The sequence below is a fragment of the Oryza brachyantha genome, chromosome 2, assembly GCF_000231095.2.
Source record: "Oryza brachyantha chromosome 2, ObraRS2, whole genome shotgun sequence".
Lineage (NCBI taxonomy): Eukaryota > Viridiplantae > Streptophyta > Magnoliopsida > Poales > Poaceae > Oryza > Oryza brachyantha.
The window spans coordinates 14,860,582-15,001,182 of record NC_023164.2 but is presented as its reverse complement, the minus strand read 5'-3'; the positions used below and the strand labels follow the sequence as shown (position 1 = coordinate 15,001,182).

The 140,601-nt window shown below is 41.6% G+C and overlaps 16 protein-coding genes, 1 long non-coding RNA gene and 1 other non-coding gene across 22 annotated transcripts; 9 read left to right on the top strand and 9 right to left on the bottom strand.

The window, feature by feature from the left end:
- The first annotated feature begins 683 nt into the window (after positions 1–683).
- On the top strand, positions 684–5,111 carry LOC102711232 (transcription factor E2FA-like). 2 transcript variants are annotated; one of them, XM_040520733.1, is made up of 14 exons: positions 684–975; positions 1,904–2,084; positions 2,168–2,224; positions 2,420–2,505; positions 2,594–2,682; positions 2,783–2,834; positions 2,950–3,002; positions 3,092–3,142; positions 3,227–3,275; positions 3,369–3,434; positions 3,527–3,603; positions 3,680–3,914; positions 4,223–4,289; positions 4,414–5,111. In XM_040520733.1, the coding sequence occupies exons 1-14, from the start codon at positions 736–738 to the stop codon at positions 4,545–4,547; spliced, it is 1,437 nt and encodes a 478-aa protein (XP_040376667.1). In that variant the 5' UTR covers positions 684–735; the 3' UTR covers positions 4,548–5,111. The 2 variants fall into 2 exon arrangements, with proteins under 2 accessions (XP_040376667.1, XP_015688813.2); XM_015833327.2 differs by having other exon boundaries at positions 4,411–5,111.
- Positions 5,112–7,005: 1,894 nt separating this feature from the next.
- Positions 7,006–19,305, bottom strand: LOC102710953 (chaperone protein ClpB1-like). Its single transcript, XM_006648639.2, has 7 exons — positions 17,757–19,305; positions 16,578–16,735; positions 15,259–15,602; positions 12,078–12,085; positions 7,671–7,951; positions 7,391–7,588; positions 7,006–7,272 (listed from the first exon to the last, which is right to left on the bottom strand). The coding sequence occupies exons 1-7, from the start codon at positions 19,303–19,305 to the stop codon at positions 7,006–7,008; spliced, it is 2,805 nt and encodes a 934-aa protein (XP_006648702.2).
- Positions 13,488–14,627, bottom strand: LOC107303644 (chaperone protein ClpB1). The gene is made up of 3 exons (XM_015833709.1): positions 14,549–14,627; positions 14,232–14,429; positions 13,488–13,976 (listed from the first exon to the last, which is right to left on the bottom strand). Exons 1-3 carry the CDS (start codon positions 14,609–14,611, stop codon positions 13,650–13,652), a joined length of 588 nt encoding a protein of 195 aa, XP_015689195.1. The 5' UTR covers positions 14,612–14,627; the 3' UTR covers positions 13,488–13,649.
- Positions 19,306–20,638: 1,333 nt separating the features above from the next.
- LOC102710670 lies at positions 20,639–24,413 on the top strand. The gene is made up of 4 exons (XM_015833669.2): positions 20,639–20,705; positions 22,137–23,347; positions 23,438–23,593; positions 23,726–24,413. The coding sequence occupies exons 1-4, from the start codon at positions 20,639–20,641 to the stop codon at positions 24,020–24,022; spliced, it is 1,731 nt and encodes a 576-aa protein (XP_015689155.2). The 3' UTR covers positions 24,023–24,413.
- Positions 24,414–26,259: 1,846 nt separating this feature from the next.
- LOC121053623 (pectinesterase inhibitor 8-like) lies at positions 26,260–27,046 on the bottom strand. The gene has a single exon (XM_040521308.1). The coding sequence runs from the start codon at positions 27,002–27,004 to the stop codon at positions 26,459–26,461; it is 546 nt and encodes a 181-aa protein (XP_040377242.1). The 5' UTR covers positions 27,005–27,046; the 3' UTR covers positions 26,260–26,458.
- A 4,137-nt stretch (positions 27,047–31,183) lies between these two features.
- Positions 31,184–31,955, bottom strand: LOC102710380 (pectinesterase inhibitor 8-like). Its single transcript, XM_040521216.1, has one exon. The coding sequence runs from the start codon at positions 31,900–31,902 to the stop codon at positions 31,345–31,347; it is 558 nt and encodes a 185-aa protein (XP_040377150.1). The 5' UTR covers positions 31,903–31,955; the 3' UTR covers positions 31,184–31,344.
- A 5,148-nt stretch (positions 31,956–37,103) lies between these two features.
- LOC102710098 (serine/arginine-rich splicing factor 4-like) lies at positions 37,104–41,658 on the top strand. The gene is made up of 3 exons (XM_015833456.2): positions 37,104–37,176; positions 37,769–37,804; positions 38,876–41,658. The coding sequence occupies exon 3, from the start codon at positions 38,876–38,878 to the stop codon at positions 40,844–40,846; it is 1,971 nt and encodes a 656-aa protein (XP_015688942.1). The 5' UTR covers positions 37,104–37,176; positions 37,769–37,804; the 3' UTR covers positions 40,847–41,658.
- Positions 41,659–57,951: 16,293 nt separating this feature from the next.
- Positions 57,952–61,353, bottom strand: LOC107303627. Of its 2 annotated transcripts, XR_001549585.2 has the most exons (4): positions 61,000–61,353; positions 60,641–60,726; positions 59,453–59,596; positions 57,952–58,350 (listed from the first exon to the last, which is right to left on the bottom strand). It is a non-coding gene; the product is annotated as an uncharacterized LOC107303627 (long non-coding RNA). The 2 variants fall into 2 exon arrangements; XR_001549584.2 differs by lacking the exon at positions 60,641–60,726 and having other exon boundaries at positions 61,000–61,337.
- A 747-nt stretch (positions 61,354–62,100) lies between these two features.
- LOC102708867 (UDP-glucose 6-dehydrogenase 4) lies at positions 62,101–66,849 on the bottom strand. Of its 3 annotated transcripts, none has more exons than XR_001549731.1 (2): positions 66,627–66,849; positions 62,101–62,426 (listed from the first exon to the last, which is right to left on the bottom strand). XR_001549731.1 is itself a non-coding variant. In XM_006647284.3 (2 exons), exon 2 carries the CDS (start codon positions 64,234–64,236, stop codon positions 62,794–62,796), a length of 1,443 nt encoding a protein of 480 aa, XP_006647347.1. In that variant the 5' UTR covers positions 64,237–64,256; positions 66,627–66,831; the 3' UTR covers positions 62,101–62,793. The 3 variants fall into 3 exon arrangements, 2 of the variants coding, with proteins under 2 accessions (XP_006647347.1, XP_015689643.1); XM_006647284.3 differs by having other exon boundaries at positions 62,101–64,256; positions 66,627–66,831; XM_015834157.2 differs by lacking the exon at positions 66,627–66,849 and adding an exon at positions 64,994–65,159 and having other exon boundaries at positions 62,101–64,256.
- A 12,012-nt stretch (positions 66,850–78,861) lies between these two features.
- On the top strand, positions 78,862–80,512 carry LOC102709817 (probable F-box protein At2g36090). The gene has a single exon (XM_006648635.3). It carries the CDS (start codon positions 78,986–78,988, stop codon positions 79,949–79,951), a length of 966 nt encoding a protein of 321 aa, XP_006648698.2. The 5' UTR covers positions 78,862–78,985; the 3' UTR covers positions 79,952–80,512.
- A 1,306-nt stretch (positions 80,513–81,818) lies between these two features.
- Positions 81,819–86,532, bottom strand: LOC102708308 (mitochondrial fission protein ELM1). The gene is made up of 10 exons (XM_006647282.3): positions 86,078–86,532; positions 85,716–85,948; positions 84,999–85,095; positions 84,740–84,889; positions 84,529–84,655; positions 83,469–83,581; positions 83,326–83,389; positions 83,141–83,234; positions 82,940–83,048; positions 81,819–82,192 (listed from the first exon to the last, which is right to left on the bottom strand). The coding sequence occupies exons 1-10, from the start codon at positions 86,258–86,260 to the stop codon at positions 82,094–82,096; spliced, it is 1,269 nt and encodes a 422-aa protein (XP_006647345.1). The 5' UTR covers positions 86,261–86,532; the 3' UTR covers positions 81,819–82,093.
- A 2,227-nt stretch (positions 86,533–88,759) lies between these two features.
- LOC102708587 (cysteine and histidine-rich domain-containing protein RAR1) lies at positions 88,760–92,837 on the top strand. The gene is made up of 6 exons (XM_006647283.3): positions 88,760–88,995; positions 90,495–90,497; positions 90,577–90,659; positions 91,836–91,987; positions 92,134–92,354; positions 92,449–92,837. The coding sequence occupies exons 1-6, from the start codon at positions 88,861–88,863 to the stop codon at positions 92,539–92,541; spliced, it is 687 nt and encodes a 228-aa protein (XP_006647346.2). The 5' UTR covers positions 88,760–88,860; the 3' UTR covers positions 92,542–92,837.
- A 990-nt stretch (positions 92,838–93,827) lies between these two features.
- On the bottom strand, positions 93,828–94,946 carry LOC121053494 (protein argonaute 12). Its single transcript, XM_040520493.1, has 2 exons — positions 94,722–94,946; positions 93,828–94,632 (listed from the first exon to the last, which is right to left on the bottom strand). Exons 1-2 carry the CDS (start codon positions 94,888–94,890, stop codon positions 94,172–94,174), a joined length of 630 nt encoding a protein of 209 aa, XP_040376427.1. The 5' UTR covers positions 94,891–94,946; the 3' UTR covers positions 93,828–94,171.
- A 1,373-nt stretch (positions 94,947–96,319) lies between these two features.
- LOC102709538 (plasma membrane ATPase-like) lies at positions 96,320–100,921 on the top strand. Its single transcript, XM_040520492.1, has 12 exons — positions 96,320–96,901; positions 96,990–97,109; positions 97,208–98,332; positions 98,454–98,703; positions 98,803–98,967; positions 99,061–99,299; positions 99,396–99,428; positions 99,524–99,605; positions 99,692–99,852; positions 99,954–100,124; positions 100,211–100,393; positions 100,478–100,921. The coding sequence occupies exons 1-12, from the start codon at positions 96,839–96,841 to the stop codon at positions 100,697–100,699; spliced, it is 2,814 nt and encodes a 937-aa protein (XP_040376426.1). The 5' UTR covers positions 96,320–96,838; the 3' UTR covers positions 100,700–100,921.
- Positions 100,922–106,869: 5,948 nt separating this feature from the next.
- LOC102709252 (protein ORANGE-LIKE, chloroplastic) lies at positions 106,870–111,268 on the top strand. The gene is made up of 8 exons (XM_006648633.3): positions 106,870–107,274; positions 109,404–109,518; positions 109,622–109,735; positions 109,829–109,915; positions 109,994–110,070; positions 110,161–110,288; positions 110,529–110,662; positions 110,920–111,268. Exons 1-8 carry the CDS (start codon positions 107,051–107,053, stop codon positions 110,995–110,997), a joined length of 957 nt encoding a protein of 318 aa, XP_006648696.1. The 5' UTR covers positions 106,870–107,050; the 3' UTR covers positions 110,998–111,268.
- TRNAL-UAG lies at positions 111,258–111,337 on the top strand. Its single transcript has one exon. It is a non-coding gene; the product is annotated as a tRNA-Leu (tRNA).
- Positions 111,338–112,504: 1,167 nt separating this feature from the next.
- LOC102708969 (40S ribosomal protein S14) lies at positions 112,505–115,031 on the top strand. The gene is made up of 6 exons (XM_015833337.1): positions 112,505–112,586; positions 112,664–112,786; positions 112,895–112,940; positions 114,037–114,122; positions 114,193–114,322; positions 114,803–115,031. Exons 1-6 carry the CDS (start codon positions 112,584–112,586, stop codon positions 114,868–114,870), a joined length of 456 nt encoding a protein of 151 aa, XP_015688823.1. The 5' UTR covers positions 112,505–112,583; the 3' UTR covers positions 114,871–115,031.
- Positions 115,032–132,505: 17,474 nt separating this feature from the next.
- On the bottom strand, positions 132,506–136,817 carry LOC102708029 (beta-fructofuranosidase, insoluble isoenzyme 1). The gene is made up of 7 exons (XM_006647281.3): positions 136,572–136,817; positions 135,966–135,974; positions 134,482–135,335; positions 134,171–134,329; positions 133,436–133,683; positions 133,212–133,302; positions 132,506–133,046 (listed from the first exon to the last, which is right to left on the bottom strand). The coding sequence occupies exons 1-7, from the start codon at positions 136,768–136,770 to the stop codon at positions 132,861–132,863; spliced, it is 1,746 nt and encodes a 581-aa protein (XP_006647344.1). The 5' UTR covers positions 136,771–136,817; the 3' UTR covers positions 132,506–132,860.
- Positions 136,818–140,601: the final 3,784 nt, after the last annotated feature.

Sequence of the window (140,601 nt, the reverse complement as noted above, 5' to 3'; positions counted from 1 at the left end):
GCTTCCTACCGCACCAATTTAACGGGAAAATTTACTACCTCCATTTCATATTGTGACACTTTCTGGCCTTGTCTAAATTCATCAATTGATGAATAATTGATATATATGTCTAGATTTATTAGCATCCATATAAATCTAGTAAATACTAGAAAGTTTTAAATTGTGAAACGAGGGAGTAACATTTTTCCACTCCTACGGGCTAAGTGGTAACAGATTTATCATTCCTCTCACAGAGTCATCTGTGAGACGGATTATATAACAGCGGTCAGAGAAAAAGAAATCCAAACGGTAGAAAAGAGGGAAAAAAAAGAGGAAAGCGGGCCGGCCCAGTGGGCCGAAACGGTCGGCCCATTGGGCCTCGTGAGGGGGGAGGGCCGCGTTCCTTGCGATCCATTATCCACGGCGGCCGCGGCCGCCCCAAACACGACGAGGGACTACTTAATTTCCCTCCCTCCCCCTTCCCTCGTTTTCTGCTCGCTTTCTCTCTCTTCTCTCTTCCCCTCCTCCCCCTTCTCCCCCCTCTCCCCCCTCTCTCTATTCCCCTTTCCCCCCCTCCACCCACCCACCTCCGCCGCCGCCGGGCGGCCGGCCGGCCGGAACCCTAGCTCCGGCGAGCACCCCGCGCCCCGGCCCCGGGTGCGGCGTCGATCGGTACCACGGGCGGGCGGGGGTTGCTAAGGAGGAGGAGGGGGGCGGCGATCGCGAGATCGGGAGAGGTGCGGGGGTGCGCCCCCCATGGCGGGGAGCGGTAGGCCGCCGGCCGCGCAGAAGAAGATCCTGCAGTCGCTGCGCCCGCCCCTTCCGTTCGCCGCGTCGTCGAGGTCGCCCTTCGCGGCGCCCAACGACTACCACCGCTTCCCCGCGCCGGCTGCCGCGGCCGCGGGGCCGTCCGGTTCGGGAGGTATCGGCGCGGGTGGTGGTGGTGGTGGTGCCGCCGCCGGTGATATCGAGGAGGGGCTGGTCATCCGGACGCCGGTGAGCGCTCTCTCGATTTGCTCGTTTCTGTTTCCGGGGGGGGTGGGTTTTTTGGTGTGGGGGAGCTGACAAGCTGTTTGTGTCGTTTGAGCTCTCCTGGTGAGGAGTATCGGTCAAAATTTCTGCGTTCAATCTGTATGCATGTGCCTAGTTCAGTGTAGCTGTCAATCCCCCGGGTAGATTTGGGTGAAATTTTGGTCAATTTGTAAGCTTCCCCAGAGTCTTCAGAGTTCGGTCAAGCATAAATGCTCAGTAGTTCCAACTATTCTTATGCTAAGTAAATATTGAGCCATTCAGTTGCTGGATTATTCCCCGCGCCAAGGTTTGAACTGAAGGGAAAGTTTTTATGTCAAATCAAAAATATTGCATAGAGGAATAATCTATGTGATAACTTTGTTGACCAGATAGGGAATAGATGGAAACTCGCACGGCAGATGCTTATAACATAGGCAGCTTAATCTTGCCAAAATCTCCTGCGCTTTCATTTCTGGAATTGTGCAGTCTGGAATCTTCTATCTCATAGTACAATCTATTTCCTTGTACAGCAATACCCTTGTGTTGTGATATAATGATATGCCGTACCTGACATAGTCAGGATAATACCACAGTGGCAGCGGCACGGTGCTTCTGCTCACCTTCATACTGTTTTTTTAACTGTTAGCATGATTGTTGTTGTGAGTTGAGTTGGATATGTGGAGTACATTGAGACAGTGCCACTAAACCACTAATGATGGTAGTGTGTTGTTCATTTGTTCTTTATATGCTATCTAGCTAACAAGCATGAATTTTGTAGACTCAATATATGTCATATACTTGAGATGTACATTTTACTATATGTTCTGAAATTTCCAATTTTAGATATTTCGCTCTTGGGGTGTTTCCAGTTACTTTTAGATACTATAAAACACAAGCTACTCTCTATTCACAGCAAAAAAGAAAAGCACCAAGTGAAGAAACTGATGTTGCTGAGTCTAGTGATTGTATGATTACAAGCCCTGGATTTACTTGCAGTCCACTCCGCACTCCAGTCTCTGCAAAAGCTGTTAAGACTTCCAAATCAAAGACCAAGAACAACAAAGCTGGGCCTCAGACACCAACGTCAAATGTTGGTATGTGTAATCTTCTCTTTAGTCATTTGCTCTATGTGTTCTGTTTTATGAACAATTAAATGTGCACATCTTTTTATTTACAGGTTCACCACTTAATCCACCAACTCCTGCTGGTACATGCCGTTACGACAGTTCGTTAGGTGATAATGGCACTCTCTACCTCTAATGAATTTTTTGTTCTTAGTCTGAGACACCACAATCCAACTTCTATAAATTTGAGCACTGGGAATCTTATATACTTTTAGTATATTGTTACCTTTTTTTTGCCTTAATTTTCCCTATTATACTACAGCTGTTACTTATACCTGCCCTTGTTTCCTTGCAATTCATGTTAGGGCTTCTCACAAAGAAGTTTATAAATTTGCTCAAGCAGGCTCCAGATGGCATTCTAGATTTGAATAATGCTGCAGAAACACTAGAGGTTACAGACTGTTATAAATTATGTCATTTCACCTGACATCTCTTTTATTTCACTTAATACACAGTTCACGGATTTTCCTATGGTTCAGGTTCAAAAGCGACGTATATATGATATTACCAATGTTCTTGAAGGAATAGGGTTGATTGAAAAGACTCTGAAGAACAGAATCCGTTGGAAGTAAGCATTTTGTTTCTTTAACCTTTGTCTTCCTTTATTTCCACCTGACCTTATTTCTTCAACTCTTGAACTGTCATTCTAATCTCACACAACATTACAGGGGTTTGGATGATTCAGGAGTGGAATTAGATAATGGTCTTTCAGCTTTGCAGGTATCTGTTACTTTATGGTTTAAATTGGCATACTATGTTAAGTACATCAGAATACCTTTATTAGAATGATGTTGCTTGTTTCTAAGCACAAATTTGTGCAACCTTTCTTCTGCAGGCAGAAGTTGAAAATCTTAGTCTGAAGGAGCAAGCCTTAGATGAACGCATAAGGTTGGTAGCTGTCCATGGACCATAGAATTTTCTATGCTACATGACCCATCAAGAACATGGCATAATCTAAGAACTCATGTTTTATGCAGTGACATGCGTGAGAAACTAAGAGGTTTAACTGAAGATGAAAGCAATCAAAGGTATTTTTTAATCTACTTCTCATCAATAGTGCGAGGCTATCACTTTTCACTAATGTACATCTTCCTATTTTTATTTTTGCATAGGTGGCTCTATGTGACAGAAGATGATATAAAGGGATTGCCTTGTTTTCAGGTTTTGTATTCTACTTACATGGCTTAATAATGCCATCGGATTAGCATTTGCTCAACACATTTATTGTACTTAACATATTTTTTGGTTCTGCAGAATGAAACACTAATTGCAATAAAAGCTCCTCATGGCACTACACTTGAAGTCCCAGATCCTGATGAGGTGGGAAGCAATAAAAATAAAGTGGCTTTATGTGCAAAAATAAGTGGTACTGTGAACTGGTTCATAACTTCTTTTATCTGCTTCCTATGCAGGCTGGTGATTATCTCCAGAGGAGATATAGAATCGTATTAAGAAGCACAATGGGCCCAATAGATGTTTACTTAGTTAGGTAATGCTGCATTCCTCTCTTGCTGTTAAATATTTGAATCAGTTTTCATCTGATCAAAATCTTATCATATTTGTAGTCAATTTGATGAGAAATTTGAGGAACTGGGCGGTGGTGCAACACCATCAGGTAATGCAAACATGCCAAAACATCAACCCACTGAAGTCTACAATACAACAGATGTTGGCACTGGTCAATGTAGCAACTCTATTGCTGTGAACAATAATATTCAGCACAGCCAGATAACTCCTCAGGATCCTAGTGCCTCACATGATTTTGGAGGAATGACAAGGATTATTCCTTCAGATCTTGATGTAAGTCAGATTCTCTACAGTTTAATTTTATATATTTCGCATGCAGAATATCATGATTCATGGTTGTAAAGTTAAAACTACATATCATGGCATTATACATGCATCCTTGAACTTTCGGTTTACTTTCAAGGTTTTTAGCTCTTCAAACGGTTACCTGTAAATCCTTCATGCATAGAACACTAGAACTTATGAAATTATTATGTTCATAGCAGCACTGTCAGTAATTTTTGCTTTTTGCTAAGAACTTTGTGTTAAAAGGCCCAAATTTATCTCATCAGACTTATGGTCCTATGTCCATGATTTTGCAGACTGATGCTGATTACTGGCTCCTATCAGAAGGGGACGTCAGCATTACTGATATGTGGAAAACAGCACGTATCCTTTATGATCCTTGTTAAGCGTTGGTTTGGAGTACTAATTTAATTTTGCTTGGAAGTCGTTTAATAACTTGTACTTGTAAGTATAGTTGCAACTTGAAGTACTTAACAGGAAACAGCAGAAGTGCAGTGGGATGAGGGCCTGGATACTGATGTCTTCCTATCTGAAGGCGTTACAACACCACGTGCACACAATCAGCAGCCAGCTGAAGTGGGCGGGCCGCAGATGCAGGTACCACACACGCATCAACCCTAGGATCACAGGGGTTACAAAAGGTGCAAAGGTGACATCTGGATTCTTGGAGCGACGTTTGTATTGAAAATTGAAAGCATGATAGCAAATGCTCATTGCCAAATTGCAAAGAGCCGGGTGTGGTCTTCATCAGAATCTACATCTTCTCGAGAGGTATTTGCGGGAGTTCAGGAGGATGCCACTCCAGATTCACAACTGTTGTGGAGGCTGGTGGCGTCAACTAACTTATCAGCCTGCTGTTTCAGCACCCTACATCAGTTGAACATGAGTACATCGAGGTGCTGCTTTCGCCGTGAAGCTGATCGGCTGCCGTGCTCATTAAGGCACATATATTTTCCTTTCCAAACTAGTCATCATGCACGGCAGCAGCTGGAACTGCGGTGCTCTGTTCTGGTCTATTCTTGCAAAATTCTTTGAACATTGGGAGGAATGGGCATACAATGTTGGTCTGGTCTGACGTGAACAATGAGCTGAGCTAATTATGTAACCGAGCCGTCTTTGTAAATTGTTCAGTGCTCTCTTCCTCCAATATAATGCATAGCCTTGTAGATGGGATATGGTGCTTCATCAGTTCATTTGTCATTCATCATGATGACATCGTTGGTACTGGTAGTAATACTCGCCTATAATTTCTGTTCTGATGTGTTAATGAAAACATTATAAAGCTATCATGACCTCGAGATAGGTATATAAGTTGAAATTTTTTAGAAGTTTGATAGCAAGTAAGATTTCAATTTTCGAATTTGATTATATTAATTCTTCTCATTTTCGTTGCCGAGTATTCTCTTCATGATCGATAAGGACAAGACATCACACAGTTATTCTTAAGGGAATGATCACCTGCTCAATCCAACAGATACGGAGGGAGGGTTCTGGGTTCAGAGCGATGGTTGTGACTTGTGAGCGATGACTGGACCAGCAGCGGGATGACAAAGAGGGGTTTCTGGGATGGTCGTGAGCGATGATCATACTGGCAGTGGCAAGGAGACGGAGGGGTTGGAAGGAATACAGGGCAAGAAGGCGCCCGACTAGCTGTAATTTTTCGCTTATGTTTATAAGCATAAAATTTGAATTTTCAATTTTAAATATAAATATAAAAATTAGATCCGATGGTTTTTTCATCATAGTTTATTTTTTAGTCTTATCTTTCATATGACTAAAAATACATATATAAAATTTTTATTCATACAATATTTTTCACTTGTAAATAAACAATCACCCCCATTGTAACTAGATTCACACAACTATGAGTCTTTGTTTGGAAACATGGTTATATTTTATTACAACTATATAGCTTTTATGCTTATAAATACGATTATATTTGTCTTACAACTATATCGATCATCTACACCATTAAATATAAAAGATAGATATTTGATATATTGCTAAGCACGGTAAGGCATATATTGAAGTTGTACTCCCTATTTGACGCTCTTGACTTTTACATCTATATTTTACCGGTCTTATTATTCAAAATTCATGTTCGTGTAAATATATAGAATTATACACCATCGTTAAGAGCTATTTTACAATACTTAAGAAGATACCAGGAGGTATCACTTTTTCCTATGTAAATTTTGGTATCTTTTAGTATCTTAGGTATTAGTAGATACCAATTTTTACATTAAAATTTTGATACCTTTTGGTATCTACTCAAGGACTATAAAGACTATAAAGTTGCTCTATTCTTAAATCAAATTATAATAAAATAATTAATAACAACAAAATTCTTAAAGTTTATCGAATGGTCAAACACACAAAAGTCAATAACGTCGAATTAAAAAAAAGCAGAGAGTATAATTCTATAAAATAGGCTTCGATTGGATTTAGGCATCATGTTGTATTTCGCAGACGACTGGTCAGGGACGAGGTACATGTCCAAGTCTTCAAGAAACTAGCAATTTTTTTGGAAGACTGAACAGAAAGCACTTAAAAGAACGTGCATCTGGACATCAGGTCTCATCAACTACTAAGGCAGCATGCAGGCGAACATGGTAAAAACAGTATACTAGCAAGCAACTCCTAAGAGCAAGTTTAATAGTATAGCCAACTACTAGCTTCAATTTATTTATAAACATCAATACATGATCTCACATATTATACACGCATTTTGTCTTAGAACCGGTGTGTAGCTAGCATCTGTTTAAAATATGTTTATAGCTGGCTTATAGCCTGCTATTGTACTGCTCTAATGACATATCAGTTGCATGTTTTCCCTTATTCCTCGGCACATAATCCAGGACCGAATCAAGATCACAGACCACAGCATCAACCACTGGCTAAAACCGGCACAAGTTCAGGCTTAACTAGGGATTTAGCATGCACGTGTAAAACTCTACATAATTTAGATTGTAGGCACTCCATATTGCAGCTTAACTAGATATGAACAACCCAAAACGAAGCTCTTCTTGCCAGAAGCCTGTGGCAACCTACCATCTACTTCACAGGCTGCTCCTATATGCTAATCACCTTTCCTTCTCTTTGGTACGGGGAAGATCTCGACCACGTCGTCGTCGCTATCCGAGTCGCTCGGAAGATCCTCGACTGGCTTCTTGCCTCGCAGATCAACTGCCTTCTTCGATACCTGAAAGACTAGCCCCTTCTTGTCGTCGGTAGCATCAATGGAGATAGTTGAGCCCTTTTCAGCCTCTCCTGTAATAAGCATTTCAGAGAGCTTTGTCATCACATTCTTCTGCACCCACCTCCTTATGGGTCTTGCACCGTACATCTGAAAGAGATAAAGAATGGTTAGCTAAAAAGTACAAACTAAAAGATCTTCCGGTCATTACAAGATGGCAAGATGGGAGGATGAACGTGTGGTAATGCTGAAAGAAATCTGCACTCACTGGGTTGTATGATTCAGACAAAATGAGGTCCAAAGCATCATCACTTGCAAGTAGAGATACGCCCTTGGCTGTCACACTATCAACGACACTCTTCATCTGAATTTTAACGACCTCCTTAAGTTTGTCATGCGAAAGCGGCTCAAATATGACAATCTCATTCAGTCTATTGAGAAGTTCAGGCTTGAAAAACTTCTGAACCTGCACGTGCAAGTGTATATCAGAAATGCAGCTACTTTGGCCAGTCCAGGATCTCCAAGGGTATATTGGGACTTAAACAAACCTGTTTCATGACAAGGTCCCTTGCAGCTTCCATTGTTATTTCACCAGTCACTCCTCCGATTAGGTGCTCTGCTCCCAGATTTGAAGTCATAATGATTATGGTGTTCTTGAAATCTACTGTCCTCCCTTTGCCATCAGTCAACACGCCATCATCGAGGAGCTGAAGAAACACGTTGAACACCGAGGGATCCGCCTTCTCCACTTCACCAAAAAGGATGACACTGTAAGGGCGCATCCTAACCTTTTCTGTCAACTGTCCACCATCTTGATTTAAAATTTGACCTCAGCGAGTGGCATCTTCACTAAGTTTACTACTACATCTGTTTCATATTATAAGACTTTCTAGTATTGTTTAAATTCATTAATTGATGAATGTATATAATTTATATATATGTCTAGATTCATTAGTATCCATATGAATCTAGGCAAAACTAGAAAAACTTTCATCATGAAATGGAGGGAGTATTTACTAGCTTCGTCTATGCTACTGGAATTCATTAAAAAAAACAGCTCTATTCCGCCAGCATCTAACAAAGTACAAAAACTAAAAAAATTACAATTGGCAATGGGAATTTGGTTAAAATCTCCATATTGTTTCAATATATCAGCAAATGTAAGCATTAAAATAATAATAAAGATGCCAGTCTCCCCTTCACAATCTATTCTAAAAACAAAAATTTTAAATTCTTAAAAAAACTCGGATGGAGATATTACTTATAAAAAATTGTAAAGCACGATGAGATGTAAAACTTTGTAGGTGATAATTTTTATTTGAAATCAATCTAGATTATCAAATATCTGGACCTCTGACAAAGTTGATGTTTTGGCAAAACAAAGACTTGGCCGGTCTTCTCCTCGACTACACAAACACAATAGTGCAGATAACATCCTTTGAAGTGGTCCAGAGTAGTGGCAAAAGGTCGTCGAAGTTCGCTGCCACAAGGTGGAGAGAGAAAGAGAGGTGGGGAGGCCGTGGGAGAGCTCGGAAGTTCAAGCTCAATTGGGAAGGTTGTTGGGAAGGAGGGAATGGCCAGCAGCACATTCATTGTTGCCTTCAGTAGTCGATTGGGAGAGAGGGAGTTAGATCTAGCCAATAAAGGCATGATTGAGCACGTTTTATGTGGAGGGGGAGGAGAGGAAGGGATGGGGATTTCATTTCCCTAATTAATTTTGAGTGAGCATCGAGAGAAGGTGAAATGGAGAGGCATAATGTAAGCATTTTAGAGTGGCATCTGGGAGAGAACTTCTAATATAATGTATTGATTTAAAATTGAACTAGTTTGAATTGGCGTCGAATATATAAATTTTATATATGTAAATATTGATGATACAAATCAAAGTTTATATAAGTAAAGCTTATCCATTGTATGTGTAAAGTTTATATGTGTCAGTTAAATAAGATGTTTGAGCGAAAACCATCTCCGCAAGCATTCACGTAAACTCACCTCATACCTAGGGCCATGCATGGTCCATTTGTGGCGTGATTATATGCCAGTTTGGTTTGGAGTCAAAAGTGAGCTTGCCAATGTTAATTTTTGGTTAGTTTTGTTATGACAAATTATAATAACATAAAGTTTGTTTGGGTTAAGACAAAATGACGGTAGTTACTGTAGAGTGGCCTATTTCATTATATACTTAACAAACCTTGGGGAAATCCAAAAGGACACCAAACATTGTTGAAATTATCAAATATTGGTCAGGTTAATCTAGACCCTACACCAAACCAACCCTAGCTAAGAGCAACCCTAGAGATTGGCTAAATTCCTTTCCTAAATTTTGCTTTTTTGAAATTAAACAAATTGATTCTTTAAAGAGTTTGGGAAAAATTGATTATCCAAACTGAAAAATAGGGCCTATACAACACTATCAGCAAAATAAACAGAAATAAAATCCAAACTATATTCTCCCTTTGGTAAAAAAATGTTTATCGTTTAGGGCAAGATTTGATCAAATTCATAAAATTTTGATCATCGATAATTTCTTCATGCTTGATTTAAATACAAGACAAATGATACACATTTCGAAAATTATTATCATAATTCTTAAATTTATTAGATTTTATAAAATTATTAACACAAAATTATTGTTGGAATTTTAGAAGTTTGACCAAATCTTATTTCAAATGTCAAATAGTTTTACCGTTTGGAGGATTTATCCATGCCAACACCAAAAGATTGTCCTCCCACGAACTGAAATTGTTGGATATTTTTGGTTTGTTCTCATAATCTCATATATGCTTGACTGTCATCGCGCGGATAAAGTACTATTTTAATGGAATAATAGAATTTAATAAAAGCTTAAATAAGTCTCAAACACTAAAATACATCCAAGAAAAATTCAAATATGGCTTGGAGTATTTTTCTTAAATTCTCCGTTCTTTAAAATAACACCTCAATTTTTAATTGAATTTTCAATGCATAATAAGTACTCTCAATGCAACAAAAATAAATTTTAGATTTTTTATAATAGAAAAAATAAAATGAAATATCTATTCTCTCCCCCCGAGGTCCCCCTCCCTCTCACTCCTCCCTAGCCGGCCTAGCTTGGCCTCCCCTTCTCTTGGGTATTTTTAGCCCAACACTTCCTGGCCCATCCCTCCTCTCTCAGCCCACCTTCCTATCCCCCCTCCCTCTCCCGTGGGACGCTTCCTCACAGCGGCGCTCGGCCTAGCCAGCCCATGGGGGCACGCACGCACGCATACATCTCCTTCCTTCAGCCATGCCGCCCCTCCATTTCACCTTCTCTCGATGCTCACTCTAAAAATTAATTAGGAAAATAAAATCCACATCCCTCCCTCTCCTCCCCCTCCCCATAAAACATGCTCAATCATGCCTTTAATGGCTAGATCTAACTCCCTCTCCCAATTGACTTTCAAGGCAATAGTGAATGTGCTACTGGCCATTCCCTCCTTCCCGACAACCTTCCCAATTAAGCTTGAACTCCCGAGCTCTCCCACGGCCTCCCCACCTTGCCTTCTCTCTCCACCCTGTGGCAGCGAACTTCGACAACCTTTTGTCACTACTCTGGACCACTTCAAAGGACGTTATTTGCACTATTGTGTTTGTGTAGTCGAGGAGAAGACCGGCCAAGTCTTTGTTTTGCCAAAACATCAACTTTGTCAGAGGTCCAGATATTTGATAATCTAGATTGATTTCAAATAAAAAATTATCACCTACAAAGTTTTACATCTCATAGTGCTTTACAATTTTTTATAAGTAATATCTCCAGCCAAGTTTTTTTTAAGAATTTAAAATTTTTGTTCTTAGAATAGATTTCACCTTGTAATGCATATTCGGGCATATAAACCATATCAAATGAAAATATTGCTAATTATAACATGGCAAAATTTGCTACAGGGCATCGAAAAAATGTGTAATTAGCCAGTGGATACCGCAAGATCACAAATTTACTGTAGGACACCATAAAAATATGGTAATTACCTAATAGACACTCCGGCCATTATTTTATTAATTTTGGAGTCAAAAATTTTTAAAAGACGAGATTGCCCTCGGTGACCAACCCGTTATGCCGACTAGGTTCAGTTGAACTAGGCCCAGTCGGTCTCGGCGCCGCACCACACTCGAGCTCTAGCCTACAGGGTGACTGAGCAGGCGGCGGCGGCGACGACCCAGTTGCGGCGAGGGCGGCGGCGACCCGGCCACCGAGGGCAATCTCGTCATTTTTAAAATTTTTGACTCCGAAATTAATAAAATAATGGTCGGAGTGTCTACTAGCTAATTACCATATTTTTATGGTGTCCTACAGCAAATTCGTGATCTTACAATGTCCACCGGTTAATTACACGTTTTTTCGATGCCCTGTAGCAAATTTTGCCTTATAACATTATAGATCTGGTTAATCTCTACAACTTTGATATATGTTATTTCTTCACATCAGGTCATTTGAAGTTGTCTTTTTCCTAAAAAAGTAGATATCAGAATTTAGAATGCACATTCGGTTATGTAAATGATCTCAAATAAAACCGTTGCCAGTTATAAAGTTGTAGATATTTCGAGATCTAAAACCGAGATCATTTTAAAATTCAAAAATTTGAATTTGCACTCATCCATAACGGGTTATAAGTATCACCTGTCGCTCTATCAGAGATAATGTTATCTATTACAAGTGTAGTGATATGACCCGTTAAATAATATTAGACCACTCATTTTTTATAGGTCGTACCACTACACCTATCACATATAACATGTCATCTGTGACGAATCATGATTATGACATGTTATAGATCAGCTGTAACGGGTTAAAACTAAGACCCATGACATATGACCTCTAATTTGTGATGGGTCATTCTCATTCACCTTACCTTAAATGCTGGTCAGACAGAGCTAGCAAATCTTCCCATGATCAAAACTTGAGAACAAAGTTTGAAATTACCAAATTGATTTGTTACCATGGACGCTACGGTGAAGTGCAATTTACTCTATTAAATCGTTAAGGAAAAGAACGAGTATTTCATCATATACTGTAGCGATGTAGTTGTCGTCAGTAACGCCACTGTGATGTTTTTCTATAGGGTCCTAAAAAGGTCTAGATCTATTTTCAGTGTTAATCAAAAGAAAAGATATGACACACACATGTACACACACTATTGTGATATATGTACATAGCGGCAATTTCACTTTTGCTCATGTTTCAGATTCTAATACTGATTTTACACCTCTTTTTAGGGTTTTTATTTTTATCCCTATTATCTTAACTGAATCAACAGTCTGCCCTAGAGGGACATAATGGTCTTAACTTGGGAGTTAAAAGTACTATTTTGCCCTTTCTCGGGAATTTCATTATTTACCTTTTTTTTTGTCGCTTGCTTTTTTGTCCTCGGTTGTGAATCACAACAACATATATACAACAATAGAGAAAAAAGCAAATGACAAAAATACATGGCTAAAAATAAAATTCCTGAGAAAGGGTAAAAGAATACTTTTAATCTCCAAGTTAACACGCGCGGTTAGGTTCCTCCATCCAAAAGAGGGCAGACCGTTGGTCCAGTTAAAAAAAATAAAGGTAAAAATGAAAACTGTAAAAAAGAGGGGTAAAATCAGTATTAGAATCTAAAACAAGGGTAATAATGAAATTGTCCGATGTATATACCTCGATCTCAATATTCTCCAAAGGGCCGTAGGAGAAAAACTCACTGGAACATAAAATAAATGATAGTTTGAGAGAGTTTAACATCTATCAGGTCTTCCAAAAAATAAACATCTACCAGAATCCAAAGCACATTATATATATACACCTGTAACAGGTTAAAGTAGGGGTGTTAACGGAGCGGATTCGAACGGATACTGGGCATACTATATCCTAAACCATAATTTTTAAACGGATGCGGAGCGGATGCGGATGTTTTCGGATGCGGATTGTTGCGGACGTCAGAAATGGTGCGAAGTCGGTGCAGAGTCGGCTCGAAAACAGATTATTATGACCGAATATATGTACATGTTATCAATATATTGTCATTCAATATTGATGAAAAATATTTGGGCTATTGATGGACTTTTGATTGAGTGCTTTGTGGGCTAACAAACTCGGATTATCCGCTAGAATGACTATCGGATAATCCGGTAAGAAAATCGGATAATCTGCATCCACCGGATATTAATGATACCATCCCCGTATCCGAATCCGCAACTCACTATCTGAATTCGACTCCGTATCCACTGTATAGTTGCAAACCCCTACCATATCCTCAATTTGAGCGGATCCGGATCGGATCAAATCGGATATTATCCGATCCATTAACACCCCTAGATTACATGTTATAGTCTAACAGAGTTGCATACCAATTAATTAAACCAAAAGATATAGCAAATTAGACTTCCAAATCATCTAGCCAACATTACATGTACAGTGAGGTAGAGACCGGCCGGTAGTTAGCAATAAAACCAGCGGCTGTGACAAATGCAGAATTAATTAATCACTAGCTAGCATCTTCAGCTCAATTCGATCACTTCCTGGCCGCATATTACATGCACAGCGATGATCGTATGGTTGCGCCCTTCATCCTCTTGGCCATGGGTGCAGCCACGGCAACGTCGGAGTCGGAGTCGTCGTCGCTGGAGATCTCCACGACGGCCGGCATCTTTCCTGCAGCCCGTCTGCTGCTGCTCTCTGCGAACTGATGCTCACTTGGTGCCGCCTTCTTCAGGACATTGTACTTGAGTTCTTTCCTGTCTTGAGTTGCATCAATGGTGACGATGGTGCCTTCCTCTACCTCTCCTTTCACCAGCATCTCAGAGAGCTTCGTGGTCACGATCTTCTTCACCAACCTCCTTACTGACCTTCCGCCGCTCTGCAGGGAAAAATCAAAAACGTAGGGGACACATTATATTTGTGAATTCAATTAATTACTCCCTCCAGATCGACATAATTGTATGTCGTTTCGGACACTCAAATTATGAAGGGAATTACATGCCAAATCGTTCTGAAATTAACGACAAATAAAATTGGCTGAAGGTATGCAAATATCTGCATGAGATAACGTACTTATTGGAGAAAGCATTAGTATTATTAGTAGTTAATTAATTCTACTGGAAAATGGGCTTACTAGGTTGTGTGATTTGTGCAAGATGACATCCAAAGCAGCATCACTGGTGGTCAAAGTAATGCCCTTTTCTGCTACACGAGCAGCCATGGCTTTCAACTGAATACTAGCAATCTCCTTCAGCTCACTAATGGACAGTGGCTTGAAGATCACGACCTCAGTTAGTCTGCTCACAAACTCGGGCTTGAAATATTTCTGTGCCTGAAGACAAAAATAAAACAGCACAGTCACGTACGATTAGAATGATTAATTTTGATTTATATTATATGAGTATATACTAGCGCCTCTCACAAGAGCTAGATATATAGTTGCAAGCTGACCTCTTTAACGACAAGGAATATGGCTTCCTCGATAGATTTACGGCCAACAAGTGCCTCCATCATATGCTCGGCTCCAACATTCGAAGTCATAACGATGATGGCATTCTTGAAATCAACAGTTCTTCCGTTGCCATCAGTCAGAATGCCAGCATCAAGGACTTGGAGAAAAATGCTAAGCACTGCAGGATCTGCCTTCTCAATTTCATCAAAGAGGATGACACTGTATGGATGCTGCCTCACTTTCTCCGTCAGCTGTCCTCCTCCATCCACATGGGAAGAATGAGAGCTTAACAAAACATAAAGGAACAACCAGTATTAAGATTCAGTACATACAAAGCTAAACAAAATCGGGACATTTTATAAGTTCAAAGTTAAAATTTTAAGTTGAACAGAAGTTATTAATTAGCAAATGATACTCTCTCTCTCTCTCTCTCCCTCTCTCTCTCTCCAGTTCTAATATCATTTTAGAGAAGTTGTTTTTTCTTTTGGGGTCAAATTTCAAAACATTTACTATCAATAATTTATAAAATTTAGTATTAATGTACTAGGATAATAAGTATAGAACAATGAGTCTTCGAAAGTACTTAATAAATTGAACACTTTTTCATTTTTTACACATATTACAATAGAAAATCATAGTTAAACATATGTTTTGAAGACCATGTCGTTGTTCAAATGATAGAAACTATCAAACTGGAAGGAGTATAAACCTGGGGTGTTCTCCAATAAGACGCATCACTGCATTAGCACCGACAAATTCAGACATGTTGAACCGGAGCAGCATCTCCTCAGTGCCAAAGAGCTGCTCTGCAAGAGCCTTTGCAAGCTCTGTCTTGCCAACACCAGTGGAGCCCAAGAAGAGGAACGAGCCTACTGGTTCGCCTGACTGATCATCAAGGCCAGCCCTCGATCTTATGACTGCTTCTGCAACCAGGTTTACGGCTTCGTCCTGGCCAACAACACGCTCACGCAATCTGTCAGCTAGGCCCAGTAGCTTTTGTTTCTCCTCTTTGCCAAGTGTACCGACAGGAATGCCAGTCCACCGGTTCACAACCTGGTGTACATGAATGCTCAAGATATAATAAGTTAGAGCATGAGACGATATCATATATTCATATATATTACTCTCGTTTCGGTTTATAAGATGTGTTTTGACTTTTTCTACGTTCATATAGATACTAATGAATTTGGACATATATATTTGTTCACAAATAAATCCAAGGAAAAGCAAAACGTTTTATAATCTGAAATGGAGGGAAAAGCAAAACATTTTATAATCTTAAATGGAGGTGCTATATAATATGTACTATATTACTACTAATAGCATACGTGAGATATATATATGAAAAGTTGATCCAGCAAGTAATCGACATTATAGCCTGCTATGAACAAAACTATGTGTTATGGCAAACAGTGTCTAGAAAACCTAAAACCACAGTTGAGCAATTAAAGCATAACTTCAACAACATTTAACAAAAATGAATGGAGTATTAAACCATTATAATATACCAATAAGTACAGCCATCTTAATACGTGAAAAAACTAAATGTCAAAATTATTTCATCTCCATATATACGTAATGGAACATTACAATTTTAAATACCCAAAGATTGTGTGTCCCTCATGAGTTTTAATGGATATATAGCTCATTAATAATATTATAGTATAACCTAATCATAAACTAAAACTCCTGGTCGTGGCCTTGCAATTCCATATGCCGGCCATATAGATTAAAACGATTAGTATATACTCCCTCCGTCTCATAATGTAAGACTTTTTAGTCTTGCCTAGATTTATATGGATACTAATAAATCTAGACGTATATATAAATTATATATATTTATCAATTGATGAATTTAGACAAGACTAGACATTCTTACAATATGAAACAGAGGCAGTAATTGTATATCAATCCAAACCAACCCACCAAATAAAATGGATATGACATATATATACTAGTATGCTCTAGTACTATAAGTCCATCATATATATATGAATCAAAAGTCATGAATGCATCAATATATCGTACCTGTGCCACTTGATCTGAGGTAACTTCTGTTGCTTCCCTTACAGCATTTTCAATGTTATGCTGCTCATTGTTCCCATTCAACTGCTTATATCCTTGCATTTTTGCGGTGGCGCATGCTTCGTCGATAAGATTGATTGCCTTATCAGGGAATCGACGACCTTAACAAATAAATATAGAACTTATCAGTGTTTGTTACAGAGATATGGCTGCTAAGTGCTATTTATGTTAGTAGTTCTAAAATCATCAGTTAATGTTTATCTCATAAAATCTGATGCCCAGCTAGCTATTTACTCTCGATGTGTTTATTTAATGGTAATATTATCATTGTTGAGATGATATCGGGAGCTACTATATTTTTTTATTGCAAAACCTAAGGGTACTATAGATACCAATGGGTACAAAAATTACACTAAAAAAATCGATACCTCGATATACATTCTCAAATACCATAAAATTTCCCTTATGTTCAACTCTTCTACAAGTTCCCTAATTTCTCAGTAGTTTTGTAACAGAAGTTCTGCACTACTGTTGTGCCACATTTCTTAGCACTATCACATTGATTCGCCTCACTAATTGCTTCATTTTCTCTATGGCATGCATATATATGATTTTTACTAGTTTCGCCTCAGTTATCAATAGAATTAATATATGATCGAATAGATGCAGTCTATAGCTGATGCATAATATTAATCACTATTGGGATAAACTACAAACTATAAATCATGTAGTAGTAAAATACATTGGAACAGTTAATCAAATCTTATATATTGTTACAAACAGCTAGCATTAGACAATTTGATCAATATATTATGGCCGCGTTCGGTAGAGGGGCATAAATTAACTTATGCCCCGGCACGGAAGATCTAGTAATAGATTAGTACATGATTAATTAATTTTTAATTATTAGAAAAATATAAAATAGATTAATATGATTTTTTAAAACAATTTTCCTATAGAATTTTTTTTGTAAAATATACACTATTTAGCAGTTTGTGAAGCGTGCGCATGGAAAACGAGGGAGGCTTACTTAACTTGTGGGATGGCCAAACGCGGCTTATATGTCATAATAAACTTTCAACACTCCAACCACAACAAATTAATATTAACACTAAATTAATTAAGATTAAAAACTATTAATTAGTAATCAATTCAATCAAATGATAAAACAAATCAACTCACCAGTAACATATCGATTGGCGAGGTGCACAGCCGCTATAAGAGCATCGTCCTGTATCTTGATTTCATGGTGCTCTTCTAATTTGGTCTTGAGCCCCTCCAGTATAGCGATGGTGGCCGCCACGCTTGGCTCCTCGACGAGCACCTTCTGGAAGCGCCGCTCGAACGCGCCGTCGTTCTCGATGTACTTGCCGTACTCCTCGAACGTCGTGGCGCCGACGCACCGGACGCGGCTGCGCGCCAGCGCCGGCTTGAGAAGGTTCGCGCCGTCCATGGCGCCCATGCCGCCCTGGCCGGCGCCGACCAGCATGTGCAGCTCGTCGATGAAGAGCACCACCTTGCCGGCGGACTCCTCCGCCTCCCTGATCACGTCCCTCATGCGCTCCTCGAACATGCCGCGGAACTGCGTCCCGGCGACGATGGCGCCGAGGTCGACCTCCACGACGCGAGCGCTGGCGAGCGGGGCGGGGACGGTCCCCGCCGCGATGCGCTGTGCCAGCCCCTCGGCGATGGCCGTCTTCCCGACCCCCGGCTCGCCGACGAGGACGACGCTGTTCTTGATGCGCCGGCAGAGTATGCAGACGACGTGGTCAATGACGTCGTCTCGGCCGAGCACGGGGTCCATCCCGGCGGTGGCTGTCAGGTCCCGGCCGTACTCTCCCAAAGCCGCTGCCTTTGGAGCCGCGACGTTGGGCTCCGGCTGCGAGTCGGCGGGAGGCTTACCACTATCACCCTTCCTCAAAAGATCCAAGAATGAAAATGGGCGGCCCAACACGTCGGAACAGTCGGACGACGACGGCGGCGGAGGTGGAGGTGGTGGCATCGAAGTGTTCGAGCTCGAGGAATTGCCGTTGCCGAAGAGGGAAAAGACGGCCGGCGACGGCGCAAACGGTAGTGGCGCCGGAAGCAGCAGAGGTGTCATCAAGCTCGAGGATGTGGCGAAGGTGGAACATCCCGCCGGTGGCAACGGAGGTGGCAATAATGGCATCGGAGGTGGTGGAATCGGAAAATTGAAGTTCGATGGATTGCCCAAGACAGAAAAACCTGGGGGCACTGACGGGGCAAACAGCGCCGGCGGCAACGGCGGAAGCATGAGAGGTGGTGGCGTGAGCTCTGGCAGGAGGAACGTCGGAGTCGGAGCGACATAGCCAGGGGCAGCGGCAGCGTCGGTGGCGGCGTTAGCCGGTACAGCCGGCGCCGGCGCGACGGCCGGTAACACGGATGGGGAAGCGACGCCATGGCCCGGCAAGCCCCCCGGGACGCCGGCGGCAGCCACCACCAACTCGGTGGCGACTTGGCTCCGCAGCCGCTTCCCCATGGCCAGAATGTCCATCGTACGGCTAAGAGCCCTCCGGTCGACAGGGGCGCCGCCATCACCAGGCGTCGTCTGTCCATCGCTAGGCTCAACCTTAACGCTGACTCCGCGCGGCGCCGCCGCGGCCGTGGCATCCGGCGGCGACTGCCCCAGCCCCACCGGCTCCTGGATGCGAGCTGAGGAGCTCCCCGGCGCGTCGTCGACGTCGATGGGCAGCAAGCTGCCCTGAGCAGACATGGTGTCTACCCCTCGATTCGGAGGTGCGCCGGGACGCACGGAGAAGATCCGGCCGGCCGGTCGGCGCGGCGAGATCGATCGAAGAGAGAGACACGCGAGCAAGTGGAGGAGAGGCGGCGGCCGGAGGCAAGAGGGGAGATCGGGGCGGCTGCGAGTGAGCCCTTGGAGGCTGGAGCTATATATAAGAGGGAGAGAGTGGCAGGCGGACAGTGCATAGGTACTTCCGCCCGATGAGTCGGGCCGTCAGGCAGCTGCCGGGCCCACAGTCGGCCACACGGCTCTAGGGTTTTGTATATCTGATGTGATCTGCTTCAGAAAAGCCCTGAATTTTTGGGATGTTTGGAAAGATTGGATTTTGTGGGAATTTTGGGCTGGGCTGGTTGTCTGTCTATGCAATATTTTTTGTGCTCTATATTTTTTTTGTAGTTAACCCAATATATGATTTTGGTAAGTAAAATATTAGCATTCTTTCGAAGATACTATAAGAACACAGTTGATAAAGTTCTACGTTAACCGGACGCCAAGCACTCGAGGATATGAAATACTCTTTTCCCTTTGGCTATAAATGGTCTGTATTAGGGAGAGCGAGAAGAAAAAATGCAATAATAAATTCAAAAATTTTATAGGGGAAATCACCTCTATACTGACCAGTAGATTTTGCCACCATTTGCAACTGGCAGCAATCCTCCCCCGACATGCAGTGATGTAGAAATTAAGGAATAGGAAATCTTTCTTGAGGGATGGAAATTCAACATTCTATGTTCTTTTTCGTATACAAAAGATTATTTGATTTTTATAGCTATTTAATAATATAACTAAATAATATAAAGTTAGAAATCTACTTTAAAAAGTTGAAATGATGTACTTATGTGTAGAAACTTTTTGTAAAAAATATAAAATTTAGCAACATGAGTGTAAAAACGAGAAACAAGAATGCATAGCCACTCGCGTTGAGGGCTAAGGCAACTCAGTTATGATTCATCTTGTTAATATAAGAATTCAATAGCCTGGGTATGGGTATGCCCGCCTGTAGCCTAAAAATCTAATGGGTAGTAGCCGGGTTTTATATTTTATCCGAGGATAACCCATACCCGACTCGAAATTAATGTAGATATTAATTTTGTTCTATCTCTCGTACCTATTTTTCATTGACCTATAAAATCTTGAACTTCAATGAAATAATGCCAGCTTATTTATAATTTGTATTACTCTTTTATACCATTGGTGATAATTTTACAATCTATTGATTTTATTGATCTTTATTTAGTTACATTTCTATTGAATATTAATCATATAAAACCCATTGGGTACCCACCAGGTATACCCGTACCCGATGGATATGGGCGTGGGTATGGATTTCTACCCGCCAATCATATCGGATATCAACTGGGCGGATAAAAGTGGGTATCGGGTCGGGCACGGACTTGCTCTACCCGTACCTGACTTGACATATTGCCATCATTAACTCTCAACTAGAATTTATTAATTAATTGAACTCTTTAGTCTTATTTTGTTTCAAAAATACTACCAATTAATAAATATGAGGTTGTACCTATATTAGACTATAAATTTAGTATTTATTAATTTAATTCAAAATTTGACATGATTTGAATTAGTATTGAATATTACCCCTTGCAAGACATGGTGACAGCTAGTATTAGTTAATCATCAAGTTACATGGGCTGTGTTCGGTAGTCAGGTTCTTCACCTCTCCCCGCCTCATATCATTTACGACACACATTTTTCAAATGGTTGAATGATGTGTCTTTACACACATATATAAATGTATGTATGTATGTCAATCTTTTTTTAAAGTTTTTTACGCAAAACTTGCTTAACTATGTGTAAATCTACCGTTTGATTATCGATGATATTGATAATTATCCGATTATATACTACTCCCTCTGTTCCTAAATGTTTAACGTTGTTGACTGTTTTATACACGTTTGATTATTCATCCTATTCAAAAATTTACATAATTATTAATTATTTTTATATCATTCTATGTATTGTTAAATATATTTATTTATATATATATTTGATAAAAAAATTAAATAAAACAAATAATCTAAAAAAAACGGAGAGGCAGTACCGCGCGTGAAGGGATCAACAAGCATAGCGAGATGAAGGGCAGCTGGGCTCCTGGCCCGCCCGGCCCACGAGTACTAGTCTCTCCCCTCCCCCCGCCGGCGTCAAACGGCTCCCATTTTTCGCCGGGCAAAAAGCACGGGGCGCGAACCCCTAACGCCGACACCATCACGCGGCGGATCACGGCCGGCGACGCACGCAGGTAGCGGCAGCGGCAGCTCCTCGCGACTCTCCAAACCCTAGGTATATGCCGCTCATCCCCCGGTAGCCGTCCCCCTCCTCACCCCTACCCGGCCACCCCACACACACCCATCCTGTTGGTGCAGTCCGTCGTTCTTGAGGTGAATCTGCTAGGCATTTATCTTGTTCGTTTTAGGGCATTGTGTTACGATGGTGATTCCAACTTCGAGAACCAAACCGATTTTTCTAGCAAATTTCTGTTGCAATGTGTTCTCCACCCAAAATAATCATCCTTTAGTTTACGGGTTGGCTGGGTATTGGGTTATCCAGCACAGTGAAAATTTCATCCTAGATTTCATATGAATAGCTGTCTGGATGCAACTTGACACTATTACTGTATCCTAGATTTCATATGAGATTCAGTCATTCAGAGAGATATTTATGTTCTTGAGCATCTTCACTGTGTTGATTCCTTTGTCTTGCTGCTTTCATGTGTGTGGAATCTACGTCAAGCTTTTCAGTAATTGCCAGGCTATGCAGTCTGATTTTTTGATTTTTTGGAGCAATGCATCGCACTAAAAGGGCAAAGCTGGAATCAGCATCTGCTGTGAGTTCAGACAGATTCAGCCACCTACCTCCAGAGATAAAACTCACCATCCTCTCTAAGTTGAATGTCTTGGATGCTATTAGAGCCAGCATCCTATCCAGTGCTTGGAAGAATGTGTGGACTACTTCGCCAGCAATACTTCTATCTGATGCGTATCACATCCCGGGTTCCTCTATAACAACGAGACCCAAATTTATTACGCTGGTCGATCTGGCATTGTTGCTTCATAATGGACCTCTAGCTTCATTCTCACTTGCATGTTTCAGAACATATCATGATGTATTTGATAGGTGGATGTGCATGCTGTCAAGGAAAAAACCAAGGTCAGTTAAAATCAAGTTTTACAATGGGGATAAATATAAGATTCCGTCAAGCCTCTTCTCTATCAGTGGTTTGGACTATCTGCACTTAAAAAGATGCATCATTGGCTTGCCTCAGAAGTTTGAAGGTTTCAAGCAGCTAACTGTCCTGAATCTGAAACATTTCTCCTCAACAGACAGTGACATACATAATCTGGTCTCCTCATGCCCCTTGCTCACTACATTGTGTTTGAAATATTTTGAGGGTATCAATTGTCTCAGTATTAAAGCTCAGGCACTGCAGGATTTAGATGTTAAAGGGAACTTTCAAGACTTTCATCTGCATGCGCCTAATCTGTGCAATGTGTATGTTACACTTGGGAAAACAGAAAACGAACAATCAGCTGTAGTTGCAGGCAACAGGAAAAACTATCTGAAGCAAGCTTTTGTTGGCCCATCTAACATATACAGACTTGTTATAAAAAGATGCATCGTCGCCTTGCCTCTGGAGTTTGAAGGTTTCAAACGGCTACTTGTCTTGAATCTGAAATATTTCTCCTCAACAGACAGTGATATTAATAAGCTGATCTCCTCGTGCCCCTGGCTGAATACATTGCGTTTGAAACATTTTGATGGTATCAGTTGTCTTCGTATTCAAGCCCAGGCACTGCAGATTTTAGAGGTTGAAGGGAACTTCGAAGACTTTCATCTGGATGCACCTAATCTGTCCCATGTGTATCTTACACTTGACAAAATAGAAGCCCAACAATCTGTCGCAGTTGCCCCCGACATGAAAAACTATCTGAAGCAAGCTTTTGACAGCCTAACTAGTATAGAAGAGCTTACAATAAATGGCTCTTTCTTGACGGTAACATTCATGTTATTAGTTTTGATCTATCTAACTGTCACGCTGATTAAATTTTATTGTTAATTCTCATTGGTTTTATTGTGGTGGCAGTATCTATCCAAAGGGTGCTTGTTGACCAAACTCCCAGGTGTGTTTAATCGTCTGAGGAAGATTTGTATTGAGAAGTGCTCTTGGAACTGGGCAGAGGTCTTGGGTGCTTGTTCAATATTTCAGAATGCCCCTACATTCAGAGAACTTGAGATATGGGTAAGCCTCTCTCCACCCACCTGCTGGTAAATTGGCACTATTTTCCACCTGTAGACTGCAGGTGCCTATGCTTTTATCTGTTCTTTGTGTTTGTTTTGATGTCTGACAAGTTGCTAGCTCCAACTTCTACAGAGTTTCTTCCGTCCAGAAGCTTCTTGGTGCCAGCCAATATGGGATGAGGATCAAACGGAGATTGAAGAGCCTACCTTGCATCACCTCGTGACAGTGACCATGAATGGTTTCGTGGGGCTGGAATACGAAATTGCTCTTGTTGGGCTGCTTCTGAGATGGTCGTCTGCCTTAGAGGAAATGAAGATAATCAGATTTGAGGATGAGGATGACATCTATGATGAATGCATGTGCAATGCTCTTACTAAGTTACTGGCTCTCCCGAGGGTGTCTAACAAAGCCAAGATCACTTTCATCTGATTCATATACAAGCCAAGATCAATTTCATCTGAATCGTATACCTCCTGATCATTCTGCTAAAATTTCGCTTCGTATTGACGTTGCTGGTGGCAGAGCTACTGTTATTAGTCTGTCATGGGATGTTTGGGGTTATGCTTGCGTGAAATCTGAACTGTATGTGTCTTTAAATCATTATATTTCTCCTTTAAACTGGCCATGCTTGGTTCAGAATGAATGTTTCTTGGAAAATTACCATGTCCCTTCTGTTCTGTTCAATAAATTGGAAGTTGGTCGGTCAGCTCCAATTGCTTGAAATGTTTGTGAATTGATGTTTCAAAATCAAAAGCATAATGGAAGACAAGCTCATTAAAAGTTGGCCTGTGGGCTTGGGCTTCAAGTAAAGTCCATAGTTTTCTGCAGTTTTGCAACACAACTCAAGAACATTTAGACATCTGAATTTGTGGCAGAATGTTCCAAATAAGCATGGCATGTACGCACCAAACCGGTTATATATTTTGTTTTTCTAAATTAGCTATATTTTAGTCTAATTTACATAGAAGACGCACGTACACATATGAAGCACATCCCTTTGATCACACAGCACACAGGTATTTGACTATTTCTACCGATAACTACATGTTTTACTATTGCTAATTGATACCTAACTGCACATCAGTTCCCCGCAAAAAAAAAAAAAAAAAAAAACTGCACATCAGTTGTGGAGGTGTAAACAATTGTTGTTGTTTGCATCGTTTCCATGGCTTGTGATCCCGTGTCTTTTGCTTGAAGGCACAGCTGCATCCCAAAGGATTAGGAACAAAAGCACCTCTGATTATATTAACATAAACAGAGGAGCACAGGTGTTTGGGCCTTTACAGAATAGCTCATCAAAGATGATAAATACTGTACAGACTACAGCGCGATCAGCCACCTGTTGTCAGTCAGTGCAACTAAACCTGATGAATACATGCAGCCATGCAGGTGGTCTAGTCAAAAGGTTTAAACTTCAATTGATCAAAAGATCTTGTGGAACAAAATGTTGGCAAAAGATCTTCAGCTAATTCCTGGAGATTGTCTCAGTGCTCAGCTGATCCAAGACGAAGTGCAGACCTTTTGCCATCACTGGATCGAAGCAAGTGATGAAGTGCATGTATGTTCACCCATGCCGCATTATTTGTTCTTTTCTATGCCTTTAGAGCATCAATCGATCATGCTGGTGATCAGACAGCTACCTGGATACATGAGCACCCTATCTTTTTTTAATGTTTATACTTATATACGAAAATTTAACTTTTTAACTTTAAATTTACAGTTGATTTAATATATATATAAGTTTTATTTATAAAAATTTTTGTTTGCAAATATGTCGTTTGATTTTTTTCATAAAAAAACAAAAAAACACCCATAGAATGTGCACTACTATAGTATTCCGATTCCATACGCCATCAGGCTGATTGCACTCGATTATTCGGCTACTTGCATGGGTCCTTCAGCTGTGAGTTGCCTTTCACCTTTTCCTTTTTTTGATGGAAAAGCTAGCAAAGCTTAGCTAGACAGAGATGATTGATCATTGATCCAAAACTTTCACCGATCCATGGCGATCGTTCGTGCAGTGGCCGGCGATCGCGACGTCGGTCGGCCTCGTTGATAAAAACAAATGGCGCAAACCTTTCCCGGCTAGCTTTCCGGCGAGCGTAGGCACCACCGGCCGGCACGGAAAGACGCTAGTTGAAGCAACTGACCGTACGCTTCAACGTGTACTGGGACTCAGTTATTGGTGCCGATTTTAGCTACGAACTGACACGGATGATCTTAACCAAGATTTAAATTTTTTTTCGTCTGACGGTTCTTATCACTGCCGGTTTGTGTTTTACATGAGGCAATCATCACTGCCGGTTTTAGCTATGAGCCGGCACTCGTAAAACACATCACATCGATACAGGTTACTCGCTCTGTTTAATAATATAAGATATTTAATTTTTCTTTGTAATGTTTGACTATTTTTTTATTTACAAATTATGAAAATACTATTTATTTTGCTTGTGACTTACTTTATTATCGAAAGAAGTTTAAGCACGACTTATTATTTTCTATATTTATACTAAATTTTTAAATAAGACAAATGGTCAAACATTGCAAATAAAAAAGGCAAACATCTTATGTTGTGAAACGGAGGTGTAGGCTATTGCCTGTAGTGTGTAGCTGTTCGCTGTCGATGTCTGTAGCAGATAAAACGAGATATGTACGTTACACCGGCAAATAGGGTCAAAAGTTGAGCTCATGCATGGAGTACACCGTTACTTCCTCAATCAAGTGACAGAATCTCGAACAAATTAAAAATGATGGAAATTAATTAATTAACCACACTTTTCTTATTGACGATATCCAGATATGGGTTCTACAAGCTTGATGACGCGTAATTACACAAACAACAGTAGTAGTCTATCTTGATCTCACTCACTCGATGAGATTGGTGATTGCCGTACAGATGATCGCAATCTTGGAGGCGTAGGAGCTGTGCTGGGCGATCACCGGCGGCACGGCGGCGTCCCTGGCGAACGCGGCGTCGCACCGGCGCGCGAGGGACGCGGCGTCCGCGGCCTTGCCCTTCCCGGCGGCGTAGTCCCGGCCGTTGATGTCGTCGTGCGCCTCGGCGAACGCGAACCCCGCCGCGCCGTACAGCTCCTTGCACCGCCCGAGGGCCGCGGCGACGTCGCGCCCCGCCGCCGCCCTGGCCAGCATGTCCCTGACGTCGTACACGGCGTTGTCGGCGTCCACGACGCCGGTGAGCGCGGCCACCTTGGCGAGGCCCCAGGCGTCCGCGCCGGGGCTGTCGTGGTGCTTGCCCAGCTCCGCCACGCAGAAGCCGTAGTCCACGCGGCCGTCCCTGTCGGCCGCCGCCCTGCACGTCGTCACCACGGTCGCGTCCACGACGACGACGACGCTGCCCAGCGCGAGGACGGCGGCGGCGAGGAGGCCAGCAGCGGAAGACGTGAGCATCATATCGATCGGCGAGCGACTGGAGGTGATCGATGGGGTCGTTGGTTTGCACTGATGGGGATCGCCGGAGTGCGTGCCGTGCGTCTCTACTTATAGTCGCGGCGGCGTACGGGCGTACGGCAGCTGTCTGATGGGCCTGGATTAATTAGTGCCTTAGTGGACTAAATAAGGCACATATTAATTAAGGGACATATTAATATATTATAGGCACATATTAATTAAGGCACATATTATGGGATTGCGGCTGCTCTGTTTTAAACGGCTACGTGGTTTACTAATTTACTTCCTCTGATTTCGAATGCTTAGCACTTTATTTCTATGCATGATTATTGGTTATATTCATCTTGTTTTAAATATACAAAAAATGCAGTACCCACCTCATTCATTTGTTTTTCTTAACCTTGCTTGCAATGCATCTAAAACTTTCCCTACGAATTGCTTGTAATCTTTGGAGGACAATTTTATTTTTAAAAAGTAGCAAAATTTCAAATAGATTTTTGAGCGAATTTTTTTAAAGACTTTTTAGGGAGGATAAGAGTTTACCTCACTCACTAAGTTTACCATCTTCACTAACATGGAAACTAGCGTCCAATAGTATCTTTATAAGCTACTCCCTGCGTGAACTCACAATAGGTTCTACATTTCATCTTTTTTTTTCTATTTATGAACATTTTTAGTATAAACAGTATGGTACCTAGGCATATTATATCTTGAGGTATCAAAAATTTGTATTAAAATTTTTCGTACCTTAAAGTAATTTTCAAGGATGGTAAAAAAAACTCTTCTGTTTTACTTCCTCTGTTTCATAATGTAATACTTTATAACCCTGACTAGATTCATATAAATACTAATAAATCTAGACATATCTATAAAATATATACATTTATCAATGGATGGATTTAGACAAGGCTAGAAAGTCTTACAATATAAAACGGAGTTGGTATCAATTATAGTATTTTTACACAACTTTTATATAAGCCTTAGAAGAAAAACAAGTTGCTATTCCTACTTTGCTCACTTGATAGCCTCTCTTATATGTTCCCATTTTTCTCTCCTTCTATCATCAACAAACTTCTCTGCTTCCTCTCACCAAGGCACCGAGGCATCGGTAATGTTCTCGTCGGTCGACAATTCCGCACTATCCACCTCTACGTTCCCTTCTTTCCTACCGCCTAGTGATATCCTCTCTCTCCCTCCTCCTGGATCGACGGGTTTGTTTGCAACACTCCTTCCCCACTATTCAACTGGCTCATCACCAGGGGCGGAACTAGGCCCGGGGCAATTAGGGCCTAAGCCCCACTCGTGGGCCGGTTAACACTAGAGGAGTCCATATATATTTCTCAAAATTTTAGATTCAGCCTCACTTGTATGGGCTGCCAATTTTCAATTTCATAGGCTCACAGCCCAACTTCATGCAGGCCACACATTTCTCCTTGGCCCAATAGCCCATCAGCAGCCCAAAAAACCAAAACCCTAGATCTCCACCCTAGTTAAAGGTGGACAGAAAGCTTATGGCTCGTTAGCTCGCTCGACTCGTGACAAACTCGGCTCGTTTCATTTTTCTAACGAGCCGAGCTAGCATTTTAGCTCGTTAGAGATAACGAGCCAACTCGAGCTAGCTCGTGAGCTACTCGCGAGCCTAACGAGCTAGACCAAAGACACGCGATTAACCGACGTTTATTGATTTCACCCCGGAATGCATGTGTTTAGTACTTCATAGGTTTATCATATGATATGTTGGTTCAAACTTTAATATTTAGATACAATTTTATATGATTTTCATGTTTAAACTGAAATTTTGCTTGTATAATGTATTGAAAAATTGTTTAAATTCACTTTCAATGCATGGCTCACGAGCCTAACAAGCCAGCTCGAGCTTTGTAACGAGCCAAGCCAAGCCAGGTTTTTATCTCGTTACGATAACGAGCCGAGCCAGCTCGTTACCTTAACAAGCCAGACCGAGCCAAGCCAAGCTGAGCCGGGCTGGCTCATTATCCAGCCCTAACCCTAGTGCTCTCTCTCTCTGAGCAACTCTCTCACGAGCAACAGTCGCGGGGTCCAGGGAGGAACGGGTGGCGGGCGCAGGGTCCGGGCGGTGGGATCGACGGGATGGCGCGTGGCCGACGCGATCGATGGGGCGGGCGTCCGTCGACGGGAGGCTGGCAAGCACGCGACGGCCGGCTGCATGTGGGCGAGCGCGCGGCGGCGGCCGGTGGGAGCCTGGCGGGTGCGTGACGACAGGTGGCGGCCGTCGGGAGGCTGGCGGGTGCGCGATGACAGGCGGCGGCCGGTGGGAGGCTGGCGCGCGCGCGACGGCCTCCGCCGCGCAGGAGCCTGCCGGGTGCGTGATGACAGGCGGCGGCCGTCGAGAGGCTGGCGATTACACGACGACAGGCGGCGGCCGGCGAAAGGCTGGCGGGCGTGCGACGGCAAGCGGCGGCAACAAGTCGGCGGGCACACGACGATAGGCGGCGGCCGGCGGGATCGATGTAGAGAGCAGAGCTGTGGAGGCCGTCGGGCTTCCTTTCCCCCCTTTCTTGATTTGATTACCAAGAACAAGAAGAACAAGTTAGTTTTTTCTTTCATTCCCTTTGTGGGAATTTGATTACTAGTTAGAACTTGGTTTGAATTGTAGATAAAGAGAAATATATCAATTAAGTCTTTCTAACCAGTATAATCCTCGAATAAATCCAATCCAACCTAAGTAAATGTACAAACATATACTTTTAGCCTTCAATTGAGCCTTCTCAACTATATGCTAATTGTGTTTTCTTAAGCTACTTTTATCTCATAACCTTGCTTCTTGTTATAGACAAATTGTTTTATCCATTGGTTGTCAGATGAATTGGTCTTAATTTTTCCCCCTACAACCGCAACCATGAGCCTTCTCGGCTATTAACGTCATTAGAATTGAATTTTTTGATGTACCACGGATAGTTTTAAATTGATTTTATCATACTTGTATAGTATTTTGGTGTGTGAGGCATGGCATGGGTAGTTTCAGACTTTCAATTTGAGCCCTAGGCTTGGAGCGATCCTGGTTCCGTCACTGTTGATCACTGCATTAAGCCTTGTGGCAACATCGTAACAACAGTAACACGAGGGTCAAGATGCCATCAAACAAGTGAATACCGTTGGCATTAACAAGCTAAGAGCCTAAGACCCACATCTTAAACGCTGGAGTCGACGCTGCATCCGATGATCGATGCCGTTGGTCCGGACAGCGTGGAGCAGATCCTTTGCAGGCAACGACGACGAGGAAGCCAGCTTCTCGGCGGCAATTAAGCTAGCAAGCCTTCTCCACCCGATCGAGCATCTGGAACATTCTGACCACCCGATTCGTTGTCATCAAACTGTGCAATGAACACTGAAAACCCCTCAAGACATTGGCTCTGTCTCGGATCGATCTGAAGCCTAAGGCGGCGTAACTACGCCCACATGGAACAAACACCGGAGATTGGGTAGATAGCAAAGTCGACAAGTGGCCACTGGACTTACTCGCCGAAGGATCCGTTAGCTCAGCAGCAGCGGATCTATGTGCGTCGGGTGACCGGACAAACAGTGGAGGTGAGGGGAGTGACCAGGTGGAGGAAAAGGAGGGTTGGCGACTTTTATATTGGGTCCAAATAGAGCCTAGTTACAGCCCACACGCTGGATTACGACTCCGTCGGCAGCACTCACATCTGTGTCTAGCCAGTAGGTTGTCTCATCTTAGGTCAAATATTAAGATAGAAATATCCATACTTTTTTAAATAGTAGAGATGTTAATCGACCGTCAATTTTTGACTACGCCGGTTACCGGTCCATCGGTTGGGAACCCGTGTGGCCGTTTTCACCATCCATGCTAGCATCCGAAACGTAGCTGACACCATGGGGGTGGCACGTAGGCCATGCATCCCCTAACCGACGTACTGTATCTCCGTGTCCACTGGTGGCGTGCAGGGGGCCCCTTGCTGCACGGACGACGACATCTCGGCTTCCCTCCTCCCCACGTGGCGACGCTGCGTCCCCTGCATGTGAATCGCCGGCCTCGACGTGGTCCCTGCCACCTCCTCAGTACTCGGCTACAGCTACCGGCTAGCTGCTGCCGCCGGCGACCGGAGGTCGCTTCCCGTCGTCCGGCCGGCTGATGCATGAATGACCCAACGTGAAGCGGAGAGAAGACGACGAGAAGAACGAAGATGACGGTAACACTGCCATTACATACAAAGAAGATGGAAAAAGAGAGCTAGCATGCATGGATGCATCGATCGAGCGCTGCAATCGACCATGGCGCTCGGTCATTTATTCCTCCGAATTACGTACAGGAAAGCTACTACGTGCCTCGCAATCGCTCCATCGATCTATTTGACGAGGCTGGTGATGGCCGTGCAGACAACGGCGATCTTGACGGACTCCGAGCTCTGCCGCTCGAGAGGCGACGGGAGGCCGGCGTCGGCGAACGCGCCGTCGCACCGGCGCGCGAGGGACATCGCCTCGCCGGCCTTCTCCTTCCCCGCCGCGTAGTCCCGCCGGTTGATGTCGTCGTACGCCGCGGCGAACGCGGACCCCATCCTGTCGTACAGCTCCGCGCACCGCTCCAGCGCCGCCCGCTCGCCTCCGCCTCCGCCGGCCGAGGCCAGCATCGCCTTGGCGTCGTACGCCGCGTCGCCGGCGATGCAGACGCCGACGTCGGCCGCCACCTTGGCCAGCCCCCACGTGTCCGCGTCGGGGCTGTCGTGGTGGTGGCTCAGCCTCGACACGCAGAAGCCGTAGTCCACCCGCCTGTCCTCCTCCTCCGCCGCCCTGCACGCCGTCTCCGGCGTCGCGCCGACGCCGGAGCTCACCGCCAGCGCAACGGCCACCACGACGGCCGCCGCGGCGGCGACACGGCGAGACGCACACCGCGCCATCGTATGCATGCGTGTGCCTCTCTCTCTGTGGCTTGGCTACGAGTGTGTGTGAGCGCGTCGCAGCGAGTGATACTTCAGATTATCTCCTTGCTCTGCTTCTGCTGGTATAACAAGGCTGAGGTGAGGTGGGTGGGGACCACCAGCATACGACGAGCCGAATTGTGTAGAGTTCTCTGTGGGCCCTCGCTGACAGATCTGGGCTTTGTTTATTGGGCCCTCGCCGACATATCTGGGCTCTATTAATTGAGCCCCATTTGAGAATACTGGGCCTTCGGGCGCGTTCGCGAAGGCGCATGAGGTAATTGTTTACTTTTTTTTCCCGTGTGCACACCTATCAAACCATTAAAATATATTTTTTACCAATAAGTTTTATATAAAAATTTAAGACGTTAATATTAATTCATTTTCAAATTTACAATTAATAATACTTAATTAATCATTTCCTAATATTTTTCTCATTTTACGTGCACTTATTAGCCAAACTGGCGTAGTTGATTGAGAACGCACCCGAAGGCTAGCCGTCTAGCGAGAAGGTTGGCAACATCAGGGTGGAGCTAGTAAATTAGTTTATCGGGATCATTGAGGTTACAATATACTAATCTTGCTTAATTCTTAGTATTATCTTAGCTGCTTAAATAATATAACAATGGATTTCGTCGTAGATCATCGGGGTCAGCTGACCCTGATAAACCACTGTAGCTCCACCCTTGGGCAACACATAGAATAGAACAAGTCCATGAGCCTCTCACCCACTGACACCATGGTCCCACGTACGTCACACGGTCACACCCAGTCATCCAGACGCATGTAGGATCAAGATGTCGACTAGAGGGGGGTGAATTGGCGATTAAAAATAAATCACCTCTAAACAAAACTAACCTAAGATGCTAGGTTTGATGGAGAGCAAGACTACACAAGCAACTAAATTAAGTTTTGTGATCCTAGGGTGATAGTGGCTCAATAGTATCACTAGGAAAGTAAATAACACCTCCTAAGTCTAGTTTTGCAATCCTAGGGTGAAATGATCACAAGTATATCTCTAGGAATGTAAATTGCACAAATGTAAAAGTGATGAGCAAGAGGCAATGAGACAAGTAATTTTTCACCGAGGTTCGGAAACTCGCGGGTTTCCTACTCCCCGTTGAGGCGAGCCCAACTCCACCGCTCAACCACAAAGCCACCGCACTCCCCCTTCGTCAAGGGGTGGGCAAAGTGGGAGCCGGCCCAAGGAGAGGACTACCCAAGTCTCGATCACTAGGGTTGTTCTTCCTCCACTCTGGAGATGGCGAACAACGAGCCACTCACAAGCCGGCGCCGGGTCTTTTCCACAACTTCTTGGAGAGATCACCGAGCAACTCCTCCACAAACCGTCTAGGAGGCGGCAACCTCCAAGAGTAACAAGCGATGACCCGGCGTGGAGATGATCAAGTGCCACACTAGCTCTACAATAAAGCAATGCACTTGATTCTTGGCTAGAACTCCCTCAAACACACTAAATGGATGAACCCTAAGCTCAAATGAGTGTGTGAAAGATGCAAGGGATATGAGCAATTGAAATGGCAGCCAAGAGAGCTCCCTTGCTGCCGGTGGAGGGTATTTATACCCCCACCAACAAAATCTAGCCGTTGGGGTCGAAATACCCCAATTCTGTGTGCCGCCGGTCTGACCGGAGGTATGTGGCCGGTCAGACCGTGCTACTGTGCAACAGCTAGAAAACTAGCCGTTGGAGCTCTGACAGGTGATGTTAGGGGCCCGGGCGGTCAGACCAGCGTTGAGCAGCCGGTCAGACCGACCTCAGCTCGGTCAGACCGCCATCAGCTCGGTTTGACTGACTGCGGCTCCGTCGGCTCTGTATCGGCCACCCCGAGGGGCCAAAAATCGGCCTCCAGGGGGCGGTCAGACTGCCCAGCAGCCTGCGGTCAAACCGGCTGAACAGGCCGGTTAGACCGCGATAATATGGCTGGTCAGATCGGACTGTGGCCAGCGGTCAGACCGTCCTACGACTGTCGGTCTGACTGACCTTGGTCTGGCCGACTCCAGTGAGTTTTGCAAGAAAGAAAATATGTTTCAAGTGTTTATGCAAATGACCTAATGTGGCAATTAGAATCATCTCTTTTCTAGGTCATTACCCCCCTTAATAGTACAACAGAGCTAAAGATGAACTAGGAAAAATTTGATCGCCCCTTCACCTCGATCAATTTAAAATTAAAACGCTAAATTTACCAACTCCTTCCAATTTGCTTTATGCCATCAAATTTAATACGTCAATAATCATCCATGAGCACTTATGAGTGAATCTAACTGAAACACATATCTCAAGTGTAATGGTTAGTTCACAATTAGCGCTTGTTATTAGTTACCAAAAATAACAATGGGGGCCTAGATGCTTCAACACCACAGGCTCATCTAGATCGCACCCACGCAGCGTTCATAAACGTACCTCACGCCAAACCCAAAGCTCCCAACGAACACTCTTGCTGATCATCTAATCATATTTATTCTATATGTGATATTTAATCGGAGAACCTTTGAAAAAGTAGTGACTTACCATATAAAAAGTCTCATAAACAAATTACATATTCATTAATCAATAATAAGTTAGTTATTTTAACTAATAATTAATACACGATAAAATATATAAACATATTATGTGATACAATTATTCATATGATTACCTTTAAGGCACATCACTACTAGGAAAGAACAAAAATTAGGGTTCAAAGTTCTAAACCCCTCCCCAAATTCCACTGAGGGTTTAATCAAGCACAAAAAGCATTGCGCATAATAACTTCACAAGAGAGAGATAACTAGAGCCTAGAGAAGTAGAGAGTATCTTGATTGATGATCATCTCTCCTGGATCATGGTATGGAGATTCCAAATCGATTATGTGATACATGTTGGAGAACATGTCTCTTATGGATCATGGTATGGAGATTCCAAATCGATTATGTGACACATGTTGGAGAACATGATGCTAGATAGATCCAACATAAGAAATCGTGAGAATTCTATGTAATGTGCCATCGGTGTTCTTATTGAGTGTTGATATATAATTTTTAGACTTGAGATTATCATGGTTCGAAATATGTACAGTGGATTGCGTAGAGACTACTAAGCGCTATATCGTGACTAAGCAGTTATAAAAATAGTATTCAAGCATACCATGAAACATGCAATGGGATGTGTATAATCAAGATAAAATTTGCTCCCTCTATTAAAGATATATGTATGGTCCCCTCGATGTTAGAGATTATAGAAGTGCATGGCCATACCAAATATGACCGATGAGTCAATAGCAAGTTAACTAATCTATTACAGGATTGAGAGAATGATTGAGCTATTTCAAGGATGACATATATTTAGCTTTGAGCTTAATTGATATCGTGAGACAAAAGGATTAATACAAAGATGCACTATAGATTTAGCCGATGTGATCTTTATGTTTGCTCGACGGGTCAATATGTTTTGCTAGGAGCCATTGTCGACATGTGGACTATAAAGGGGTTTTCGAGTTTTAAATAAGTATTCGTAAACCTACGGAGGATCACACTTTTTAATGGGTTGGAATACGGGAATTGGATATTGATCCAATACATACTCAGTTTGGATAGGGATTAGAGTAAGACTCTTATAAGTCTTGGAGACCTAGTTTTGGGTTCTACATATATACAGGGGCAAGGAGTTTGGTTTAGAGCATGAGAAAACTAGCCATCCTCCTCTTGAGCCAAGCCCAAGCCGCTCTCGGATGCTAGCACGTTTGCACACTATGTTTCTTCCCTGGACATGCGGACGCTATTGCCGTCTTTCTTCTCTTGGTTGTCGTAGGTCCCTAACTGCTATGGCTCCTTCGCGGGGAGAAGCAGAGCCTCTCCTTCGCTGTCCTGATAGCCGGTCGGCTTTGAAGTTGGGCCTGCTTCGGCGGTGGCAAGGCAGGGGAGGGCGCGAGGGGTACCAGCGACCGGGCTCGGTCACCGTCCTGGTTACCTTGGGGACTCGAACCGAAGAACGACACAATTTGTTCTTATGTTCGTGATTTAACGAAGCAACGATCATTGTCATCTGATTCGTATACTCCTCCCTCCGGTTATTTTGGTGTGTTTTCGCTTTCGTACTGACGTTGCTTGTGGCGGACGTGGAACTATTGTTACTAGCGAATCTCAGTTCCTGGGATACTGGGGGTTATACTTTTGTTAAATCTAAAATTTTAGATGTTTTTAAATTTGATGCACTCTAGTTTTTTTTTCTCTCTTTAAACTGGACATGCCTTTCTTCAGAATGAATTTTGCTGGTTGGAGAATTATCACATCTTCTATTCTGTTCAACGAATTGGAAGCATATCAGTTAGTATGTGGATAAAATTTTTTTTGATTGTTTGATAGTTATTTAGGGCAATTTTAATTTCCTTGAGAAAATAACTCTAGTTTAAGATTTTGATACCTCGAGGTATGAGGCAACTGGAGATTCCAAATTTTACGCTAAAATGTAATATCTTCTGATACTTTTTAATGTTAAAATTACTTAGCAATTTAATGGTACGGATGGTAGAATGAATTATTATAAATTTTTAAAATCTACTTAAAATATATGGTAGAATGAAAGCGTGCACCTAAAAGCTAACGAAAAATTAAAAATAATGTGAGAAGAGGAACGCAGCCTTGACACATTTTACGACCTGACGTTTGAAGATGAGGGCCGCCACGTAGGACGCCTGTCCGCCCTCCGCCGTCGACGCCATCTCTAGCCTCCGCTCACCGAGAGTGCAACGCCCACGGCCGCCACGGCGGCGAGCCATTCTGTCTCTCTCCGTGACTTTTCTACGAGTTTTTTTTGGCCCACGTTGACAAATCTAGGGTAAAAATGGGCCAAGACACATGGGTTCTTTTACAACTCTATTTCACAACCCTATTTAGTTCTTAAAAATTTTTTAGCTCAAAACTCTATATAATTTTATTTTCAACCTGTTTTGAACTCGGTCCTTAAGTTTTCTTGGTAAAATAGTTGAGCCCATTACCGGTAAAATAGTTAAGCCCATTACCACACCGCTAGACAGATATGGGCTTTCCTTACTAGGCTTCGTATAGTGTTGGGCCTACATTGCCCAACATTTTGGGCCATATTGGGCTGAATCGCGGCCTAGCAGGCCGTGGCGTCGGTGCGGTGTTTCTTCGGATTTTTTGTTTTGAGACTTCCCGAGTTGGCGGCTCGCCCCCTCCCCTCTCCCCCGCACCTCTGAAAATCCGATCGAGACGAATCGAGAGAGGCGCCACGGATCCGAGGAGCAGGTATGCTCGAGCTTCCACCGCTCCCATGGATAGTCGTATCCCGCAGCTTGCGCCAATCGATCTACCTCTCCCTCTTTCTCTCTGTTTGATGCTTTTCATCGAGAAATCTTTGTTGCATTTTTTCTGCCTATTCTTCCGATTTTTCTTTTTGATGGGGGGAATTTTGGCGGTGTTGCGGAGGTGTTCCTCTCATGATTCTCCATGTGTGCTCCAGATTTTAGTTGCGTTTGCCTCTTCATATTTTTTTTGGGCGATCATGCGATGCTTCGTGTGCTTGATTAAACCCTAGGCGGAATTCCGAAAGTGGTAGAACCCTAATTTTGGTTCCTCGTCTGTTTGGTTTCGATATCCGAGACCATTTTGGCAGCCTTATAGCGTTATAGACAAGTAGTCCTGACTCCTGATCCACTTACTCAGTTTTTTTTTTCTAGAAAAAAATGTGCGGTTGTGTTGCATAGAACGTTAGCTTTTGCGTATCCGCCTCTCCATTTCGTGTGACCTCCTCGCCATTTCTGCTCGATCGTAATTAATTGATGCATTGTAGTGTTTTTCCCTAAAATCAAGTCTTAACTTATCCGGATTTTGCTCGCAGGTTGAAAGCTCCAGTAATTCATCTGGTCAGCACAAGGTAAACAAATGGTCCTTATTCTTTTCCAGTTTTCACTCTGGGGGTGTTCCGACGGGAGCTCTATGTACGAGCATTTTGCAGCAGGAAGAATATGCTTTACGTGATTATTTGGATCAGAAATTGGAAATCGCCTTCTTCAAAAAAGTTTTTGTAGAAATCTAGTTTGTTTTGCACAACTGCTTATTTTTGTAGCAGTATGCTTGGTGTTTGCTGGGAGTTGGAACAGTGGTGTAACTTTGCAACAAGGCTGAGCGATGTTTGGGGGTAGTGCATGGAGTTATGATAGTGTGTATGCCTTGCTCCCTTGATACAAACAGTAATTTGAGTGCGATGTTGTACCATATACTTATCAGCATGAGCTAGTGAATAATTGCTCCATCATTTATCTTTACAACTTACATATAATTCATCTTCTTTTTCCCTTGATATTAGGAAGCCCATTCATTAGCATTTACTGAAATTTTTTGAACTTATTCAGTCAGTTAATCTAAGCAGAAACAGAGACCAAAACCCCATCACAGTGTATCCAGTTGGACCATTTTTTACCTCATCCTAAATTACGGTGATCTGGTCATTAAAGCTGTCTTGAGTTGGACTTATGGAAGCTTGAGGTTGGCTCAAGGCTAATCTAAAATCTAAAACTAATATAGGTCACTACCAGAACTACACATACATGTAACGCATGCATGAGGGTACCTCTAAGCATTCATGATTTTTGGTAGTGGTTAGTTTTACTGATTGCGTTGGTATTACTAAGAGGATGATCATTAAAGCAGGCTGTCTTCACTACTAATCACTAGCTTTGTTTACGTTTTAAAGACACTAAACACAAAAAGTAAACCTTGAAGTTTGAGCAATGTCATGGGAAATGCTCATTGTAGTGTCCAATCACAATGAAAATAAGTGGAGATTGCTGGAGTTCAATTTAATGTAGCAAGGATGATTGTAATTGTAATATTTGTACACATTTACCAAGTTATCAATCGCTAAATGATGGCGTCGTTTTGCATAATTTCATCGCTTATCACTGAATTGTTGTGTATAGTTCTGAAGGAAAAAATACTTCTGCAGATGTCATTGCACATTGGGCGACTCAGTCCAGATGTGCATCAAGTATATCTTGAACATCTTTTCCAGAGGTTTGGAAATTGCACAGTGAAGTTGAAAGATGGATATGGATTTGTGGTGTTTGATTCAAATGGTGATGCAGCTCGGGCCATGCAGGCATTGCAGGGGAAATATGTTTGTGGGGAGCGCATTACTGTTAATTGGTCAAAACAACAGCCTAGATTTTCGAAGGATTTCAAAAGTTCAAGAATTGTTGAGTCATCTCCCAATAGAGCAACCAGAGACAGTAATTTTAGGTTCAGGGATTCAATACCTAGGAAGAATCACCCTGCAAGTCATGATCAGGGACATAGCCCTAATGTTGCACCAGAAAAGAAATCATTTGATGGTGCACTGGAAAATAAATCATCTGATGGTGCACCTGAAAAGAAATCATCTGATGGTGCACCGAAAAAGAAATCATCTGATGGTACACTGGAAAAGAAATCTAATGATGATATCGAGGTTTTAAAGGATGCAAGGGAAATTGTTGGTGAAGATCCAGTGGGGATGAAGAGGAATGAAGATGATATAAGTGGTGCAAATTTAATTGAACATGATAGATGGGAGGAAACTGGAAAAGGAAATCCTGATTTTCACCGTTATGAACCTTATCATGGCTATGTCAGGCAAGAAGAATCAGAAGAGGTTGTGAGAGGTAGTTCTCATCCTGGTGAGCGTTACATGAACCATTATGAATTAAAATATCCCCCGGCCTGCTATAATCGTGTTACTGCTGGCCATACTGCTCGTGATTACCCTCAGAAAACAGATAGCAGACTCGAAGCATGGAGAGATGCATTGATTAGGCAAGAAAAAAAGATGGTGAGGCTGAGAAGATCTAGGTCATCCTCAAGGGGGCAACCAGATACTCCTGATTGCCCCCAGAAAACAGATGGCAGATTCGAAGCATGGAGAGATGCATTGATTAGGGAAGAAAATAAGATGGTGAGGCTGAGAAGTTCTAGGTCTCCCTCAAGGAAGCAACCAGATACTCCTGATTGCCCTGACAGAACAGATGGCAGATTTGAGGCATCGAGAGATGCATTGAGTAGGCAAGAAAAAGAGATAGTTATGCCAAGAAGATTTGGGTCTCACTCAAGGAAGCAGTCAGAATTGCATGTTGATATGGTGGTAGAAACACGTTGTATGATACAAGATGGCAGGAAACATTTTTCTGATAGGACTAGCCACGCTCACAGGTTGAGTAATGTTTCTAGAGTGGACAAAAGTCGTACTGATCGCAGTGAAGGTATACCACAGACCCCCAATGCGTCACGCAAGAGAAGCAGGTGTAAAAGATCACGCGGGTCATCCCTCTCTCCCGACAGGACTACCTCATATTCAACATCTAGATGTTCCTGTTCTCCTTATTCTCATTCAAGAGAACATTCCCCATCTCATTCTGCACATTCTAGTTCAAAATCATTTCAGCCAACTCAACCTGAAGGTTTAAAATCAATGGCAGTATCGAATGCCAGTTATCCTGGTCCATTGCTGGTATCTAGTAAAAATGCTAATCTGGATGGTTACACAGAGACCAACTTGAATAAGAACTTGGTTTGTGATGACAATGTTGCTAAGGGAGTGCAAGTTCAGAAGACCAATTCTGAGTATGCTTCATCAGTGAAGTCAAACAAGGATACTCTGGCAAAAAATGAGAAGAGCAATTCTTTGAAGCTAACAGCTAATGAAGTGGTCTCTGCTCTTAAGCACTGTGGAATGGAAGCACGTGGTACAGATTTATTGAATCAACCTGTGGAGAAGTACTTTGGTGCTGCACGCATGTGGCCATGGGAAGTCATTTATTATCGGAGGTTTAAAAAAGGTCCAATTTCCACAGAGAACTATGCTAAGAGACTTGAGCAGAACAAAGAATATGGTATTGTGGATCAGTATGTTAGAAGCAGCAGTGGTTGGTGGGAATACCATTAGAATGCCAGACTGGTAGTATAGATGTGACTGAAGCTTTGCATGTATGCTGTGACATTTGCATTTTTTGAGGATGACAAGGTTTGCCTTGTAATTTTGATGACTTTGCTTATATCCCTTTATCGATCAGTCCATTCCTAGAGCTCCATCAATGTGAGAAGGCCCTTAACTATGAGAATTATTAAGTAATAGGTGCTTTCATCAATATAATTTTGTTGAGTAAGTTTATACCTACAGTAGGTTATTCTGCCACCATATTATGCTGTTGCCTGGTCAATATATTTTGAGCTGTAATGTTTCAAGTTTTCAACACCTCATCCTACTTAGCTACTTTGGATGGCTAACAGGTAAAAAGATTGCTTATTTTACACATTATGTTTTGAAGAAATGAAACTAGTCTCATGTTTAGCAATTCTATTGAACAAAGGTTGTCTCCACGGTTATGATTTCCTTAATACAACTAATGTTCTTTTCCTTTTTGGTAATCATTAACTTTAAGACCTGCTAATTGGTGCTGAAATACTACAGCGATGCCACTTCGTGATAGTTTCATGTGCAAGTTTTGCTCCTCCAGGTTACAATCCTTTGGGTAGGCTATACCAAGTAATGCAAGCCTTTGTTTCCCATGTTGAGTCGTCACCGTTATTTTCATGGAGCTGAATAGGCGACTGAAGCTTCTTTGGTAACTGGCTTACTGTTACTTTTACGTAGCTGGGCTGTGAGGATTTTGTCATTTTGACTGGACACATGAATTCCATAATACCAGTATCTTACTTGTATCATACCATATGTCAGTCATGCTGTTGCTTTGGTCTTACTGTGACTCATCACCGATGTCTTATCATCGTATCCTGATATGTATGTTGCTCTGATCTTCCTGGGGATTCCATCTGGACTTTGCATGGTTCTGGCCGGATTTCTTCAAACGGTGTGAGTGATGGCCAAGTTGTTCATGACGACACACATAAATCTTTGTCATTGGTTTCTTGCAAATCAACGCCTTATTTCGGCCATCTGCATCAAATGCCAAATCACCATCAAGTTGGGTAGATGTTGAATCGGATGTTCTCTTTTCCTCCCCTTTCAGGAGGGATGGGATGTTTTGCTACTATATACACACCGTTTGCTTTGGCTCCTCATGGAAGCTGCTGGGGTTTGGCCATGTTGCCATTCTGCTGTCAAAAGAAAAACAAGATTTTCTTTTTCCCCTCCCTCTCTTGCCTTGTTAAGTTGCTGCGATTCCAACCATATGCATTGTGATGTCGTTGTCTCTCCTGGCTTTGCATGCGCATGCAACTCGTTTCCAATCCGTAGCCATGCTCATGCTGCTGAAGATGGGTAGCCATCCGTCCTTATTTCTTCACTTTTGCTTATACATATAAATTAATAATTTAAATTTTCAACATTGAATTTGATATTAATATTAAGGTTTTTTATAATTTATTTTTTAACCTTGGCTTTTATATCTATGAGAACACGTAGAAAAAGTTTTATTTATAAATTATGTTTTATTCGCAAGTATATCGGTTGTTTTTCTCCCAGATCAACTCATGGACTACGACCTGAATCACTCGTATTTATGTCTGGTGGTGAAAAGACGGTGGAGCAACCGGCCATGTAAAGGATAGAAAACGAAGCGTGGCGTAGCGGAGCTGCCGATCGCAACGGATCGTCACGGCTGGAGTTACCTGCTGACGATGGCTGCCGCCGTTCTGGTCGCTTCTAGATGAATTTAAGGTTTGTTTAGTCCCGTCACATCGAATGTTTGGACACTAATTTAAAGTATTAAATATAGATTAATAAAAAAACTAATTTTATAAATGAGTGGTAATCCGCGAGACGAATTTTTTAAGCCTAATTAATCCATAATTAGAGTTTGTTTACTGTAGCATCATATAGGCTAATTATGGATTAATTAGGCTCAATAGATTCGTCTCGTGAATTAATATAAGATTATGGATAGTTTTTATTAATAGTCTATGTTTACTATTATAAATAAGCGTCCAAACATTCGATGGGACAATGGACTATAAATAAGTCTCTTGTCCCAAACACCAACTAAGTTCCGATGGGAAGAAAAAAAAGACTGAAATTTGCTTGGTAACCTACTAGGATAATTATGTAGTTCAATTTAAAATATGAATTTGTATTTATATTCTTGTCCTTCGAGCTGGTAACCAGACCTTTGCTCGGGAAATGTAATGGGCTAATGGCGACTGCCGCTTTTTAATCATGCAGTTCCTTCGGTTAAGTTAGATCTTGTTTGGATGTGCAGGGACTAGATGTAATTTCTTTCAGTTTCTTTGTTTGTTCTGACTCTATCTTGTTTGGATTTGAATGATTAGCCTGTTTGATACGGACGACCGTGATTAGAAGTAATTTCTTTGGAAAGGGACATGTCTTCTACAGTAACTGCAGGGAGCATTGTTTGTTCAGTGTGTTTGGGTCTTGTGTGTTACAGTAGTTCATCAACAAAGTTATTGTAAAACCATTACCTGAATTTATGTTGATTTCCATGGAGTCTTGTGTCACAGTAGCACATCAACAAGTTACTGTAAAAACATAACTAGAATTTATGCTGACTTCCTTTTCAACTGTAGCAATTCATGTAAAGTCCATTTTTTGTCTTTAAACTTTGCCAAAAACCCATTTTATCCTAAATCACAAAACCGATTATGTTTTAAACACCCCCCTCACCACCACCACCACAACCACCTTCAAATCTTAAATAGAATAGATGTGGTTTTACTACTTTATACTCTTATTATACAAATTTTGTTGTTGTGAATCTCACTTAATTAGGTCCACAAACATGAAAATTTTTTAATTGAAGTTCATGTTAGTGAAAAAATACTTTCAAAACGATCAAACCATTGTGAAATAGGTGTCGTGTGATCAAGGCAACTTTTAATAGTACCATGTGAAAAACCGACATCCCCATCTTTTCGCTTATACTTATAAGTCAAAATTTAAATTTCTAACCTTAAATTTATAGTTGAATTTAGGGTTTTCATTCCTAAATTATTTGTCGTTTGCAAATATGACGTTTGACTTTTTTCATAAAACGCCAAACCAATCACCCCGTGAATTTTGAGAAAAGTTTTGGAGCCAACAATGATTTTTGCTCTTTGTCTAAACCATTGATCATAGTGGACGCGGTGGATTTAGTCCAAATGACAGATAAGCCCACATCTCTTACAGCTGTCACTCCCTTTGTCCAACAAAAACTTTACTCCTTTTGTTCTTCGTTACCACCTTTATTTTATAATGTAATATGCTTGATTTTTTAGCTGTAATGTTTGATCATTCGTTTTATTTAAAAATTTAGTACAAATTAAAAAAAATAATAAGTCATACTTAAAGTTCTTTTGATAATAAAGTAAGTCATAAACAAAATAAATGATATTTCCATAATTTTTTAAATAAGACAAATACTCAAACATTGTAAGAAAAAAAATCAAACATCTTATATTAGGAAACGGAGGGAGTATATATTTTAAACTCTAACTAAATGTGAGCAACATAGAAAAAAAGTCTTTGTTGGACCAATTTTAAACACTAAAAATCAAGTTTCATCAATCCGAGATGATCCTTGCTAGGGCATAGGATGCAAATCCTTCTGCAAAGCAAAAGCAGGACCAGTGAAGTGGGTCGATATTGAAGACGAGGGGAGTTGGTATGAGATGAACGAGCTGAGCAACATCCTTGTTTTTCCATTCCACGCTTCTTGAATTGATAAATAGTGCATGTTTCATAAAATAAATAATTAGGAAATTACTTTTAAAAAAATCAAATAAACCTATTTTTAAAGCTGCTTCAGCCGAGTTTCTCAGCTCGAATTGCTCAAAGCCCTAGGAGTATAAATAACAGAGGGAGTAAAAAAAAAACAGATGGCTGAGGCACATGAATGTATCGGCCGTGGCAAAGTTGACCAAGGCATCATTAAGGTCTTGTACAGCGTTCAGTATTCACAAGATGACGAGTAGTATTATCATTAGTGACGGAGGATGGAATTAATTCCGTATTCATTGTGGTAGCTTCTCATGACCATAAACTTCTCACGCACACTATCTACGACCATGACCACGACTATTCAACCGTTTCAGATTACTACTTACTACCACTAGCAGCGAATTTCCCCCATATGAAAGATCGATTTTGCAGGAATTTTGGTGAAAAACAGTTGAACTCTCGCGTGATATTCAGAATTATTTTCGTTTCTCCAAAGAAACTTGACATTCTCTCCGGTGTGTACGGTGTCATCGAACGATATATTCGCGAACGAAAAACTAAAGTAAACTGAAAAAATCTTAAAATTAACTCTAAATTTAAGGTTAAAAATTTAAATTTTGGTTTATAAGAATAAGCAGAGGAAAAAACGAGGTTGGGAGTATGTGTCGTGGTTACAGTGGATAATCTGCAGCGGATCGAGCTGATTAATTATGATTACTGATTTACTACTGCTGCTAATCGAGAGGAACTAATGGGCCTAGATGATCAACTAACTGTGTGATGAAGGTGATATCAAGATGAGATTTTTTTTCTTTGATCCTGCGATCAAGATGCGTGCAGATGCTTCTTCTTTTGTTGGCGCCGTGATGATCATGCCCTCCTGTGGCGGCGGCCGTCGGCGTTGATGCCGCCGCAGCAGCCGCCGTGGAGGAAGTCGAGGATGACGGGGCTCCGGCACTTGGGGCAGCGCGGGTCGGCCTCGGCGAGCATGACGTAGATGAAGCAGCGCGGGCAGGCGGCGAGCACCATCGACGTCGCCTCCGGGCTGTCCGACCACTGCAGCTGCCCGCCGCCGCCGCCGCCGCCGTGCGACCGCAGCTCGCTCTCCGACGACAGGCACGAGCTCGGCGACGACTCGTCGTCGTCCGCCGCCGCCGCCGGCAGCGGCGACCCCACGCGCGCCGCCGGCAGCGACAGGTTCAGTTTCAGGTCCAGCCCTCCCGCCCCCCTCCCGCCGCCGCCGCCGTTCCCCCTGCTCATCACGCCGCCGTGACAGTCACCGTCGCTCAACCAAAATCACCTGCCCTGCCTGCCCATCCATATCATTCCATGAACACAAGCAAAGCTTAATCACTGCTTAACACTACTAATTCTCAAAGCAAATAACCACAAATTAAAGAAAAGGGACATAAAGATCTTACTTTTAGTAGTCTCTTGTGATGAACTGACGATGATTTTTCTCTCTCAAGACTTTTTTGCAGCTGCAGAAAATCAAATGGTGGTGTTGGAACGAATATGACTATTATGTAAAGGCTGTGTTTCTCTGTGCTTGTGGGGGAAAGAGAGATTGGCCAAGCAGTATTTATAGGCGAAAGTGAGCATAGAGAGGCCTCTCATTTGGTTTTCTTAAATGCAGCTGCACTATAGAGGAGTACTTTGATTTGGCCATATTATACTCCTTGCTACATAAACACACACTGTTTCTCTCTCTCTCTCTTTCTGTTCTCTGTCTATCTATCAATGGAGAAGTAGCAGTACTGCAGCTGTTAATTGCTCACGTTCATGCTTGTGTTTTATATAAGATGGTGGCAGCCGGAGAAGGAATAGAGGGTGTCTGTTGAACTTGAACAGAGGCTGGTGAAGGGAACTAAAAATTCAGAATTTCAGACAGGTGCCGGTTGGAAGACCTGTCACCTCTGTGTGTTTGTTGTGGTGGACCCATGGGTGGTGTGGCCTAAACCTGGAGGGAAGAACCAGGAGAAAGGAGAAAGGGAATGGATGGTCACTCTCATGGTCACACCATCCACTTCCAATGTAGCAGGTGATACTGTTGTGGCCGCCAATCAAACAACCCTTTAGCGTATAGCATAATATCAATCTTATCGTTGGTCAAAAATCGTGAATTCGAACTAAATGGATTCTAATGCTATTGGAGCATAGTTTTCACGTAGGATGATTATCCAATTGTAGGATAGAGTGTTATATATGCGTTTCTTTATTAGACTGACGCCGTCCAATCGATTCGATCCCAAACCTTGAATGAGGCCCATCAATGGAATTTATGGGCTACAGTAGCTCCAGTAAATGGACTTGATGGCCGATGGATCGATCGGAGCTCCCTGTTAACTCCTTGTGTAGTGCTAGCTTAGCTACTCCAGCTAGCTTCAAATAGACGTAAAATGATTTGCAAAAAAAAAATAGACGTAAAATGGAAACTAAACCTTTAAGTTGACGTCTCTCATCTCATCTCATGTATGCCATGTTATTTAAATAGTCATTAAAAAATTTAAAAAATTATGAAGATAAATTAATATAAGATATATCACTATACAAACATGCAAGTTCAAATATGACTTCTACACTTCCTAACAAATATAAATGTGAGTATACGTATACTATTCAGAGTTCAATTTGTTATTTTTGTTAAGGAATGTAGAAGTTATATTTGAAGATGCATGTTTGTGTAGTGATATATCTTATATTAATCTATATTTATAATTTTTTTAAAATTTTCTAATAACTATTTAAATAACATGCATTAAACGAGAAGACATCCTTTTGAGTTTAAAATATCCCTGTAAAATGCACCCGTGGGCTCCTATCCCACTCATTTTATTCATGCCATGTCAGGTCCCAGCCAGCTCTTAACACGCAGTTTTCAAGACCTTGGGCTTTATCGTTTCGCAGTTGCAACTGGTTATAAACCAAAATTTAAATTTTAGAACTTAATTTTATGGTTTTTTTTCACATTTCGCTTTTGAGTTGCTATGGACACATATATAAAAGTTTTACCCGCAAATTATTTTTCGTTTGCAAAAACGTGTTTTCGCTTATTCCTCCAAAAAACGAAACGATGGGAGCCCTTTAGAGATGGCGAAGTCACCGGGCTCCTACCTTTTTGCTTTTTCAAGAAAAACGAGATGGCTTATTTGTAAATAAAAATATAATTTATAACTAAAACTAGCGATTTAAAAGTAAATGTTGGAAAGTAAACTACATGAGAAAATCACAAGATAAATTTCAAGATTAAAATTTAAAATTCAAATTAGCTTATAAGCAGTTCAAAAAAACGAAATGATAAGAGCCAGGAGGCTAAACAGGTACTTTGTCCCTCATATTCTAGGGCAGAGTTCTTTTTGAGAAATTGTTATCATCGTTAGAAAATGGATTTCACCATAATATCATCCATAATTAGGGTTCGTTAGAATGACTCTCGAATGAGAGCGAGAATAGGTCGCCTTACTCCTGAATGACGAGCTTCTTGTCGAAGAGGTGGACGTCAACTTCCTCCTTGAGGTGATGGCACACGATGATGGTGTTGTGATCCAATGACTATAGCAACTCCTATAACCCTTCCAATAGCTCTGAGGCCTCGTTCGTTCTCTTCCTTACTAATCTGGATTTCCTTGTTTTTCACGCGGACGTTTGTTGAACTGCTAAACTGTATGTTTTTGCGAAAATTTTCTATAGGAAAATTGCTTAATCTACTTTTTTTAATTTTTGATAACTAATAACTAATTAATCATGTGATAATCTATTACTACGTATTTCTGCGCTGGATAAATTAACTCCAACCGAACGCGACCTGAGTTTCACAACATTGCTGCACGTCTACTTACTCAGTTTGGGTCTATTCACCGTTAGAATAAGAACTACCATTGGCAAGCCGCCGACCCCACAGCCCACAGGCTAACGCGAGCCACGACCTTGTTCAACTCTAGCACTGTTGGCCCAATCCAAATCATGCCCTGCTCTGGCCTCCTCAATCCGCTGCATTGTTGCCCAGTCAATCCTCTCTGTCGTCAGCCCCATCGAACTCCACGTAATAGTGTCCACCTCAAGCTCCTCCATCGGTCATCCTTGTAGAGATTTGATGCCAACTATTCTCATTGGGCTTCTACGATGGTTGTTCTCATGGATCTAGCCTTGTTACGACATCTACAAATAAAACCCGTTTGATTTGTATAATGTGATAAATAAATAATCTCATATTTCGCTTTTGATTATGCTTATAAGCCCAAAACTTGAATTTTCAAACTTAAATTAGGAGTTGATTTTGGAATTAGCCTAGACTTTTAGATCGCTAAGAACACAAATATAAAAGTTTCATTTAAATTAATTTTTATTTACAAATATCGTTTGACTTTTTTTCTGAAAATAATAAACAATCACCCCCTAAGTATAGATAATGTCAGCCACTATTACCAAAACTATTCTAGCAGGCGGGTACCATTTTGCAGAGACGGGTCCATCTCTAACAAAATGTTTGATAGAGAAGCTATCTTCTATGAAAATCAATTTTTACAAAGGATCCCTAAAGACACCTGCCTACACATCAAGGTGGGAATGTTTAGGTTCAATCCATTTATATGTTTGAACCTATCCATAATATGCTATAATGGATTTAAAATGGTGCTCATAAAATTTAATGTACCAAATAATTTTAACCTTAATAACTTACGATCTCGATCCTTCTTGCTGTTATACTCATTTTACCTATTTTATTCAGACCCATTTAATAAGAATAAAGTCAGACCTAGAAACTTTTAACTCGGGTTCACTCTACAAAACTTTATTAAATTTGACTGAAATTTGGTGCCATGGTTTATTATGTACGAGAGCAACTTTGTACATATTTTGGTCCATTCCTACATATGCACACATGTCTCTTCTCTTAATGATTAGATTATCCATGGATAACATATTCACACAATGAGCTTAGCGTGGATTAACCCTATTGAACTATAGGTTCATGAACTCAATAAAAAAGGCTTAGATTAATCCATATCCTACACATTCCTATCCTTATGTACACATATGTTTCCAAAGACAGCTGGGTTAAGCCAACAATATCTAAAAGTGATTTTCAGCACACAAAAAAATCCCACCGCAACTACAGATTCAATTCACAAATCAAATCCAACGATTTCCATCCCATCCAAACAACAATTAGGATCAAGTGCAACAACTAGTTCATACATACAACAATTTGGCAATTCCTACAACAATCAAAATAAGAAGTCTCAAGGAGGCACCATACTTGTCTCACTGGCCATCATCACCACCACTAGTTGAGCTCAATGGATGATGGATCTAGCCTTCCCAGAGCTCGTGGAGTCGAGACGATCAGATCTGGTGCCCCTCAAGCTTGTGGCGACCAAATCTAATCATTGTGCACTATCGTAGAAGTCGTCTTTGGCGTCCTCTCGTGCCACCCCTTCCCCTTCGCTCTCCATCCATTGGGCGACCATCATTCGCTACTCATTGTGACACCATACTACTAGATCAATTGGTTGGAGCATGCTGGAATGTCAGATCCACTGGGTCAAATCTAGCCACAAAGAGGGTGATGGTTGAGCCACCATCAACATGTCTCCCAAGCAGCCACCACGCTAGAGAAGACACTATATATCGACACGCCTATTGATTGATATGCTGATGTGATGGAGGAGATGTGTTGGAGGAGCCATAGATCACTAGCTCCCCGCACCGTTTGAGCTCCCATCTCCTTAGTGCTTCTCCTCCCTCTCCCTTTTTCCCTTGCTGCGGTGGCCAAGCGCCCCTACATCACATATTGTCAGAGGAGGGTGGCCACTTTGTTATTGATGATGACGTGAAGAACGAGGTTGAGGGTGTTGGATCCTGACATCCTGAGATCCAAGAGATGTGGTGGAGAGCTAAGGTTGGGAATAAGAATGTGCAAGGATAAGATGATAGGAGAGAGGAGAGCTGAGCAACAGTGTGTTGGAGGGATGAGAGAAATGTCGGATAGCCTAGGACTTGTTCTTGGGTAGCTTCGACAAGTTTTTTGCCATCTCATAAAATTTCATGACCAGTTCTCCTAAGAGGGCCATGGTTTTTCTACAAGACTTTACTATCATTATAATGGATTTTCTTACCGTCTGTCGATAGAAATAAAATCTAGACACCTCTGTAAAATTATCACCATATTTTTTTCGCCTGTGCTTATGCTTATAATTAAGCTAAAATTTAAATTAATTTTTAACGTTAAATGTTGATTTGTGATTTTTACATCATAATTTATTTTTCAGCATTAACTTTTAAATAATTGGCAACATTTATATAAAACGTTTATTCCTCTATATATATATATATATATATATATATATATTTATATTATGTTTCGTTTCTAAATACGACGTTCCAAACAATCACCCCAGGAATAGTTTTTGAAGTGGCCATTCCATCTAGATGCTGATTAATAAATGCGAGCGCCAGCAGCCATCGAATCCATCCTTTCACGTACAGATCGGTCACACGCACACACACGAACGAATATATGCACACGCTCGCATGGTTGACTTTTCTACCTAGGTTCTCACTGGGATGAGTGTGCTGCGTCGCGTCGTGCATTGCACATGTGGCCTAATTACTTCGGCATTTAAGAGACACGTACGCACAAAAACGAAAGTTTGATTACTGCAGCCGTAGACCATTAGATTAGTACTATATTTTACTAGTATTTGCAATCAAGTGCACCCCCAAACAAACTAAATTAAACGAGATTGATTGCCCAACTTGAAGCTAGCTAGCTGGTAAAGCCTTAAAAAAAGGTTCCCTGTGGAGCCAGCCTCGGTTGGGTGAATGAACCGTGTTGATCATTGATCATTCGGCTGAGGCAGATAAGCACTGCACTAGTCTTGGTTTTTTTTTTCCCTCTCATTAATTTTGTTGATTTAATGCACACGAACAGACTCTAGCACGCAAGTAGTATACCACGTACACACATGCCAATGCATGGGTTTGTTCGAATCTTCTCTTTTCCAGCTTGTAAGTTGGGGTGTTTTCTTTCACGCTTACGCTTTAGAAATGACTAAATAATATGTATTTTAGAAAAAAAAATATAGAAAAAAATACGTTAAATAAAATATTAGTATATATAATACTGTTCATGTAAAACCATTTACTGTATACTTATCAATACTTAAATCTGGATAAAATATAAAAAATGATAAATGATTTTTTACGATCTTGATTATGGGTTGGAAGCTAGAGCAGGTACAATAGTAGGCTATAAGCCAGGTATGAACATATTTAATAATATTTTGATAAGGCAAGAGAGAAGAGAAAAGATGAGTGGGCTACTAATTTACAGCTAGCTGCAGCATGAACTTCAATACACAATGTGTGTATGATATGTGAGATATATGTTTTATAGGCAGTTATCGTAAAAGTTGACTATTAGATTGGCTATAAATGAATTGGAGCTAGTAGTTGGCTATACTATTAAACTTGCTCTTACTACTGTCTTCTTTTTACGACTTTTGAGCCTTACTAGATATATATATGAATGCTAATTAATTTATACATATATATATAATTTATAAATTATGTAATCGATAAATAAATCTACACATGATTAGAAAGTTTCATCATTTTATAGTTTAGTGTAAAACTAGGCAGCTCACCAATATTTCATAAATTTTATGCTTATTGAGAAACAAGATATCAAATTTTATATTACAAAATATGATAAGCCCCGTACCATGCATCTCAAAGACTATAACAATGCCCTAAAAAAATTTTAGCATAAAGTTCTACATTTAGGCCCCGTTTAGTTCTCAAAATTTTCACCCAAAAACATCACATCAAATCTTTAGACACTTAAATAAAGTATTAAACATAGATAAATCGAAAAACTAATTATACAGTTATGCAAGAAATCATGAGACGAATCTTTTTAGTCTAATTAGTACATGATTAGCTATAAGTGCTACAGTAACTCATATGGGCTAATGACGGACTAATTAGGGTCAAAAGATTCATCTCGCGGTTTCCATGCCAGCCATGAAATTCGTTTTTTCATTCTTGTTCGAAAACCGTTTCCAACATTCGATCAAAGTCTGATGTACACGCAAAAATTTTCATTTCACCAACTAAACACCCCTTAGTAACTCCAAACAAACTTTCTTAAAAACTGTACAGTTTCTCAAATTAATCATAACGCACGAATGCACCACTCAGCTACGTGTTCCCCTTTGTCGCTCCACTTTCGGTGATCGATGCATCATGAAAAAACAAAAAACCATGTCAAAGTCAAAATGTAATTAATGAATGTCTTTACACTCCCCATTTAAGATTAAACCACCGTACATACTACTATTCATTAAATTTTTATTTTTTAGGTTATAAACCGAAATTTAAATAGTAATCTTAAATTTAATATTAATTTTAGTGTTTTTGTTATAGTTTATTTTTTAACCTTGTTTTTAAGTACTAAGATAAAAGTATATAAGTGCTTTATTTATAAATTATTTTTCATTTATAAATACCCGTTTGATTTTTAAAAAAAAATCAAATGATCAAGATATTATAGCTTTGTCTAGATTACGAACATATTGCTTCCTCGAACAACTTGCATGCCATTGATCACCGTGTGCTGTGCAATGCGTGCATGGTAAGCAAATCGCAATAGTTCCGTGACAAAGAGACGTGCCTGACTGTGTACCCGTATGATCCCTGCACCTGCTAGGCTTAGGAGTGGGAATATATTAAGGTCAGCGATTTTTTTCACAATCCTATATATCTAATTCTTAAAAATATTTTAGCTCAAAACTCTATACAATTTTGTTTTTAACATATTTTGAACATGACACTTAAATTTAATTTTGTAAGTAAAATTGTTGGGCCTACTACCACCCCTAGCTATGCTACTACGCTCGATCATGTGTCTAATATTATATACGATAATATAAATGTAATGATCTAAATTTTGTTTCACAAAAAATATATTTCAATAGAGTAATATTTTATCAAACACTTAACAAAGTGAAACAAGATGTGTCATATATAAAAAAGGGCGATATTTCTATATTTTAGAATAGATGGAGTATTTCCTATGGCTTAGAAGACCCCCAAACATCACTTAGGTTTTATGAATCTATAGCTATAAGGTTTTGACAATAAAATAAACAAACCTATTTGAAAAAGCTTATGATTCATTGGTCGAACTAATAAGGACCTAGAAAATTAAAACTGAATTCTTTGAACTAGATGGTAACTCAACAGGCCAGTCAAGACTCATGATATCAGTTTCTCTCTAGACATCCACTGTGAATGGCAGATTAATTCATCTAAATTGATTAGAATATGGTACTGTACAACTCGGAGTACATGCATGCTAAGAGTAGTTTATTTTAACGAAAAAAATGGACACAACGTGCAGACAGCGCATTAATCTTCTAGAGGAAGTCCATACTCCTTTCAATGCAACCAGTACGGACCATACGAGTACATTGATCGAGCACTAGTAAGGGTTTGTTTAGTTCCTAAATTTTCTAAAAACATCGCATCGAAACTTTGAACATCTAAATAAAGTATTAAATATAAATAAATCAAAAAATTAATTGCACAGTTATGAAAGAAATCTTGAGACGAATCTTTTGAGCCTAATTAGTCCATGATTAGTCATAAGTGCTATAGTAACCAATATATACTAATGATAGATTAATTAGGCTCAAAAGATTCGTTTCGTGGTTTTCAGGCTAGCCGTGAAATTCGTTTTTTCATTCGTGTCCGAAAACCTCTTCCGACATCCGGTCAAACATTTAACGTGACACTTCTCCCAAAAATTTTCTCAATCTAAACACTAACTAACTCGATCACGTTGGACAAAACGAAACATTACTGCCGGATTTATGGCCCCGTAATTAAACTGCATGACTTAATTATGGCATAGTAATTAGGACATGTACCATAGCTGTTGTATATTCGATACTCAATATATAAATAGTTAGACATGCCAATAAGTTATCTACTTTATTATCTATACAATATTTAATGTATTATTTTTTTATTTTGTATTTGTTACCTGCAACCAATGCATGAATTTTTTTCTTAAAAAAAGTTGCATGTAGTTTGGAAGCACGTGTCTAAATAGTAGACGAATGGAAAGATGATATTAAAGTTTTTCTTAAATTAATGATGATACACATGATAATTAATCCGACATGAGGTGAGGTATATAGACAACCATTGTCCCGATGTTTGGTATGCCGCTGGATCGCGTGACTTAATTGTGGCTCTAGAGTCTAGATGTCCAATCCGTAGGTCCCATACTAATTGCATAAGCAGGAGTAATGGAGAGTGATTAGCCATAAGCTGGGATGAATTAAACATAAAAATATCTATCGTCTAACATTCGATAGAAAATCTCAAAACACTATCCAATATAACTACAGTATAATACAGCTATAGTGCAATTACAGTATAATCTGCATCTAATTATAATATAACTCGATGTAAGTCTTATATAACTACAGCTATATGGGCGAAAATGGATTTGATGTTTTTTGGTACGACTCGCTTCAAATCTGGCCAAACCGAGTATATGGTAACTTATTTTATAAGATCCGACGAATTAGGATATTATTTCGAAAATCCGATGATACAACAGATTATCCGATTTTTAATGCAGTTTATCCATGACACTGTGTTAAATGATTGAATTACTCTATTATAAGTGCTATTAGGATAATCCGATTTTTTGCTATTAGGGTATATTGCCATATAATTGGATTATACATGCACTATCATATATAGCCCATACCAATGGTTTTCCTTTTTTTTTTATCTATATACGCTATCTTATAAGTCTGAAAGCTACCAAAAATATATGGTGTTATGTTGTTTGTATTTGTCACAGTTATATTATTTATTGTGCACACATATTTATATGTGGGAGAGCCGGACCCGTTAGCCAAATTTAACTAGTCGTTTCCTTGGTTTGACAAGTAAGAGTGGCATAACCCCTGATTTGGAGAGTTTCTTGGACCCCTCCTTTATCATCTCATTCAAAGAGACTTAGTTTTTGACTCTGAATTAAGACAAAGACATATCCAGATTTATAGTTAGTGACAGAGTTAAGTTTGGTAAAAAGAACATAGAGTTCTGATGGAGGTTGTAAATTGTAGGATTAAAAGAGGAATATCGAGGCTATTGGATATGCTCTTTGTTTAGGGTAATACAAATCTATTACAAGAATTAGAGTTGAAATATTTCTGCTCTAAACTACAGTGGATTTAAAAATTGAAAAAAATCTTCATTAGTCTCATTATTTTTGTCCGATCCCTCAATTAGAAAACCATTCACTGTTGGTCTCCCTCCCTCAGCTTGTAAAACCGTTCAAAGTTTCATCGTGGAACTCAAAAGCAGGTGATTCTACATAACTTAGCAACATAGAGTTTATATCAACAAATGGCGAGCAATGGTACCAAGACCATACAAATTATTAACAAAAAATCGAAATAAATACAAAAAATCAAGAAAACACTACAATCCCACTTGTCAACCTCATGTCATTTTCCCTCTTCCATCTCAAATACATTGTTTTATTTTGATTTGTAGCTCAGAAATATATTACGTGACGCCTAGTCATCAAAAATCACCATCTCCATCCAGGATCAAGGATAAAATGTAACGATCGATCTTCAGAGACAAAAATCTAATCAAGAGCATAGGTAAGGCGTAAGCGACCAAAACAATGTAGGGATGATTGTTTGTCTTTTTTTATAAAAAATCAAATGGTATTTTGCAAACGAAAATAATTTATAAATAAAATTGTTTTATATGTGTTTTTAGCCATCTAAAAGCTAAAACTAAAAAATTAACTACGATAACAAATATACCAAAATCAACTCTAGCTTAAATATCAAATTTTGGTTTTTAATGATAAGCTGATGCGTAAATTAAGACAAGGGTAGCAGATTTTTTTTTTTCAAAAGTGCTGTGCAGTATTGGGTAGTTAAGATTATATACTTGCCTGCACGATCCAGCTGTGCTAGGTGATGTTAGGCACGTGCAAGGCTACTCGCACATGTGTTGGGCACTCGTGTGCATGCTCGCACGAAGACGACGGATAATAATACTCCCTCCGTCCTAAAATAAACCAATTTTTCATTTTTTACCTATAATTTTTGACTCAACGTCTTATTTAAATTTTTTTGCGATTGATATTTTTGTTTTTATTGAATGATAAATCATGAATAGTGCTTTACGTGTGACTAATTTTTTTCTAATTTTCTAAAAAAATTTTAAATAAGACGGATAGTTAAACGTTAGATATGGAAACCGAAGAATTGGTGTTTTTTTGAGAGAGAGTATAATGCAGGCACACATCCCGCTGTGGAATCCAACTACAGGCACAAATGGAACCATAGGAGCATCAGATTCAGAGGCAAACTGCTCTTCTCCTGCTAATGCCCTGACACTATTCTTGTGATATTTGACCTAACAGCCTAGGACATTCAGAATATAAGGTAAAAGTCAATGTAGCAGGTGAGTGAGTAAAAACAAAAATTAAACCACATATCTTATGTAAGACATGATTTATATACAACACTCAGATATAATAAGAGATTAATTGCATTATATTTTACTATGAGTTAGCAACATTTACATTAAAAAATAGTGTCCAGTACAGTTTATATATAACACGGAAGATATAAGATTTATTAATAGTGACATTACGATATTACTAAGGCCAGTCTCAATGGGGTTTCATAGAGATGTTATGTATATTAATTAAGTAACACATTAGCATAAAAGGGTTTGAGGCGTTTCATACAATCAAACTCTCTACATGCAATCAAACTTTTAACAGTAATTAAATGTTTTATTTAGTTTTAGAAATGGTACAATATTTCATTGTACCGTGAGTAGCTGCTTCATGCATCATTTCATCGAGTTAGTTGTTTTAGCAAAACTGTATGTAGTATAACCGAGGATTGAGACTGGCCTAATACATACTCATTTAGTAGCATCATTGACCTGGAACAGCTGAGAGGCTGGCGAACGCAGGAGCGGAGCAGCAGTACACGTGGGCAAGATAATTAAGCAAGTATGACATGTCTCCATTAGATCGACAACGAGATAGTTAAGATTGTCTGCAACCCCGAGGAGCTGATTATGCCTGTTTAGATCCGCTAATTAACACATCAGAGCAAGTTTAATGTAGGGACGTGCACCACCTATGGTCTACGGATGAATAGTTAATGTAGTACTCTAGTACTACTGAACCACCGACCTATGGGAATTAATCTTCTATGGGAGACATGACATGGCTATTAATGGTACTTACAGCAAGGTTAATAGAACTAGCTGAAAAATATTTTCATCTCATTAAGAGTTAACACGGAATCAACTTATATAATAGTTACACATAAGTATATGCTACATCATTCATGTATGGCCCATCTTCTCATATATACTTAAGTGTCTTAGAGCTTGTGTTGTAGCTTGTTGTAAATTTGTAAATCGTTTTTCTTTCTTTTCTTCATGTAAACATCATGTAAACATAAAGATAATGTAAGCATGCTTATATCACACTTATTGTGCTCGCTCTAACAGGCTAGGTATCCACAATATAAGCATATAGGTTTGGCAGTTCAGTCACTCAACCAAACATGTACATTGTGGTAAACCCAGGGAGGCCATAATAATGACCATGTTGTGTCAAACAGTGAGTACTGGTAATTTAAAATGATTCTCAAACAATTCGGCGATAGGGACCTTCAGCATGGGAAAGTCTTCGGAATCTGCATTTGGAGGCCAAGAAAATCAGGTTTGGTGGGATAAATTGCCTGGTACGAGGGTAAAAATAGATATTTTGCATATCAATGATGAAAAGTGTGGAGTAAGACCTGTAGAGTCATGGCAAGATTGGTGTCACTTAACTGGTTAGATTCTTGTGGTTGATTCTGTTCACCTAGGTTTAAATTATAAATTTGATATCGACAATTGTATTTACGGTTATTTATTCTTTCAATGCTACGCGATGTACCCATCGATAGCGCCTACCCTAGTCTTTGGGGTACCTACTATAAGGATTAGTGTGTTTTGGTTCTTATATACTACATTAACCATAAGAGGACAATATGAAATACATTCACACATACGTAGAACTACCAATTAGGTGTGCATACAATGCATCTTTATCACTACTTGCTAAGTTCTATAATAGAGGTGGATGTCACCTTTAATTTTATCCATATAAGGAGCTCAACAATTAAGAGGTAACACATACAACGCATTGCATCTACGCTTTCTTTATTACACTAATTCCAACCATTGACTAATCAATGTACTATTTCTTTTTTCTCTTAAGATTGTGTGGAGGCTAGCCCTTGCATAGGGCAGCTCATTCCCTCTCTCCTCTTTTCCTCCTCCATCTCACCATTTGATCTTACATGATATTTTGGGTTTGTATTAAGAGGCTTAGAACAAATTTTATACTAGAGGTAGATGTCATCTTTAATTTTGTCCATACAAGAAACTCATTAATTAAGAGGTAACACATATAACACACCACCTCTACACTACCTCTCTTACACTAATTTTATCCATTGATTAGCCAATATACTATATATCTTTTTTTTTCTTGGAGAATGTATGGAGGCCACCCCTTGTATGAGGGATAACTCATTCTCTCTTTTTTTTTTCTTTTCTTTAACTCACTATTTAATTTTTTATCGCATCTTAGAGTTTGTGTTTAGAGTTTGTGTTAATAGACTTGTAATGTTTGCTCTTATAGTACATGCTGCAAGGCCAAACATTAAAAAAAACCTTGAGACTAGCAAGTTGCAAATAGTGAATCTACTTGAACAGTAGAGATATTATTATGAGAATGAAATAACATACCTTTTTCCATTTTGTTCAAGAGGGGAAGAACAGAACACCAATGTGAGCACATCAAGATAAATACTATTCGGAGATGGATGCACCAAAGCCTCAGATCTTGTACTCACAAACTTTTCAAGCCTCGTCTTCAATCACACCAAACCCCTTGCATAAAAATGGTACACTGTCAGCTTCCCACTCACTTAATGGTATGACATGCCGACAGTTCATTTTTCAAACGTAGCTGCTCAAAGAAAGAAATTTGGAGCGATGCATGGGCACCTAGCTAGTAAAGAGCACTTAAAACTCATTTAAGATCAGCATTGACAATCTCAGTATCTACTATGCTGATGATTTACAGAAGGCTCACCTTCCCCCAATAAATCTGGCCTCCAAAGGAGCGCCATTCAATTCAATACGAACAAATCAATAAAGTATGTAGTATGATTATTGCCCAGCACCAATTCTTTGACAAGTTAATTACAGTGACCATCACTACTCAATCACGACCGACATCAGAACTTTTGTACAAATGACAATTTGGCTGAAAATAATACCGATGGAAATAGCTCTCAAATTAAGAAAAGAACCCCAAATAAGCAGAGTCATGCACGAAAAAAAAATGCTAAAACTGCGTTAAGCTAATGTCAAAGGAGTTAAACTGGAATTGCCGAAGAAATCAACCAAATCTTCAAGGAAGTCCAGAGATCATACAATACTAAGGCTGCGTTTCGCGTGGGGCTAATTATCCGCCTCGAAAAACATAGTAACAGATTAATACATGGTTAATTAATTATGAATTATAAAAAATATAAAATAGATTATTATAATTTTTCAAAATAATTTTTTTGTAAAAAATTTCGCAAAAAATACACCGTTTAGTGGTTCGAGAAGCATATGAAAAACGAGTGAACCTAGTGTTATGTTAGAAACGGGAGAGCCGAACAGGCCTAAATGAGCATTCATTTTATATATATATAACTCGACATTCATGATAAAGTATCTTGTTGCCTCACCTTGGAGTTGGAGTATATCATTAAGGACATAAACTCCTAACTTTTTTTCAAATAAAACGTGCATCTATCTTCATCATGCTTAATTACGCTAAATAGGTTATGCAATGAACTTGGATGTTGCAACCTAAGTAAAGCAAAGTTATTCTCATAAAACTCTAAAATGCGATGTATGTATCCAATTCAAACAGTCTACCTCTTTCCTGTCCTGCGTCGCATCAACTTTTCAGTCAATTACAATCACTTCCATTGCAGTGCTTGGATAGTGGAATGGCCAGACCCCTGAAGATAAAATATGAACAGGTGCATGGGCAATTCCAAATTTTGTGTGAACCAATTTTAAATTTCGGATCATGTACATAAAAGATTCAGAACACGTGCAGGTGAATATGAACCCAACGAGTGAGAAACTTCCAACAGAAAGCACATTCCAATCACGTTTTCCTCGTTCATTCCATTCATGCACATGAACAAGATTGTGGTGGCCGTCGTGCGTATTGCACAAAACCAAATCCAAATTTATAGAAAGAGAGAGAGGACGAAGAAGGAACCTACCTACGGGACCTTAGGCTCCACATCGCCGGCCGGCTCCGCCGCCGCGCCATCGATCTAGGGTCCACACTGCTCCCACGCATCCTATTCCTCCGCCGACGAATGGGTTCAGGCGTCGACGAGGAGGGTCCTAGCGGCGGCGCCGAGTAGGGGTATCTGGGATCATCCGGCGTCCTCGGATCGAGAGGGCGATCGATCAACAGGAGGGAGGAGGAGGAGGAGGCGGCGCGGCGGCGTCGGACGGTGGAGGACGACGCGGCGGTGCGCCGGAGGGACCAAAATCAGACTCGGAAATGGGCCTTTGCACTATGGTGGGCTATGATTAGAACGCTATCAGACAGATACCGGCCCATTTAAGACAAGCACATTGAAAGCGATGAATTTACAGCAAACACAAGGAACGGCTTAACGGGTTTGAATTACACCACCGGTATAGTATCGATTATGCCCAAAAGGTGCTGATCCAATATACTTCCTCCTCCATTTTTTTTACTTGATGTCGTCGACAATTCGTCTTATTAAAAAAAATTATTTAATTATTAATTATTTTTTTATGATTTAATTTATATAATTTTACTTATTTAAATAAAATTTTAAATAAGACAAATTCAAAATCAATGACTTTAAATTAAAAAATAAAATAGAGGGAGTAATCTCATAGTATTTCGAGTTACCTGAACACTCCAACAAGTCTACATGAATACCGAGTAGGCATCTAGCTAGCAAGATCACAAAAGCATTTGGCACTGATTTCTTCTTATTGGGACAGAGTATTGCTTCGTTACTTGACTTTTGTAGGAAGACAAGGTGGTATTTAGATTGAGAAAATTTTTGGAAGAAGTGTCACATTAAATGTTTGATCGGATGTCGGAAGAGGTTTTTGGATACGAACGAAAAAACGAATTTCACGGCTAGCCTAGAAACCGCGAGACGAATCTTTTGAGCCTAATTAATCCGTCATTAGCACATGTTGGTTACTGTAGCACTTATGACTAATCATGGGCTAATTAGACTCAAAAGGTTCGTCTCAAGATTTCTTTCATAACTGTGTAATTAGTTTTTTGGTTCATCTACGTTTTTTGGTTCATCTACGTTTAATGCTTTATTTAGGTGTCAAAAATTCGATAAGATGTTTTTGGAGAAAAATTTTGGGAACTAAACAAGGCCCAATATTCCAGTGGCTTTTCTGATCACAAATTCAGAACCAATTGAGCAGACAGAAATGGTCCGCGAGATTGCAGCAGCACAAGAAACGGAACACCATGCAACAAACTTCACATTATACTGGAGGAAGCTGAGTTGGTTTGTGGCTCTGGCACTTGGCCATCTCCAGCCAGCTCTCTTCTCCGTTCACTGAATCTCTGGCACTCGGAAGAAAGGCAGCATCAAAAGTTCGATGAATCCAAAACCTCCATCCTTTTATACGATTACTGCATACAGGCAAATTGCAATGAAAATATGAAATGAGCAAATAAGGCTGCTGTTATTTGGCAAAAAAAAAAGCATCATTAATCTGTACCGACTTGGGAATACAATAAAAGAATAAAAGTCAGGCTGGCTGTAAGCATTTCATGTGATACAAGGAAAAAGACAACAGAAAAGGCTGGAGGATTTCAGATCTACAAATGTGCAAGCACGGAAAACTTCAGAGATACTAATAGAACCCAACTTAATGTCGGTAGTCGGTAGCATCTCATGTAAAATAATTTGAACTATAACCAATGATGGTCAACCAGTTCCTCTTTCTCGTCGAATTTCTTCAGCTCCAACATAGCCCTTCAGGTATACAGAAAACTACTACACAACTGCGGGCATGTCCTTGAGCCATGCATCAAGCGGCTTGCCAATGGAGTAGACGATGAAGCCAATCTCCCTGAGCTTCTCGGGATCGACCATGTTGCGTCCGTCGAACACAAATGCAGGTTTCTGCATGTTGTCAAAGATCTTCTGGTAGTCCAAGGTCTTGAACTCATCCCACTCAGTGAGGATGCAGACGCCATGGGCTCCCTTGGTGGCTTCATATGCATCCCAGACCACGCTCACCTGCTTAAACGCGGTAGGGCTAGTTGGCTGCAGGTGCATCGGGTGGTCCCAGTCGAACTTGCTCATGGCGAGGTCCCGTTGGATCTGATCCTCAGTGACTTGTGGGTCATAGATGCTGATCTGAGCCTTGTCACCCAGCAGGCCATGGCACACATCAATGGCCGGTGTCTCCCTGGTGTCACCGGTGTCCTTCTTGAACGCAAAGCCAAGGACGGCGATCTTCTTGCCGGAGACAGTGTTGAACATGGAGGACACGACACGGTTGACAAACCGGCTCTTCTGGTAGTCATTGATCTTGATGACCTGCTTCCAGTAGTTGGACACTTCAGGGAGGCCATTGCACTCGCAGATGTACACAAGATTCAGGATGTCCTTCTGGAAACAGGAGCCACCAAAGCCAACACTAGCGTTCAGGAACCTGGGGCCGATCCTGGAGTCCTTCCCCACAGCGTAAGCCACCTCAGACACATTGGCACCAGTGGCCTCACATAGCGCTGAGATGGCATTCACAGAGGAGATCCTCTGGGCCAAGAACGCATTGGCTGCGAGCTTGGATAACTCAGCAGACCACAGATTGGTGGTGATAATCCTGTCCTCAGGAACCCAGTGGGCGTAAACCTCCTTGAGAGCTTGAACAGCCTTCTTGCCCCCAGGAGTCTCCCGGCCACCAATGAGCACTCTGTCAGGCTTGAACAGATCTTCGATTGCCGTGCCCTCCGCAAGGAACTCCGGGTTTGAGAGGATCTGGTAGTTGATCCCCTTGCTATTGTGGGTCAAGATCTTCTCAATTGCCTCTGCAGTCTTGACAGGGACAGTGGACTTCTCAACAATGATCTTATCAGACTTGGAGACATCGGCAATCATCCGAGCAGCACTCTCCCAGTAGGTGAGGTCAGCAGCCTTCCCTGCTCCGAGGCCACGGGTCTTGGTGGGGGTGTTGACAGATACAAATATAATGTCTGCCTCCGCAACATGCTTCTCAACGTCAGTGCTGAAGAAGAGGTTCCTGCCCCTGCACTCCTTCACAACCTCATCAAGACCAGGCTCATAGATCGGGAGCCGGTCACTGTTCCAGGCATCAATGCGAGGCTTAGAAATGTCAACAACTGCCACCTCAATTGCTGGGCATTTGAGGGCAATGACAGCCATGGTTGGACCGCCGACATAGCCAGCTCCGATGCAGCAGATCTTCACCATCTTCTCTGTTTAGTACTGAACTGTGATCATGAAAACTATTTTTCAGGGATTGCAAAATAGACACTGAAAACAATTTTCTACATCAGAAATAGTGGGCCACATTTCTGAACTAATACAAGCTATCTGAATTCACACTTTATAAGCACAGTAACCAGGATCTCAAAAGAAACATGCAAAGAGTGCTAGGCTGTGAAACATATAGTCAGATTCTAAGATCAGAAATAGTGGGCCACATTTCTGAACTAATACAAGCTATCTGAATTCACACTTTATAAGCACAGTAACCAGGATCTCAAAAGAAACATGCAAAGAGTGCCATTTAAACAAAGAAATAATTGGTTAGATCTTGATATAATATGTGCCTACTGCATCAGCACAATCCATTACCACAACAATACTAACACCTTTACCTAGGGAATCAAGTTAAGAGTGTTAGACAGCCCAATCATGCATATAATTTCCCAACCATACCAACACTGCAGAAATCAGTAAAAGAAAAGAAATTGTGGACCAAACAGGCGAAAGAAAAAAAAATTAATGGCATGAACAGATGCTAATCAAGTAACTGTATGTAACAAGGGAGAATCATATAAGTGCAAAGCATGAATCTCAAGCAAATTCAGATGATTACAGACATTATCTTCAGATGAACAACTAAAACAGGAAACCATACAGCTTGCATGATCATACATGAACAAGCAACAATATATCAACCCACAATTGATGCAGTAGATCATGAAGAATCAGAGACTCTCACCAGATCTCGAGAACTTAGAATGACCCCCGAGGAGAAAACTAACAAAGAAGAGCAATGGAAGCAACCTCTTGTAAGCAGAGGGAAGCTGCCTACAAGATGTAGTCAGAAGGAGGCCACAGCTCCTTATATATCCTTCCCACAAATTCACCCAATCAGATCTACCCCCACACTCCCCCATTAGAAAAATTAACCAGCAAGGCTGATCAGAAATCAGAATAAATGAGCAGGTGCAGGTTGGTCTTACAAGCCAAAGCACTCCTGCCATCCAACAACCCACCAAACCCCACTAATAAAAAATGTTTGGAGTCCATGAAACACCACCAACCTCTTTAATTTAATCCATAAAAAACACATAAATGAACTATAGCTGATGTGTTACTACTATGGCATAATTGAATAACATGTGATCAGATTTGCAAATTCTAACCTCCACCTTACACATCTATCTTGTATCTCTATATCTTGTTCAGTGTATACAATTAAGGTCAGACATGCGGAGCCAAAATGGCTGTGTACAAGTAAAACATGAAGCTACATGTATTACAACATGGGCTGAAGAATAAATGGGGATAAGTACTTTCAGTATTTTAATCTATAGTCAACTATAGCAGCAACCAAATTATTGAGGTCAGAACATACGTAGTTTAATCCGGACTGGAAAAGTTACTGCATTATATTGGGACGTAAGAAAAGTAAAATTGCATCCATCAGATGGAAGGAACAGAAATCTTCGAAGCTTAGACAGTGGCGGATGAAGAGTATAGGGAGTGGGGTCCTAGGACCCCACTCAAATTTAATACTTAGTGTATTATTAATATGTAATTAACTAAAAAACTTTAGAACACTAATAATCCTAATAAGGTGCCCCTACTCGATTTTTGGGCTAGGTCCGCCCCTAAGCTTAGACATGGTCAATATTAGGAAGCTGGTGAGGATAAAGAGATTAAACCTTCTTTATCTTCAGACTAATAATGGGAGGGAGTACAAGAAACTCCCACATCCATAGTGGGAAAAAAAACTCTGCAGACATGGATGTAAGCAGAAAACGTGACAAATTCCAAATAATTATGCCACTGTCATATGATTACTGCAACTAACAGACTGAGAGAGACTCCAGCTTTATTTCTTTTTTTTCTTATTTAAGTCATCATCATTTACGAAATGGTAATGCTTCTTCTTTACACAGTCCAAAATCATTGGATTGTCACATGCTCCAGCTAACAAGTCAACAAAAATCCAACACTATGATAGTCTACAGGCAAATTTTTCTACGACAGATATACACACAAGCATACATCATAGATCTCGATATATCTATTCAATCCACCGAACTAAATAAATCTGCAAACCAATTCATGATTTTTCTCAAAAACAACGGTCACATTATACTGCTTCCTCCAAGACCTACCTCAAGTCATTAAAAAGGCACAAAACAACAGACCAAACTGATCATAATTGCATGCTGCAACATCAACCACCAACAAAATTAAAAAAACGATTGCAACAACAAAATAAAGGGAACCTCCGTAGGTGACATTTGAACAATACACAAATCTACATCTCGCCCCCCAACAATAATTTAATCGCAATTCTACCAATGATGGAGGCCGCGCACAGGTGGAGAAGTGGCTACCATGAGCTGGGTCGCGTAAACCACTGGGCCGCTCGCAGTCACCGGCCACGAACGCGCGAATATCGCAGGCGTGGGGGAGGGGCAATGCTGGCTGTGCCTCCGCCGGGAATGGGGAGATTTGAGGACACGCGCTCCCTGCCCAAACCCGCGTGGGGAGCCTGGGGGGATGGCGGCGGCGGAGCCCGCCGGACGCCGCTGACTGAAGGGAGGGGAAGAAGAAAGAAGGTAGGTGGGCGTGGGCCACAGGTGCACAGCCCAAACCCGTCGGATAAATGGGCTGCTGATACGAGGTATTTTTGGGCTATTGTTCACGCACGTAGCCGGGCTGGGAAATATGGAGTAATAAATTAATTATTAGCTATTAAAAACATGAAGAATAGTTTGATATGATTTTTTAAATCAACTTTCCTATATAAACTTTTTTTTTTAAAAAAAAGCACTATCATGGTTTTTGAAGTGTGTGCGCGACGAGAGAATCTAGTTTAGTTATTCAAAATCCACGTTAGCAACGACCACTGGGACACACCAGTGGTATTTTGTGCAAACTGTAAGGTTAGACAGCAAAGAGTGAGAATGTCTCCCAAGAAATTATGTTGACATAGTACAGTACTATATTTGAAGAAAGATTAAAATTTGATTGTGCACGATCATACCATCAGCATCTGTTGACCTCAATTACAAGCATAATCAATCACATGAGCGGACCCAAAAAGAAGTACCCGTTATTTTTGTAACCCAAGAGGATCACCTATCCTGCTATAATTAGTGTCCTACCACCCATTAGCAAGCAGCTTCAATACAGTTCACCCTAAACAATACACCATAGTGCTTTATATTGTAAAAATATCAAATATATATGCGAACGTCCAAATTAAGGGCACAGAAAATGAAAAACTTGTTACAACAATGTTCTTTCAATCGACGGGAAACCGTCGTTTGCTTTGTAAATATATATATCACTATTCTATACATGCTAACACTACATTGTAACTGCCTTTTCTAAGAGAAATTGACTATCAGCACGATCTGGAATCCCACATCCCACTGGATTGTTTATACATGGCTTTTCACCTTATCAATCATCCATCATCTGCTGCCTTCGGATCTCACTAACATACGATGTAAAAGAAGATCTAGAAGAATTGACCGTCAGATTATTGTCGCGGCATTGTAGCAACTGTTGCTGAAGATTCCGGATGTGCTCATTCAATAGCCGAATCATCTTTTCTTGAGATAAGATTATCTGCAACAAAGAAAGTAACTTGGCCAGGGAAGCAAATTTTTGTGAATTCGCATGATAAAAATAGCTTGCCTCAATTCAATAGTTGATACAAATGGGAAATCTGAGAACACCGAGAACAAAACTTTGTTCATCATTTTGCATTGCCATAGCTTGTTTTCGCAGTACATTTTACCATGAGATCGTGAATGTTAAGTTTAGGCAGTATCAAGTAGAATATAGTAATATTGCTTCGCTAATGACCTCAATATTTGACAAGCAACATTCAGACCAATCTTTGGACAATCTCAGTTCAATTATTTGAGATGCAGCAAAGTCTGGCAAATTATATCAGGCACGCAGAGTGGCTCACCTTTTCCTTGACAAGTTCTCCTCTACTTGAAATATGTTTCTGCTTGGGCGCCGCAGATTCCAACTCATTAACAAGTTGTTGCTTCCACTCAAGCTGAGATGTGACTATAAGTACCACAAGCAGAAACACAAGGACTGCGGACCTTGACATTATTGTGGTTTAGAGGTAACCTACATAAAATTCATCAAGTATTACACTTCCTACGTCACCATTGGCAAAATATAAAGTTGGATTGAATTGTCTGTACTCAGAAATAATAACAGGCAAAACAAAATCAACAGGACTTGGCGCTTGTTTGGCATAGCTCCAGCTCCAACTTCACTTCTTCTGGAGTTGGAGCCCAACCAAACAATTTCAACTCCACACAAAATGGGAGCGGAGCAGTCTGGAGTGATCTAGAAAAATGAACTAGAGCTGTGGAGCTATGTTCTAGCAGCTCCACTCCAGACTCCGCTCCTAGAGCTAAATTTAGGAGTTGGAGCCCTCCCAAATGGGCCCTTATTTCATAGATACACTAAAATCAACCTTGGGCTGTCTTGCAGCCATTGGAGGGAAGGCGATGAAAGCTGTGAGTGTGTTTGGGTCCAGCTCTTAGGACAGATGGTAGATGATTTTCAACTCAAGATTTGGGTGGAGGGCAAAAACAAGAAAACTGGAGTAGAAGAGGAAGAGTGCAGAAGGATCCTGGAGGAAGATGATGGGGAATGGGTGTTGATTTTCTTTATGTCTCTCTTCATATCATATTGTGTGATTGTGCCGCCTGTTATGCTCAAGTTGCTGGCCAGTCTGGAAACCTTTAGAAACCAGGATTTGAGTCATGTGGCAGAATGTTTTGTTTTTCGTTTGTTAATCAGTTTCCTGGTAGGGGGTGGGATGGCGCCTCTGATTTTGCCAGCTGAAACATGTTTTAAAGGTCAGTTATTTCTTTTTCTCTTTTTTTTATGAGGGTCAGTTATTTCTTTCAATGTCTGGGTAAACTGCTACATTTCTGGTAATGGAAATGGGGGCCAGGCCCTAGTTTCAAAAAAAAAAACAAAACTCCCTAGCTGTTCCAGCTAGCGCATTGTTTCATTACATGTTCTCAATGCCTCTCAATTTTGTCATGAATCAAGATGAATAAGGGAAGACTATACTATACTCTTACACCATAGCTGTAACCACGAACAGAAACAGCTTCACAAGAAATTGCATTGGCATAAATTATAGTACGCACAATAATCATTGCACAGACAGTTGGATCTGGGTTCTAGCGTTGAATCATTGCAAATTTGCAACCAAACAAGTTACTGGTCCATGTTAGTACGGAGCAATCTGTGTTGCCAATACATAAAAGAAAAGAAATTTTACACGCTTAACCATTCACCATGCAATCTAAATCCAAAAATAAACCACATTAGTCGGCTAGTCGCGCTCGACAGCTATACCTATCTGCTCCGATTTTGGGGCAGCAAGCACAATAGTCTGGCGTGCATGCATGAGGAAAACCTCAAAGCAGAATCGCTCCAATTTTGGGGCAGCAAGCACAAGAGCAAAGTAGCAGACCACAGGAGCCCGCTGGCGATGTTCCGGAATCCGAGCTCATCGGGATACTGGACTAACTACTGGGATTAGCACAGTAGACGAGACGAAGGGTAGAAAGAAGGGAGGGGGAGGAGAGAGCTCTCACAGCGGGCGTCGTCTCATCGGGCTGCAGGAGCTGCAGCCTGGAGGGCGGGCGCGGGCGGGGGAGTGTGGTGTGAAGCGGGCCTCGGTGCCGGCTATGAAGAAGCCTCGGCGACGGCGGGCTCCGGCGACACCCGCGGGCCGCGGCGGCGCGAGGAGAGCAGGGAATAACACGTCAAAGCGAGACGAGGAAATCGCGGTGTGGGCCGTGTGGGGTGGGGGGCGGGGGAGGAGAAAAGGGAAAAGAGAGGAGAGGGGAGGTGGGCCCCACAGCCGCGGGGTAGGGGCCCACTCTGGTTCTGGACGGCCGTGGGGTGGTCTCGCGCCAAGATTCGTGCGCTCCGTCGTGGGTGAGCGAACTGTTTCGTCGGCGAGTGTGGTAGGTGAATGGAAAAAAACGACGAGAACAAGTTGGTATTGGTACACAGGTAGCAACGGGGAATTTGGGGTTACCACGGTGTCTTTGTTCTCGCGGCAATAAAAATTTTTCGTTCCCGTTCCCGCTAAGCCAACGGGGCTTATATTTAATCCGTCCTCCGTAGTGAATTTTTTTCTCATTGGTTTTTCGGTGCTTTATAGGGTTGAATGTTGTTGACTAGTGTTAGGTTTATATAACAGGGATATTAGGCTTTATTTTTTTTCAAACCATGTCTAAAGTCTATATATTGATCTCTCTACTATATAAACAGGTTATTGCGGGGAATGAGGATGGAGAGTGATGCATCCTCCCTGCCTACGCCATCCACCATAGGAATGGAAACCATTTAATTTCTAAACATCCATATCTCCTAATGAATAAATTCACCGTGGCAAGGGTCAAGTTGCCACCTCTAATTCTCTAAAGTTGGTCGTCGTAGTTCGTTATCAAGAAAAGGGGGCCGAAAGGCAAAGCTGTCCAGGATGGGCCTCTCGACCCACGGGACCACGGTAAAAAGCCCAGTGGATTCTCGGCTCGACTGGGCCCTCGTCGGCGGCCTGTGAGGAGGCTTAGGGCCTAGGTATTTTTGGGCTAGGCCCAGGTGACAGTTCCAGCCAGCCAGCTTTGGGTCTCTCTGGCCCATGATCACCCATCGATCGATCTCAATCTCGCAAAGCTAAGGTCACCGCCACCGCCTGTATCGTCGTCCACCTTGGTAGTGGTGGCTTGCTGGCTCCCGCCGAGACCGAATTTTATTTTTATTTTTTAAACATTTTTAATAAATAATTTTATCACTAAACTTGAAGAAAAATATTTTTACCGTATAAACCTTTTTGGCCACACCAGTGTTGGTGGTGTAGCAAGATAACGCTGTCACACATAGAGTATTTGGTGTGGCAGGTTTGTCACGCCATTGTCGAGGACGTGGCAATGGCAAGCCTACCACGCCAAATACTCAGCGTGACAGCGTTATCCTGCCAGACCAAATACTCTGCGTGGCAGCGTTATATTGCCACGCCAATGTTGATAACGTGGCTAAAATGTTCATACGGTGAAATTTTTTTTCTACAAGATTCAATAATAAAATTATTTATTAGAAACGTTTAAAAAATAAAAAACAATTCGCCAAGACCCCGGCGAACGCAGCGCGCTTGAGGACGAAACCGTGAACACCGCCACTACGCAAGCGGATGCGAAGCGGGTATATGCCGCATTCACCTCTCCACGGTCCCTCGCTACCCCGAACAGCTCGGTTACTTCTCCTTCCGTTATAAAATATAAGTATATTTAGGATTTAAATTGTGGATCGTTCTATAAACATTTCTTTCACCGATTCATATGACTCTTGGAGCCAATCGAATACTAGAAAATAATTTACTCAAATCAAAATTTAAAAATTATTCGGTGAAGTGATTAAAAGCAAAACCGTTTAACATATCCTTAATTTATCGTAAACAACCTTAAAAATACTTGTATGTTGGAACGCATATAGTTTTTGTTAGGTATGTGGGCGTGGAACAGTTTACATGTAATTCGTGGCTGATAGTACTTCAACTAAGGCCGCGTTCTAGATTTCCCTCTTCTTCCTTTTGCACGTTTCACAAACTGCTAAACAGTGTATTTTTTATAAAAAATTTCTATATAAAAGTTGATTTAAAATATCAAATTAATATGTTTAATTTTAATTTTTATAATTAATAATTTATTAATTATGTACTAATATATTAGTACGTTTTCCGTATCGGATAACTTGCCCCAAACTCCTTCCGCCGAACGGGCCTAAGTGTTTATTTTTAAGGTAGTGTTGACTTAGATCGGTTATGGATAATTCATGACCTCCACTAGTTTAACTAAATGTTTATTTGCAAGATAAAGTCAGTCATGGGTATTGGAGGTCAATCCATGTTCATCCTAATTTTTATGTTTCTCCAGTGATCGAAGGTAGCATGATGTCGTTGTATTTTAGCATAAGCTTAACCGTGCATCATGCTTAAAAAAAACTTACATACATCTCCTTTATTTTATTATTTTATTGTGATTAGATTTACTGCTATGTATATTTTAGCCATAACTTATATTTTCTAATATTTTCGCATTATCTTTTAAAATATATAGGTAACATTATTATACTCAGTATTAGCTCTATTTCATATTGTAAAACTTTTTAATCTTATTTAAATTGATAAATATATATAAATTATATATATGTCTAGATTGATTCACATCTATATGAATCTACACAAGAATCTATACAAGATTAGAAAATGTGAAACGGAGAAAGTAGCAAATACTAATTGTCGTTATGTTTGTTGGTTGGTGCTCAAGGATCCTTTTTTCCCAGTCCAACACACGCAGGCACCAGGATAATACGCCCCGCGGGCGCGACGACAGAGATAGCCACGATTGGCAGCCGCTGACTAATCGCCCCCTCGACCACGTACGTACCCAGCTACAGCCACGCATCCCAATTAATTAATTAGCATCCCTGGTGGTGATCACCATCCTGCAGCCGCATGTCACACTGTCATGGCTCGTTTATTACTTTATTGATCCGTTGCCTCCATCGGATCATCGTCGATCCGTCCCTCCCTCTTTTCTCTGACTAAACACCCGCAAGACGACGAGGACAAAGATGCATTTGGATCGATCACTAGGACTGACAGGCACATAATTTTGTCTTTTTTTTAATAAGCCAACCGACACGTCTGTAAATCAAAAATAATTTATGAATAATATATATATATTATCTCTCTTATCGATCTAAAAGCAATGACGGGAAAATAAGTTATGGTAAAAAAGTCTCAAAATCAACTTAAAATTTAAAATTTAAAATTTCAGTTTTAATTTATAAATATAAGTAAAAGCGAAAACATGAGGCAAACGGAGTGCGAAACAACTATGATGATCAGGAGAGCATTACTTGTGTCTCTGTAGGGCCTCATGTGTACAGTACAGGGAGAGAGGGTAGATGAAATTTAGGTGACACTAGTGGAGAAGTCACAGTTAACTAATACTGTACTAACTATAAACTGGGCCTGCACAGCAGAGAGTAGCTACCCGTCCAGACTCTTCCTCAGGGGCTGTTTGGTTCCACCGACACATCGAATATTCGGATACTAATTAGAAGTATTAAATATAGACTATTAATAAAACTCACTTTATACTCTAGACTATTTCGCGAGACGAATCTATTGAGACTAATTAATTCATAATTAGCGAATGTGATGTGGATTAATTAGGCTTAAAAAATTTGTCTAATGAAATAGCATTTATTTATGCAATTAGTTTTGTTATTAGTCTATATTTAATACTCATAATTAACGTCCAAACATCCGATGTGATAAGAGACTTAAAAAAAGTCCCTAGATCCAAACAACCCTTCAGTCTACACACAGCCATACATCGTGATGTAGGAACCACTAGAGTCAGTTAACCGATTATTAGTATAAAAATGACCCATCATGCATCAGGATACGAAGGGATTGTCTTTTCTATTAAGCTTATATAAGCTAAAAATTAAATTTTTAACCTTTAGTTTAGAGCTGATTTTAGGATTTTTTAAATGAATTGTCAGCCTTTAATTCTATGTCGCTAAAAACATGTATATAATTTTTTTTATTCATAAATTATTTCTTATTTAAAAATATATCGTTTGACCATTGTAAGAGACAAAGCGGCAAAATTGAGGGAAAAAAATGAATGCAGCTCGATGACTGATGAATGGACCAGTTGGTGGTGTTGCTGAGTTTCAACTGCTCCTATATGCTTTCTACTTGAAGATCCTAAGCTCATTTCGTTCACTCAAATTGTATATAATCCACTGACGAAACCATGGCCGACTGTGCCGACCTTAATTACGACGTCTTCATTAATTACTTGTTTAGTATGCAGAGCAGAGAGTGTTCAATGTTTTATGCATAAACAGGCAAACAGCTGCGAAGATAATGAAAATAATAATAATAGTATTTACTTAAGATTGAGGCGCTAGCATCATACTGTACTACATAAAGTAGATGCTCCTCCAGAACACAGAAATTAGGCTCCAAATTTTGCAGCATCTTGGCAAGAACAATTCCTGCAGGCCAAAAACAATAGAGAATATCAAATGCAATTTAATAGTCTCTGCAGAAAAAAAAGAAAACAACAAGATCAGTTTGTATGCTCCATGTCCATGTAAATCCATAAAAATTAAAGGTTTGACCCATATGGCCAAGGACAACATCTCACCTCCATTTTTTTTTTCTGATTAGGCTTAAAAGTCAAATTTTAGATTTTTAATGATTTTAGATTTTTTCTTTCCCAAAAATTATTTTTTAGTATTAACTTTTAGATCACTAAAAATACTTATATAAAAGTTATACTCATAAATTATTTTTTATTTTTAAATATGTTGTTTTCCAGTCACCCCAATGATTAGCCCTGCTCCATTGATCTATGCCCTGTTTCCTCTGCTGACGTAGCAGTCGGCGCCAGGTCACTGAAGAGCGGTGGCCGGCAGAGGCTTCAGGAGCTATAAAGATTAGAAAAAAGGGAGTATGTATTGAGCATCACAGCATGTAGAAACGGCGAGAAACAGATAAAGCATGTCTCTATCGATCTTACGCAGCAGCAAAACTAACCTAAAAGAGGCTTTAGTTTATTGTTGCGAAGCCTATCCGGTTGTCTGGCCTGCGATGCTAGCTTCAACTAATATATAAGTATAGTGGTAGTACTCAGCTGGATATGTACCATGCATTAATCTGGCAAATTAAAAACAGCAGGAGCACAGCTGCATATATTGTAGTACTCCCATAATGCAAGGCCGACCTAGGTCGGCAAAGGGATGTGCCATCTCTAGTCGCTAGCTATTCCTTCTGTCGGATAATTTGTCTTTTCTCTTTCTGCAAATGGTACTCTCTGTTTAGTGCTTAACCAAAAAAAACAGAGGATTTGAGTTTGCGGTATCGGTCGGTACCGCGTGCAATTTTGATATTTTAGTCTTTTCTGAAAACTTATTTTATAAATAGATTCATAATAGAACTGATGCCGTTCTCCGGCCACAAAAGCATATCATAATGACTTGGAGAACTGCGCCAATATTATTGATGTCGTCCTATACAATGACGGCGCCAATGATATTGGCGTGGTTAAAAAGATTCATTCATGCAATAAGTTTTTTAGGGATTATTTATAAAATAAATTTTTAAAAGGATCAAAATGTCAAATTTCCTGTCGGACGAGGTTCCTCTGACTTAAAGTCAGAGGGACATTGAGGCTAACATGTGGGCCCCACCATGTATGGGCCCACACGTCAGTGACACGTGCCCCCTTGACTTAAAGTCAAAAGAACCCTTTCTGTCCAACAGGCACGGATGTAGGTTTATTATTAATAATTTTTTGGTTGTGGTTATGTTCGTCAAGACCTGAGAATTTTGTGGGTGATAACATGATATTGCATTTTCCTAGTGAGTAAACCATGTTCAAAGCCGACATATATGTATTAGTTAATTATTTTCATCTCTCGTACCTCTTTATGTTTTGCCCATTTAATCTTTTACACTATGATGATATTGTGCTAGCATGGTGACAGTTTGTGTTGCTCTTTGAACTCTCGTGATAATTTTATAATTTATTATTAGGTTACTCTTTATTAAGTTACCTATTTTTTGAGATCTTATTTACATGAGACTCATCAAGTACCCACTCGTCATAGGTGTGATTGTCAACCCTATCGGACATGAGTTGGGATGGGCAAAGTTGGGCAGTGCATCAAGCATGGATCTGATCTACCCGTAACCGACCTATTCCATTGCCATCTCAACACAACAATAAAAAAAGTAAGATTTTTATACGAATGCAAATGTAAACACAAATAATTGAAAAACACGAAAAAACATAAATTGATGTTTGACTTGACCGCATAAAAAACATAGTAATTATATGAGATAAGTGGACCCCGAAAATTTTTCATGAGATTAAACCTTGTGTTAACTTTTGTTCAAAATCTCCTTGTCTTTAGCTCCATAGGAGTTTCATAAGATTGTTAGTCTCATTCCTCTGTTTGAAAGGATCAAATAGAAAATTTTACTATAGGATTCAAATCCTACATAATTCCTATAGTTATCCATGAAAGGATTTGTGGAGATGGAACTTTTCAAATCCTATGAGTTGACCCTTTTTGACTAATGCATAGTTACCTAAAGATTTATGGTGTTACTTAGTTGCTAATCATCTCAACCTAGATCAAGATAGATTTTCAAGATCAAAACTGGTTAGCGAAACCGATTCTCATAGATTGAGGATAAGATTTGTCTCGTGAATTAAATAGAAGGTTCACATAACAACCAGCAAAGGGGTAAACACCCGTCTCATGGGTGGGATTACGGAACAAACCTAGAGAGGGATTCTCACTCTCGTGGAAAGAACTTACAGCTTACAACGCGAACCGATGAAGATGAATGAGCTATGGCTAACGGCGTCCGCAATAGTCCCAGCTAGGTGCTACTGCCTCCGTCCCATAATAATCTTATTTTTCGTTTTTCCGTGTCCAACGTTTGACTATTCGTCTTATTTGAAAAATTTGTATAAAAACTTAAAAAAATTAGTTATGTATAAAGTATTATTCATATTTTATCATCTAGTAACAATAAAAATATTAATCGTCAAAAAATTTCAAATAAAACGAATGGTCAAACGTTGGAAACGGAAAAACGAAAAATAAGATTATTATGGGATGGAGGTAGTAAGAAAAATCTGTCATAAACAAAATAGCCAGTAGTCCAAAAAACTATCTATTTTATTAGCTATTTATACTTTACTAGTTTCATATACACACACAGAACGAAAACGGATGTAGCACATCATGGTGTGTGCTGAGATGAGCGACGAGACAGTTGCTGACTAGATTTTTTATACACATTATCTTTCCTTCATATAGGATACATGCTGACGTGTACGATCAAATAGCTAGTTGAATCAGTTTGTTGTGGACGCCCTAAAAGGACAGAAAGTATATGTAAAGTTGCAAACTGAAAAGAAAGACGGAATTGGCTTATTGCATTGATTGTTTGATTGTTCCAATTCCAAATGAATCGTACTGGACCTTTTTCACGTCCTATTAATTCTCAGGGTGACTAAACACGTTGGAAAGGATATCTCAATTGAACTCGGTCTCAAACTTTGCTAGTCCAACCGTCCCGGTGCCGTCGGTCGTACCGGACTCGTCCACAAAGGTCTGAGTCCATCTCTAAATTTGGCCAAATCTTCCACAGTTTTTTATTATGGCTTTTTTACCATTCTTGAAAAATATTTTAAAATACCAAAAATTTTAGTATAAAATTATGATATCTCAAAGTACATGGTATCTATACTAAGATTTTATGCTGAAAATATGGTACTATTTTACAAGTATGTTAAAAAAACTCTTTTTATTATGTGTTAGATTTGAGCGTGAATATTATGAGATTATAGGGAATGTCTCACGTACCAAAGAAAAATCCTTTATGCTCATGTTTGTCATTGAATTTATGCGTTGTTCTTAGACTGTATTTAAACAATTATTTATGTATTTGTTTATGTTTTGAAATTATCTATTTTACACATACATTTCTATTAAAATCATGTATGTGTTTCTATTTCCCGTTTTCCCATTCCTACGTTCTAAACTCCCGATCCAAATTGACTCAACTTTTGTACTGGGAAAAGGATTAGCCTATATATAATGAACTAAAACAACGTATGTGCGTACATATTGGTGGTACGTACTCATGCGTCGTCCTTGTAATACTCAAGAAAAAAAATTGCATCCCATTTTCCCGTTTCTACTAATAAACATAAGTAAAATTTAAATTTTTAACCTTATATTTAGATTTGATTTGGGATATTTTTTGCCGTATTTTATTTATAAGTATAGACTTAAAAATCAATATATATATATATAAAAGTTATAATCATAAATTCTTTTTAATTTACAAATATACAGTTTAACATTTTTTATTAAAAAACCAAACAATCACCTAGGCCGTATTCGGTGAGGGGTTAGTAAGTTAATTTATTTGACACGAAAAACGTAATAATAGATTAATACATGATTAATTAATTATTAAAAAAATATGAAATAGATTAATATGGTTGTTTAAACAACTTTTCCTATAGAAAATTTTTATAAAAAATATATCGTTTAATAGTTTAGGAAACATGCACGTGAAAAAAAAGATAAGTTAACGGTTGGGGACGAACGCGGCCCTAGTCATACGGCTCGTACGTAAGCAAGTAACGCCTCAGCCCCGGCAACGGCAACCCCCCAAAGTTGTCGATACCGGCGAAATCACGCGGGAAACGCCCGCCCGCCGACACGGACAAAACCGCCCGTTTCTTCCCCGCGCGCACGCACGCACGCGACCCCCGCACACGGCGCCCGTCGCTCCCGTCCTCGCGCGTACGACGCGATGCCCACGACCCGTCACGGCACGGGCCCCCGCCCCCGGCCGGCCATGGAGATAACCCAAACCGCCCGCGCGCCCGGCCTGCCTCGATGGGGCTATAAAACGGCCTCGCCCGTCGTGCCGTTGCCGACCCGCCAATCGCGATCGCTTTCGTCCCTTCCCGCTCGATCGATCGGCTTCGAGCGTTCGCGCGCGTGCGACTTGGATTGAGCTAGCTGCGGCTAGCAGCCTGCTGTTAAGGACAGATACGATCGGAGCGGTGGAATGGCGGCGGCGGCGGCGACCAGCAGCAGCAGCACCACCGTGGAGGACCTGCCAGGGGACGTGCTGGCGTGCGCGCTGCGGCGACTGGACGGGCCGTCGCTGGCGGCCGCGAGCTGCGCGACATCCGGGCTCAGGGCGCTCGCCGAGGACCCGGGGACGTGGCGGGCGCTCTGCCTGGCGCGGTGGCCGTCGCTGGCGGCGGCGGCGGCGCAGCAGCAGCAGAGGTGCGTCCTCTCCGGCGCCGTATCTCCGCGGCGCCTCTTCGCCGACGCCTTCCCTTTCCCGTGCGCGGACGACGCCGCTCCCCTCGACGGGGACGATCGGCTACGGCTGCGACTGCCGCTGCCCGGGGAGCTCGTGTCCGCCGTGGACGTCTACCACAGGGGCGCGCCCATCGCCTCCCGCGTCGTCGAGACCTCCACGTTGTCCTCGTGGTTCCTCACCTCGCCGTTCTGCGTCGACGCCGTGGACTGCAAGAACCCGGCGCCGGCCGCGTCCGTCTCGCCGGCCGAGCTGGAGCTGAGCTGGATCGTGCTGGACCCCGCCAGCGGCCGGGCGGTGAACGTGTCGAGCCGGCGGCCGGTAGCGCTGGAGAGGCACTGGTACACCGGCGACACGCTGGTGCGGTACGCCGTGGTGCTCGGCGGGTGCAAGTTCGAGGCCACCGTCAGCTGCTCGGAGGAGGCCGGCCAGCTAACGGAGGTCAGCCTCGCCGTCGACGACGCCGACGGCGCGGCCGTGAGCGGCGAGGGCTGCCTTCGTCTCCTCGCTGCGGCCATGGCCGGGCCAAGGAAGGGAGGGCAGAACCAAGAACAGGAAGCCAAGAGGAGGTACGACGAGTTCGTGAGGAGGAAGAGGGGCAGGAAAGAGTCCAAGGCCAGGCGAGAGGTGCTCGTCGACCTGTGCTGCTCCGCCGTCAGCGCCGTCGCCGTGCTCAGCTTCCTCGCCGCCGTCGTGCTCCGGTAGCACACCATCCAAGAAGCAGGGTCTCCTCCAAATTCCCATTGATCTCTCACTCCCAATGCAGCCAAACACATCATCGACGAAGATAAATAATCCTTCACCGAGAAATTTTTGCAGCAAAATGTGTGTTTCCCATTAGGCAGTGCACCATAAATCACTCACATGTACAGTAGATTAACTTGTTTTGTCGTGTCAAACGGAAGGGAAGATACAGAAATTTTACTGGAGATAAACTGTGTCGCATGGCATCGATCCAGGCAAGAACACTGTTCCCTAACACTATTGGAGCTAAAAATTCAGGCATTTCAAGGCCACGGTCATGACAGTGCTCGCAATAAAATCCTGAGGTCTACTGAAGGATGGGTGTTGAACTGGATATTGCAATCTGTCGCTACCGAATGGCCCCCAAAAAGTCCATACCTTTTTGGACCAGATGTAACAGCGAGACTCGTCGCTACTTGACAGTCAATTGGGCACCATCCTTGTCAGCGATTCAGGATACAGGTTTGCGTTCGATGCATCTTCAAGTATCGAAGAAATATGTGTGTATGGAACGGGATCATGCAGGACTAGTTTTTGTTTTACTAACCTAGATTCTCTTGTTTTTTGTTTCTCGAACTGTTAAACGATATTTTTTTACAAAAATTTTATATAAAAAATTGTTTTATAATATCATATTGATTTATTTTTTATTTTTTATAACTAATAATTAATTATACACTAATTTATTATTATGTTTTTCGTGCCAGATAACCTACCCAAAACGAACGTGACCGTAGTAGTATTGGCTGATACGTGAGCTCTACTCGCTCACATTGCTAAAAGAGCATTACTTTAGAGTCCATCTGTGTGTATATTTTATTCGAATGTATATAGAGACGCATGTTCAACAGATAGATGTATGGATGAAATGAGTTGGATTTGAACGAATCATTGTCCAACCATAACTTATATAATTCTTTTTACGGGTTCAGATGTTAGAAATGATAAGCCAGTTCGGCCTAGAAACACATCAAAATTATTGGATAATAGTCGCGCACTGTGAAGTATCCCAGCATGGTTGCTCTGACGTTCATTTCATCAAGGGGCTGCTCTGTTTGATGGTAATTTGTTTCCGACATATGTCCTGCACACCTTGGGACGTTGAACATACGCCAACAAATTGGAGAACATTTTAAAAGCAAAATTTGGCATAGGTCGTCCGCCTTATTTCATTTGTCAATGTTTCAGCAAGCCACATGCATGTTGCCTATTTTCATGAGCAAAATTTGGCAAATCTTAGTGGGAGAAAATACCAATACAAATGTGATAACGCAAGCAGGGAAAACATATGGCGGTGACGAACATTCTCAGTCGTTGGAGGTTGGCACTTACAAAAAACATAGGGCCGTAAAGCTTTCTGCAGTGAGCTCATCTCAGACGGCGATTACTCAAATAGAGAAGGGAATACATATACAAACTGTCGAACATATTGTTTATTCATGAGTACAGCACAAGCCATCTTATGCATACAGCATGCAAAACTAACCGGCAACAAGATGTAACAAGCCCACGCAATGCGAGTTGCAACCTATCAACGCGTGTCCAGATGACCAGGCCAGCACAAAAACAAGCTGCACTGCTGCTTGTTTTGCAGTCGTCCCAGCAACTGACAGATTAATAGGAGCCCATAATATTTGGTGCGCCATATAAATAACATTGGGATTCAGCCAGAAGGCATCAGGGCATAGGCTTTGACGAAATTTTACAGCAAGCATCGCGTTTTATATATTTATTAATGAAAAGAATGACAAGACAGGATTAGGTCATAAACCTAAACCACAGACAGATCATAATGTCAGATTGCTTCTGATAATCACACACGGAATAGAGTTTCAATTCCAATACTTCACATGTTGGCCTCTCTCCAGTAGCGTTAGAAGTACAAAAGGAGGTAAGAAAATCTCAAACCAAATAGGATCTCCTGGGTGCTGTGCACGGTTCCAAAATTGGGGTATACCACCAAAAGAAAAGGCTCGGCTTTTGTACAGGCCATTCCATGGCTATATTATTCTTCCTTTGAACAATGTAACTCGAATTCATGTGGCTATGTTAATCAAAATACATAATTTACTGTTGGATAATAATACAACCTATCTGTCCCTATCATCCCACAGACCACCCTCGTTCTGCGATCACTTCACGAACACGTGTAGCTACTTCAATAGCATCGTTTAGGGGAGGGTAGCTCCAGCTATTTGAAATCTACAAGGAAAAGAGGAATTATATGGTCATGTAGAATTTTAGATATACAAATACATCCTTGTGAACGTCAACAAAATCTTCAAAACATGTTACTTGAAAAACTCCCTAGTTATCACGTATTCACGTGTAGTTACTTAAACAGCATAGGGTTTTTTTTTCTTGTCCACTAATATTTTCTGACTTGTGAGATAGTCCACACTATTCATGTGCCATAAAACTTCCAGTTACCATCTATACATCAAATATTCCATAAAAGCAAACATATGTCAGCACAACAAACAATTTCATGCACCACACTGACATAGTTCTACTGTATTTTTATGTTAGCCTTGTCATTAAAGATTTTCACAATAACTGTATTATTTCTAACACAAGAATAATCGATGGCAACAACAATAATTGAAATAGTTCTTAAATATTCACAAATGCAGTCACAACATATTAGTTTCTATCAGGGAAATGCAGCAAGTACAGAAAAGAAAAGAATTCAATAGGTAGGATCAGAATCAACAATGCATGAGAATTAAGAAGAATCAAGGTGCAAAAAAAAATTAAGTTGAAGGTAGGATAAGATTCAGAGTTTATAAAAATATTAAAATAATGATGACTGGTACTACAGCTTAATTTTTAGAAAACTAACGTGGCCAAGAGGAATGTGCTCAAGTTATGTACTATTCTATTAGGCAAGTAGCCAAGTAGGCAGTATAACTCAAAACAAATAATCATAGACAGGATTGATAGACTTACATCTTCCAATCCAGTGAAAGGGCGGACAACTCCTCGCTCCCGTAGAGTCTTGTGAAAAGCAGAAAACTTCCATTTACAATACTCAGTCCCAATGACGTAAACAGGCTTCCTGTGCCACATGTGATTTAAAGCAAGTAATGCAAACCCATAATAAAAGGCAGGAGCTTGCTGGAAATCATGCAAATATTAAAATCAGCTTACCCTGTGCTACAAGCCTCACTTAGCATACTTATAGAATCAGCTGTCACAACAAAAGCATCAGCCCATGCAAGATGCCCCATGTGCGGATTAGGTTCTGCAAAAATAAAATCAACTTGTTACAAGTGCAACAACATGAATAAATATTATATTACATCATGAATAACTTGGTACTATATTTCATCTACCTTCCCCATCCCAAATATAGATCTTAGGATGTCCAGCAAACTCTTTAAATATAATATCAGAGACCTGTCAGCAGATAATTAAACTTATATGTCAAGCTCTTTAAAGATATTACAACAAACAACCACAATACCAAACATCCTACCTTTCGTGGCGTTCTTCGAGAAAATGAAACTCTCACAGTCCCACAGCTGTCTAGCACGTTATACACAGAAGTTATGAGCTGCCTGGCAAGGTCTACACCATATTTACAATTCCCTGATCATTGACAAACAACAATAGTCAATATTGGACCTGGAGAAAATCAATCATGGGGCACATACAAAATTTTAACAAAATAAAAGCCAACAAGAAGTCCATTAGCTCTCCGTAAGTTAGACAAAGGCACAAAGCAAAAGCATCTCCAGCGGTCCAAGGTAGTTGACTAGTCAATAGTACTTCTGAAAAGGTGTATCATTGCATCGAAATAGTTTACTCATTATAAGATCCACCATAAGTATGTTAGCCCCCACATACTACATGCGAAATTTATTGACCGAGTTGATTTGTATTATGGGCTCTCATGGAATTTAGGGTAAAGCCGCAGACTAATATAGACATCTAAACTATAACAATATCAACTTTGTGGTTCTTAATTGACAGATAGCATGGAATAATAGCAAATCACTAATTCTGGGCCCCAAAAAACTAGGAGGGGGCAAAGAATGCAACTGCAAGACAATAAAAAGATCACTTTTTACTTTTGATGATTCTAGGTTCTAGGGTATATTTATGATGCATCACATTAGTTACAACAATTTCATATTGTTCCGGGCACTGGTGTTGTGAGGAATATAATTAGTCCTTTCTACAACAAATAAGAGATGGAATTCCCTTAGAGATCAGATCAAGTAAAGAATTCAAATGCGAGACCCAAAATGATGACTCTCCTGTTACTGAAGGAAATAAAGGATGTATCCATGATGCAACTGACCATGAGGTATCACAGAGTAATATTATATAAGAAAAGAGAAAAATCATCATATCGATAAATCATTTCTTCTTTTTATGTGTGTACAACTGTGCATTTGTTTCTCCTGAGCATTCATCAGAGTGAAACCATTTGAACGCTGTCTAGATTTACTCTTGCAAACTCAAAGCAGGAATACCGTATCCAAATAAATGAACAATAAAATGTGCAAAGTGAGAAAGATAGAGAGATCTACCTGTGGGTCCACCAATGTTAACGATTAGCAATGGCTTAGGCAAAGGGGCGAGCTCATCATGCCAGGCTATAGCAGCAAGGCGCAGCGCAGCAGAATCAGCTTGGTGTAGTGCACCAACAGTTAGCACCTGAACTTTTACAAGATCCAGAATAAGTATGGCATCGCAATGCAACCAATTTCCACTTCCAATGACATTGAGTAAGCAGCATACCACATTCCTCCCAGGTGGTTCTTGTGGAGTTATCCATCTACGGAACAGGCGCGGAATTTCTTGTTGCCCACCAGCAGTCAAAGCATAGTAATCATGGCGAGGAGTCACCACAAGATCAAACCTATCAAGGCGAGACCTTGGGTGCTGTATCTAAAATCAAAAGAACCAGAATTAAATTAAGATCTATATCATGATCAGTATGTATATTTTGTTGTCCTACCACCATAACAATGTCCAACGGCTTAGGTTTGAATACTACCTGAATGACAAACACATTGCCTGAAGCTAGATGCCTTATCGAGCTTGAATATGATATCGTATCCCACCCACATGCAACAATTAGTGTTGGACCTTCCCTGAAAGAAGAGTAAACTCTCATGTCACAGCTTAGTCTACTTTTAGGAAGATAAGAACTATTTTCTCATAAAAATATTAAGAAATATCATAATGCAGCCAGCAAACAAAATGTATGCTTAGGAGAAAAAAAACATTCAGATTTTCTGCAGAGCATGTGTGGTTTCCAATGTTTTAAGTAACACAAGACTGAATTCTACAAGGTATTTACATGAGCATATTCAACTGCCTAATGGTTGTTCCAAATCATCAGGAGAGCAATAGTCATCTTAATCCCCCCAGTTCCATGTGTTTTTTCATTACGGGCATTGCATATGGAAATGTCATGATACCATTTATCAAAATCCTTTGGCAACTGCAAAAAGAGAGGTGATGCTCAATTTTCCAAACAAAACAAAACACACCATAACCCAAAAAGGTTGGGTGAATTTCATGGGAATTCCATCAGCCGTCACTTCTAAGAGATATCAGTTATGGGAATACATCCGCTCAAACCAATTGGCACAAATTCATGAACTAATTTTATCGTTTCAGTGACTCACGGCTGAAAATAACTGAAATCGCCGTAACACAAACATTTAAACAATGAAGCGGAGAGATAGCAAAGCAATGTGCGCCTTACTTGTCGAATGTATCACGAGCCACAGCCACAATCTTCTTGGTGTCCGCTTCCAGGACAGAAGACAGCCCAACCGGTCCGCCGTTCGGGACACGATAGGGCTTCCTACCCTCAACCACCGGCGCAAACCTCGTGTTGCGGAAGAACTGCCTGAGCACCTGGTCAACTAGCTTGTGCAGCGAGATGGGGAGGAAGCGCAGCCACTCGTTGATCCCTCCTTGTGGCCTGGTGACACGCTGCAAGCCACACCCACAGAGCAAATTCACTAAAACATATGGAACGGAAAATTCAACCGCGGAGCAGGAACAACCGAGCAACGCAATGGTGTCTCGGGGAGAAGGGAGGGAGGGGGGGGGGACACTGACGTAGAGGGTGAGGTGGTCTGCGAGGCCGAGGGCGCGGACGAGGCCGAGGCACTGGTTCTCGGCGCCGGGGGAGCCGTTGCCGAGGACGACCGCGCGGCGGACGACGACAGTGGCGGCGCCGCCCGTGAAGATCTCGGGCGTCTCCATGCCGCCGGGGGGCTCCGGCAGCCGGATCGGCCTCATGGCGCGCCCTCCTAGGGTTCGCGCCGCGGCCGATCCCCCCACTCCGAGCCACACACCGGACGATGCTCCGGCGGGCGAGGATCCTCTCCGCTTCGATCGGAGAAGGAAGGAGGGAAGGATTCGCGGGGTGGTCGGAGGGGGATGGAAGGTTCGATCGAATCTGCGGGATGGCTGCGAGGTTTCGGGGGGTTTGGTGTCGATTCGGCGGCCACAGCGGTTACGTGTTCTCGTGGGCTTCTCGGCTTTCAGGCGGTGGCTGTCGCACGATCTTCACAATTCACTTCTACAGTTCTACTGCTAGCAATTTTTTTTTTTTTTTTTTTGCAAAGGTTAGCGCCAGATTTGTTCGATCCACCTGTGCCTAGCCTACTATAAATATTGATTAAGGCCTTTTGATTAGTTTGTAATTTTTTAAAAAACATCACATCAAAATTTTAAATATATATTTGAAATATTAATCGTAGTCTAATTACAAAACAAATTTCAGATTTTGTCTAGAAATCGCGAGACAGATCTTTTGAGCCTAATTAATCCGGCATTAGCACATATTGGTTATTATAGCACTTATGGCTAATCACGTGATAATTAGGCTTAAAAGATTCGTCTCACGATTTCTCACGTAACTGTGCAATTAGTTTTTCGTTTTGTCTGCGTTTAATACTCTATTTAGGTGTCTAAAGATTTGATGTGATGTTTTTAGGTTAAAATTTTTGAGAACTAAATAACCCCTAAACCAAATCAAAATAGTTCAAGATTACAAGTATAGGCTTAATTTTTTCATGGTAAGGACATGCCACCCACGACCCAACAATAGTAGGGGGATGTTGATTTTGACATATCTCTCATATTTATTTTCCGTTGACCATAAAATCTTAAACTTTGATGAAGTTTATGCTAGCTTAATCTGTGTTGTTCTTTTGATGATAATTTTGTAATTTGTTGATTATATTGCTCTTTGTTAATTATCTATCCATTAAATTATTAATCATTTGAAACTTATTACTTCATCCGTCCCAAAATAAGTTGATTTTTAGTTTTTACATACAATCTTTGATTTTTCGTCTTATTTAAATTTTTTTGCGATCAATATTTTTATTTTTATTAGATGATAAAATATGAATAATACTTTACACGTGACTAATTTTTTAAAGTTTTTTATAATTTTTAAAATAAGACAGATGGTCAAACGCTAGACACATAAACCAATAAATAAAGTTTTTTTGAAACGGGATAGCTGGTACCACCGGGTATATCTGTAACTATAAGTACAAGCATCAGGTTACCCACCAACCCTATGAAATATGGATGAAGATGGTATTGGGTCAAGCATAGATTTTGATTTTTTTTATTTTTTAAAAATATACAAAACTATATTTGTATTTTAAATTTTTTTAAATTTAACCTCCTCGCACCATTCTGAGGACGGAATATATAAAATACGTATAGAAAAGCGCGATAGCTGACGTGGGAAACATGGGAAGACCGTGGGCGCGACAACCGTTGATGTGGCAGTGGCAATTAAGCATTTTGTCCGTAAGGGCGGCAAGGGGGCCAAGTATAAAAAGTCCGCGCGCGCCCGGGGAGAACGGGATTGATGATTTGCTTCCAAACGGGTTACGGGTGTTTTCCTGACAATGGCGTAAACTAAGCATTGCAATGTTTCCGCAACGTACTTAAGATAATATCCTTAATTTATCCACTAATTAAGCTTTATGTACGTAAGGCAAGTAAACTGATACATACTTTTGGTTACCAAAATATGTTGCTACGTCTTAAGAGTAAATGATAATGATCGAGAATTTATTATTTCTATCTTAATTTTTGCTGCCTGAAATGCGTAAGTGATGGTAGAGCCCGCTGTGGCTCTATCTCAGCAATAAAAGTCTATTTTATAATGATATGTATAAAGGTAGAGTCAGGTGTGATTTCTTCACTAATGGAATAAAATATTTATTTATTACGCTAGTTTCCTTTTATATACCCTCGTGCAAGAAAGTTTCCTTTAATAAATACTAAGAGCCGACTCTAAGTCGTTGCCATGCATGACAACAGCTTTTCTTTCTCATTCACTTACTTTCTTCACATCACCAAATTTGCTTACGTGACGAACGAGAGAGTCAGCTAATAAGCGCATTTGTACGTGCCCTAACTGTAGGTGCAATAATTAAGCAGATCAACCCCCGACCATTTTCTGGGTGCATGCGGATTTTTTTGCACTTGGCTGCCGCAAGGGCCCAAAATGCTTAATTACCACCGAGGCGTCAACGGCCCCGTCGCTTGGCCCTACCCGCCGTTTGCCCCGTCAGCTTATCATGCCCTTCTAGAGGGCGCGTATTATATATTCTGTGCCCTGTAGAAGAACCCGTGGAGGTTTGATTTGCAAATTTTTAAAATAAAAATATAGTTATGTAATATTTTTTTCAAATAAATTAAAAATAAAAAATTCATAGATTTCCATTGCCATTAGCCGGGGCGCTTCCTCCTCCTGGATTTATTCCGTGCGCCGCAACTTGGAAGTCTCAAGAAAGAGAGAGAGAGGGGGTAGCATACTTCACTGAGGCGGAGGTCTTCCGTGTAGAGAGGGAAACGAGAGCATCGCGATGGCGTCGCCGTCGACGGAGGCGGAGAAGAACGCCAGCTCCGCCGCCGCGCCGGCGCGGTGCCAGCGGATAGGCTGCGACGCCATGTTCACCGACGACAGCAACCCCGACGGCTCCTGCCACTACCACCCCTCCGTGAGCCCCCTCCCCTCCCTCTCTAAACTCTCTCGACCTGGAAAACCCGCATGGCACCCCGCGGATTACGGTGGTAGGGGTCTTCTTCTCTCTAGGAGGTTTGTGATGCCGGGCCCCGCGGTCCAAATCGCCGTGTTTGCTGCCCCCAATCTCGCCTCGGAACCCCGCGCATGTCGGATGCTAATTGCTCACGGATTAGATGTAGTCGCGGGAGGTCAAGGGCTTCGCCTGCTCTTGGGGAACTTCTGTGGACGAATTGGGCAGTCCACACTGAAATCCCTCCCGATTACACATAGTCTAATGAAAATTAGTGTTCCATAGAGATTAATAGTCCATACTTTTCATATTTTAAGACTTTTGGGTTATGCCTAGATTCATCTATTGATCAATATAAATTATTTGTATATATGTTTAGATTCATTAGCATCCATATAAATTTAGAGAATGCTAGAAAGTCTTATATTGTGAACCTATTAGTAGATTGCGCTAATAGTAGATTCATGGTATTGTGATGATTCAACTAAAACTGACGATTGATGCCATTGGCATAACTGACTCTTAATTTTGTAAATTGGTGCAAGAGCAAGATATCATATCAGGAGGTGTTCTTTGCGCTTTATTTCAGTTAGAATATATTGATACCTTGAAGCTGTGTCTTGATGAGGCGTCATGGGCAATATGTGTAACAGTTATGTGGGTGATTTTTCTTTTTGGAGATAGTTTACATCAGTGATGACTATTTACAAAAAGTAAAAGGAAAAGAGGTAAAGGAACTACCTTTCCTTTCAGCGAGTGAACAAAATTAATTCAGAATAAAGATATGCCTCTATTTGTCTTTTTTAATCCCTGGGATGTCTAAGTATCAGATACCCACGTCTTTCTATAAAAACAATCACCCTACCCACATGTTGTACCAAAAAAAGATTCAGTATAAAAACTGCTGCTGCAAAACATCTTTACAACTCCTATGTTCAAATTGTAAAGAACTCTTGTTGCGCTGCACTACTTCTATAACAAAGGAAGAAATAATGGCTAAACAAGGATTAGGATGCTAAATTTGTTTTCAACCATATTATAGTTTTTCTTCTAAAATTGAAACCAGAGTGCTCACTTTGTAAGGTAATGCCAAATTCAATTGTAATATTTAAACACCAGTTCACACTGCAGATTACTGCATTTGATCTAGAAGAGTTGTTCTAGCGTGTCAAATGCTGGTGTTATTCTGATAAGGTGCGTGCAGATAACTGTGATTTTAGTATGTGAGAATACCTCCTAAGAAAAGGTACAATAGAATACCTAAATTTGTATATTTATGTTTCTCTTAACCAACTGTCAATCCCATTACTTTTTGAAAAATGACGCATAAAGGAACATATTGAAACAATACTCATACAATATGTTTGCCAACTCTATATATGATTTCTTGTCGACTGCCAATTTATTTCTGATTTTTCCACTGTAATGTACTGACAGCTATTTCGTTTCTTGTTTTGTTGCAGGGAGTAAGTGTTTCTTCTTTACATGAAGGGTACTTCTGGAAGGATACATAGGTTAATTTTCTAAGATTTGATATTTTTTCAGCCTATATTTCATGATGGCATGAAAGAATGGAGTTGTTGTAAGCAAAGAAGCCATGATTTTAGCCTATTTTTGGCTATTCCTGGGTAAGGATCCTCTCTTGTATTCCCCTTCCACAGCATGGACACAACATGTCACCTATGTGATTTCATTTATTGTGGCATGTTTACAAATTTAAGCTGGAAAAAAAGCAAATATGAGAAACTCTGGTTTTCGAATGTATTTTGATGTTCCTGATGAATTGTTTTGCACGCTCTTTGGCTTCCTTTTTTTTTTACTATAAAGGCAGGTGGTAGGTGAAATTGAGTGATTGCGAAGCAACTCTACCATGAGATTTTTCTTTGCATTGGTAGTTATTGATGGAATTTGGAGCTTATTTAGCTTCTTCTATGATAAAGCAGTCAGGGTTTACTTATTTACCACATGCTGGCTTTGGTTTCTTGGATGTACTACTGTCTGAAACATATCTCGTCGTTTTTTGGTTATCTTATGAACATTCAATTTTATTTCGTGAAATATGCAAAAGCTGTAACCAACTATTCATATGTTAGTGTCTGGTACTTCACCAGTCACCACACCTGAACATTAGCATGCACATTGAAATATCTGATGGTTTTGGCGTTTGATGTTGGCCATCAATCTGTAATACGGAGTATCAAACATTTAGTTTTCAAAGCTACTAAATTTGTAACCATAGACTGTAAGATAAGTTACCAACAGCAAGACCTTAAGTGACCTTAAGTACCGAAGTAAGTTGATATCTCCTGTTCGGTAACGAATGTTACCAGCAGTAAAGAGCATAGGAAACATCAATCAAAAGTACTTCAATGAGATGTTTTAGGTTATATGGCATAATACAGTAGTAGAAACACTGAAATAGTACATGGGCAGTTTCTCTTGAAAAATCAGTTGAAGAAAAATATTCTTGTTTTCTCTGTTACTGAGAAACACATTAAAATGTGTTGCTTATTAAAACTGAACTGATATCTTTGAATCATTCATGATTTTCTGTATGTTGCCTTTTATCATTCTAGGTTGCTCCATCCATACCTGAAATATCATCTTCTAGAACGTGTTAGGAAAAAATGATAATAGATAAAGGAGCTATCTTTAATCTAGAGTGGAACTTAACTCCATGACTCTATCCACCACAACCTTGTGCTGTTGTTCTTTACAGCTAGACCACCTGGGCTACCATGCTGTATATTTCAGCAAAACCAAGCATGGATACATGAATGATCACATGTTATACTGCTGTATAGGTGCAAAACTGGGAAGCATACAACTGAAAAACCAATCACAAAAGCTGTTTCTACTAACCCACCAAAGGCAGTTCCAGTCCAGACTTCAAAACAGGGTGTGGGAGCTGACACTTGTGCAAGGTGCCGTCAAGGTTTCTTTTGCTCCGACCATGGTGAGTTTCTGTCTATAAGCATTATTGCTTTGATACGACTGATTGATTCCTTATTAGCTGTTAATGACTGTTATCTGATGCATGTTTATGTGTTAGTAAACCATATAACTTTTGATTTAACGGATTACGCACTGCTATACTTTCAGGATCACAGCCCAAAGCACAAAAGTCATCAGTTACAAATGATACAAACGTGGTTCCTGTTGAGAAACCTGCGGTTCCACCACCAAAGAAAAAAATTGATTTGAGTGAGCCTAGGATTTGCAAGAACAAAGGATGTGGTAAAACCTACAAGGAGAAGGATAACCATGATACTGCATGCGATTACCATCCAGGTCCTGCAGTTTTTCATGACAGGATGAGAGGGGTATGCTTTTGGTTAAAACTTTGTTTTGCTCTCAGTTAAATTTCTTGATTTTTCCCATCACTGATTCCTACATCTTTATTTTTTTCTTTTGCAGTGGAAATGTTGTGATATTCATGTCAAGGAATTTGATGAGTTTATGGAGATCCCTCCATGCACAAAGGGTTGGCACAATGCTGATGCTGCATGAATTCTTGCAATAAGAACCCTGTTAAGCATAAGTTCTCTTGTATCTCGTGGTGCATAAGATAGGCATGTTGCCGCAATTTATGCAGAATTTTACTTGGAGTTGAGAAGTGTGGCAAAATATTGAGAATTTTACACGGACCTCCGAGTGACTGCTGCGAAATCTTATGTGACGTTTCATTTTTTATTCTGAAACCGGTACTTGAAATTGTGTGGAGACTTGATCGGGTCTGTCTTCTAGATGGTCTCGTTTATCCATTTTTTTTATAGTAGAACAATCAAATACTCCATCTAAATGCTATCGTTCAAAATTTTACACTTTCATCTTTTTCTTGTTCTTATGCTTATCTTTTTCTTGTTTTTATGTTTATAAGTCAAAATTTAAAGTTGATTTTAAAATTTTTTCACCCAATTTTATTTTCCAAATCAAACACGTCTTTTCCGTCTCTAACCAACAACATTTGGTAGTGACAATGTTTGTTCAACACACTGTGCTACCGATGATAACAAATTAACAATAGCTTTGATATCAAGCCAAACGCTTCTTTTCCAACTTTACTAGCTAATTAGGGGCTTGGAAACTGAAAGCTTGGTCAAAGATAGGCTTGGCTTAACTCAGCTTGATAAAGAAAACGCCTTGATTTAGCTTGTTTCAAAGCTCGAGCTGGCTTGGTTAGAGATGCCAGCGGTGCGGGGGCATCAAGATCGAACAACACTAGGGATGGTGGCCGGAGCCAGTGCCACACACAAGGGAGGGGGTAGCAGCACAGCGGTCGACAACTTCTCTTGCCGTCTAGTCGTGCTCGTTGTCTCGGTCTCGGTGTGAGGGCGGCGTGGCCGCGTGAGAAGACAGGAAGGGGAGGTGAGTTTCTGTTGTGGGAGCGTATAATAGGTAAGGGTTTCTCTATTTCTTATGGGCCAAACAACTTGTTAATGGGTGAGGTTAGTTTTTCCATAGCTCAACGAGCCTACCGAGCGGCTTACGAGCCAGTTTGTGCTCGGCTTGTTTAGTTTTCGAGCAGAGCCGAGCTTCATGAGCTCAAGTCAAGCCCAAGCCGAGTTGACGAGCCCGAGTTTTTGTACACCCACGCAGCCATGCTTCCAAAGCTTCCCCAGGGAAGGCATTAAGTTTTTATAGCCCATCAAATTAAATCAATCCTATCAAATTTGGTATGGCATCAGATAAGTCCCATTCAATGCCTAACTTTTAACTAAGCACCGCAACGATCATTTCTTCCATGCGTACTGGGATAAATGTGTTGCTAATTCAAGACACTCTGGTTGCATGAGTTGATGAACTGCACAGCTGATGCGATGAAGCGCACAAGCAACCGTGCGTTTTCTGGTTGCAGATCGAGCAGGCAAAACCTGAAACTGTCTGCAACAAAATCGCATCGTTCTAGTGAGATCAAGGGGGACATGTCCCCCACACTTTCGCTACATTTTCAAACTCCCCGGGAAGAAACTCTTAAGCTTCTGGAACTCGTGCCATCTTCCATTATTGTCTTCCTTATATATGTTTATTACATGCATAATCACACAGTGACACTGATAGTAAGTAGGAGTAGTAATTAATTAAAGATTGCTGCAAACTCGAAGAGGAGCAGCAACAATCGTTCAGGACTTGAGTTCGTTCAGGGGATGCCGATGATCGGCAGGAAAGGGAAGAAGTAGATGAGCGGAAGTCCCGGGCCGTCGTAGGGCCGGCCGGTGCCGCGCCCGGGGCGCGGCTGAGTCCTCCTCGTCGTGGGCGTCCTGCGCGCCCGCGGCGGCGCGGGGCTCTGGTCGCTACCGGTGGCCGCCGCCGTCGTCGCGGCGACGGCGCCGCCGCACCTCGTGAGGACGGCGAGGCGGGACCCCAGCGCATACGAGCCGGGCTCCGCCGGGGCGACGACTGGCGCGACGGCCAGCCTCCCCGGCGCGCAGAGCTGCTCGGCGCCGCCGAGCACCCTGGCCGCGCACCGTCGCCGTCCGTGACCGCCTCCGCCGCCGTCCGCCGGCACGGCCACGTCGAAGCCGCCGCGCTCGTCGGTCTGCGCCGCCCGCAGCTGGACCGCGCCGTCGCCGCCGCCGCATCGCACCGCGACCACCACACCTGCCGGCACGATGCGACGCCACGTCACGATGCCTCGCAAACCAGCTAGCAGCCGACGATGCGTGTGCGCTACCGTGCACATTACGTACCGGAGAGGTCGTGGCCCGGGGCGCAGTCGAGGCAGGCGACGGAGCCGCGGAGCGTCGTGCCGCCGCCTCCGCCTCCGCCTCCGCCTCCGCCTCGCTGCTGCGCCTGCACCACGACGACGACGAAGAACAAGAGTAAGACGCCGAGCGCTAGACGAGCAGCCATCGCCATGCCGACGCCCCGGCGCCGCGAGGACGAGCGAGTAGCTGTACCTACGCGCCACCGCGTGCCCTCTCTTTTGTACTAGTACGAGGAGACGAGATCGCTCGCGCGCGCATTGACTACGCGCACGCAGGGGCAGATGGGGAGACGAGATCGCTCGCGCGCTCGAGCCACTGGGCCGGCCGGCCTTAACGCCCGCCGCGCCGGCTGGACGGCCGCCACCGCTCTCTCTCCGTCTCGCGTCGGAAAAAGGCGGGCACGCAACGTACCCGATTTGAGCTGCCCACTCTGCTGCTGGAAACGGAGCTCATTCTACGGTTGCAGCCATGTCCTCCTCGGCCTCCTGCAATCAAGTTCGCAACCTCGAGAGCAAGTCCATCGCTGAAATGGCCAATGGGCCGGGAGAGCAGGTTTGTTTTAGTACCACACCGGGTGTTGACAACGGGGGATAGGAAGATGCTTGGATATAAAAGGGGTTAATTAGGCCGTGTTCGTATGGCATCCGATTCGACGTGGACAGATTTAGGCCGTTAGTATGTGTCACATGATGACGATGATAAGTAAATTAAGTTTGTGCACTATAGGATAATAAGAATAAGAATAGAAAAATGCTCGTGCGTTGCACTTGGTCAAGTTAATTTTGATTGTTCAAATTAAAATAAGTTTAAAAAATAAATTGAATGTCGAGTCGGAATAGTAAATATAGTCAACTTATAATTGATTTGATAAACAAACATTAAACCCTGTTATGATATTTTCAATCAAGTTATTTAAGTCTGACTCCCTTTTATTTTCTTTATTTGATGCAATCAAATTAAAATATTGTGTGTAGAGAAAAACATAAAGAAATTTGAGATAGTATAAAAACATAAAAACTAAATTTTAGATTGTGTTTTTTATAATAGTGGAGAGAAGAAATAGACATAGATAGAAGAAGCAGAAGGTAGATAGTAGATATATAATAGTAGTTAGAGATATAGTTAAGATCTCATAAATTGACCAGTCGTGTATTCAGAGAAAACATTATAGATGGTGTTATCCGGCAGTTGATGGCTGGTTTATTCAATCGGATGGTGCCGGTTCGAGCTTTGCCGTTAGCTAGTCATAAACATTATACATAGACAAAATATTTTCATTCATAAAGTTATCACATTAAATATTCATATACTTTGCACATAGATAAAATATTTCTAGTCATAAATTTTATGCATAGGTATTCATAAAATTTTAAGCACAAATAAAATATTTTTGTTCATAAATATTATTGCTCATAAACTTTTTACAACAATCAAAATAGTCTATCCTAAAATCACAATAATAATGATTTATTTCGAGAATTTACTTAGGTGACAAATTTTTGGTTTAAAAATTTCAATTTATTGTCTTCATATATCTAAGATATAAACTTATAACAAATAGCACCGTAAATTTGGGACTAAATCTAAATTGTAACAATTTATTAGTTAGGTCGTGTAAACAAAGCTGATTAAAAGGATATGAGCAAACACAATTTATATCGAAAGCAGTTAAATTAATATTGTTTTGTACGCAATTTATCTTAGCAACAAAATAATAAACAATAGTAAGTACTAATATTGTTTTGTACGTAATTTATTTTATGAACAAAACAAGCTGTCGGGGAAAAAGGGAAATCTACTCGAACAGGCTGGTGCGCCAATTCCATTGGGCCACGGACACGTTTCTAAATCATTAAGCGCGCATTAGATAGATGCATGGTCGCGCCGTGACGAGATCGGACTCGAACGAGGTCAGGATCACGAGATACTAGTTGTAGTCGGCCCGGCGTACCACCTCCTCCACTATATAAACGGATCGAGGCTTCGTCTACTGCAAATCGTGCAATCGCCTCCGCTTCCTCCGCTCTGGTGGCCGCCCGCTCTAGGTTTGCTGCCGCGATCGTCTTGAGCCACCCGGCGCCCGCCCGCGCGAGTTGGAGATGGAGATGGAGACGGCGAAGGCGAGTGGGCTCGAGCAGATCAGGAACGAGGCCGTTGATCTGGTGAGGACGATGCAGCTGCTGCTGCTGGTGGTGCAAGTTGATTTTTATTATTGCTTTCCAATAGTTAATTAATCGTTTTCCATGGCAGGAGAACATCCCGTTGGCCAATGTGTTCGTGTTTCTCAAATGCACCGAGAAAGGTCTCACCACCGGCGAGGGCAACGAGCGCGCCGCCGTCTTCGGCCCCAACAAACTCGAGGAGAAAAAAGTTCGTCTTCTCTTTCCTTCTTTTTTTTTTGGTGTTGATTTGATGGGAGTTTTGAGTGATCTTGGAGTTGTGTAACAATGGCGGCGTTGGTGTAACAGGAGAGTAGGATACTGAAGTTTCTGGGGTTCATGTGGAACCCGCTGTCGTGGGTGATGGAAGTGGCGGCGATCATGGCGATCGCGCTGGCGAACGGCGGCGACCGGCCGCCGGACTGGCAGGACTTCGTCGGGATCGTCGTGCTGCTGCTGCTCAACTCGAGCATATCGTACTTCGAGGAGAGCAACGCCGGCAGCGCGGCGGAGGCGCTCATGGCGAACCTGGCTCCCAAGACGAAGGTTCTCCGCGACGGGAGGTGGGCGGAGGAGGATGCCGCCATCCTCGTCCCCGGCGACATAATCAGCATTAAGCTCGGAGACATCGTGCCGGCCGACGCGCGCCTCCTCCAGGGCGACCCGCTTAAGGTGGACCAGTCTGCGCTCACCGGCGAGTCGCTGCCGGTGACCAAGTGCCCCGGCGAGAGCGTCTACTCGGGGTCGACGTGCAAGCAGGGCGAGATCAACGCCGTCGTCATCGCCACCGGCGTGCACACCTTCTTTGGGAAGGCGGCGCACCTCGTCGACAGCACCAACCAGGTCGGCCACTTCCAGAAGGTGCTCCGCGCCATCGGCAACTTCTGCATCGCCGCCATTGCCATCGGGATGGTCATCGAGGTGATCGTCATGTACCTCATCCAGCACCGCCACTACCGCGATGGTATCGACAACCTGCTCGTCCTCCTCATCGGCGGCATCCCCATCGCGATGCCCACCGTGCTGTCGGTCACCATGGCGATCGGGTCGCACCGCTTGTCCGAGCAGGGCGCTATCACCAAGCGCATGACGGCGATCGAGGAGATGGCCGCCATGACCGCGCTCTGCAGCGACAAGACGGGTACCCTCACCCTGAACAAGCTCGGCGTCGACAAGGACTTCATCGAGGTGTTCGCCGATGGCGTCGGCAAGGAAGACGTGATCCTCCTCGCCGCCAGGGCGTCGCGCGTCGAGAACCAGGACGCTATCGACACCGCCATGGTCGGCATGCTCGACGACCCCAAGGACGCCCGCCGCGGCATCGAGGAGGTCCACTTCCTCCCCTTCAACCCCGTCGACAAGCGCACCGCCCTCACGTACATCAAAGTCGACGACGGCACATGGCACCGCGTCAGCAAGGGAGCCCCCGAGCAGGCAAGCATCCATGGATTCAATTCGATCTCACCTGTTGGTTCTTCCTGCTTGCTTGCATCTCCTCCATGACTCTAGGCTCTAGCTCTCACTTCTTTTTTTCCATGGCGGCGTTGTCGTGCAGATTTTGTCGCTGTGCAACTGCAGCGACGACATGAAGAAGAGGGTGCACGCGGTGATCGACAAGTACGCCGACCGCGGCCTCCGGTCGCTCGCCGTCGCGAGGCAAGAGGTGCCGGAGAAGAACAAGGAAAGCCCCGGCGAGAAGTGGGAGTTCGTCGGGCTGTTGCCGCTGCTTGACCCGCCGCGGCACGACAGCGCCGAGACCATCAAGCGTGCGCTCCACCTCGGTGTCAACGTCAAGATGATCACCGGTAAGTAAAAGCTCACTCGCTACGGTTCTTTTGGTCGAACACATGGTCCGCAGTTCACGTTGTTCATGGCGAGACAAGCGTTTGCCGTTGGTGGTGCAGGTGATCAGCTCGCCATCGCCAAGGAGACCGGGAGGAGGCTCGGCATGGGCGTCAACATGTACCCCTCATCGGCACTGCTCGGCCAGGGCATGGACGACTCCATCGCCCCCGTCCCCATCGACGAGCTCATCGAGAAGGCCGACGGCTTCGCCGGCGTCTTCCCAGGCATGTGTTCTCATGGCCATGGCTGGCGGGCTTTCATTCCATGGAGGTTCTTGGTCTGAACTTGCCGCCGCCAATGTCGTTTTGTGGTTGCAGAGCACAAGTACGAGATCGTGAAGAGGCTTCAGGAGATGAAGCACATCTGCGGCATGACCGGCGACGGCGTCAACGACGCGCCGGCGCTGAAGAGGGCGGACATCGGGATCGCCGTCGCCGACGCCACCGACGCCGCTAGGAGCGCCTCCGACATCGTGCTCACCGAGCCGGGTCTGAGCGTCATCATTAGCGCCGTGCTCACCAGCCGTTCCATATTTCAAAGAATGAAAAATTACACGGTAATTATGGCCTGCATTTGCAGAATTTTCGAATCACAATCAGAAACCCTTTTTTACTGACGGTCACATTGTTCATGTTTGCTTATGGTTTTCCAGATTTACGCGGTTTCGATCACCATCCGTATTGTGGTAAGTTAAATCAATTGTTTGCCGTTTGTCGATTCGTCAACAATCATAGCGTGAACACTTTGTCTGAGAAATATATATCTGTTGCAAATGTGCAGCTTGGGTTCATGCTCATCGCGCTGATCTGGAAGTTCGACTTCTCGCCGTTCATGATCCTGATCATCGCCATTCTTAACGACGGTGAGCTCCACTTCTTGGAACAGAATTGAACAAGCTCAAGCGGTTTAAAATGACTATGTGCACTGACGGTGATGATGATGATGCAGGAACAATCATGACCATCGCCAAGGACAGAGTGAAGCCGTCGCCGCAGCCGGACAGCTGGAAGCTACGGGAGATCTTCATCACCGGCATCGTCTACGGCACCTACCTGGCCGTCATGACGGTCGTCTTCTTCTGGGCCATGAGGAGCACCGATTTCTTCACCGTAATTAAACTGACACCTGCTGCTGCTGTCGATCATCAAAGATGCAATTTTTTTTCCAGCACTGATGGATTGGATCAATGTGTGCGTGTGTTTGGGTGCAGAACACGTTCCATGTGAAGCCATTGCTGGAGAAGGAGGAGATGATGTCGGCGCTGTACCTGCAGGTGAGCATCATCAGCCAGGCGCTCATCTTCGTGACGAGGTCGCGCAGCTGGTGCTTCGTGGAGCGCCCGGGGATGCTTCTGTGCGTCGCCTTCGCCATCGCGCAGATCGTAAGCAAAAAAGACCCCCTTGTCCTCCTCTTCCTCGCTCGCCGCCGATGGACAGGCCCGCTGATCGATCGCCATTGTTGCTGCAGGTGGCGACGTGCTTGACGGTGTACCTCGACCTGGGGTTCGCGCACATGAGGGGCATCGGGTGGCGGTGGGCCGGCGTCATATGGCTCTACAGCGTCGTCACCTTCATCCCCCTCGACTGGTTCAAGTTCGCCGTCCGCTACGCCCTCAGCGGCCGCGCCTGGGACACCCTCATCGAGCGCAAGGTATCTTTGGTCGTTTGGTTTCTCTTTTCCGGCCAGCCATGGCGCGCCGCCGCGGCGAACTAACACGTGGGTGCGCGCGCGCAGGTGGCGTTCACGAGCAAGAAGGACTACGGGAGAGGGGAGAGGGAGGCGCAGTGGGTGACGGCGCAGAGGACGCGGCACGGGCTGCCGACGACGCCGGAGGTGGAAGAGCTGGCGAACGAGCGGAGGAGCTACGGGGAGCTGTCGGAGCTCGCCGAGCAGGCCAAGCGCCGCGCCGACGTGGCCAGGCTGCGCGAGCACACAGCACACCCCAACCAAAACTAAAATAAGAAGCCTTTTTCCAACCAAAGCACAGATAGAATTTGTTTTTTAATTTCTATGTCATAAGTTTTTTTTGCGTATGTCATACAAAAAGACTCTTTTTAATTGCATTGTTGAATATACCTTAGAAACATTTCAAATTTGTTCTTTTCCATGACATAGTATGTCTTTGAAAAGAAATGACTTATTATAAACACTTTGAAGAAGATATTGTAAGTAACTTGTTGGAAACTCTTCAAAGAGAACGTTGTCTTTGTGCCAAAGATAATATGCAATAATAATAATAATTGAATAAGTAACCTTACGAAGATAACTTAAATTGTGCATACTTTGATACTGATTAATTGGTTATGACTTGCTCTGTAGAGATAGGGACGAAGCTACCATAAGAACAAAAAGACAGAATATCATCACGAGAGACAAAGACAGAATATCTACTGTAAACTAGGATTCTAGAGAATAATCTACCACAAGAAAAACCCTCTATCATCACGAGAGACAACGATAGGTAGAAATCCCTTAGAACATTCCCAAGGATATGGCGGTGAATCCTTCGTAGGCAGCGTTCAAATAAATACGTACAATCTATCATGATAAAATTTTTTACTCACTAGCTCGTCTTTTTATTTCTGCTTATGTTTATAAGTCAACATTTGAACTTATAACCAGTTGATTTAGGGGGGTTTTACTTAAGTTTATTTCTAGTCTTAGATTTTAGATAGCCAAGAAAATATATGTAAAAATTTTATTCATAAATTATTTTTTATTTGTAAATATGTCGTTAGCCAAATGATACTAAATTGATGTGTGGACGCTGAGCTCTTTGTTCGTCCTCCGCGGCGTGCTACCATATGGGCCGTGCATTGTTTGACCTTCACCATTTTACCTTGTAAAATCACTTGGCACATGCATCTTCAATCTTTTCACTTGATTATTTTCTTCACCGTTTTCTTATTGTTCATTACCAATTATATTAATATTATGCCTTCTTTTCTTCATCAACACATCCATAAATATTCTTGTTTTGATGCTAGAATGAAATCTAATTAAACTCACCAGCCCACTTAAATAAGTAGCTCCAACATATTTTGTCATTACTCTATAAAATTTTTCATAACACAAGGGTAGAATACTATATTCTTGTGTAACAAGGTGGTGGACCACGAGTAAGGATTAGAACAATGCTATGGATTGTTGTTATGAGAGTTGGTTACGCTCAGCTAAAAACATTTTTCTTTCTTGAGATTCGCTAATCGAAAAGACAAAGTATAGAGAACAAACAGTTTTTTATCGTACGGGTGTATATACATCCGTTACTTGCATGCCATCTAAATAGTCATAAAAAATTATGAAAAAAATTGACAAGATAGTTTAACCTGAGTTATATCACTCCACCAACATGCAAGTTTAAATTCAACTTCTATAAGTTGTAGAAAAAAACAAAAACAATTATGAATATGTGTATACTTAGTTTCAGTTTTATTTGTTTTTTTCTATAACTTGTAGAAGTTAAATTTAAACTTGCATGTTTGTCGAGTGATATAAATCAAATTTTTTCATATTTTTTAATGACTATTTAGATAGCATGCAATCAAGATGTTTGCTAAAAACTTTTTCCCCATACTACTAGCTACTAAGCATATATTAATATGGTTATCTGTAAAAAACAACACACGTGCATTCTCTAAGAAAGCACGAACTGTACTGGTTGATACAGTTATACCATACCCATCCGAGCCGATCCAAAGTCGAGGATGGAGCGTTCGAGATACTATCGAGTATTAGTTGAAGTCTATACAGAAGCATCGTAGCGATCCAAATGAAGCCCACTGTACACACTCGCATGTCTGCTACGTCTCGTCGATACGCGTCAAACGTAATAATATATTATATTAGTATATGATTAATTAATTATTAGCTATAAAAAATTATAAAATATTAATATGATTGTAAAAGTAACTTCCCTATAGAAAATTTTCATAAAATACACCGCACCGTGTATGTTTGGGATGCGTACGCGGGTGAAAAACGAGAGAATCTCCGTTAATAACCGGTGGGAATGAACTGGGGCCTATGTCCGCCCCCTCCCCATCCACCACACAAAAAAAATTCTTTTTTAACCACTTTAATGGCTGATTTTTAAATATTAAATTGATTAGATTTCCTTTTAAAGTATGTGATTGGCTCTAAATTATGTGAATGACTAAAATCATAAGAATCAGTGTAGAAATGCTTATCCAACTACTTAGGCCGCGTTCGGCTTCTCCTCTAAGTTAACTTATCTTCTTCATTTTTCACGCGCACGCTTCCTGAACTGCTAAATGGTGTACTTTTTGAAAAAAAAATTCTATAGGAAAGTTGTTTTAAAAAAATCATATTAATTTATTTTATATTTTTTAATAATTAATAATTAATTAATCATGTACTAACCTATTACTACGTTTTTCACGCCAGGGTAAGTTAACTTACCTGCCTTCAAAACGAACGCGGCCTTACAAAGTCTGAGATGCTTGTGTTTTTCGTATCTTTGAGTGGGTCTATCTCTTCCACGCTTGGTTTATTGGCACACATGCATTCGTTTCTAGCCATGCTGAGATTGGTCGAGTTCCGCGTGTGAGTCATGCTCGCCCCTGTTTCTATCCACAAATGTTTTGTCCATCAAGGTGCTAATGCACACGTATGACTCTATTTCACATAGAGAAATATATGTATGTTTATTTATACATATGACTATGTGTACATGAACATTTTAGCCAAACTATAAAATAAAACATGTCGACAAGGCACATCTTAGAATACAAAGTACATGTACAATCATATTTCTCATTGTATCTTAATCGGCTTGAATTATTGAGATTAATGTGTTGGTGAAATAGGCTCAAGGGTATGTCGTCCGAAGGGAACATGTCATCTGACAGATGGTCATGTTCCTTTTGATAAAAAAAAGTCAAAGCCACTACGATACTGGCGTTGACCCACAACCCTTGTACGCGTAGAGGCTGCCCAAGAACCATGTGGCCTGTCCGGAAGGGGGTCGAGCCCGGGGGCTGAGAGACAGCCATTTTTTCCGAGAAGAGGTTTGGCCATACCGACCCTTTGGGCCCTTGGTTCGTGCATCACGTGGTGCCGAGGGGCCTAGCGTGGAGTGCCCCGCCACAGGATTTAATACACCCTGCCACCCACGTGGTGTCGCATTAATGTGTCGTGCGAGCGGCGTTGCAAGTCACCGCAGAATTGATGGACGTGACGACAAAGCGAAAGCCTGCCAGAGGCTTGCGCCTGCCCCAGCAGGGGTAGGGCACGTGGTAGCCCCATCCCATCGGCCATTAATGAGTAGGACATTCTTGCTTCTCTCCTTTACGGAAGAAATGGCATTTCGCTCCTAAGGAGACTGGTCATCTGCCTCTACCGCACCTTGGATACGGAGGAGCCAACGATCGTTGGCATTTAATGTGGAAGAGACGCACGCCACAATGGGACGTGGCATGCCCATAAAAACTGACTAGCCAACATTAAATGACCTAGGCTTCGTGTATCTATTCCTTCCCCTTCAGATCGCATGTCCAGGCACCTATGGGATCTTCTTGCACTATAAAGGAGGCCCCCTGCCTAAGGATAAAGGGAGCGCTCTTCGGAGACAAAAAAGACTCAATAGGTCTTACAGCCTCTATTCGCTAAGACCAACTCAAGCACGATTCCTTGCGCCACAAACAACCGAGCACAGGAGTAGGGTATTACGTCTTTTGATGGCCTGAAACTATATGCAACGTTGTGTCCATGTTCCTCCCGAGAGGTCTGACCTCTCTCCTCTCGATCACGCCCTAGCTCTCGCACGCACCCCCAGCCGAACCAACAAAGGGAGGCCCGTGGCTTCCCGCTACAAGAGTTCCACCCTCCGACATATTGTTATCATAAATAGATAATATTATAAAAATGAGTAATTTTACAGTACTTGAGTAGGTACTAAAATTTGGTGCCTCCTAGTACCTAAGTACCAGAGGTACCAAAATTTTACACTGAAATTTTAGTATCTCTTGGTACCTTCTCAAGTACTATAAAATTAATAAAAGATGCTTCTGTTATAATTATAAGTCAATCGTGTACTTGGACAAGCTGCTCACGTATTCTCGCGTATGGAGGCGGCGGAGATTGTTGTTTGGTTAGCTGAACGTTTTGCCCTCTACCGACGAACCTTGGACAACTCCTCCATTTGGGAGAAATTTAACAAAATATCACTCTATAACAAACTCTATAGAGGTGGCTTTAATAGAATGCCACTCCACAGATCATCCTGATAAAAATATCACTCCATAGAGTATGCTTCTTATTAAAATGCCACTTTGGGTGATTAGAGGCTAACTTTCGCTGCTCCCGTCGCCCGTCCGTGCGCCCGCCGACGTCACCGCTCGTCCGCGCGGCCGTTGGCTTCGTCACCCATCCGTGCGCCCGCCGCCGGCGTCGTCGCCCGTCCGCGCGCCCGCCGCCGGCATCGTCGCCCGTCCCTGCGCGGCCGCCGGCGTCGTCGCCCGTCCGCGCGGCCACCGGAGTCGTCACTCGTCCACGCGGCCGTCGGCGTCGGCTCCCGTCAGTGCGCCCGTCGGAGTCGTCGCTCGTCCGTGCGCGGCCGCGACGAGGAGGAGGCGAAGTGGAGGGGGGCGGACATGGCAACGGTAGCGGCTGCTGCTGCTACGGTGGCAGGAGGAGGGAGAGGAGGATTAAAAGCATCTAATTATTCCTAAAGTGTGATTAGAAGTCTCTAATTGTGATTAAAAACCTCTAATTACTCTAAAGTGGCATTTTAGTAAGAAGCATACTCTATGGAGTGATATTTTTATAAGTATGTTCTATAGAGTGGCATTATATTAAAGCCACCTCTATGGAGTAGGGTTGGAAGCGATTCGGATAATTTTCGTCCGACCAGATCGTTTTTGGATTCGGATAGCTTCGGTCGGATAATTCCGGAAATTTTCGGATTCGGAATCGAATTCGGATTTTTTTTCTTCGGATACGGAAACAAATACGGTACGGATGATATCCGTCGGATTCGGATATCGGTCGAATACTATACGGATTTTTTTCCGGATATCCGGACCTATGCATTAACCACTCAATCAAATCAGCTCGACCTAAAGAAGTCCATCGCAACGGCTCAAGTAGTGTTATCCTTAGCTGGTTCTGGCTAATTGGCTTCAAGCAGTCTAGACGTCCATGACCACACAACTGTCACGGATATTTCTTTTTATGGTATTAATAATCACTTATATTTAAAAATATTGATAAGTTATATACTTATATTAAAAAAATAACAAGTTATATGTCTTCAATGATACGTGAAGCTTAGTTTAAGAGGTTTTTATGTTCTGATTAATATTCATCACCGTATTCGTTTCGACTCGTATTCGCTCCGTATTTGTATTCGATAATATACGATTCCGTTTTCATATCCGAGTTTCCGATTCTTATTTCGATTTTGAAAAAAATATGAAAATGAATATAACAGAACTCGTTTCTGACCGTATCCGGTCCGTTTTCATCCCTACCGTGGAGTGGCATATTATTAAATTTCTCTCCATTTGGGCCTTTTGGTTACCTCGACCGTCATGTCAAGTTTGAGTTTCTTATATTAGTACGTGCTACACAAGTGACACAATCCACGAAAGTTTAAAGAAACAATAGAAAACATCATTATATAAATCTTTTTTTAGTCTACACAATTCTCCTTTTGTTTCGTATGTTTCATTTGTCTAACACTATCGAACTATTTGTTACCGCTTATAACATATGAACTATCATATAAAATTTGAATCCTACCCATAATTATATTTGTATTTTTTAAGATAATGATTGTGAGTCGTTCGTTATCTTTGGTCCAATGGATCTGATTTTATTATATTATCACGATAATGATAATATGTGCAGTAGAAATTTTATAATGATAAAATTAAAACTAAAATATATAACTTTACGATAAACTGGTGTGTTATATATCACGTTAAAATAGATAGATTGATAAATATATCCTACTAATTTTTAAATAAAATATTTAATATACTTAGTTAAATTTAAATTTTAACGCACTGCTGCCGCTATTAGGAAATGATATCGTAACCGTGACTACCTGTCAACCGCGCGGCGCCAACGCGACGAAGCAGAAAAAGAAGAAAAAAATCCGATGCCGCCGCGGGAGAAGGAGATGCTTCCGCTCTCCGCATCTGTCATCTACTCCAACACTTCCACCAACCTATCGCCAAGGTAACTTCTGGCCGGCGCCTATCCAAATCCGTCGAGACCAACGCCACGCCACCATAGTAGCTAGCTGCCCCAGCCCCTTCCGAGCCGCTGGCCTGACCGGCCATGTATTGCCTCGCCGCGTCGCCGGCGGCGAGGGCCGCGGCCCCTCTCCTCTTTCCTCCTGCTCCTCCTCCTCCGCGGCTGGCTTCGCGGTCTCCGGATGAGCTGCATCGCGCTGTATGGGGGAGGGCGACGGGAGCAGGCGCCGTGCGCAGGCAGCGGAAGGCGCTGCGGCGGTGCTCCTCCGCCGGCGAGTCCAGGCCGGCAGGCGATGGAGGCCTATCCAGGTTAGGTTACTACTGTGGCTGCCTTGCCGTAGCTCTTGAGATACTACAAAATGTTCTTGCCGTAGTTCTTGGTTGGTTTGGTAATAACTAGTACATACTAACAAAATGTTAAATTTTTAGATTGTGCATATGCTGCTTAGAGTTAGAGATGTGAGTTTTGTAGTTCAGTTAAACTAGGCCTAATCAAAACCTGAGCCTGGCCCGGAAAAAGCTTTCTTAGGGTTTTTCAAAACTACCGAGCTCTTTTCGGGTTTCAACATCTAGGCCCAGGCCCAGCCGAGAAATTGGACATTATGCCATTCCCAAAACAGGGTTTTGCCAGAATGCCAATCCACGTATTGGCGCATTTAAAATGCCACTTCGAGCGCGGGATCACCATTTGTTTTGCCATTTCGGCCATTCCTCAGTTTTTTGCAATTTTTCCCGACTTGAGGTGACGAAAATACCCCTCGTTCTTGTCTCCTTCTCGCTGGGAGGCCGAGGCAAACGGATGCCGACGCCGGCTCCTTCTTCTAGGTCTCACTCCGGCGACGGCAGCCTGGCTTCGATGACACCGAGCCGGGTTAAGGATGGGTTGGCGTGGACGAAGGAGGCGATACCGACGCTGGCGGTGAGGCAGCGTGGGGTGCCTGCGCCGAGGGCGACGGCGACGCTGAGGGCTGCGGTGAGGCGGCGCGGGGTGCGCCGATGCGGCGGCGAGGGCTGAGGACGCTGCTTGCTGTCGGAGAAGCCGGAGCTGGGGCGGGGACGGAGGAGGCAGTAGCGCTTACGGCTTCCGCCACGGTGACGCCGGCTCCCGGCGAGCGGCGGTCGTCGCCTCGTCGTATTCAGAGAGGAGAGGAGTGGATCCCAATCTGGATCGGTCCCTTGCCCGATTTGAATGAGTTTGGCTTAGGGGTATTTTCGTCCCCTCAAGTCGGAAAAAACAGCAAAAAACTGAGGAATGGCCGAAATGGCAAAACAAATGGTGATCTCGCGCTCGGAGTGGCCTTTTAAATGCGCCAATATGCGGAGTGGCATTATGGCGAAACCCTGTTTTGGGAATGACATAATGTCCAATTTCTCGGCCCAGCCCGGTGCATGGTCGGACCAGGTTGGGGTTGGGCTTTTTCGGGTCAGGCTAGGCGCCTAGGCCGGGCCAACATTGAACATGCCTAAGTAAAATCTCTAGATGGTTAGGTGGAGATATGTGTGCTTCAGAGTTCAGAATATTGCCATGCAACTTCTGTGGAAATCATATCCAATAGATGAATATCGACCAATATTACAATTTATAAGGAAGTCGTCTAAAATTCTAAATGCCTCATCTTTATTATAATAAGAGTAACTGTAAGTATAACTAGCTTTCAAGGAGTAGTATGAAAAGTTGTCAAACATTGTCATTGTTATTGGGTATTAGTTATTGCAAACTTGAAAAGAAGATTTTGATTTTTTTAAAAGAAACTTCTACATATACAATTTTTGGGTTGAAAAGAAATACGGTGTGCTCATGGGGTTGCAAATAAAAACTTAAATTGAGTATTGTTTAGTGTGTTGAAAAGTGTGCTCACGAAAACCAGTAAAGCATCTATCCAAACTTCCAGTAAAGAATAGGGACTTAGAGCATCTCCAAAAGAATGCTAATATTTTACTTTCTAAAAATTTGTATTGGGTTCATCTAAAAAAATATTGGGCATAAAAATTACACACTCCAATAGAAATCTAAAAATGAATAATTTGTATTAGGAACACATATTGTTGCCTCAAATTTAGAACACATGTGAGCTAATTTTAGGCATGTGTATATATTAGAAATGCATTTGGTAACCTGTTGGAGATATATTTTTTGGCTCGATTTCCAAAATTCAGTTTCAAAGATCAATTTTAGACATCTCTTGGAGATGCTCCTAGTCTAGTATACACCTCCTGCAATACCTAGTATTAAATCGGATAATCTCCGTTAGCTTTACATACAAGCTCAATAGCTCCACATTGGATGTGGGAGGACAAATGCCAAAAGTACCTTGTTTGAAAAAGGGGGAGCCCTCATCTCTTAGGCTAACTTTTGGTGACAAAGACTACAATTCTTCTACAATAGTACAATAAGAACACGGTTGTGCAAAAAACCTACTCAAAATTTTCTTCTACAGTTTTTGCATAATCGAAGGTCCAGAGACGATACAAGACTTTGTTCAGATGCAATCACAAGAGATTCAAGACAACATCAAGAGCCGTCGTAACAAAATTTTCCTTTTGATGGAAGAGGTGTCTATTAAATGTACTTTATAATCATCTCTTTAATTTTAGTAGTATTTTGTAGCTTGCTGTGGATTAATTGTTGTTCACCTTCACACGGGTATTATCACAGGTCAGACGATTGCGGGTCCAGCAGCGAATCAAAAGTTCTGAAAGGAGAGGTTCAAGCAGTGAAGAAAATGAAATGCCCGAAATTCCATCTAGTATTCCATTTTTGCCTAATACGGTAATTAACAGCACTGAATTAGTTCACCTGACAAAATAATACCACACTTTCTTCTTGGAAAGCTCTATAATTCCCTTCATTTGCCTGATGTAGTCACCGAAGACAATGAAGCAGCTTTATTTGACATCATTCTCATTCGTAACTGGGATAATCTTTTTTGGAGGCTTGATAGCCCCAGTAGTAAGAGCCTGTTTATTCTCTGTATTCATACATCCTAGTTAGTATATTATGGCTTCTGAACATATATTTTTGATGCAGCTTGAGCTGAAATTAGGGCTAGGTGGTACATCTTATGAAGATTTTATAAGGACCATGCACTTGCCTCATCAATTAAGGTGCTTGAAAGAGCCCATATCTTTGTTATTAGATTTTAAGTAGTGTTTAGAACAAGTGGTCTGATACATATTTTTTTGGTTGTTGTTCAGTCAGGTAGATCCCATTGTGGCATCCTTTTCAGGTGGTGCAGTTGGTGTAATCTCATCATTAATGTTGGTTGAAATTAGAAACGTCAGGCAGCAGGAGAAGAAAAGATGTACATATTGCCATGGGACTGGTACAACTAAATGCCTTTCCATATATCTTTCCCTGACATGGATTGGTCATGCCCCTAATGTAGTACCGGAACAAAAAATGGAATAGGCCTGAAACATTGGTTTGCTTGTTGTGTTAAACCAACTATCATGATCCTTTCTTTCTTTTTCCCTATTTCTTTTTGAGATGATCATGATCCTTTCTTTTTAGATATGTATCTTACTGCACTCTCATACCTGAAGAACTTGCTTCTGCACCACAGGATACTTGCCATGTGCTCGCTGTTCTGCTAGTGGAATATTATTGAACACCAAGAATTTTTCACTTTCATGTGACAATCACCATAATATGTGGTCTACGACTGAAAGGTGCCCCAACTGTTCAGGAGCAGGAAAGGTACGCTGACTAATTCAGTTTGATGTCGTTAAGAAGATTAGATTTAGAAGCCAAACTATACATATGCTAACTACTGCCTAAATTCAGTGTTGAACTTTTTCTTTAATCTTTTCCTAACCATTTTACAAGCTTTTGTTATATTACATTTGGGTTTTAGGCTGCAGAATAGTTCACTTCATTTTCAAGCTGTACCAATCTCCTGCCACCCCAATAGAACTTCCTTCCCTTCCCTAATTCACACTCATCTTTATTTTCAGGTGATGTGCCCAACTTGCTTGTGCACAGGAATGGCAATGGCAAGCGAGCATGACCCACGGATAGATCCCTTCGATTAGTGTTGAGCGATTGGATCCGTGGCTTAGTTTCTCTTCATGGTAGAGCAGTTAAATACCTAAATAAAATCGACACAGTTGGCATTTTTTCTTTGCGTTGCTGTGATGAAACCTGAATACAGAAAAATGAAGGCCAGATCACATACCGAAGGCGAAAAGTTGTAATTGTATCATGAATTTTACTGTAAAAAAACCATGGTTTGTGGTGAACCTTTCTCCTAATCAAATGTCAGCTTTAAATATTTCTGCCATTACCACAAAATGACAGTTTGGCCGAGTGGTCTAAGGCGCCAGATTTAGGCTCTGGTCCGAAAGGGCGTGGGTTCAAATCCCACAGCTGTCAATTTCATTTTTTAATTTTCTACACCTTTTTTTCCCACACCTAATTGTATGTCCTTTTTTTTTGTGTTTTTCTACGTGGGAAATTTACATCTACTTCTGCATTTCTAACTTTGGGAGAGAACATATTTACGCACATAGTTCGGCTAGCAAGTAAACAAACTATTCAAATTCAAAATTTGGAAGTATTCTAAGTCTTTTTTTGGGGTGTTATTTATTTATTTGCTTTTATTTTTTTGGGGGGGAGGGGGGGGGGGGTAGGAGTAACATATCTCATGTATAGGGCTTCGGATCCGTTCTTTTGTTCATTTATAGGTTATTTTTTTGAGGCAATCTTTATAGGTTATTTGGTAAATACAAAGATTAACTGAAAACATCACCTCAGTGGTCATTTTCAAAATTTTGAATTGTTTAGATTCTTTTACGGGTTTATGAATTAGAGTCGGTGCCCGATAAATACTTATATTATTATACAAATTATACATCTTCGAAATACCTATATTTTTGAAACAGAGAAATACTAATAAACAACAGGATAATTTGTGATGACTGTTCGCGGATACATATGAACCAATTAAATTTTGTATAAAGTTGAAATATAGATTTAAAACCGCTTTATAAAAATAATGATATGTAGAATATTTTGATAAAGTATTATTGTTTAGAAGATCGAGAAGCATTCCCCCGTTGCATTTAGATTAAAAAAACGCCGTAGAAGGATGCCAGAAGAGGTGGAAACTGTTGAAGTTTTTAATGATCGGACTCATGAACGAAAAAAACAAAACAAAACTCACTATGCAAGGGATTGCATCCCATACGCTTTTGTTGATTTATGTGACAATTACATCCCACCTATACCATAGATACGTATATCTAAGTTACGATGCAATTATATTATAATTATGCTGCGGTTACATTTGAAAGATTTTGGTGAAATTTTAAGTGGAAAGTTGTATCTAACCATGAATAAGTTCATCAAAAGTCTCTTAACTTATTCCAATTAAGAGACATATGGTGAACTTATTCCAATAAACTATATTAGAACTGCATACCGGGCTGCACTACGAGAAGGAGCTCAAAGGCTAAAAAGCCCATATACAGCCCAACTGAACACCACTTATATAAAGCGAATTGCTCGAGAGGCCTCCCCTAAGCTAGGGTTTTATTGCCGCCGCCGCCGCCGCCGCTTCTCCAGTCTCCACCCTCCCCTGCGCTCACCACTGCCGCCGCCGCCGCCGCCCGCCGTCGTAATGGTATGTTTTCTGGACACACTACCTCTCTCCGCTCCCACCTGACGGCGTGGCGATAACCATGGTGGTGGCATTGGCAGTCCGGGAGGAAGAAGACGCGGGAGCCCAAGGAGGAGAACGTCACCCTCGGCCCGACCGTGCGCGAGGGCGAGCACGTCTTCGGCGTCGCCCGCATCTTCGCCTCCTTCAACGACACCTTCATCGTGAGATCCGCCCCACTCTCCCCTCCATCCGCTCTCCGTTCGTTTCCATTATTTTTTATTCTGTGTTGCTTGCTTACCCTGTTGGCATTGGCATTGGTGGCGTTGCAGCATGTCACCGATCTGTCCGGGAGGGAGACGCTCGTCCGCATCACCGGTAATTTCTGACCTCATGATCCTCCCCCATAATAATTTTATTATGTCTTCAATTATCAAGAGCCAGGGCGATGGATTTGTATGCTGCTGTGACGATGCACTAGTGGTAGTTCAGTTCAGTTCAGTTCAGTTTAGTTCTCTAAAATGGTTGACAGAGCTTGTGTTTTTCGGTGCATGTCAAGATGTTTTTTTTTCGCTTTTTCTACATTTGTTAGGCACGGCCCTTAAGATCGCCTCCCTTTTTGTAATGTGGGAGCGCTTCGAGTCATAGCTGTGCTAGAGTAACAATGAGGCACCCGGGAGTTTTTCTTTGGTGCCTCTCTCTTCCTGTTTTTGTTTTAGTTGTCTCCCTGTCTCAGCGTTGCGTGTCCTTCGGTGTAACTTGGGCTTTATCGGTTGCTCTTTTGCGATGATTTTTGCCTGAGTCATTCACCCTTGGAAGCCTCGCTGAATTGAATGGAGATGTCTATGTTATGGAAGTGGACATGATTTGCTTTATTTCAAGAATAAATTTTGTTTTGTCTATGTTATGGAAGTGGACATGATTTGCTTTATTTCAAGAATAAATTTTGTTTGCTCACCCACTGTGTGTGTATAGAATGTCTGTACCATATGTGCTGTTGTTAGAAGTTATTGTAGGCTGTCACAAACAGATCAGATGAACATGATAAAAGGTATTTGATGGAAATCGGTCATCTTGCAATTAATTGAAATTATCATGTATGTACACTTATTTTTCTTTTATAAAAATATCACATCTTCAATGCTTTTTCTTGTATAAATGTATAACCTTTGAGATAATAGTAATTAGACAGTTGTTTTTCTGTCATAGAAATAAGGTAACATTTATCTTTAATGGGGATATAGGTGTGTTTTTCTTTTGAATACAATAGTTTATGTGGTTATCTTTGTTGACCAGCACAGCCATAGGCTTCAGTTAATGGGTGGAATCACTAGATTTTACATGCTTAAGATTAGTACCGGACCTACCATTATACACTGTTATGCATTGTAGATGTCTTTTTGTAAGCTGTAATCCTTTTCTTTGTTATAGAAATGTTTGATTGGTTTAATATGTTACATTCTTTGTTATCCAGGTGGTATGAAGGTTAAAGCCGATCGTGACGAATCTTCACCTTATGCAGCTATGCTTGCGGCACAGGATGTTTCTCAAAGATGCAAGGTATCCCCCTACTTTGGGCAAAAGAAAATTTGGTTGTCAGCTGATCATTAATGCCTTGTATCTGTTTTAGGAGCTTGGAATAACTGCTTTGCATATTAAACTTCGTGCTACTGGTGGAAACAAGACGAAAACCCCTGGTCCTGGTGCTCAGTCTGCCCTTAGAGCACTTGCTCGATCTGGCATGAAGATTGGTCGTATTGGTAAGCATACAAACACATTATCTGCATGATGGTTCTTGATTTATTTTTGTTGCATGATGCTTGTTGGTCTATCTACTCATTTTATTGAACTATTTGCGTGTTCAATCCAAATATAATTGGACAGTTTGAAGTTTGCACCAGGAGGAACTTTTATTGCTAGAACATGTGAAATATCAATAATAGACATTGTTTAGTTTATCAATCCCGCCATACGTACGACCCAATTGTACTACCTGCAGTCGTTGGATGGTTGAGTCATACGTAAGTCGGATGGTTGAGTCGTACGCATAGTAATTTCCTTAGTTTATCTAGCTTGTTTTAGAACTATCAACAAATGCATATTTTTCTGAATCATGCTTACTCTGATCATACAACGCTCTAGTGCTGTAGCATGTGGTGGCATACTAAACAGACAGTATCTATTATTTTTATTTGGATTATTATTTTCAGCTGATGATATCTTTATTTTCTGTCAAACAGAGGATGTTACTCCAGTGCCGACTGATAGCACACGGAGAAAGGGTGGTAGAAGGGGCAGGAGGCTGTAAACGGCATGTAGCCTCAAGCCGACGACACTGTGTTCTCTCAGATGTAACTGTCTGCATTGGACTATTTTTGTTTCTGTGCTTTTCGTTTGGGTTTTTATTTCAACCAATTTTGAATTGTCGTTTTTTTTTCCATCAATGCACGCCGTCCTCAATGTAACCAACAATATCTCCTTCGACCTAGGGTTGGCAAATTCCCTGCTGGGGGCAGGGCCTTGGCGGGGACCCGCCCCAACGGGGCTAGGGCCGGGGCTGGGGGTGATTTTGGCCCTGCAGGGAATTGTGGTTGGGGCTCGTAAATTTCGGGGAGGGGGAGTAAAATTTACCGTGGGGATCCTCATGGGGCTCTGAAATTTAAAAAAAATAAAAAAGAAATAAGTTCATCTGTCATCCCTCAAATTTACATAGTCTATTAGACACCCTTAAACCTCAATACTAGAAATCTTCACCCATAAACTATATAAAACCATGCAGTTTTAGTCCTGTGGCAGTAAGTATTCTTGGTTTCGTTGATGTGGCATCCTAGTTAGCAAAAATAATTTTAAAAAGGTATGTGGAGCCCATATGTCAGTCTCCAGACGGCGTCGGCACAGACCTTCACCCTTGTTGGGGGTAGTTGAGGTCGCCGGTCCGGGAGAGAGCATGGAGGGATCGGTGGACGTTCTCGGGCTACCGCCGGTGCCGCCGTCTCACATGCTGGCATGCCTCGTGAACAACACGGTAAAGAACTACGACTGGTTTGAGTACCACGAGCGTCGCTTCTTGGAGACCAAGGGCATCATCGTGAACTCTTTTGTCGAGCTCGAGGGCGTAGTTCTTGTCACTATTGCTGCTGCCTGCCCCGATTCGGCGATGCATGCCATCAGTCTAGTGATCTGGTTCGACAGCCCATTGTCGGATCAGTCGCACGAGTGCGTACGGTGGCTGGACGGGCAGCCACCGGCGTCAGTGGTGTTCCTCTGCTTTGGGAGTGGCAGCTACCTCGAAGCGGCGCAGGTGAGTGAGGGGCCTTGAGCGCAGCGGCCACCGTGCGGGCTGGGGCCTGGGGCGCAAGCGGCGGTAGGTTGGATGGCGGAGCGACCAGCGGGCTAAGTGCGTGGGACGGTGGCGTGGTGCCGGTCGGGGTGCTTGCTGCAGCGCGGTGCGAGCGATGGCATGGCGGGCTACGGCACAGGAAGCGGCATGGTGCGTGCTGGGGCACAAGCTGCCCCGTAGTGCGGGCAACGATGGGCGACGGGCTGGGTTTATGCGGTGGCAATTGGTAGCGGTGTCGACCATGGAAGACGTCGAGGTTGGTGCTGAGAGCCGACTTCTCGCCATCCCTGTCGAGGAACTCCGCTTGGATCATCGTCCAGGAAGGAGACTTTATGTTCCTTTGGATTGTCGTCCAGGAAGGAGACGGGACGTCGTTTCGAGGCTCATGGGTCGCTGCAACCTACATTGGTCGTCGTCTCGGGCGGCGATGGATCGCTCACCGCCGGCCGCCTTGGAGGAACTCCAGCAGAACTAGTCAGCAGCCCAGCACCGCATCATTGTGCAGCTGAGTTTTCGCGCCGATGAGGAAGGCGGTGTCGGCGTTGTTGATGTCGGGCTTGGGAGGTCGAGCCGCTGAGGTTGATGTGGATGACGGGGAAAAGCGATGCGGCGGCGAGGGTGGAAACCGGAGACAAACATGAGGATATCCAGGAGAAGTGTAAAAAATGAAAAAGGTGTTGAATATATTTTCATTTTACTCCATGTGAATTATCTAAACTTGTAAGCTGTTAATAAGTTTTTTTTTTTCTGATGTAACTAACATATGGCCCCATGGGTTTACATTTTTTTATGGATCAAACTGCCATGTAAGCGCCACGTGAGACAAAGACATAGTCAAAGGTGCCACGCCAATCGAAACCAGAGACAATACTGCCAAGGGACCTTTTGTACTGGTTTTGTAAGTTGGGGGACCCGTTGTATCTGGTTTTTCGATCGAAGGACGAAAATCGGACTCGGTGACAACTTAAGGGACGTCAAACGAACTTATTCCAATAAAAAAACATTGGTCCATCCTTTTGGCCCAGAGCAAACCCTAGTTCCCTAACTGCCGTGAGGCCCATGAGGCCGTGAGCCCGTGACGGTGTCCCCCCTGCCTCTGCCTTTTCCTCTCTCTACCGAACAGTGACGCCGCCGCAGGTTCCTCTGCTCGCACGCGCTCGCTTTTTTTTTTCAGCCGTACTATTTTCGTGACCGCGTCGGCGTCTACATCTGAAGCACCGACGCACGAGCCCACCGCCCCCAGTCCACCTGCCGTGCGCCCTCGCCGCCCCCCACCCTCAAGCCTTAGCCGTCTCCTCCGACATCGAGTCCTCTCTAGTTCGCCCGAGGAGGCGGCGAGGCTCGACGCCGCCTGTGGCCTTCCTCCGCCTAACGTCGCCGGGTGCCCCCGGCCTTAGCCTGACGCCTCGAGGCCCGACGCCTTTTCTAGTCTTTTTGACGGGGAATTCGGGGACCCGACGGGGATCAGTTTCCCCCTAGCTTTCATTTCGGGCCGGCGGCGTTCCAGCCCGCCCCGCCCCGTTGCCATCCCTACTTCAACCATTGAACATACTCATGTTAGATTACATGATCATATGCCACTTAAGCCCGGACGACGTTCCTTATTATAATGCGAAAAATTCCTTGCCAAGAGCATTCTCAGTAGTACATCCATCCTGAAAATAGAGGATAAAAGATAAAAATTGAGCTCTAGCAGAACATTCAGATACGAAGGATTTCATATATATATATATATATACACACACACGCCTCCGTTAACTTTTGGGAGGCCTATACCCCATAGAAACTGTCTACCTGAGACTGTCCCTTGGCCCGCGGGTCTGACACAAGGTTAGAATCCGAGCTCTTCCAGAGTGGTATCTCACTAATGGCTCGGGCCCCCCTGGAAGGGGGCCTTCTTCGCCTTCCACCTAAGCTGCGCAAGAAAGGCCCAAAGCCAATCCCAGAAACAGTAAAGCTTCATAGGGTCTTTCTGTCCAGGTGCAGGTTGGCTGAGTGGACTAAAGCGGCGGATTGCTAATCCGTTGTACAATTTTTTTGTACCGAGGGTTCGAGTCCCTCTCTTTCTGCCCCCTCGGATCATTTGGGACTTTCGAATTGGAAGGAATTCTGACCCCCGGATTTTCTCGTAGAAAAATGTACGAAACAAATCCTATTTTTCTTAAAATTTTTTGGATTTTTACTCGTCACGCCCAGGTTTACGTCCTGGGTCATTAGATAAGAATCCAAAGATAAAGAGGGAAACAAAGAATATCACTACTGTATAAACAAAAAGTTTGAGAGTAAACATTACATAATCTCCAATATTTTTTTTAAGGAATAGATTACCCGTTTTTCCTTACCACACAAACCCACTAGGATGGGTTTTGTTTATTAAAAATGCAAAAATCAATTTTTGAAAAAAATTTCAAGAATTGATTTATAACATATAAAAGATGAAACTATTTTAGATGATTATTCAAATAAAGATATGGATAATTTAATTTAGGTAAACTACTGGTAACATCTGGCGTATTATATCCCTGGCCCCTTGGGATCTAGTAGGATACAACTACCTGAGCCACTCTAAGGCTGCGTTCTACTATATATAGTAGAAGTTTGGTGAGATTTCTGTTCCTATTTTCTGAGCATCTTTTCTACACGATAGTGTGTTTTGTGAAAAAAAACTCTTATTAAAGTTCTCTTAGAAATCAAATAAAGTTGTCGTTCGATATTGTAATAGCTAATACTTTTGTTATAAAATAAACAAATTAGTTGCGGAGGACAACGCTGTGGAGAAGGAGGTGACTCAATGCTCTTGGCGTGGCCAGATTCATGATTGATGGGGAGAGGTCACACACATTCGGTGTTTATCCTGTTTCGTTGGTACATCAGTCCAAGGTTATTTTTTGTCATTTGAGGATTTAATGACACAAATGACTGTGAATAACAATGGTATATTATGTAAGTTAAGAAACACACGAGGGGATATAGTAGAACTTAACAAACTCGATGGTTAGTGACGGATCTAGTCAACGAGATTAGAGAGATATAAATAAATTTAGAGTTTTAACTCTCATCTTTCACGTAAAATTTTAGTGGGAGCTCCAATTGTTTTAACGGAAGAAGCGGGGGCTCGAGCGCTTGCCGCCCTCATGATAGATCAGTCTATGTCTTTGGCACATTATAGAAAGGTGACAAAAGTCAGTGCCATATAGAGATTCTCTCTTTTAGAAAACGGGTAAGGACGACAGTGCTAGGATTTTCGGTGGAAGCAACCGGAGGTAGAGACTATGCTGACGAGTGGGATCCACCGATGGGCCACCGTGGGGGCGTGGAAGTAGCTTGGGTTGTTCACAGCATAGGCCCAAGGTGGGGAGAGAGGGACGTGTGTGGGCATGCTTGCTAGAGTGTGTGAGCATGGGTGGGCCACGAAGAGGTAGGTGAAAGGGGCATGCATGAGTGGAGGCATGGGGGAAGCTGGGTTGTGTTATCGAGCAAGTGATTAAGGGCATACAGACCCTCAACTTGGATCCCTATTGTCCACGTAGGATAAAGATGCTAGTAGACCGACCACGTGACTCACAATGCATTGGATAGGAGTGAGACCCACAACTTCTCTCTCCCTCAAAACCGATGCCCATGCCCCCTCCCTCTCTGTCACTCCCGAGCAGGCAACCTCGGCGGTCGACGGTGATAGATCTGGGTGTCGGGCTGGCGGAGGACGTCGGATCCGGGTGTCAGGCGGGCGGCGACGTGTCGGTGATGTCGGATCTAGGTGGCGGCGCGTCGCGGATCCGGGCGAAGCTCGCCGGCGACGGGTTGCAGACGGTGGCAGTGGGCAGCGTCGACGTCTCTCTCTTCTCTGACCCTTTTCTCCAATTTCTCTCTCCCCTCTCTGACAGAGCCACTGTTCCCTCGGGAAGGGGCGCACACCTCGGCTGGGGCACGGTCCACGCCAACCTGGCGGACCAGGTCCTACATAGCGAACTAGAGCTCCTTGCCACATAGGAGCACTGTGCGTGCCCTAAGACCAAGATGTGTTGCTCGGGAAGGGTGCGTGCAGTCCTGCGAGAGGCGGGCAAGACCGCAAGAGTGGGTCTGTCTGGGTACTAGACTGAGGTGATGGCGAGGAGGCGCAATGCATAGGGGTAGGCAAGAAAACACTGAAAACCAGAGACCAAAGAAACTGAGCCAAACTGAAGCACTGGTTTATTCGGTGTGTAGTTTCTCCTTCGGTTTTACTTTTGCCTTTCATCACTGCGATTTTCTATTCGGTTTGGACTCCTTGGCATATGAAAATCGACATAGATATTGGGACAATTGCTCATTTGACCCTTGTTTGAAAGTTAACTATCGTAATAACTCTTCTTTTTCGGATTTTCTCTTTTGACCCTACTTTTCGAAAATCAAGCCACCGTCTAACCCTTGTTTGTCTATGCTGTTAGGGTTTCAGTTTAGAAAAATGAAAAAAAAATGTAATTACGAAACTACCCATGAAGTAAGTCTCTCTCTCCTCTCTCCACTGAGCTAAGACAAAACGGTCAATTTACTCCTAGCTCACACTGTATCTATACTTCACGGAATAGGGTCAGTTGATGGCTTCATTTTTAAAGAGCAGGGTTAAAGAAGCAAACTAGAAAAAAGTGGCCATTTTAGTAGTTAGTCATCAGACAAGATCAAATAAGCGATTGTCCCTATATATTACATTACCAATTTAACCTATTATGTCCACAAGGCCCATCAACCGTAGCTGGCTCATCAGGCGTCAGTGTCCTTTGTTGCACTCAGCACATACACCGAACAATATATTTCCAAACGAAAAGTTGTTGTTGCATAAAATTTTATAAATATATTCTTAGAGATATATAAATAATGGTTAAAAAATAAATTATAATAAAAAATTAAAATTAAAATCAACTTCAAGTTTAAGATTAGAAATTTAAACTTTAGCTTATATGTATATCCAGAAACGAACAGATGAGGTGCACATGCTAGACCGGCGAAAGAATTTGGGTTCATAGATTTCCTTGTTCGTCTGTCCTTTCTGATACCCCTGTTTGTCTTTCCTACAAAATTGGCAGATCGGTAGGTGAGCAGGCGGCACACATGAAAGATCGGAGAGGTTAGCAGCGCCAGTGGGCAGGGCATGCTTCGCCGGTTGGTCGGCGGACGGTGCCAGCGGCGAGGCGACGCCGAGGCTACGGGCAGGCAGCTCCACCGTTACAGGGTTCGTCTTCGGTAGAAACCAAAAGGCCACAAAAACCGAGCCGAATTTTCTCGTTTATTTTTGTTCGGTTTTTATTTTCTTAGCAGTAATCTTGAATATTACTTTTTAGAAACCTATTTTTCACAAAATTGAATAAACGGAACACCCACCCCTAGCAGCGCCTAAGGCCCAATAGACGGCGGTGGCTTGGTGCGCGCTGCCCGAGAGAGGAAGATGGGGTGGAGGAAGGATGGCCCAGGGAAAGAAGAGATCTTGGGCCGGATTTGCCCCAAGGAAGGAAAATGATTTTTTTTTGGTGTTTTCTTAAACTTAGAATTTTTTCATAAGTCAGAACCGGGAGTCATTTTAGGGCACGGAGAACCTAAGGAAAATTCTTTAAGTTACATTTGAATTTTTTATGATGTATTTTAGGGTCTATGATTTACTTTAAACTTTTACTAAAATTTATTATTTTAATTAGAAATCTTCTTTTAAGTGGGGTGAATTTATCGGGCGTGATATTATACATGAGGATAAATATGTCGAGGGCTCGAGGCAATTTGTTATCGGTTTTCTAAGGTTGTGCCTGTGCGTCAGCCCAGGATGCTAGCTGGCACCAAACTATGCACGCAAGATCCACTTGTCCCTCTGGTAACCTAATTAAAATGGGCTTTGTCTTCATTTTTGCTCCATTTTCTATCTAGTACAATCTATCTATATTTTATATTTCATAGGACGGATGTAGTACCTTATTATGGAAAAATTTCATATTAGTAGGAGAATCTGACTGAAATAGATTGGTAGAGTATGCTTGAATAGAAAATGCAGTGAAAATGGAAGCAACGATTTAGATTCAAACAAGAATATATATATATATATATATATATATATCATGTACCTGGTAATTATTAATTTAATTTTCTAAGTGAACGTTGGTGCTAAATCATACACAACATGTGCTACAATATATCATATGTTTAGAAAAAAACGCAACTGCGTCGGCCGTCGCAAAATAAGTTTATTTAACTCTTCGTTTTATTTAAATTTTTTGTTAATATTTTTAAATAAAATATATGGTCAAACGCTGGACATAGTTTTTTTTGGATGAAGGTAGTAATAAATATTTTACTTCCTTGTCAGACTAGAGAGTTTTGACACTCTATATATGTATATGGTAAATATTTTATTATATATGACAAATACTTTACTATATATGGCTTGAATGAATACATATATAGATCCAATAAGCACACTTAGCTGCATAATTCTATTGGAATCTTACCACAAAAAGTGTCTTAAAATATCCCCACTTTTTACACTAAAAATATGGTAACTTGAGGTATTTTTTTAAGGATAATAAAAAGCTCTACCGCAAAAGAAGAATCCAGATCAATCATCACTAACTACATTATAATGAAAGTGCATGCAGGTCCAATATGCTCCCAATCATATCCAAATTCCAAAATCCAAATCACCAAAGAAAAGATAACCTAGAGGCCGGAAAGAAAAGCCAACCTTCCGAGAAAACCTCACATCCACACCTACCTTACACTCAGATCCTGAGACTTGCCTCCATCGATCGTTTTTACCCGTTAGAACTTAACACGAGACGCCCAACCAACCACCTCTTCCCGGCGATAAGTCAGTCCATTATTTGCTCCACTTGGTGCCGCCACCAAGTGCACGAAAATGCATCATCCATGGCCCTGCAGCACATCCACAAATTAAGCACAACCCCGATCGAGCTGTCCTCTTCGGTCGGTCGAGCTAAACCCAGCCACGACGACCGACCTGCCACTGCTCGATCCTCCGTCCATGATGCGAGCTCGATCACAGATCCACTGAAATGGACCAGCCAGGCCACTGTCCCAGTGTCTTCTACTCCGTGGCCAGTGAGTGACTGATCACCATGGAGTGCAGTCTTTTTCCTACCTGTACTGTACGTTGCCTGCAGCAGATATCGATCGAGAAAGCGAGTGAAGCCGGAACTGATGGAGGAGAGATCGAGAGAGAGACCAGCGTGTGATCTCCTGCTACTATGTGCAGGCTCAGTGGCGGTCCATTCGTTCTCAGTCCATCAACACTTGGTTGCTGGTGCCCGGTTGAACTAATGGAGAGATCGAGAGATATCATCAGCGTCTCCAGCTGCTGCTGCTGCTGCTATACGTACATGCGAGCCTAGTGGCAGTCCATTTTCTGACGGAGAAGAAAAAAAATCAGTGGGGGATTTGCTGGAGATTGATCGAGAATTCAGACGATGCGAGTTTTTGGTGCCTGCCCTGTCCTCTCTGCTTTGATCCATCTGCGATCCTCCTGGATTCACGCACAGATGTCATCCTGCAGCTTCGTGTTAAACTACTTTTTTTTTTTTGGATTTTTCTAGGTACGTTCGGATGACTGTGAGCTGTCATTACTTTAGATTTAACGCAGATCTGATTTTGTTATATTACAATACTAATATGCGTAAGTAGAAATTATATTAAAGGTAATAGAACTAAATATAACTTTACGATAAAATTATGTATCATATATCATAAAATTGATAAATTGATAAATATATCTTACCAAAGTTTAGAACAAATATTTAATATATTTATAACTACAGTTAGATATAAATTTTACTACAATATATACTACCCCTACAAGTAAAATATACCGTAACATTATTTTTTTTTGGCAAAGGGTTTGAACAGTTGTGGACTTGTGGGGGGTGAACTGTCACTTGTGCGAACAGAGACACGGGCATGTATGTACTATGTACTCGTTGATTCTGAGATGCAATATATGTTACTTTCAGAAGTGCATAAATTTCCAATATGGTTTTTCCTTAATGTCGATTGGATTGCTGCTTACGCGCAACGCCGCAACCGCAAGCAATCGTGCGCTTCCTACGCTCATATGACAAAGCAAGACGTATCACCATATGACAGGGAAAGGGCAGTGCAGGTTATTTTCACCATGTGGGCTAATTGGTTTCTACGGCGTGTGACACGTTCATGTCGCAATCGCTGGGTTAACTCGAAGCAGTTGCGGATCAAAAAAAAATATTAGGAGGGGCTAAATGAAAGAGAGTAAAGATCGATGAACACTGATATTTACTTCTAGCCCTTATTCTTTTTAGTAATATCAAAAATTTTATTGGAGACCTAAGGGGGGCTTCAATGACGTCGACTGGGTAGAAAGGGCTGAAGCTCCCTAGCCCCGGTAATAAATCCGTCCCTGACTCGAAGGATTGCAGGATTGGTTTTTTTTTTTGGTAAGCCAACAAATTAAACGATTGCACGATTAATTGGTGGGTAAGAACGTACGAGATCAAGCTAGTCAAATGCGTGAGGATCTCGGTAAGATGGCAAGAAAAAACAAGTACCACTCCGTATGATGATACTCAACATCTTAAAGATCGTGTTATTATCTAAAAGACCAAAAAGAAAACTTAAGATAAGAAGGTGTTTGACAGGAAAGTTTGGCAACTAATTTCTTGCTGCTTGCACTCATTTTCAGTCATAATACAGCGGCATTGCTACTTTATTCTGCAAATGTGAAGCTGCAAGAGCCGAGTTGAGGTGAAAGTAGGCAGTGACCGTCAACGTATCCAAAACCAGCTGAAATAATTCTCAATCTATTCCTGGCCTCCCTAAAGAAATTAGTTGGCAATGTTTTTTCTGACTAAATTGTCGAGCTTGAGCTGGCTGTTCGTTCGCTTTAGAGTTCAGTTCAGACATCATTCCACAGCAAAATGTGACTGAATTGAACTTCATTTGAAGCAGGTAGTACTAGCAAAATCTGACTGAAACTTCAGTTGAAGTCGGCAGCCGCCATGCCTGACTTGAACTGTCCACCCTGCCTTACCATTTTCAGTCCTGGCCACTCCTCTCACCGTGGAAACGTACGGCCAGTTGAATAATCCCTTCAAAAGTTCATATTGTCAATGTACATCCTTCAATTGATTGCTTATCTTCAGTTGATAAGTGATGCTGCAGTTATTCTGCTCTGAATTTTTCTCCATTTCTGATAGACTTTTAACAGAGATGTTCCTGTTCATATATGAAAATCCAGTATTATTGGGCACCACATGAAAGGTGTGCAAATATGAATAAAATCAGCGTTGCCTGATTGATACGCATATTGATGTTTATATCTCAACAGATTCTGATCATTGTTGAGCCCAGATTTAATTCTAACAAAAAATGGGAAATAATCAGAAGTGCAGTTGATGTGTATATTCATTCAAATATGACAAGTTGACGACATTTATATTATCCTGATCCCAAATACCAGCCACTCGTGTCATATTCTGCATTTATGCCCGTTGTCAGCTAGGTACACCCTGGAGCGGATTATTTACGTTGTAGATAATGTACACCTTCATTCTCTTAATAAAAAAAAAGGATATTGTCCATCAGCCTGTTTAATTATCTAACATCATGTTTGAAATAATACGTGCCTGGACAATAGTAAAAACAAGCAAAAACAATATTTTTAAGGAAAAGATTTGTCCGAACCTATTTAACAAGTAAGGTTGCTAGGAGGGTACTCACTTTACCTTTTTTTTCTTAAAAAAATTGTCTTTTCTTATATGAGTTTTACTCCCATCCTTTTTTTTTACCTCAAGGTATCGATACCAAATTATTTCTGATCGTTGAATCTAACAGTGCACATCCTACTTAACTATCCAATAATGAGAAACGGTTTGGTACGTACCTCGAGGTACAGAAGGAAGGCTTATATAGGTAATACAAACAAAATCTGTGGGAGGGATAATATTATAATTAACTACGTACATGCTGGTCTAAAAAATAAATAATTGCATTTCTTATATACGTATAAAAAAATGTGAGAGGGATATATAATAATTAACTACATGTCGGTCAAAATTAAACAAGATCTAGATTTGCTTGATTGATGGACCGCATCGATGATTAATTTGCTGCCCATCATGGCATTACATACACATCATATCACGGAACTCTTGTGAATGACTCATCATTGAACGTGTTCCAACTTGGAGGCAGCAACGATATTGTCTTGAACCATTGACCCATTAAAACAAATCGTTCTCTTCGCTCCACAAGAAATCACCAGATCGGATCCACTTTGTACTGTTCACTGATTTTAGGTATATTATTATTAATCACGTGTTCACGTGGTAGTGATAGATATTTTAAATGCGTATTGAAGAATTATTTTAGGTCTATTATATGGTGTGTGGTTGTAAAGATGTCTCACGATTTACATAACCGTGTGGGGACGGATTTATCACTTTCGAGGATGTTTTACGCTCGTTAGGATACTGATTTAGAAGATTTATCTATACTTGAGTGATTTTATGGTGTTTAAAGAAGTACCAACGTCCATTTTTATACTCTATCTGTTCTGAAATAGAACTATTTCTCTATTTATTCCCTTTGCTTAAATCTATCATTTATTAAATCTTTGCTTAATTTTTCTCATATCACCGAATAAATAAAACATTTTATTTAATTTCACCCCCCTCTTTTTTCTTGGAGAAAAAAAAATTGCTTATATTTTTGGTTGTATAAAATATTATCTTTTATAAAATTCAGTATCTTTCAGTACATACATCAGATATAACATGTACAAAAATATGCATTGAAAATTTCATTACCTCTCAAGGGACATAAAATTTCTTCAAGGCACTTGGGAGGCACTGTAACATACCCTTTCTAATTGTAAAATTTGATGCCTCGTATCCCCGTATTGATGATGAATGATTTCGGCATCAAAAATATACCAAGAGGAATTACTTTTTAATATAAAAAAACAGAAACTCTAAATTTTACACCAAAAATACAGTAACTCTCGGTACACTTTCCAGTACAGCAAAAAAAATCTCATTGATAATATGCAAAACCACTATAAATAATGTGTTAAGTGCAAAAGATAAAGTAAATTACTTGCCCATACCTTAAACTTTTGCGCGGACTATCACATGTGACCAATATTGTCAAAGTCAAAGTTTTCAAATTTGAAGTATAACTAATTTAATGAATTGAACTCTGTGCTATCGTTTCACTCTGGGCCACCGTTTGACTAATATTTTCACCTTAAGCTAGGTGGGTTTACATTTGTTACAATTTAAACCCCTCCAACTCTCTCTTTTAATTAGTCATGCCTGACCATTCGAGGTTGTTAATGTGCTGGAAAAAGTGGTATTGGGTGATTGAAATTAAAAAAAAATGTAAAATTATCTAATCCAAAGTAAAAATAAGATCAGTTAAAGGTGGTCAAAAAGTACAAAATTGATCATAAAAAGTGTTTCAAAGTGTAATTCACTCAACTTAAATAAAAGGTTAATAGTGTATATTTCTTCATTTATGTCGAGGTCAAATGGACCTCCGCCTCCGCATGTAGTAGAATATCGAAATATAAATGGTTTACTTATCGTTCTTAACAAGGCTAAAAATTTGAGTCAACTGACGGTACATGAAATTCAATACTTCCTCCGTGTTTTCATATAAATGACGTTGGCAAATTCAAAAACAAATAAATCAAACAAAACCTAATTTAAAGAGAACACAAGGAGTAGTAACACTAGTAGGGATTGACCCTATAACTTGTTGAAATATATGGGTGTGTTTGGTCGCTGCCCTGTCGTGGAGGCCGTCACTCAAGCAGACGGGCAGGTCGATCCGATCACAGGCAACCGAAATTGGACGCTTGAGCCAGGCGTGGTTTTGAGGGCAACCAACAGACACGCCCTCATGCATGTGGTACACATAGAGGAATCGGCACATTAGGGCTGCGTTCGTTTCAACTGGTTGAGGAACTGCTGCTAGTGTTTTTTTAAGTACGCTTTTCAAACTATTAAATGATATATTTCGTTCAAAAGTTTTCTATATAGAAATTGTTTTAGAAGATCAAATAAATCTATTTCAAATTTTTAATAAGCAGCACTTAATTAATCATATACTAATTATATTTATCGTTTTCCGTGCGGCTAATCAGATTTTGCAACCAACGGCTTCAAACGCAGCCTAGGTGCATCTGCATGCCTGTAGGTAGTAGTATCCACATCCCTGGTGTATAGGAAAGCCCGCAGGGAGCTAGGAAGGATGGATGCATGTGTATAGCCCGGGATATATACAGTTCATGCGCTTAAACGTCCATGACGCGCGCACTAGCTATTCGGCTATGAACTAGTGGTCTCAAACACGCTATCATGCAGGCATTGCAGCTATACACCGGCTGCGTTGAAAACAGAGGGTCACAGAAGCTAATTAGCCGTACGGAAACGATAAATGTAAGTAGCACATAATTAATTAAGTATTACTCTCTCCGTTTTATAATGTAAGATTTTTAGCCTAACCTAGATTCATATGGATGCTAATGAATCTAGACATATATATATATAAATTATATACATTCATCCATTGATGAATTTAGGTAAAGCTAGAAAGTCTTACAATATGAAACGGACGTAGTACTTATTAAAAATATTTTAAAAATAGAGTTATTTGATCTTTCAAAAAATTTCTATATAGAAAATTTTTGCACGAAATATATCATCTAATAGATTGAAAAACACGCTAATGGAAAACGAGGAGGAGTTCAGCTTAGCGAACGCAGCCAGCACGGGATGGGAGGAGCACTGCGCGTAGTACATTTTGACGGCCGGCCGGCTACCGAAGCGAGCCGCGCCCGCCGTGGCTAGAGGGAGCGTACTGTACATGTACTTCTATTGATCAGCTTAATTTTAATTAGCCGAACAAAAAACGAATTGAATTTCACTGTGTCGATAGATCCAACCACAAAATCAAATACGCGTGGCGAGAGCGAGGTAGCAAGGTCGGCCGGCCGGTCTCTCTCTTGTAATTCTCACACATCACATTAGCATGCAGGAGGACGGACAGGACGGCAGGATTCGTCGAAAGGGGCACGAAGATCACCAAATGTAGTCAGACACAGCATGTAGTGATCAGGGCCGGCCGGTGAGTACGTGTCCATGCATTATTTGCAACGCACGCACGCGCGCGTGCGCGTGTTAATTCTTCGCTGCTCGCACCCCATGCCTGCCTCCGCGCGCCGAGTACGATCGATCGATCGAGCATGTGCATGCAGCAGCTGGTCTCTCTACAAGCAATATCAGAGAAAAGCCGTCGACGTTCCGGTGGCGGGCTCCGATCGATCGCATTCGCGTTGAACGAGAGAGAGCTAGCGCGCGCGGTAGTGGGCGGAGCAACAAGCTAGCATCATGCGTCGTTTCGATTTTTCGATCGATTTCCACGCGCGCTGCTGCCCCCTCCCTCCCTCCCTCCATAATTAAGTGACCGACTGCCTTTAATTTAAAATTTGTTCAAAATAAATCGCTGTTGTAGAATAATAATCTCATATTCACCCCCCCTTTTTTTTTCCTTTCTATATTAACCTCGATTATTCTTTCACATGTACGTAACACTTCCTGATTTAATAAGAACCATTTATGCCAATTTTCTTATCTCATAATTTAGCACATCAATAATAAAGTGATTCTTAGTTTTTTTTGGGACGGGGAGAACAGCGTTCTGTCTTAGCGTTAACCATTAATTATTACACCTTCCTGTCGCTGCAACAAAGTAGGTGTGATAGGAAAATAACAAATGGCGCATTAATGGAGTACTATCGTATACAGTACACCATTTGGACGTGATATAGATATAGTCACTCTCAGTTAATTAATTTGAAAAACTTTTTTTTCGAACTAATCATTTCAAGTAAGAAATACATGGTCAGCATTTTTTTTGTTTATTTTCAAATTACTTTGACTTTGTTGCCACCGTGGAAACAAGTATACAGCGTAACATTATGAGCTATTCTTAACTTTTCAAGCAATAGTGTAAATGTAAATTTTGTTTTGGATATACTACTACAAAAAAATTAAGAATTTTAGTTCAGAATCATTTACGTTGTTTTTCAATTATATAGAAAATGCATATACGTCTGCGAATGTACACCCTAATTAACACACGCTTCAAAAGACAAATGATCTACTCGAGCTTATCAAGTCTTGTATCTACATCTGCGTGCACACCGGGGCAATATTTTACATGAATTTAGTTACGTTTATTATTACAGAAATTTGTATCTTGGAGAAACTACCTAGAGTTACTATAAAATTTTGTTAACTCAAATCAAGTATCAAGTTTTTATATAAAATGAGCTTTTCACCACTGGTATAAATATTCGGTACCTCTAGGTATTAGTTGACTAGGTATTAGTTGACTAGAGTTACCAAAATTTTATATAAAAAATTAGTACTAGAGACACTTTATCAAAGATGATAAAATTCCTTATAAAAAATATATTACCTAAAGGTGCCAAATGAAAAAGGGTAAGATAGCCCATATTAATAATTAGCCCTTGTCTCTTGAGCCAGGTAAGGAATACAGATATATTATACCTAGAGAATTTTATCGTTCTTAAAAAGATAATTGTAAATACTAAAATTTAATGTAAAATTTAGAGTAAATTTTACAAAACCTCAGGTTTTGATGCATATGTAACACAAAACACTAGGTATTGTAATTTGTTTTCATGAAACCCCATATTTTGGGGCAAAACGTTTCAAGGAGCTGCATGTTTATATGAAATACTTATTTTTATTAGAATATATGGTATTTTAAACTTATATTCACATATAAGTAGCCCAAAATGCACGCCATTCCCACCTAATTTATCTTATTCTTTACTCTCGCAATGCATGATTGCAAAAACTTATCACAATCCTCACTGCAACTGATAGAATAAGATTATACATAAAAAATTATACTATCAAGAACTAACACATGTTAAAAAAGCGGCTAATATGTATACATACAAATATAACATATACCATATTACTTGGAGATATCAAATTTAATATAAAAAATAAGCTCATATGTACGGATGGATTCTATTTAATAAGAAAACAGTTTCTGAGGATGAATATGGATATATGTTAGAAATTTGTTTTTTCTTGGGGAGGGAGTGTACACTTCTTGGCTGGTTGGCTAGTTCCCTTTTCTAACCAAAGAACGCTCGTTAGATGGTAGCTGTCCATCGGGAGTTCAAAAGATGGGTGCTGCACACATCCAGACATCCAGTTATCCTATCCAGTTGTATCACCAGTCGATTTAAGAATTGGAAGTGTAATCACAGTATCGGTATGATCTGCTTAATTAATTGGGAGGGGAGATGGGCATATTTAGTGCACTCGTACGCGCGTGAGTACGGTGTGTGTATCCTCGTTGGCGTATCCATCATTTTTATCTGAGTGGTCTAACTTATGTAATTTTTTAATTATCACAAATATAATATATAATATATATAATAGAAATATAAAATTGGTCAAAAGTATATTTTACCTATGTTAGTAAATAATATTTTTTATATTTATTATATATGAACTTAAGGAATTTTTTGGACGGTCCCAGGACTACCCTCTGTATATGCTTGGGTACATTAATCGATCAGGATCACCCTATCTTTTCGCTTCTGCTTATATTTATAAGTCAAAATTTAAATTTTAATATTAAACTTTGAGTTGATTTTATGTTTTTTCTGAACTTTAATTTTTAGCCTTGGCTTTTAGATCGCCAAAAATACACATATAAAAGTTTTATTCATAAATTATTTTTTATTTACAAATATACCGTTTAACTCTTTTTTTAATCACCCCGATATCTGATTTGCAACAAAATCAAACAGACAGGCATGAGGCATGCATGTTTTCCCTGCATCTCGGTGCAATGCTGACGTGGCCAGCTCGCGTATTTCACTTTAACTATTATATACTCTGCTCCGATCTTATATTTGTCGTTAACTATGTGCTAGATTTCCACCTGGTGATAGTTACGTGCTAATTTATTTTATTAACATGCATCACCATTGTTAATTTCCTGATATATAATAATAGCACCGTCCACTCCGTACGAATGATGTGTTCATGACACTAGCTAAGCACACGCTCCTACCATGATTTTCTGTCCAAGATTCTGACGTTGGTGATGATACTGCAGCTTTCTGACGCATTAGAGCAATTTGAAGCCACTAACCTGGGCAGGTTCTGCATTTCTTTAATTTGCATAGATAAATGTAAAAAAAATCCCAGCTTGAGTTGGTGATGATATCTATCGTTGCCTTGACTCGCAACCGGACTGCCCTTTGCCAGTTATGTGCTGTGAAATTTCGAAATATGATTCTTGTTTAATTTCTAAATAGCCAAAATTTTGAAATATAGTGTCAAGAATATTTTTTTGTAGGTGTTTTGCTCGCCTTCCTAGCAATTATAAGGAAAATCTCCTACAATTAATTTTGGAATCAAATTATAGAATTCAAAAGGAAAATGCAGCTTGTACGTACTTCTGGTGAGCTAATCGTCAGCAGCGTGTCAGATTAGCATCATCATCTCATTCATCAATATGACAATAACACATATAATTGAAATGATGAATAATGGAAAAGCTCTTTTCATTATTATTATCCGTAATATATATGATGCAAAATTAAGCATCTTTATTAGGGACACAACTCGTGATTGATCCAAACAAATCGTACAAGAAGCGTACGTAGTAAGCAATCAATTTACTCTCTCTCTCCTATCCTGATCTTCCATATCTGGACACAAATACACACTTCAATCATCCTCAACGAACAGCCAAGCACCGTGCAGCAAGCAACGCCGTCGACGAAGATTAACAGAGATGTCAGCCATCGTGCATCGGTAGAACGCATAGCAGAAATCGAACCTGTCATCTCTCCCATCTGTTGCGATTATAATTAACTAGTTAATTAGCTAGGCGCCATTCATGAGCGGCTTCTTCATCTCCCACGCCGTCAGACGCGAGACCTTGATATCGGCCTCGCCATTGTTGAAGACGTAGAGGTGAGCCTTGTCCCCTATCGCGATCGACGGGTACACTCTTGACAAGATGCAGGTCTTGCCCCCGGCACCGAAGCTCTCAACCACCGAACGGTCAATCTGAAAAGTTTGCAATGGCACGCAAGGTAGGTTAGCACGTACATAAACTCGATGGATGGTCAATAAAGCAGTTTCTGATGTACACAAGAGGTGTATACTACTAATCAAATCAAAGAGGGATGTTGATTGATTGATCTTGTAGAAGAAGTAACTTCGTGTACGTACCAAGGCTCTCAGGGAGATCTTCCCGGAGGAGAGGTCGGTGTCGACGAACCCGGCGAAGGTTGGCTTGTACAGGTCAGGGGTAAGAGAGGACCTGCTCGGCCGATAGCAAAGAAAAATTAACGAAACGCACATGCGATCAGAGCGTTGGATTTAGCAACTTTAGCTTGAGATTTTTGTGCCAATGTGTGCAATTTGTAGTGTCAGAGGAGGGAGAGGGGTATTACTTGGTAGGGTCGGAGCACATGAGGACGACGGGCTTGCCGGCGTAGCCGCCGCGGAAGACCCTGAAGAAGATGGAGGTCTTCTCCTCGAGGCCCGAGGAGGCCAGCACCCACAGGCCGAAGGGCCCCACCCCGCCCCTCACGTCGGCGCCCTTCACGCCGCACAGCTTCTCGGCGTCGTCGGCGAACGCCGGGTCGAACGCCTCCGCCTTCTCCAGCCCGGACACCTCGAAGCTCACCTCCACGTCGGCCTGACATTCGACCAAACCACCAAGAAACGTTTAGATAGAGATGGTGAAATTAATTAACTTTTCTTCTCATAAAAATAATGTATGAATCAAGCATTTATATATATGTTTTTAGCGATATAAAAGTAAAAAAAATAAAACTTTAAAGTTTAGATTTCCGAAGAGAAAAATAAGAGGGTGACAGCGTGTTGGCGGTGCGATGCGCGGGATTTTCTCTGCGGCCAACCGGATGCGTCCACGGGGTGGATGGCGAAACGAGCGGAAAATTCGTCGACGAGCAGGAATTGGGCACGCGATGATCAGTGCCCATACGGAATTGGACCGGAGCGGGCTAGCCGATCCTTGCACATGGGGCCGGCCCTCCTTGACGGCAGCGATGCCAATATTCTTGTCTCCTTTTTTGGTTTTTTGTCTTGGATGGAAAAATTTGAGACTAGTCCTGCTGCTACTGATTATCAGATTGTGTAGGTACGTAGTACGTGCACCGAACCTGGTAGGTTTGGAGGCCTGTGATTTCCAAGTGCTCCCCTGGCTTGACCACCTTGTCGCTCACGCTCACGGGCTTGCCCCTCAGCGTCTCCAGCTCCTCGACTGGCCACTGCAGCAGCTGCTTCCCGCTCGGGTCCAGCCATATCTTCCTTGGGATCGCCTGCCAAAGCGATCGATCAATCAGTTTAGTTTAAGACCATTTTTATCACTCTTAGAAAAAATATGTTAAGATATCATATTTTTAGTGTAAAAGTTTAGTAACCCGAGATATAATATATCTTAAATTACTAAAAGTTTAAGTTTTTTGCGTACATGGATGCCGGCCCAGCCCTTGGCCTTGTCGTGGGTGACGCTGTCGGACTCGTTGGCCCAGCCGAGCAGGATGCGGCGGCGCTTGACGGGGTCGAAGAAGGTCTTGGAGGCGTAGAAGTTGCCGTAGTCGTAGCGGAGGCGGTGGTAGTCGCCGGCGGGGTCGTCGGGGACGTACCGCTCCGCGGCCTTGTCGTAGGTGCCGACGGTGTAGTAGTCGTAGCGGGTGAGGTCGAGGCTGTTCTTGAGGACGTGCTTCGTGCTCGGCTCCGACGTGTCGAGGCCGGCCTGCAGCCCCGCCGCGTGGACGGGGAAGAAGTCCGGGCACTCCCACATCCCCGTCAGCGCCGAGTGGAGCGGGTGCTTGGCGCGCACCCACGTCTTGAAGTCCCGGCTCCGGTAGAGGTACGCCAGCCCGCGGCGGGCGCCGCGCAGGCCGCCGACGAGCATCCGCCAGTGGCCGTCGGCGAACCACGCCGTGGTCGGGTCGCGGAACTGCGTCGCGTTCATGCCGGGCTCCGGCGAGGCCACCGGGTTGTAGCCGGGCTTCACCCACTCCCGGAGGAGCGGGTCCGACGCGTTCTTGGGGAACGCGATGTTCTGCACCTGGTAGTTGATGTCCGGGCGGTCGATCCCCGTGTACAGCATCGCCGGCGTGCCGTCGGGGAGGATGGTGGCGGAGCCCGACCAGCAGCCATGCTCGTCGGACGGGATGTCCGGCTTGATCGCCGGCTCGAGGGCGATCCAGTTGATGAGGTCCCGCGACACCGAGTGGGCCCACACGATGTTGCCCCACACGGCCCCCTTTGGGTTGTACTGGTAGAACAAGTGGTACCATCCCTTGTAATAAAGTGGCCCTTTTCAACACAAGAAACAGCATATTTTATCCGTTTTATATTATAAGATTTTTTTAATTTAACGTAAATTTATATACGTAATAATAAATCTAAATATATATACAAAACATATATATTAATATATGGATAAATTGGATAAACCTAAAAGTCTTATAATATAGAACATATGATGTATGTTTTACACGCTTTCTCTCTATTTTTCTAGTGTTTCTTTTTGGCTTTTACAAAAATGGAACTCTTTTAAGGTTGATTACGTGATGGGAGTTGTACTAGTTCATTTGAGATTCACTTCCGGACACTCATACGCCAAGGAATCCGTTGATTCCAATGCTATATTCTAAAGATCAAATCTTGCAAGCTGGACCAGCTTAAAACTTTGGTGGCTACAGCAAAAGATGCCGTCGTGCATATATATTTTGCCTTGCAGCATGTGCGGACGGGCATGTACCATTTTGAATGTTAAAATGTCCTTTCTCTTAGCAGCCCCTAAAAAAATGGACTTTAATCTTCCCATATTTGAAAGAACACATGCACACAAGTGTTTCTGTTCATTAAACTCTCAACATCATAGATCTAGTAGGGAGAACAAGACAGAGATAATTTGCAGGAAACGGGCCGGAGAATTCGTACCGTTCGGATCTGGGAGCGTTGAGATTTGCAGCCGCAGCAGCCATCAGAAGTTCAGAACCAGCCACAACAAGAGACACAAAAAAAAATTGGAGTTAGAACAGTATAATTGAAGCAAGCATCAATTAGGTATCAATCAAGAGTCATTAGCCTAGTGCTTAAAAACAAAGCTGGTGTATTGTTTTTTCGGGTACTTGCTGAACTGCAAGTCTTCACCGTTGTCGGATTCCGTGATAACTTGGAAAGCCAAGCCTGCAGCTTGACTTTTTCAGACGGGGAAGAAAACAACTTCAGGACAACCTCCCTAACTAATACCTCTAAGATAGAATTTATAACTAAGCAAGCTGTAATTTTTTTTCTCCACCAGAAATTACCACCGGCTGTGTAGATTACAGGTGATAAAAACACTTTCTAGCAAGCCAATAATATGCATGAAAGCTCAAGCTCAGAGACATGGGATTCCATGAATTCCCATCTCTCCTGTCTTGTCTGTCTATGCAAAGCTAAGCCATAGCTAAAGCTTAGAAGAGAAGAACACCAAAGAGAGACAGGGATAAGAAACCGGAGAGAGAAACAATAGTTTCAGCAAGAGGCAATCTTGGTGCTTACCGTTGATCCAGTTCATGGGGGGCTGGAAGTGGTATCCTGTCCGGAGCAGGGGGCTGACAATGGAGGCCGGCACGGAGCTCGGCGCCTGCTCGGCCTCGAGGCTGCGGTGGACGACATGGGACGCGCCGGCGAGCTGCAGGAGGAGCAGCGGCAGCAATAGCGCCCATGGCGCGAGCACCAACAGCCGATGAGTCCCCATTGTTTTGTACCTGCACAGGAAGGACAGGGGGGCAGGAAGAAAGGGATGTGCGGATGGCGAGAACACCACTGGGCTATATATATAATGAGTTTTACTCTCATCTTTTTTTTTTATCTCTTTTTTTATCTCGAGTATTGGTACCCGAGATACGACTAAGAGGATATGCACTATTGGATCCAACGATTACAAACGATTTGATATCGCGAGATACCGATACTTTGAGGTAAAAAAAAAAAGATAAAAGTAAAACTCATATATAATAATCAGGGATTTGCGCGTTCGAGTAAACTTGACTGACTGACTACCGTGGATCGTTGAATTATTTGTTTATTATTGTTTTTTCTATTTAAACCGTAGCTTGCTTGCGTGTTGAGTATCACATGGACGCGTATTTATTTTACGGTGTTGATTTACGGTATTAGTAATTAGTCGTGGCCTATGCAGATTGCGCAGATACCGTCGTTATGAAATTTTCTCATATAATATTATTATGAAAAAAATTAGAAAGGATAACAAAATTTTAAACTCGGCTCCACCTTAATCAAACTTATATTTTTTTAATATTTTGATTAATCCGGTAATTCATATGTCCATGTCCGCAAATGTGATGGATCATTTAGTATTTTGGTAATAATACATTTAATCAAAGATATGTAAACTTTGTGCTACCCGTGTTTCTCGTCCTCCCGCCATTTTAACTTTAATACTACTAGCTCATAACCAGTTTTAATTAAAAAAATAACATGGTGGCCCACACATATTGTACAACTAACATCGGTATCAGTTGTATATGTATATGATTTCTTATCTTGAAAACAATTTCTTAAAATTGTTAATTTAATTTTTTTCTAAATTATATTTTTACATGAAACCTCATGTATTCTAAACTGTTTTTATATATAAACTCTTTTCTGTATAATATTTAATTTATAATTTAAACTTTAGATACTTCTAAATTATATTTATATATTGACTCTTTCTCTTAATTTTACTTTTTTTAACCAAAATTTTAGATGTTTTCAAATTGTGTTTGTGGATGGACTCTTCGCTCAATATCACTTATTTTAAAAATTTTAATCCAAAACTTGAATTTTTCTAAATTGTATTTACACATGGACTCTTTTTCTAAATTCATTTGTAATTGGATTTTTTTATTAACGTGATATTTTCTAGCCCACAAGAATAAATATGATAGCTTCTTTTTCTTATAGACAATGGATGTTCATCGCTATCTTCTAGCCCTGTTCAAACACTGGGCCTAGAATGAAAAAGCCTGGCCAAAAAAAGTCCAACTCCTACCCCGACAATTTAAAAAAGGCCTAGCCCGACCCCCGGGCTTCCTCAACAGGGGTTGAGCCTTTTTGATATATTTGATTTTTAAGTCTTTCTGGTCTTTTTTATAAATTTCAGGCTTCAATATTTAGGCCTGTACCGATTGTGTTGGCCTGACCAAACTGGGGCTGATTTAAACATGCTTAGTATGTACACATTTTAGTACTGGGTTTTTTATACTGTATTTCATTGTTGTTACTCTTGGTTTGGACTATAGAAATTCAATTGTCACGTTGGTGTAGGTTTGATGATCCAATGTCATATGTTAGTTGAATTATATTATGTAGATTAGACGATCAATCTATTTTTATACCAGTAATGTGTGAGTTCTAAGAATTTTCAATTAACGTGAGACCTTTTAGCTATTTACCTTGTAGGATTGAGGTGGCGCTATAAGCTCAACCTCCAATTAATATAAGTAAAGAGGTATTTCTTCTCTAATGTTATTTATTTTTATTTTTATTGAAAATATTACTAAGTTGAACTCATACATAAACTCTTTCTAAATAATATTTACTTAACCAAATTTAAAATATTTCTAAATTGAATTTTACATGGACTTTGTCAGAGTATTAAATATGACATACTCTACGATCATTAAAGTGGACGTCAAGAATACCACAATCAATGTTATAGATATGGGATACCTCCTAGACGTGCAGTTACCTCAATAGGAATTTCACATACCTAATATAATGCAGAAGATAACCACCAAATATGAATATGAATATAGACAAGGACAGAAGATATCCTACATAAGGAAAGCTCTGTTTAATTAGTCTATTCTAGGTACAATTGGAACTATGTTGATGCTATACTACAAGGATGCCTTGAGATTTACTTGGAGAAGGGGTTATTTCACGAAATAAATACAAGGTTTCCTAAGAGAAGAGGGGATCGAAGAATCAACTCAAGTCTTAGACACAACAAGAGCCACATCAAGAAAACTCACTGAGAGATATAGCGTTAGCCACCGACGTTGTTGTCTTCTTCGCGAGATTAGTTGGTAGGTTATGTAAGCACTCCCCAAATTGTGTACTTGGTATGATTTCTATCGTCTCTAGTCTATATAAATTGGATTAGAGCTATAACCCACCTCAAGGGCGTGAACTAGTATAAAACTCACCAAATTGAATCTTTATGACTACCTTCTATACTTACGACCCTATGTCCCTTGAATACTGTACTTAGGATCTCACTACTCGACATTTCATGCACCATGTAGGCATCCGTTGTTTCTGAAAGCTTTAGTCAAGATTCCATTAAGAGGTCGATTTTTGACAAGGAATGCTATAGCAGCTTTATAGAGGAGAATACGACCCGGTCATAAGTTTGGTCATCTCGAAATTAGAGTCATAACCTTCTTGTGCCAAGTGAAAAAGGAAAGAAAAAGGAAAAAGGTAAAAGTCGTCGTCGGCCCTTAAGAAGCAAGACCTTGATACTTTCGTCTAGGCATACCATTAGTTGAATTATCATGTCTTACATATTACCTTTTTCTATCCTAGGGACACATACAAACATCAAGAGCTAATGGCTTGCCATAGCTTGTACATGCTCTTAGGTTTGAAAGATCAAAGTAATTTTTTTTGTTGAAGATGGGGGTATTATATAGCTATAAAGTTCACATATAGTGGTGGATCCACCTTTTAAACAAGTTGGGGAGCTACTCGGGCTCCACTACAAATTGCTTTGCGGCTGCTATGTATATGCACTAAAAACAATTGGCTGTCCACATATGCTATTAGTCACTCGGACTTAACAGTGTTGATGCCTCTATCGCTATATATCTAGATTATTTAACAAAGAATGTGAAAAATACATTATACATTATTAATAATCGCATGACATAGTAGTATTATATATTATCCTTATCAAGGATGCTTGGCTTGTGCGTTGAGTGTGCTGTCCAGATAAAGAATACTGCATAATGATCAGGAAAATCCATAAATGGAAGTCTCCCTTCGTTCTAAACAACCCTAATAATGAAGAATAAAATAGTCACAGGGGCCTCCCCTGCTGTAACTGGTTCAAAAATTAAAATAAAATAGCCAATACGAATCCAAGTGTTGAAATGTCGTTTGGCTTTTCTATTTTCAAACAGAAATGTGTGTCACACCCTGGCATTACTTTTCTTTTGCAAAATCAAATATTGACTTAAGCAATGGGAGCAAAAGTGCCAGCAATATTTGGTAATCCTCACGAGCAAGAGAAAATAATGACGCCCAATCCATGTAGGTCCAGCTTATATCTTCGGGGACGCGTGCCTCTAGGATAAGGCATGCACGTTTTGCACGCTACTTGATCAGCACCGACGGGGCGACGACCTTGCTGAATCACGTACATGGTCATAGCTTAGAACTTCTTGAGCACTTACGTAGTTGATTAATTACTTCTGTGCATCTTGATTTTTTTATGACTCCGTTATGATGACAGAGCAATTTGCAAGCATTTTCTGCTTAATTAGCATGAGTGGACAAGCCCGCTCATATTGGGCCCAGC

Bases quoted from the DNA above. Each gene is read 5' to 3' on its own strand.
- LOC121053623 (XM_040521308.1), bottom strand. From the start codon at position 27,004: ATGATGCTCACGTCTTCCGCTGCTGGCCTCCTCGCCGCCGCCGTCCTC.
- LOC102708029 (XM_006647281.3), bottom strand. From the start codon at position 136,770: ATGGGGACTCATCGGCTGTTGGTGCTCGCGCCATGGGCGCTATTGCTG. The intron at 133,303-133,435 runs GTAATACCCCTC...TCGGCCGAGCAG, and splicing joins ATGTGCTCCGACCCTACCAA to GTCCTCTCTTACCCCTGACC. The intron at 133,047-133,211 runs GTACGTACACGA...CAAACTTTTCAG, and splicing joins AGATCTCCCTGAGAGCCTTG to ATTGACCGTTCGGTGGTTGA.
- LOC102709538 (XM_040520492.1), top strand. From the start codon at position 96,839: ATGGAGATGGAGACGGCGAAGGCGAGTGGGCTCGAGCAGATCAGGAAC. The intron at 98,333-98,453 runs GCAAGCATCCAT...GTTGTCGTGCAG, and splicing joins GCAAGGGAGCCCCCGAGCAG to ATTTTGTCGCTGTGCAACTG. The intron at 98,704-98,802 runs GTAAGTAAAAGC...TTGGTGGTGCAG, and splicing joins CAACGTCAAGATGATCACCG to GTGATCAGCTCGCCATCGCC.
- LOC121053494 (XM_040520493.1), bottom strand. From the start codon at position 94,890: ATGGCGATGGCTGCTCGTCTAGCGCTCGGCGTCTTACTCTTGTTCTTC. The intron at 94,633-94,721 runs GTACGTAATGTG...TCGTGCCGGCAG, and splicing joins CCCGGGCCACGACCTCTCCG to GTGTGGTGGTCGCGGTGCGA.
- LOC102710953 (XM_006648639.2), bottom strand. From the start codon at position 19,305: ATGTCTGCTCAGGGCAGCTTGCTGCCCATCGACGTCGACGACGCGCCG. The intron at 16,736-17,756 runs GTGAGTTGATTT...TTATTTGTTAAG, and splicing joins CGCCAATCGATATGTTACTG to GTCGTCGATTCCCTGATAAG. The intron at 15,603-16,577 runs GTACGATATATT...CATGTACACCAG, and splicing joins CCTCAGATCAAGTGGCACAG to GTTGTGAACCGGTGGACTGG.
- LOC102710670 (XM_015833669.2), top strand. From the start codon at position 20,639: ATGGATATGGGCGTGGGTATGGATTTCTACCCGCCAATCATATCGGAT. The intron at 23,348-23,437 runs GTAACATTCATG...TTGTGGTGGCAG, and splicing joins TAAATGGCTCTTTCTTGACG to TATCTATCCAAAGGGTGCTT. The intron at 23,594-23,725 runs GTAAGCCTCTCT...CAACTTCTACAG, and splicing joins TCAGAGAACTTGAGATATGG to AGTTTCTTCCGTCCAGAAGC.
- LOC102709817 (XM_006648635.3), top strand. From the start codon at position 78,986: ATGGCGGCGGCGGCGGCGACCAGCAGCAGCAGCACCACCGTGGAGGAC.
- LOC102710380 (XM_040521216.1), bottom strand. From the start codon at position 31,902: ATGCATACGATGGCGCGGTGTGCGTCTCGCCGTGTCGCCGCCGCGGCG.
- LOC102708308 (XM_006647282.3), bottom strand. From the start codon at position 86,260: ATGAGGCCGATCCGGCTGCCGGAGCCCCCCGGCGGCATGGAGACGCCC. The intron at 84,890-84,998 runs GTAGTATTCAAA...TTTTGATTTTAG, and splicing joins GCAATGTGTTTGTCATTCAG to ATACAGCACCCAAGGTCTCG. The intron at 84,656-84,739 runs GTATGCTGCTTA...GTAAAAGTTCAG, and splicing joins AACCACCTGGGAGGAATGTG to GTGCTAACTGTTGGTGCACT.
- LOC102708969 (XM_015833337.1), top strand. The intron at 114,123-114,192 runs GTATCCCCCTAC...TATCTGTTTTAG, and splicing joins ATGTTTCTCAAAGATGCAAG to GAGCTTGGAATAACTGCTTT. The intron at 114,323-114,802 runs GTAAGCATACAA...TCTGTCAAACAG, and splicing joins CATGAAGATTGGTCGTATTG to AGGATGTTACTCCAGTGCCG.
- LOC102711232 (XM_015833327.2), top strand. From the start codon at position 736: ATGGCGGGGAGCGGTAGGCCGCCGGCCGCGCAGAAGAAGATCCTGCAG. The intron at 2,506-2,593 runs GTTACAGACTGT...CCTATGGTTCAG, and splicing joins ATGCTGCAGAAACACTAGAG to GTTCAAAAGCGACGTATATA. The intron at 3,276-3,368 runs GTTTTGTATTCT...TTGGTTCTGCAG, and splicing joins AGGGATTGCCTTGTTTTCAG to AATGAAACACTAATTGCAAT.
- LOC102708867 (XM_006647284.3), bottom strand. From the start codon at position 64,236: ATGGTGAAGATCTGCTGCATCGGAGCTGGCTATGTCGGCGGTCCAACC.
- LOC102709252 (XM_006648633.3), top strand. From the start codon at position 107,051: ATGTATTGCCTCGCCGCGTCGCCGGCGGCGAGGGCCGCGGCCCCTCTC. The intron at 109,736-109,828 runs GTAATTAACAGC...TGCCTGATGTAG, and splicing joins TTCCATTTTTGCCTAATACG to TCACCGAAGACAATGAAGCA. The intron at 109,916-109,993 runs GTAAGAGCCTGT...TTTTTGATGCAG, and splicing joins GAGGCTTGATAGCCCCAGTA to CTTGAGCTGAAATTAGGGCT.
- LOC102708587 (XM_006647283.3), top strand. From the start codon at position 88,861: ATGGCGTCGCCGTCGACGGAGGCGGAGAAGAACGCCAGCTCCGCCGCC. The intron at 90,660-91,835 runs GTAAGGATCCTC...ACTGCTGTATAG, and splicing joins CTATTTTTGGCTATTCCTGG to GTGCAAAACTGGGAAGCATA. The intron at 92,355-92,448 runs GTATGCTTTTGG...TTTCTTTTGCAG, and splicing joins TTCATGACAGGATGAGAGGG to TGGAAATGTTGTGATATTCA.
- LOC102710098 (XM_015833456.2), top strand. From the start codon at position 38,876: ATGTCATTGCACATTGGGCGACTCAGTCCAGATGTGCATCAAGTATAT.
- LOC107303644 (XM_015833709.1), bottom strand. From the start codon at position 14,611: ATGATGGAGGCACTTGTTGGCCGTAAATCTATCGAGGAAGCCATATTC. The intron at 14,430-14,548 runs GTCAGCTTGCAA...TTTTGTCTTCAG, and splicing joins TATTCCTTGTCGTTAAAGAG to GCACAGAAATATTTCAAGCC. The intron at 13,977-14,231 runs GTAAGCCCATTT...TTTTCCCTGCAG, and splicing joins TGCACAAATCACACAACCTA to AGCGGCGGAAGGTCAGTAAG.